Source organism: Neofelis nebulosa, chromosome 2, assembly GCF_028018385.1.
Source record: "Neofelis nebulosa isolate mNeoNeb1 chromosome 2, mNeoNeb1.pri, whole genome shotgun sequence".
In the NCBI taxonomy this organism is placed as follows: Eukaryota; Metazoa; Chordata; class Mammalia; order Carnivora; family Felidae; genus Neofelis; species Neofelis nebulosa.
The window spans coordinates 177865356-178006063 of record NC_080783.1 but is presented as its reverse complement, the minus strand read 5'-3'; the positions used below and the strand labels follow the sequence as shown (position 1 = coordinate 178006063).

At 49.6% G+C, this 140708-nt stretch overlaps 5 protein-coding genes across 7 annotated transcripts in view; 2 read left to right on the top strand and 3 right to left on the bottom strand.

Annotated features, from left to right (window-relative positions):
• TTC4 (tetratricopeptide repeat domain 4) overlaps positions 1 to 27130 on the top strand; it is a 29950-nt gene extending 2820 nt beyond the window's left edge. The window contains exons 4-10 of the mRNA XM_058717306.1: positions 4251 to 4328; positions 5771 to 5895; positions 13034 to 13120; positions 15149 to 15366; positions 16218 to 16299; positions 24292 to 24374; positions 26811 to 27130. Of these exons, the coding sequence (XP_058573289.1) occupies positions 4251 to 4328; positions 5771 to 5895; positions 13034 to 13120; positions 15149 to 15366; positions 16218 to 16299; positions 24292 to 24374; positions 26811 to 26913 (776 nt within the window). The 3' untranslated portion in view covers positions 26914 to 27130. The remainder of the gene's footprint in view (positions 1 to 4250; positions 4329 to 5770; positions 5896 to 13033; positions 13121 to 15148; positions 15367 to 16217; positions 16300 to 24291; positions 24375 to 26810) is intronic.
• Positions 27131 to 32180: 5050 nt separating this feature from the next.
• Positions 32181 to 41838, bottom strand: PARS2 (prolyl-tRNA synthetase 2, mitochondrial). The gene is made up of 3 exons (XM_058717305.1): positions 41721 to 41838; positions 39004 to 39092; positions 32181 to 37116 (listed from the first exon to the last, which is right to left on the bottom strand). Coding segments are annotated over exons 2-3 (1458 nt in total). The 5' UTR covers positions 39006 to 39092; positions 41721 to 41838; the 3' UTR covers positions 32181 to 35660.
• Positions 41839 to 53042: 11204 nt separating this feature from the next.
• Positions 53043 to 73491, bottom strand: TTC22 (tetratricopeptide repeat domain 22). Its single transcript, XM_058717295.1, has 7 exons — positions 72328 to 73491; positions 59151 to 59206; positions 58836 to 58951; positions 58256 to 58374; positions 57131 to 57292; positions 55373 to 55525; positions 53043 to 54850 (listed from the first exon to the last, which is right to left on the bottom strand). The coding sequence occupies exons 1-7, from the start codon at positions 72892 to 72894 to the stop codon at positions 54314 to 54316; spliced, it is 1710 nt and encodes a 569-aa protein (XP_058573278.1). The 5' UTR covers positions 72895 to 73491; the 3' UTR covers positions 53043 to 54313.
• Positions 73492 to 77830: 4339 nt separating this feature from the next.
• CIMAP2 (ciliary microtubule associated protein 2) lies at positions 77831 to 104502 on the top strand. Of its 3 annotated transcripts, none has more exons than XM_058717292.1 (10): positions 77831 to 77980; positions 78947 to 79034; positions 79495 to 79659; positions 79778 to 79900; positions 84487 to 84618; positions 84773 to 84916; positions 86754 to 86915; positions 87939 to 88064; positions 90170 to 90303; positions 103651 to 104502. In XM_058717292.1, exons 1-10 carry the CDS (start codon positions 77931 to 77933, stop codon positions 103721 to 103723), a joined length of 1197 nt encoding a protein of 398 aa, XP_058573275.1. In that variant the 5' UTR covers positions 77831 to 77930; the 3' UTR covers positions 103724 to 104502. The 3 variants fall into 3 exon arrangements, with proteins under 3 accessions (XP_058573275.1, XP_058573276.1, XP_058573277.1); XM_058717293.1 differs by lacking the exon at positions 103651 to 104502 and adding an exon at positions 99427 to 99713; XM_058717294.1 differs by lacking the exon at positions 103651 to 104502 and adding an exon at positions 90546 to 90999.
• A 7952-nt stretch (positions 104503 to 112454) lies between these two features.
• DHCR24 (24-dehydrocholesterol reductase) lies at positions 112455 to 139666 on the bottom strand. Its single transcript, XM_058717291.1, has 9 exons — positions 139323 to 139666; positions 135854 to 136009; positions 128241 to 128346; positions 127440 to 127558; positions 125504 to 125767; positions 121589 to 121732; positions 115610 to 115807; positions 115106 to 115284; positions 112455 to 114146 (listed from the first exon to the last, which is right to left on the bottom strand). Exons 1-9 carry the CDS (start codon positions 139551 to 139553, stop codon positions 113993 to 113995), a joined length of 1551 nt encoding a protein of 516 aa, XP_058573274.1. The 5' UTR covers positions 139554 to 139666; the 3' UTR covers positions 112455 to 113992.
• Between the last annotated feature and the right edge of the window lie 1042 nt (positions 139667 to 140708).

Here is a 140708-nt window from a genome sequence, read left to right as displayed (position 1 = left end):
GTCTAGCTGGGATGAGTCAGCTGGGACCATTTGAGCAGTTTCTCCCCAATCATAGTCTGCTCCAACTGTTGTCTCCTTTAGTGTGTTTCATTATACAATCCTAAATAGTAAAAGTGGTATAGAACTTAAGAGATTATTTGGGCCAACCAACCCCTCGTTTTACATAGACCCAGAGAGGGACCCTCTGGTTGGTGTCAGAACCAGGACTTGAAACCCATTTTTCTAACTTCTGGAGGAATACATTTTCTTCCTTCAACAGACAAACGTGAGTTCTTGTTCTGTGCTAGGCATGGGCATTGCAGAGATGGGTAAGACCTGGCCTTTCCCTGAGGAGTTTCATTCCTTAGTCAATAAATACACATAAAGCATTTACTGTGTGCTATGCATTTCACTGTGATCAATAGCTACATAGTTCTTTGGGCAACTTTAAGACTGTCCTGTATAGGGCCAATAAGACCAGAAGAAGCACCTTACAAGAAGAAAACCGTGTGTGTGTGTGATGCCAGAGGAGTAGAGGCATGATAATCCCTGCTGTTCCTTAAATGATACCTCACTGGTACAGCTCACAGAGCACTTCCACATTTGTCATCCCTCTTGACCTCATAGCAACCATGTAACGTAGGTGAGCTTGACTGCTTTTTCCCTAGTCAGAGTAAGAAGTTGTCGTAAAATACAGTAAATGTAGTAGAATGAATTGTGTAAGGGTACACAGTGCTAGGATTAGTATGCAGAATCAGGTTTGATTGAAAGCGCACTAAATGGAAGACCCCTTTACCCACACTTCCAGAAGTACCTGGTGCTGTCAGTTCCTTAGTCCTGAGTACTTTTAGGTTCTGCAGTACCACTCACTAGCTTTGGGGCTTTCCCTTTGCTGGCTTAGAATTCAGTTTTCTTAGGCCTGATTAGTCATTTAGCCCTTGTCCCTTTGTTTTCCGGCTTTACAATGTGTTCTGTATTCTTACTCTTTTTGTCTCTGTGGGTTTATGGCATTTTTGGGGGAAAGGGGAAAAGTAGTGGAGGTTGAGTTAAATCCTTATCTACCTTATCTAAAGGTTCAATCTACCACCTTTAACCAGAAGTCTTTGGATCTCTTATATATATATTTTTTTGTGTGTGTGTGTGTGTGTAGTTAATATGCTGTTCTTCCAATATTGTATTCCGTTCTTTTCACTTAATTTTATAACATATAAACAGTTTTACCTGTCATTAAAATTATTTGTGAATATTATTTTAATAGCTACATAAAGTTGCATCATTTGGACACACCAGTGTTTACACTTTTGGCTTCACTGTTTGCTATTATTAAATATACAGCTGCTTTTAGGTGTTTTAAAATAATGCAATAATGAACACAGTGGTAAAGTTTTCCACTAATTCTGATTCATCTTAAGGCTAAAGCAGGATTTGGCAGACTATGGCTCACATGCCACATCTGGATCCTTGGCCTCTTATGAGCTAAAAATGTTTTTTATATTTTAAAGAATTATAAAACAAGCAAAGACGAATATGTAACAGATCGTATTTGGCCTAAAATATTTACTATATCTATATGGCCCTTCAGAAGAGGGTCAGAAAAATTTTGCTGACCCCTGTGCTAGAATTTTTAGAAGTGAAAATAATAGGTAGATACCAAATTGTTAAGTAAACTAGAAAGTGAAAATCTACTTCATGCCCTCCTAGTTTGGATAACCAGTGTGTGTGTGATTACAGACCGTTTTTTTTTTTTTTAAATACATTTATAAATACATATGTGTGTGTACATATGCCTATATATTTAGATTGGTTAGTTTTACAAAGTCATATTTGCATTTTATACATTGACATGATACACATAGAACAACCACTTAAAACTACGTAGCACAGGCATCCTATCATGTGCAGATCCTTTCACGTGCAGATCTATCTTACTCTTTTTTTTAATGGCTGCATACTGTATAATAATATGGATTAACCATAGTTGGTTTCCCAAATTTTTATTTAAATTCTAGTTAGTTAACATATAATGTAATATGGGTTTCAAGAGTAGAATTTATTGGTTCATCACTTAGAATACCCAGTGCTCAACGCAAGTGCCCTCCTTAATGCCCATCACCCTTTTAGCCCATCCCCCCACTCACTTTCCCTCCAACAACCTTCAGTTTGTTCTCTATATATAGTTAAGAGTCTCTTATGGTTTGTTTCCATCTCTTTTTTTTTTCCCTTCCCCCATGTTCATCTGTTTTGTTTCTTAAATTCCACATGTGAATGAAATCTCATGGATTTGTCTTCCTCTGCCTGACTTATTTCCCTTAACGTAATGCATTCTAGCTCCATCCACATTGTTGCAAATGGCAACATTTTATTCCTTTTAAAAAAATTTTTTTTATGTTTATTTATTTTTGAAAGAGACAGAGCACAAGCAGGGGAGGGGCAGAGAGAGAGGGAGACACAGAATCTGAAGAAGGCTCCAGGCTCTAAGCTGTCAGCACAGAACCCGATGTGGGGGTCGAACCTATGAACGATAGGATCGTGACCTGAGCTGAAGTCGGACACTTAACCGACTGAGCCACCCAGGCGCCCCAACATTTTATTCTTTTCGATGGCTGAGTAATATCTGTGTGTGTGTGTGTGTCTTTATCCATTCATTAGTCATTGGACACTTGGGCTCTTTGCATAGTCTGGCTATTATTGATAATGCTCTTATAAACATTAGGGTGCATGTGTCCCTTCACATCTGTATTTTTGTATCCTTTGGATAAATACCAAGTAGTGCAATTGCTAGGTTGTAGGGTAGTTCTATTTTTAACTTTTTGAGGAATCTCCATACTATTTTCCAGAGTGGCTGCACCAGTTTGCATTCCCACCAACAGTGCAAACCCTTTCTCCACATCCTCACCAATATCTGTTGTTTCCTGAGTTGTTAATTTTAGCCATTCTGACAGTGGTGACATGGTATCTCCTAGTGGTTTTGATTTGTGTTTCCCTGGTGATGTGATGTTGAGCATCTTTTCATGTGTCTGTTAGCCATCTGGGTGTCTTCTTTGGAAAAGTGTCTATTCATTTCTTCTACTCATTTCTTAAGTGGATTATTTGTTTTTTGGCTGCTGAGTTTGTAAGTTCTTTATAGAATTTTGGATACTAACCCTGTATCTGATATATCATTTGCAAATATCTTCTCCCATTCCATAGGCTGCCTTTTAGTATTGTTGACTGTTTCTTTCGCTTTCCAGAAACTTTTTATCTTGATGAAGTCGCAATAGTTCCTATTTGCTTTTGAGACGTATCTAGTCAGAAGTTGCCCTAGCTGAAGTCAGAGAGGTTGTTGCCTGTTTTCCCCTCTAGGATTTTGATGGTTTCCTGTCTCATATTCAGATCTTTCTTCCATTTTGAGTTTGTATGTATGGTGTAAGAAAGTGGTCCAGTTTCATTCTTCTGCATGTTGCTGTCCAGTTTTCCCAACACCGTTTGTTGAAGAGACTGTCTTTTTTCCATTGGATATTCTTTCCTGCTTTGTCAAAGATTAGTTGACCATATATTTGTGGGCATAACCATAGTTTATTTAGTCATTACCATATCGAGGATAGTTAGGGTATCACCAGCATTTCACAATTAAAAGTAATACTGCAGTTAACATGCGTTTACATTTATCCTTGCACATTTGTCCAAGTATTGTTTTTTAATGTTTTTATTTTTGAGAGGGAGCGGAGGGGCAGAGACAGAATCTCAAGCAGGCTCTGTGCTGTCAGTGAAGAGCCCAGTGCTTAATCCCACAAACTGTGAGATTGTGACCTGAGGCGGAATCAAGAGTTGATGCACACTTAACTGACTGAGCCACCCAGGTGCCCCTGCCCAAGTATTTTTAAGGATAAATTCCCAGAAGAATATTGTTGGGTGAGAGTATACACCCAAAGTACATGCTAATTTGCTCTCTAATTTATCCTTACACGAGTGCCCTTTTTCCATGTCTTCACCGATACGGGATATTATCTGTCTTTAATTTTTACCAGTTCCATGTTAATTTCAATTTCTTCAGTCATTGGTGATGTTGAGTATCTTTTCATGGGCTTGTTAGCCATTTAGTTGTTCTGTGGGCTTCCAGTGTTAGAAATATTGCTAAGACTCTTGATGACCTCAACTATATTTTTTTCTAAAAACCATTGCTCTTTTTTATATTCCTCCAAGACTGTATAAGAGTGCGTCTCTACACACAAATTTTTGCAAATATTCTGATCTCAATCTTGTTTTCTCTTTTACTAAATGGTGACTATTAGGCAATTTTCGTTCTGCTCTCAATGATGTGACAGCTGCCAAAAAGCTAAAACCCTGCCACCTCAAAGCAATAATAAGAGGTAAGTATCATAGAACCACAGTATGATTGTCATCATGGAAAAGTTGGCACTTACTGCACCAAGAGTTGAGGAATTTTAAGCTTTAATATTAAGAGTCTAATATACTAATGAAGTCACCTTATTTTTGCATTCTTGATATTAAGTTCCTGGTTATTATCAATAGCAGCATGCCATTTTTAAAAGAATTTTCCAGAGAATAATATAACCCTTTATGGTTTAAGAATTTGTAGAGAAATTGAAACTCCTCATTTTAAATTAATAATAAAATTAATTAAAATAAAGCAGTTCCAGAAGCTGCATTCTAATTTTTTTTCCAAATTAGCTGATTGAAAGGTGAGATTTTCAAATGCCATGTTAATTAAAAGGTAAGTTATTGGACCTTTGCTGAGAACTCTTGATGCTGAGATGTTCCCAGATTATATTTTCTTTTGTGGTCTGACCTTTCTATGTAATAATAGTGCTATATTACTTTTATATTTTACCTTTTGTTTGAGAAGCTCAAAGGTGCTTTGTAAACTTTAATTTATTCATCACATATTAATCTTCCCTATATCCCCATGGACCAACTGCTTTATCATAAGCCAAATGCTTTATCAAAGTTCTGCCTCTTTAGATATGCGTAGTTAGGGGGTGGTAGGTAGATGCGTGTTCCTCAGCTGTAGGGAAAGAAGGTACTGTTCAAAGATTAGCAAGTAAATTCACTCTAGTCCTGTGGAATTGGCTCCAAGCTGGAGTCTAATCCTTGACTGAATTCAGTTTTACCTCAGCATGTGACCATGGCAAGACATACACTCTAAGTATCAGTTTGCCTATCTCTGGAAGATGAGGTTAGATTCTGTGGACATCAAAGCCCTTACAGTTCTGATATTTTGAAATTCTGTGGAAAGTCTAAAGGGGCTAACTGGAGAAGAACAAACATGGTGAGAGGAGAGGCAGCTGCCTTTGGGCACCGTTTTAGGAGAGATCAGTGTCTTCAGTCTTGCCACTGCTTTGATGAATGGCTAATGTCAATTCTGCTTTCTGTCTCCGTTTAAAATATCATCTGAGATGGGCTTTACTCTGATTTGCAGATGAGGAACCTGAAGCTCGGAGGTGCTCAGTACTTTGTCTAATGTCTAGTTGGTAAATGACAGAGCCAGATTTCTAGCCCATATCTGTCTGATTCCAAAGTCTATGCTCTTTGCCATTAAGCTGTAGCTTTCCCTACTTTAAAAGCCCTTAATACCAGGAATGCTTACAGGAGTTTTGAGCTGAATGGGCCCTAGAGATCTTTCTGATCTAAGATACACAAAATATTCTTCCTTGTCTGGAGAATGCAGTACAAGGGGCTTTAATCATGTTTTCCCTTCAGAATGCTGGCTGGTGGAGGTGGGGGTTCTTGTTTAAGGAGGCCTCTTTCCATGCATATTGTCCACGTATATTAAGGGTTCTGGGTTCTACAGGTGCCCTATGCCATTTGGAACTGAAAAATTTTGCTGAGGCTGTGAACTGGTGTGATGAAGGGTTGCAGATAGATGCCAGAGAGAAGAAGCTTCTGGAAATGAGGGCTAAAGCAGACAAACTGAAGGTAGGTGGCAGAATCAGTAGCCAGTTGGCATTTGTTACTTTGCATTAATTATTTAGTAATTCCCAGATTGTATCTTTTGGGTTGTTGTAAACTTTTTCTTACTTTTTTTTAAATGTTTATATTTTTTTGAGAGAGAGTGTATGTGCATGCAAGTGTGCATGAGCAGGGGAGATGTAGAGAGAGAGGGAAAGAGAGAATCCCAAGCAGTCTCCTTGCTGTCAGTGCAGAGCCCAACATGGGTCTTGAACTCCTGAACTTCAAGATCATGACCTGAGCTGAAATCAAGAGTTGGATGCTTAACTGACTGAGCCACCCAGGCACCTCAACTTTTCTTCTTTAAAAACAAAACCCAGGGCGCCTGGGTGGCTCAGTCGGCTAAGCATCCGACTTTGGCTCAGGTCATGAGCTCGTGGTTTGTGAGTTCGAGCCCCACATGGGGCTCTGTACTGAGAGTTCAGAGCCTGGAGCCTGCTTCAGATTCTGTGTCTCCGTCTCTCTCTGCCTCTCCGCTTGCGCTCTGTCTCTCTGTCAAAAATAAATACACATACAAAAACAAAAACCAAACCCAGAACTATTCCCTATCTTTGGAACTCTGGAGAACACAAATAAGTTTATTGTTTATAGTTATAATGTGTTCATAGTTATAATGTGACAGAGGCAAGCAAGAATATATAGTATATAGAGTAGTAGTATCTAACTCTGCCCTGGGTGAGAGCAGGGCAGCAATGGGGATGGCAGAGAAGACTAGCTGAAAGAGGTGATGCTTCTGTCTAATGTCTTGAAGATTGAGCAAAAGTTTACTCAGCTGGAGGGTGGGGTGTGGGGAGTGGAGAGCATTCCAGACAAGAGAGAGCATAACTACGGGCAAGTTCTTGATATTTCTGAAACTCAATCCCCTCTTTGAAAATTGTGGACATAACATATGCCTCAGGTTTTTATGAGGGTTGAATGAGAATATGTGTGTGTTAGTACATTCTTGACTTATAAGGAGTTGATAAGTTTGTGGCTATTATGATTTGAATAAATAAGAAATGGCATAAGACTGCCATAATGTAGTCTGCACACTGTGTAAAGCTCTTGAAAGAGCTTTTGTTGAACATTAAACAAAACCTTAAGCTTCTGCAGTGTTGTATAACTCCCAGCTTTAAGACACCTATAACTTGCTGATGAAATGCTATTTCTGGCACATAGTAGCAACAGTGATGATAAAACAGTAATACTGGCAAAATACCATCAGTATGAAAAATAATGTCCAGCATTTAGATAGCATTTACTGGGTGTATCTTCCAGGTGCTATTTAAATATTTTTACTTAAATGAATTCATTTAAACCACACAACAACCCTACAAGGTAGGAACTATTCTGATTCACTTTTGTAGCTAAAGCATAGAGATTAGGAACCTGCCTAAGTCACGTAGCTGTGGTGAAGCTGGGCGTCAGAGTCAGGCAGTCTGGGTCTAGAGTCCACGTGCTTAGTCCCTATGCGTCACTGCCTCGCATGTCTATTAATACAAAGCCGGAACTGGACTTCAAGTCTCCTGATTACTGTTCTAGGTCTGTCTGCACTGCTTATACTATGGAGGGGGAATTCTCAGTGCTATGGGAGCCTTCAGCTGGCCCTACAAAGGGGTAGGTTTTAGTCAGAGGTCATTCTGGACATATAAAATGATAGAAAAAGTAGATATCTGTTGACTCACATGGCTCAGTGACAGAATTCTGAACCTAGGTAACTGAGAGAATGTCTCGCAGGCTACTGTGTAAGGCCATAGCCAAGCTAATCCACAAAAACCCATAGTGGACCTAAATGAAAGCTGTAGGTTCTGTAGCACAGGCACAGTTAAAGGAAGATTTCAGGGCTCCAAAGCCTGATATTGGGTATAGGTAACACTGCTTGCTGAGTATCAGGATTATTTTATATCTGAGTATAAACTAATTCTGGATTCCTATGTGCTTGGTGTGTGTACGCAACAGACCTCATACGGTGATGGTAAAATCAGACAAAACAGCCATCAATACCATCTGGTATTTATTACCAGAAATAAAGTATGGAATTTTTTAAATGATAAAAGCTTATCAAGAACATTTAACAATTCTAAATATGTATGTAAAGTAAGAAGAGCACTTCAAGATGCATGAAGCAAAAAAATTGATAAAGGAGACAAATCTACAAATAGGTGTAGATGTCAACATCACTCAGTAATTGATAGAACAAGTAGATAAATTGGCAAAGAGAAGTGACATCAGCAAAAATGGCCAAATAAAGACCTGCTAAAATTCTTTACTTGATAAAATGTATGGAAAACTGGCAAAATGGTCCGTCAACTTTTTCAGAACTCTGAAATGAGCCAAAGGCTTGCAGCAATCAGGGAGTGTTGATTCAGGAAAAGTGTCTGAACCTCCAATAAGCAGAGCAAGATTTGTGACATTTTTACTTACCCTGTTCCCATCTCCTATTCCCTGTTTCCATTTCCCTACTACCACAGTAGCCTTGAAAGAATCATGGTGAAAATGAGCAGCCTGGCAGCCACCAGAGGAGGCAGATAGGATTAGAGCCCTTTCAAAGCCCCATTCCTAAAGAATTGTCATTATTTGACCATCTGGGTGGTTTCCAAGAAGACCCCACTCACCAGGCTGATTTAATTTAACTCATCTTCGAGCTATCCCAGTATGAAAAGCTTTTGGGGTCGGGGGAGCTGGGTGGGAAGAAGGGGTGTGTCGGAAGTAATTAGAAGGAATTAGTTAAGATTGCCACTGCCTGAGATAGTGCATAACAGGGCAAACAGTAGGCTTACCAGAATACTTAAAAGGAAAGGCTGGGAAATGAGATTCTGCAGGGGCTTTGAAAAGCTCCAACATATTCCTGAAGATCTACAAGGTCACATGTGTGTCCAGGGCTATGCATGTGCTCAGGAAAGATCTAAGAAGGCCCTTAGCTTTTACCTCTGGCTGACTTGGAGGCTCTGTGAAAGCTGTGAGGAAGGCTAAGGCCGCATTGTAAACAGTGGGTGAGTGTTGAAGGTGTGCCACAATATGCACAGAGAGCCCTCCAGCAAAGAGTGGGAGACTTTTTGGCTTCAGGCGTTTACGGAAATCCGTCCAATCATTAGTTGACCACTAAACTAACTATTCAGGGACTTTCATGTCAACATAAAACAGAATACACGCTTTATAGAATTAGTTCAGGAAAGTAATTAAAACAATAGGAGAAGCAATGTCAAAAACTGGAGGGGAAAGAGAGAGGAGAATGCAATTTCCAGAGTTGCCATATTGTATTATTTTAAATGTCTGGTTTTCAATACAAAATTACAAGACATGCAAAGAAATAAGAAAGTATGATCCATACACAGGAAAAAAATCAATAGGAAATGTCCCTGAGGAAGCCCAGACATGAGACTTATAAAGACTTTAAACCAGCTCTTTCCAGTATGTTCTAGAACAAAAGAAAGAACTAAAGAATTAAAAAAAAAAAATGGGAACAATGTCTTACCAAATAGAGACTATCAATAAATTATAAAAAAGAATCAAATAGAAATTCTGTAGTTGAAAAGTATAACTGAAATGAAAAGTTCACTAAAGGGCTTAACAGCAGAACTGTGAAGATAGGTCAGTTGTGATTACCCAGCATGAGGAACAGAAAGAAGAATAAAGAAACATGAAGAGAGACTGAGCGGCTTGTTGGATGCCATCAAGTATATCATCATAGACATGGGAGTCCCAGGACAGGAGAAAGAAAAAGAGACAAAAGAGTACTTGAAGAGATAAAGCCAAAACTTCCCAGATTTGATAAAAACCAGTTATCTACCCTTCTAAGAAGCTTAACAAACTCCAAGTAGGATCAACTTAAAGAAATCTGTACCTGGACATATCATAATCAAACTGCTGAAAATCAAACACAAGAATGTTAAAAGCATCAAGGGAGAAGTGACTCTTCACGTATAAGAGAGCCTCAATAAAAGTAACAGCTGATTTCTCATCAGAAGCCATGGAAGCCAAAGGGTTCCATGGATTGTCATTCAAAGTGCTGAAAGAAAGACTATCAACTAAGAACTCTATATCCAGCAAACCTATCCTTCAAAAAAGAAGGAACACTCTTGATTTACAAATGATACAATCTTATATATAAAAAATCCTAAGGAATCCACTAAAAATCTATTAGAACTAATAAATTAGTTTAGCAATTTGGTGAACTGTTGGTGAACATTCCAAATATGAAATTAAGAAAGCAATTCCATCTACGATAGCGTCAGAAAGAATAAAATATTTAGGAATAAATTTAAAGTAGCATAAAACTTATCTGAAAATATAAAACATTGTTTAAAGAAATTAAATATAAGAAAATAGGAAGACATTCATAAATCAGATTTTTTAAAAATTTTTTTGTTTATTTTTGAGAGAGAAGCGTGTGAGAGTGGGAGGGACAGAGAGAGAGGGAGACACAGAATCCGAAGCAGGCTCCAGGCTCTGAGCTGTAGGCACAGAGCCTGATGCGGAGCTCAAACTCAGCTAACCGTGAGATCATGACCTAAGCGGCAGTCAGATGCTTAACCGACTGAGCCACCCAGGCGCCCCTGAATCATCTTAATATTGTTAAGACGACAGTGCTCCCCAAATTGGTGTATAGATTCAACCCAGTGTGTATCAAATTTCTAACTGGCTGCTTTGCAGAATATTGACAGACTGATTCTGATATTCATATGTAAATTCGAGGTACCCAGAATAGCCAAAAACAATCCTAAAAAGCATTAAGTTAGAGCACTGACACTTCCCAATTTCAAATCTTACTAAAATTTCAAATCTTACTACTGTGGTAATCAAGACATTGTGGTACTGGCAGAAGGACAGACCTATAGGTGTAACAGAATTGAGAGCTCAGAAGTAAACCCTCACATTCATGGACAGTTAATGTTCATCAAGGGTACCTAAACTATTCAATGGGGAAGGAACAGTCTTGTCAATAAACGATGCTGGAACAACTGTATATCCCCATGCAAAGCATGAATTTGGACTCCTACCTCATTTCGTATGCAACATGGATCAAAGACCTAAATGGAAGAGCAAAGCTACAAAACTTTTTTTTTTTTTTTTTTTTTTTTTTAGAGAGGGCATGGGGAAGGGATGGGAGGTGGGGGACGGGGAGGTGGGAGAGAATCTCAAGGAGGCTTGGAGCTGTCAGCACTGAGCCTGATGTGGGGCTCAGTCTCATGAACTGAGAGATCACAACCTAGCTGAAATCAGGAGTCAGACACTTAACCAACTGAGCCACCCAGGCACCCCAAAGCTATAGAACTCTTAAAATGTTGGCATTAATCTTCATGACCTTGGATTAGGCAATGGTTTCTTAGATATGACACAAAAAGCACAAGAAACAACAAAACAGATAAACTGGACGTCATCAAAGGTAAAAACTATTGTGCTTCAGAGGCCACCATTGAGAAAGTGAAAAGACAACCCACAGAATGGGAGAATATTTGTAAATCATGTATCTGTCAAGGGTTTTTTTTTTTTTTTAAGTTTTATCTGTTTTATTTTTGAGAGAGAGAGAGAGAGGGAGCAGGGGAAGGGCAGAGAAAGAGGGGGAGAGAGAGAATCCCAAGCAGCCTCCACACTGTCAGCACAGAGTCCGATGTGGTCTCAAACTTACGAACCATGAGATCATGACCTGAGCTGAAATGAAGATTTGGATCCTTAACCAACTGAGTCACCCAAGCGCCTCCTGTTAAGGGACATTATCTGGAATATATAAGGAACTCTTAACATCTCAACAATTAAAAGACAATCCAACTTTTTAAATGGGCAAAGGATCTGAACAGACATTTCTCCAAAGAGGGTACGTAATGGCCAAAAAGCATATGAAAGATGTTTAACATTGTTAATCATTAGGCAAATGTAAATCAAAACCACAATGAGATTCTATTTCACACTGGGATGGTTATCATTTTTTAATTAGCTAATCAATTTTGAGAGAGAGCACAAATGGGAGAGGGGAAGAGGGAGAGAGGGAGAGAATCCCAAGCAGGCTCCACACTGTCAGTGTGGAGCCCAGTGTGAGACTCAAACTCATGAACTACAAGATCATGACCTGGGCTGAAGTCAGACACTTAACTGACTGAGCCACCCAGGTACCCCTGGTTATGATTTTTTTTTTTTTTTAAGGAAAATAAATGTTGAGAAGTATGAGGAGAAACTGAAACCTTTGTGTGTTGTTGGTGAGAATGTAAAATGACAGCCATTATGGAAAACTGCTTGACAGTTCCTCAGAAAATTAACCACAAAATTAACATATGAACCAGCACTTGTATTCCTAGGCATATACCCAAAGAATTTGAAACAAATGTTAAAATAAATACTTGTACATGTGCCACAACACTCCATTGTATTCCTGTAAATCAGAGTAAAAACAACAGGGGACAACATCATCCTTAATCATTCTCTGATGTGGACCAGACACTGTGATTTGGTGTAGCTCAACTGTAAAGGCACTGAATTGGACATAGTTTTTAGTGGTATCAGTGGGGTGGGGTACACTGGATAGTGTAACCAAACTTCCTAACAGCAGAAAGGAGTTTTGCAGTTCTGTTGGCAGACTGGATTGGAGAAGGAATGGACAAGAGTTACCAGCCATTGTTAGTCTTTGTGGGGCTTTTGTGGGGAGGCTGAGGTATAGTTGGTACTATATTTTAGGTCAGAGGTCAGCAAACTGGCCAAATCCAGCCTTTGGCCTGTTCTTACACATTCTGTGAACTAAGGATGTTTTCACATTTTTAAAGAATTCTAAGCACCCAGACATGTGCTTTTAAAGTTTGTTTAATTAATTAGCTAATTGATTAATTTAGAGAGGGAGAGAGAGAATCCTAAGCAGGCTCCATACTATCAGTGCAGAGCCCAGTGTGGTGCTCGAACTCATGAACTGTGAGATATGACCTGAGCTGAAATCAAGGAGTCAGATGCTTAACTGAGCCAACCAGGCACCCCAGATGTGTGCTTGTGAAATGTTTATTGAACTGAATCAGGCCGCTGGTATTGCTTGACACAGGAGCCTGGGTTGGAGACATACCAAAGATCATAATTAAGAAGCAGGCTGGGGTAACAGAAGAGGAAGCAAGTTTCCTAAGATGATGGATCTCAATTTCATTTTTAGAGAACTGAACAGAGGGATATAAGAAAAGCAAAGATGAAAGAAAAGAAGGAGCAGAATCATAATAAGGCTTTACTCCAGGCCGTCAAGGTGAGTGCTCAAACGTCAGGCCCGTATGGTCTTGCTAAATCCACTGATCCTCAAGCTTATTGGGAACCTTTCTTGGGATGCTTTACCTGAACTTGTTCGTTTTCTTTCTGCTTTGGTGAAGCAGTGTGGTGAAGGGGCTCTGGAGTCCCATCCCCCGAGGTCAGTCAGCTCTCCTGCTTGTGTACATGTGTTGATCTCAGGTAACCTACACTGAATAGTTGCTATGGGTTAAGCAGTATTTAATCTTCACAGTAGCCTTTTGAGATAGATCTTCCATCTGCTGCTTTGCTAGATGATGATGTTCTCTCAGAGAGGTGAAGAAACCTTGCACAGCTGGTGTGTATCAGAGCCAGGTCCTTGCTTTGAGCCATTGCATCCTGAGAGAGTCTGAATTTTCAGGAAGCTGCTCCTTTATAACAAAAAGATTTGACCCTGTCCTTTCTTCCCCGCATTTTAAATGGATGTAGTCTGAGCCAAATCGTGTTTTCACCTGGATACCTAGCAAGGCACCTGTAGAGGTTTGGCTTGCTTGGTCTTCACAAGGGAGAGGATACCCGCCATGAGATTGTGGAGTAGACCCTTGGTTTCATTTTTTGTTGAGTTAGATTAGGCACCATTAAAGTTACTTACTTGGGGCACCTGGGTGGCTCAGTCTGTTGAGCGTCCCAACTTCGGCTCAGGTCATGGTCTCGTGGTTCGTGAGTTCGAGCCCCACGTCGGGCTCTGTGCTGACAGCTCAGAGCCTAGAGCCTGCTTCGAATTCTGTGTCTCCCTCTCTCTCTGCCCCTCCCCTACTCATGCTCTGTCTCTGTCTCTCAAAAATAAATAAATGTTAAAAAAAAAAATAAAGTTACTTACTGACTTTGAGACCCTCATACTAAGACGCACTCCACTAGTCCCTCCCCCACAACAAGCAATCTGCTAATACCTGTTAACAGAATGTAATACTCTAGATTCTCCAGCTAATCATCCGTAGTGAGGGATGTAGTCATATTCTAAAATAAAATGTAGAATATTGCAATGCCCAGACATTTGTATATAGACCTGATTTTGGCTCTCTCCTTCAGTCTGACCCTGCATCTTAAGCTTCAGTGTTCATAAGAATTGCTCTAACAGTTGTATACACAGAACCGTATTTTACCAATGGTTTAAAACTGGGGTCAGCAGACTGCAGCCAGTGGATCACATCCCTGCCTATTTGTTTATGTGTCACATATGGCGGTTTTCACACTACAGTGGCAGAGTTGAATAGTTAATTTCAACAGAGACCATTTCGCTCAGAAAGCCTAAAATATTTCTGTCTGATCCTTTAAGGAAAAGTTTGCCAACCCCTGATGTAGGAGATACTAAAAGTAACTTGGATCGCATGTAACTTTCCCTGCGTGTGCTAGCCTCCACACACATACATAAAGAGGCAACTCTTCTGTTCAGACCTTTGATTTATCTTTATTTCCACCAGACAGCCAAGATTAAGTCAGTGTGCATTATTTTTAGTATTCTATGTCCTAGCTAAACCAACACACTTACCATTTTTGTATATGCCCGCTCTTGATCTTTTCTGTGCCTTTACATATGCTGTTCCTTGGGGTAGAATGACCTTCTATCCTCCCCACAGCCCCTGCCCAACTTCTCTTCCTTTCATAGTCATTGCTCAGGACCCAGCATACCCCAGCCATCTCCAGCCCCCAGGCTAAATTAATTATTGATGGTCTGCATTTCTGCAACTCCACTTCTTACCTTATATTGTACTTATTTCCATAGCTCTGTGCCCACTAGACCATTAGCAGGGTCTTGAGGGCAGGAACCATATCTAGCTTGTCTCTGTGACACAGGGTCCAGCATGTGGTCCAGCACCTGGTCAAGGTGAGTTCTCCCTGCTGTGCCAAGCCTCAGGGGTAATGAAGATGAATCCTGTGTAGAGCTGGCCCTCAGGAAGCTCACAGTTTGATGGTTTCCCTGTTATTGAAATGGTCTTAGATCCTTCCACACGATAAGGTTTGTGTGTGTGTTTTTATGTTTTTAATCCAGGCTAGGAACATCAAGCTAGTCTCTGAAGCTGCCAGTGAGGATGAAGATTCAGACTCAGAAGATCTAGGTGAGCTTTCCCTGGATCGGCTCAGCTCGGAGAACCGCTATGGAGCCAGGCTGAGTGTAGATGAGCAGGGCAGGTTAAGCTGGCCTGTGCTCTTTCTGTACCCAGAGCACACCCAGTCGGACTTCATCGCTGCTTTTCACGAGGACTCCAGGTATTTACTTGCCCAAGAGCCCTTTGTTCTTGCTTGCGTGCTCTTTCCCTGCTGTCTCGGCAGAGGAAATTTTTGGTGGAGGAGGTCCGAGTATAGTTTAGAGGGTTAACAGTCTGGTTTGTCATAATCTCTCTATCCTGGAGCTCATTTCTCCCTTCACTAACTATAACTAGCTTTGTAGTGACAGACACAGGTCGCACTGTTGTCTGGACTGGGCTAACAAGCAGAGCACCACAGTAGAGTCTGCCAAGCCCTAATACATATCTCTGGTGAGATAGGAAGTCATTGTAGATAGTATATGCATGGTAACTGAAGTGTGTATTAGGAAAAATATAACTAGCAGTTTTAACATGTGATTTCATAGGGTTAATGCTTAGAATGCAGCTAAATGTAAGGTATGTTGTTAAGCCTGAGTTGGTTTAAAGAAAATTACTGTCATATAATAGGATAAGTGAGGGTTGCCTGGGTGGCTTAGTTGGTTAAGTGACCAACTCTTGATTTCGGCTCAGATCATAGTCTTACGGTTGGTTCGTGGGTTCAAGCCCCAAGTCAGGCTCCGTGCTGACAGCATGGAGTCTGCTTGGGATTCTCTCTCTCCCTCTTTCTTTCCCTCCTTCACGTGCTCGTTTTTTCTCAAAAATGAATGAATAAACTTGGGAAAAAAAAAAAGGACGAGTGATACACATACACATTTTGGCTTAAGCCAGATGGCTTTGGATCAGAATGGCTTGGGCCTGCATTTCATGTTTTATACATTTTTGATACCTCTATGTATGGGTGTCCAGGGCCTGTGATGTAGGAAAATAGATCATGAGTTACTGATACCCAGAAAGTACATGTTATATCCTTAGGTTTATTGATCATCTGATGGTGATGTTTGGTGAAACACCCTCTTGGGACTTAGAGCAAAAATACTGCCCTAATAATTTAGAGGTAAGAGATGTTTTACCTTGTTCCTATATGGGATTTTGGGAGGGGGGGGGGTAGGTTTTTACTGCCTTTAGAAAAAATTGTGTCAAATTATACAGAACATAAAATTCATTATTTGAACCAGGGCATACTTTCGTAGCATGAAGTACATTTAATTTACATGGTTGTGCAACCATCCCCACCATCCATCCTCATTTCATCATCCCAAACTGAAACACTGGACCTGTTAAACAGTAACTATTTTCTCCTCCAGCCCCTGGCAACCACCATTCTACTTTCTCTTTCTATGAATGTGACTACTCTAGGAACCTTCTATAAGTAGAACCATACACTATTTGTCTTTTTGTGTCTGGCTTATTTCATTAGCATAATGTCTTCAGGGTTCATCCATATTGTACCCTGTGCCAGAATTTCTTTCCTTTTTAAGGCTGAATAATACTCCATTGTTGAGACCTTTTTATTATTTTTTGTTTTATTTTTTTATTTTTTAAGTGTGTATATGTGTATATGTGTATTTTTTAATTTATTTTTTTAATTTACATCCAAGTTAGCTAGCATATAGTGCAACAATGATTCCTAGAGTAGATTCCTTAATGCCCCTTTACCCATTTAGCCCATCCCCCCTCTGACAACCCCTCCAACAGCCCTCAGTTCTCCATAATTTATGAGTCTCTTCTGTTTTGTCCCCCTCCCTGTTTTTATATTATTTTTGTTTCCCTTCCCTTATGTTCATCTGTTTTGTCTCTTAAAGTCCTCATATGAGTGAAGTCATATATTTGTCTTTTTCTGACTGGCTAATTTCACTTAGCATAATACCCTCTAGTTCCATCCACATAGTTGGAAATGGCAAGATTTCATTCTTTTTGATTGCCGAGTAATACTGCCAGGGTACTCCATACACACACACACACACACACACACCCCACACTTTATCCATTCATCCATCGATGGACATTTGGGCTCTTTCCATACTTTGGCTATTGTTGATAGTGCTGCTATAAACATTGGCCAACTAATATAAATATAAAGGGTGCACATATAAAGGGGTGCATGTGTCCCTTCAAAACAGCATACTTGTAGCCCTTGGATAAATACCTTGTAGTGCGATTGCTGGGTCGTAGCCTAGTTCTATTTTTAATTTTTTTGAGGAACCTCCATATTGTTTTCCAGAGTAGCTGCACCAGTTTGCATTCCCACCAGCAGTGCAAAAGAGATCCTCTCTCTCTGCATCCTCTCCAACATCTGTTGTTGCCTGAGTTGTTAATGTTAGCCATTCTGACAGGTGTGAGGTAGTATCTCATTGTGGTTGTGATCTGTATTTCCCTGATGATGAGTGATGTGGAGCATTTTTTCATATGTTGATTGGCCATCTGGATGTCATCTTTGGAGAAGTGTCTATTCATGTCTCTTGCCCATTTCTTCATTGGATTATTTGTTTTTTGGGTGTTGAGTTTGATAAGTTCTTTATAGATTTTGGATACTAACCCTTTATCTGATATGTCATTTGCAAATATCTTCTCCCATTCTGTCTGTTGCCTTTTAGTTTTGCTGATTGTTTGCTTTGCTGTGCAGAATCTTTTTATTTTGATGAGGTGCCAATAGTTCATTTTTGCTTTTGTTTCCCTTGCCTCTGGAGACGAGTAAGAAGTTGCTGCGGCCAAGGTCAAAGAAGTTTTTGCCTGCTTTCTCCTTGAGGATTTTTATGGCTTCCTGTCTTATATTTAGGTCCTTGATCCATTTTGAGTTTATTTTTGTGTATGGTGTGAGAAAGTGGTCCAGGTTCATTTTTCTGCATGTCGCTGTCCAGTTTTCCCAGCACCACTTGCTGAAGAGACTGTCATTATTCCATTGGATTTTCTTTCCTGCTTGGTCAAAGATTAGTTGGCCATACATTTGTGGGTCCATTTCTGGATTCTCTATTCCATTGATCTGTGTGTCTGTTTTTGTGCCAGTACCGTACTATCTTGATGATTACAGCTTTGTAATACAGCTTGAAGTCCAGGATTGTGGTGCCTCCTGCTTTAGTTTTCTTTTTCAAGATTGCTTTGGCTGTTGGGGGTATTTTCTGGTTGCACACAAATTTTAGGATTGTTTGTCCTAGCTCTGTGAAGAATGCTGGTATTATTTTGGTAGGTATTGCATTGAATATGTAGATTGCTTTGGGTATTGACATTTTAACATATTTGTTCTACCTATCCAGGAACATGGAATATTTTTCCATTTTTTTATGTCTTCTTCAATTTCTTTCATAAGCTTTCTATAGTTTTCAGTGTATAGATTTTTTTACCTCTTTGGTGTTAGATTTATTCCTAGGTATTTTATGGGTTTTGGTGCAGTTGTAAACGGGATCGATTCCTTGATTTCTCTTTCTGTTGCTTCATTGTTGGTGTATAGAAACGCAACCCATTTCTATGCATTGATTTTATAGCCTGCAACTTTGTTGAATTCATGAATCAGTTCTAGCAGTTTTTTTGGTGGAATCTTTTGGGATTTCCATATAGAGTGTCATGTCATCTGCGAAGAGTGAAAGTTTGACCTCCTCCTGGCCAATTTGGATGCCTTTTATTTCTTTGTGTTGTCTGATTGCTGAGGCTAAGACTTCTGATGCTATGTTGAATAACAGTGGCAAGATCGGATATCCCTGTCTTGTTCCTGATCTCAGGGGGAAAGCTCTCAGTTTTTCCCCACTGAGGATGATATTGGCGTAGGGTCTCTCATATTATGGCTTTTATGATCTCGAGGTATGATCCTTCTATCCCTACTTTCTTGAGGGATTTTAATTAAGAAAGAATGCTGTATTTTGTCAAATGCTTTTTCTGCATCTATTGAGAGGATCATGTGGTTCTTGTCCTTTTCTTTTATTGATGTGATGAGTCACATTGATTGTTTTGCCGATATTGAACCAGCGCTACATCCCAGGTATAAATCCCACTTGGTCGTGGTGAATATTTTTTTTAATGTATTGCTGGATCCAATTGGCTAATACCTTGTTGAGGATTTTTGCATTCATGTTCATCAGGGAAACTGATTTATAGTTCTCCCTTTTAGTGGGGTCTTTGTCTGGTTTTGGAATCAAGGTAATGTTGGCTTCATAGAAAGAGTTTGGAAGTTTTCCTTCCATTTCTATTTTTTGGAGCAGCTTCAAGAGAATAGGTGTTAACTCTTCCTTAAATGTTTGGTAGAATACCCCTGGAAAGCCATCTGGCCCTGGACTCACTTTTTGGGTGATTTTTGATTACTAATTTAATTTCTTTACTGGTTATGGGTCTGTTCAGATTTTCTATTTCTTCCTGTTTCAGTTTTGGTAGTGTATATGTTTCTGGGAATTTGTCCATTTCTTCCAGATTGCCCATTTTATTGGCATATAATTGCTTATAATATTCTCTTATTATTGTTTTTATTTCTCCTGTGTTGGTTATGATCTCTCCTCTTTCATTCTTGATTTTATTTATTTGGGGCCTTTTTCTCTTTGATCAGACTGGCTAGTGGTTTATCAGTTTTGTTAATTCAAAGAAACAGCTTCTGGTTTCATTGATCAGTTCTGTTTTTGGTTTTGATAGCATTAATTTCTGCTCTAATCTTTATTATTTCCTGTCTTCTGCTGGCTTTGGGTTTTATTTGCTGTTCTTTTTCTAGCTCTTTAAGGTGTAAGGTTAGGTTGTGTATCTGAGACCTTTCTTCCTTCTCTAGGAAGGCCTGGATTCCTATACACTTCCCTCATATGACTGCCTTTGTTGCATCCCAGAGGTTTTGGGCTGTGGTGTTTTCCTTTTCATTGGTTTCCATGTACTTTTTAATTTCCTCTTTAACTTCTTGGTTAGCCCATTCATTCTTTAGTAGGATGTTCTTTAGTCTCCAAGTATTTGTTATCTTTCCAAATTTTTTCTTGTGGTTGATTTCGAGTTTCACAGCGTTGTGGTCTAAAAATGTGCATGGTATGAGCTCAGTCTTTTTGTACTTGTTGAGGGCTGATTTGTGTCCCAGAATGTGATCCATTCTGGAGAATTCCATGTGCACTGGAGAAGAAAGTGTAGTCCACTGCTTTAAGATAAAATATTCTGAATATATCTGTTAAGTCCATCTGGTCCAGTGTGTCATTCAATGACATTGTTTCCTTGTTGATTTTCTGTTTAGATGATCTACTGCTGTAGGTGGGGTGTTGAAGTCCCCCACTATTATGGTGGTATTATCAGTGCGTTTATGTTTGTGATTGATTTATATATATTTGGGTGCTTCTGCATTTGGCACAAATGTTTACAATTGTTGGGTCTTTTGGTGGAAGAACCCTTAATTATGATAGAATGCCCTTCTTCATCTCTTGTTACAGTCTTTTTTTTAAAGTGTAGATTGTCTGATGTATGTATGGGTACTTCTTTTGTCAACCATTAGCATGATAGATGGTTCTCCATCCCTTTACTTTCAATCTGAAGGTGTCTTTAGGTCTAAAGTGGGTCTCTTGTAAACAGCATATAGATGGTTCTTGTTTTCTTATCCATTCTTTTACCCTATGTCTTTTGATTGGAGCATTTAGTCCATTGACATTTATTTTATTTTATTTTTTCCTGGTGGAGAAGGGAGACAGGTCCATTGACATTTAGAGTGAGTACTGAAAGGTATGAATTTATTGCCATTATGTTTCTTGTAGAGTTGGGAGTTTCTGGTGATGTTCTCTGGTTCCTTCTAGTCTTTGTTGCTTTTGGTCTCCCCCCACCCCCACCCATCTTTTCTCCCCTCGGAGAGTTCCCCTTAAAATTTCTTGCAGGGCTGGTTTAGTGGTCATAAACTCATTTAATTTTTGTTTGGGAAACTTTTAATCTCTCCTTCTATTTGGAATGACAGCCTTGGTGGATAAAGAGTTCTTGGCTGCATATTTTTCTGATTCAGCACCTTGAATATATCCTGCCACTCCTTTCTGGACTGCCAAGTTTCTCTGGATAGGTCTGTTGCAAACCTGATCTGTCTTCCCTTGTAGGTTAAGGACTGTTTTTTCCTTGCTGCTTTCATGATTCTTCTCTTGCCTGAGTATTTTGTGAATTTGACTGTGATATGCCAGTTGATGGTTGGTTTTTGTTGAATCTAATGGGAGTCCTCTGTGCTTCCTGGATTTTGATGTCTGTGTCTTTCCCCATGTTAAGGAAGTTTTGTGCTATGATTTGCTCACATAACCCTTCTACCCCTATTTCTCTCTCTTCCTCTTCTGGGAGCCCTATGATTGTGCTGTTGTTCCTTTTTAATGAGTCACTGATTTCTCTAATTCTTAAATCATGCACTTTTGCCTTAGTCTCCCACTTTTTTTCTGCTTCATTGTCCATAAATTTGTCCTCTGTATCACTAATTCACTGCTCTGCCTCATCCATCCTTGCCACCGTGGCATCGATTTGAGATTGCAGCTCAGTTACAACATTTTTTATTTCATCCTGACTGGCTTTTACTTCTTTTATCACCCCAGAAAGGGATTCTAATCTATTTTCGACCCCTAGCATTCTTATTATCATGATTCTAAATTCTGGTTCAGACACCTTGCTTGTATCTGTGTTAAGTCCCTGGCTGTTGTTTCTTCCTCCTCTTTCTTTTGGGGTGAATTCCTTCATTTTGTCATTTTGATGGCAGAAAAGGAATTAATAAGGTCAAAAAAATTATAATTAAAAAATTAAAAACAACACACACACAAATTCAAATAAATGATGCTAGATCCTAGGTGTGTTTCAGTCTGGTTGTTGAAAGATAGATTACAGAAAAAAGGGAAAAAGGGGAAAAAAGAAAAAAAAGGAAAACGTTTGAAAATTTGAAAAAAATGAATACAGTGAAATAGAATAAAATGAAATAAGTAAAATAGAATTTGAAAAATTTACAAAAAAGTAAAACAATAGAAAAAAATTAAAGGAAAATATTTTCAATAAAAATTGAAAATAATAAATTTTTTCTCTTTCTGTATTCAAGAAAAAGAAACGAAAAGAGGAAAAAAGAAAATTGAATAGATGGCCCAGTGAACAGACTGAAATACTATTGAAATTACATCATTTTCCCCTAGAAGTCAAACTATGAAGCAATTTATAGTCCATAAACTAAGCAGGCAGAGACACTTGTAGTGTTCCTGAAGAGTAAGGTTGGCCCAGTTGGGCGGGGCTTAGGGTAATGGTTCTGTTCCCCACTAGATGTCGCTGTTTAGCTTACTGGGGTGGATTGTTGTGGTGCTTGTAGGTATGTGCATGCGTGGGAGGGGTGAAAGTGGCATATCCCAGCTACCCTGTCTCTAGTATCAGAACTCTGTTCTCCCCAATCGTCAATTGTGCACCTGACCTTTGTCATCGGCTTCCGTCCACTCCCTGCTTTTATACTGTCCATGACCAAGCCCCAGGCAACACCTCCCTCCTGAGTTTTATCTCAGATGCAGCTGTTTTCCCTGACCCCTTATTTCTGAGGGACTGTGGCTTTGACCTGTTCTGCCCCTCTGCAAGAGGGTCTCACTGAGCAAGGGCCAGGTGCCTGCCCCCAGGAATGTTCATGGGACTGTGCTGCTAATGCCAAGAGACTGCGTCTGGGTGCCAGCCTGCCCCAGAAAATGTTCATGCAATCATGTAGCAGCAGCATTTCGGGGATTATGGAAAATCGCAATACATACCTGGCACCGGGCTTCACCCTTAACGACTTTGTTCCAGCACCAGCAAATGTGGTTGTTCTCCGGGGTCTGCTGGCCCAAGGACCCCCGGGCCTCACTCTGCCTCTGGGGATTTGCCCTTTCCACCAGAGCACTGTCAGGTATCAAGCTGCAGAGTTTGAGACTCTGTGCTCCCCCTGTTTATATAGAGTCTTAGTGGAATTTAAACCCCCTCCTTTTTTCTTAGTTCAGTCCCTGTGGCTGTTTCCACTTTCTCTCCAGCTGCTTTTTTTGGGGGTGGGGAGTGGGAGGTGCTTTTCCCATACTCTCCCTCTGTCTCCGTCCTCTTACCACAAGCAAAAATAGCTCCCTGTCCTCCGTGGTTTCTCTCTCCCCCAGTTAACCTTTCTGTGCCATGTACCTGCTGAGTTCTGTGGTTCAGGTTGTGCAGATTGTTGTGTTAATCCTAAAATCAGTTTTCTAGGTGTACAGGATGGTTTAGTGTTGATCTGGCTGTATTTCATGGATGCGAGATGCAAAAACAACTTCCATGTTCTTCTGCCGTCTTGGCTCATTATTTTTTTAAATCACAGCTTAGGGTACAAAGATTTTGTCTTCTAACCATTTGAGAGTAAGATGCCAACTGATGCCCCATTGCCCCTAAATACTTAAGCATCATTTCCCTACAGACAAGGATATTTTCCTTCATAATCCCAACCAACCACCAATATCAGGAAGTTTAGTTTGATACACTAGTTCTGATTGTGACACCCCATCTCAGCTGTCCCCAAACAAGGACACCCTTCTCATCCCACATGGGCTCTGACACCTCATCTTGGACAGCTGTCCTAAAAGGTAGCCCTTATCACCTGGGTTAGGCTGGCCAGTTCCCAGCAAGCTTGCCCTCCACTGGCCGGGCTCACTCCCGGCCAGCCCTCCTATGCAGACATCTTCCTCACCCTCTGTGGGCTTTGACACCTGCACAGGGCCGTCCCGTGTGGACATCCTTCTCATCCTCCTCGGGCTGTTCCCCTGCTTTGGGCTACTGTGCCTTTTTTCCCCCACATCTAAGAGGTCTAGGACTGATTGCTAGGGAAGCAAAGGCTCACAGGCCTGGCCTTGAATCTTGGTTTCTTTGTTTACTAGCTGAGTGTTGTTAATGAATCCTTTTTCTCCCCTGATCCTTGGTTCTGTCTTTGGAAAAAAGTGGATCCGGTAATATGTTTCTCGGTGTTATGGGCAAAGACTGAGTGCTTTACATTCCACAACTCTATAGAAGAGCCATTCAACTAATAACAGTTGCCTTCTCTTTAGCTTTTCACTAGACTTGGCCTCAACACGTCTAGTGCTGCTGAGGCCCTCTGTGTCTGATTCCTGCACCTTTATTCTTCTTGCAGATCTACTTTGAGGATGATGGTGGGACAGAACTCTACCGGGTGCCTCTCAAGAGCACCCTGTTGCACGTGCTGCAGCACCCCAGGTGAGCCACCTTCATGAGGCTGAGTAGACCAGGGAAGGAGCTTAGGCACCATCCCAGGGATACAGCCAGGTTCTCATTGCACTGCTGACTAATTGCCTTGTACTGCTTTCCCTACTGCCCTGGACATAAAACTGAGATGGCAGCCATGGAGACTGGTTCAGGTCATTGGCCAAATAGGCTTCAGTGTGACTCTGCTCATTACACTGCAGCCAGGACACCCTCAGACTGGGAGAAGCGAATGGTGCTGGTCTGAGAAGGGACAAGCTGCCTGGCTTTTGTACCTGAAAACAGCAGGGTTGGCGCTCTTTTCCTAATTGTGCCCGTGTCCCCTGATACTGTTATATGGAAAAGAACATTGGTTCTTCAAGTCAAGACACCATCATTTTCGAGCTGTGGGACTGTAAGCACATACTTCCTCCCTGAGGAGGTTTCCTCATCTTTAGATTGGGGCTGATAATTCTTGCCTACATTTGTCTCAGGTACTTGAGAGCCAGCAAGAGAGTAGGAGTCACAGTAGTTTTGTAAACTGTAAAGGGCAGTCTTGTTGTAAGTGTGTCTTTGTTAGTAGCTGTGGCAGCCAGTTGGATTTGGCTTCTGTTTGTTCAGCTTTAGGGTGTTCTGGACTATGAGGGAATCCCCTGGGTAGATTTCAGAGTTGACTCTTGGACTATTTTTCCCTAAGCTTTGAGCAAAGCAAATGTCTTGCATTTAGGCTAAAGAAGCCCACTGTGTTGGACATGAGGGTGGTTGGGTGTGCTGAGAAAGAGGCTGGAAAGCTGGGTTGGAGCCATGCACGAAGGCCTTGAATGCTCTGTTCCAGAGCATACTTTATCCTGATCGTGGTGGTGTATGGAGCCACAGGGGATGTTTAGGTAAAACAGAGTAGCGTACAGATCATATGTACTATTTGATGGTGAGGCAGGAGGTAAGGGGTGGATTGTAGAGAGATTTCAGAGGCAAACTGGATAAGAATTGGTAATGTGGTGACTAACTCAGTAGTGGGGATCTAGCTGGTCTTGATGTTTCTGCTTTGGCTTGGCAGGTGAAGATTTCTTCAGATAATGATATGACTTCTCTTGGCAAGTGGTGTTTTTGTTTTTATTTTTGTTTTTTGGTGTTAAATCCCTCTTCCAATCCATAGACAATTTTTGAGCTATTCCTTTTTTCCATTATTAGCAAATTACTACCACAAATTTCTTTAAATGGGCTTCACACTTAGCATGGAGTGTGGGGCTTGAACTCACGACCCTGAGATCAAGACCAGAACTGAGATAGAGTTGGATGCTTAAATGACTGACCTACCCAGGTGCCCATTACCACATTTCTTTAAAGGCCTGAGGTCCGCTCTCTCCCCATCTCCAAAAAAGCTAAACAAAGCAGATCTGTAAAGGAAAGCCAATCTCATGCTTCTTAGAAAATGTAAATGCTGTTGGAAATGTTTACTTTTTAAATGATTGGCATAGGCAAGAGGCTACCCAGGATAGGTTTTGGGTAATTTCAGACGTTGAACCGGGTGAGCCAAAATATATAGACCCCTCTGTCCAGATCCAAGCACATTGGGTAATGCTAATACCCCTCAGTCTGGGAGGCCGAGGCCTTGCCCACCTCTCTAACCTGCCCCACTCTGCTTGCTTTACGCCCCAACAACAGCAAATGCTCTGGTGACCTGCACCTCCTGACGTTTGCTCCCCCATGTCCCATCACTACTACCCCCTTTTCTAAATTAAAGTACACATGGACACAGCATCTTCCGGGAAGCTTTTCCTGATTCCCCTTTCCTATAGAGGGCATCATGCCCTTTGGGCTAATGCTGTATCTCACAAATGCTTCTGTGATTGTCTTGCTGTCGTTAATTATTTCTCTATGTCCCTTCAGGACTTGAGCATGGGATGGTTTTTGTTTTTGACTATTTCGAGACAGAGAGCATGAGGCCGGGCAGGGAGAGAGAATCCCAAGCAGGCTCTGTGCTGTTAGTGCAGAGCCTGATGCGGGGCTCGATCCCACAAACTGTGAGATGATGCCCTGAGCTGAAATCAAGAGTCAGATGCTCAACTGACTGAGCCACCTAGGTGCCGCACCCTTGTTTTCTAATCTCATTTCAGCACAGAGCCCAACTTACCCTGGGCACACACTTGTTGAGTGAGTGAATGAATGAATTTGAATGAATGAAAGTTTGCTCTTATAGTCTTATTTGATGTTTAGCTACAGGCGTTCATGATGCTAGAGGACTGGTCCAAAGGTTCTGGCTAGGTTGTAAGAGGGAGAGGGTCATGCTAATTTGCCAGATATGTAAACAACCAAACGAATAAATGTGCTAAACTTGCATTTTAATGTTGACTCACACCCAAAGGTTCACCTTGAATGTTGTTGGGAAGGTGCACGGATGATTAAGATTGCAATTCAATTAACCCCTCTCTTTTGTTGTGTTCACTGCAGGTACTTTGTAAAAGCCCTGATACCAGCATTTTTGGTCTGTGTAGGAGCCTCTGGTTTTTCTAAGAATTACGTCCGGGGGAAAAAGGTGCATCAGGTAAAGTGACTGAGCCAGGCCCCTGGATCTCATCCCTCACTCTCCTCTGCCTGGAATCATCTGAACCCAACACTTCATTTCTGCCACCCTGGGGACAGTCCTTCCATGCATCATGGTGGGGGAAGAGCTGCTGACTTCCCTGAACTACATCCTCTTTGCTCAGTGCCAAGTTCCAGCTGGTCTCTACTCTCCCCTGTTGATTCAAAATTGTACCTTGGTCATGGCATCCTTGGAGTCACTGTGAGCTGTGTTACCATCAGCCTCCATTCCCTGAAGGGACCATCTTACCATTACCACAGGAACTGACCTGTAGACACAGGCTCAGGATCCAGTGCCATGGTTCTGGACCTTAGTGGTGTTGGCAGCCTCAGAGAAGCTCTCAAACCACGCGAGTAATTTTAAGGCATTCAAGCTTAGAGACTCCAGCCTGCAGGTATTTCATGAGCAGAGAGGCTTGCTGTATGGGGACGGTAGACCCTTGGAGTGAGATGGGGTCAGGAAAGCCAGTTCCTGTTTCTGCACCTGTAAAGACCTATAAATGGGTCCAAAACCCCTAAAAAGTTGACCAGTTTTTCTAACCTGTATGGTAGGGAGAACTGTGACAGACTTGTTCCCCTTCAGTGTTCACATTTTAGGATTTTGCGCCTCTTAAAAATCTTTGCAGTTGAGTCATTGTCATAGGTTGTATATTTGTCTATAGCCATTTGCCTCCTGCTCCCTAGAGGGTAGTACATGGCCTCACCTGCAGCCCTGTGATGTCTTGCAGTACCTACTCCACCCACCAGGGGATGCAGAGGGATGTGGGTGGACGTGTCCAGACAGAAGGTTGGTAAGTTCATGTGCTTTTCCTTCTGTCGTGAACATATTTCCCAGGTAGGGGCTCTTCCATCAGCCTGGGTACCAGAATGGCAAGACACGTGGAGCAGAGCTGAAGCAACTGGCCTGTAGAGTCGATTGTAACGTGGACTAGAAATAAATGTTGTTGTAGTAGTAAGCAGTTTGTTACTATAGCAAAGCTAAATAATACATCATTAAACTGAAACCTGCTGCTGTCCTCAAAATCGAGTAATTTGAGGTTTTGTGCCGTGCACTTCATCATCTTTGAAGGGCAATTTTTTACAAAGAACCATGTAGCCTTCCTTCCAGGTGCAGGTGACTGCTTGTGGCTGGGAAGCAGAAGTCCAGTCTCCACCCTAAGCCTAGCTCAGGCCACACGGAGGCCATTCTCTCCCCCGCTGCCTAAGTCAGCACTGTGCAAGAGGCCTAACAGCAACCCTAGCGGGCACTGCAGGCTTCTGTGGAGCAGCAACCTCCCTGTCCTGGGGTAGAACAGGCCCCCGTGTGCCACCTCACTCATCTTCACTCATCTGTGAAACAGACTGCTTTCCCTACTCCTGAGAAATGAAGTTCCATGACTGTCATCCCCACCACCCAGCCCTTTCTTCAGGCTCCTGGTGGGCCCAGTTATCAGCCAGCTTCTGGCTGCCTTCTCTTTAGGCCCTGCCCCTCCATCCAGCTAGGGTGAGTGGGAGAAGCAGAAAAGGGAGGAAAGCGACTTAGCTTGGCAGACAGACCACAGCTAGGGTCCTGGTGGCTGCTGACTTGCTGTGCCTGGGAGGAAGGGATTGTGCTTGGAGCCTCCATCTGTAACATGAGTCACTGTACCCACCTCACAGGCTTATCTGTGCCACCTGTGTGCAGATTGGTAGCATTAGACCAGTGATTCTCAGCAGGGGTGACCTGCACCCCAGGGGTACCTGCCAATGTCTAGAGACAGTTTTGGTTGTCACAACTTGGTGGGATACTGCTAAACACATTCTACGGTATGTAGGACAGCCTCCACAACAAAAGTTATCTGGCCCAAACTACCAATAATGCCGAGTTTGAGAAGCACTGCACTAAAACTTTCAGAAGGCACGCTCTCAATGGGCAGAGGCCAGATGGGGATTTGTCTTAGTGCCCAGGCCTGACACACAGTGAGTGTGACACACCGAGAGCTCCATGTGCATGAAGTGGATAAATAAACGAGTGAAGGAAATGATGAGCAAAAAAATAAAACCAGAGTCCTGTTCTGAGGCCCCATCTATACATACGCAGACATCGGCATTCCCAGGCTCAAGCCCATGTACACACCTTACACCCCCTCCAAGAAGGCTTCTGGCCTCCCCAGCCCGTGGGCTCTGCCCCTTCTGACCTCTGCCGTCCTCTTTGGTCTCCAGGGAGTGGATAGAGCACAAACTTAGGAATGGAGCATGGAGGCTAGGACTAGAGTTGGCTACGGTTAGGAGCAGGGGCCCCACTGGCCTGGCATGAGCCCCTGACCCCCTCCTCCACTCACGCAGCTGGGTCCCACGGGACATGTGGCCTGGCCCTCACCCTCTGCCTCACGGCCGCCTGTCCCTACCTGGGACTCCATCCCAGTCAGAGCTCCCTCAAAGACTCAACCATGGGACCACCTTATTTTACAGATGAAGAGGCCCAGAGGGAAGGAATGGGCAAGGCCAAGGCATCAGCATTCTTCACATCCCTGATTTGAGGCAGAGCCTTTCCCACCACCCAGGGGCACCACCTCATCACAGGACCAGGGACACAGGTGGGACCGCCAGACTTCTGTGTGGTTACCTCTGTTGATTTGGGGTGGCAGCTGGAGAACCTGGGGGTGGGGCAAGGCCCCTTTAAGCCACCCCTGAAACACTGCTGGCAGGTACACAAGGGCAGGCAGGGAATGGGGAGGAATTGTGGCTGTCAACAGCATTCTGGCGCTGTGCAAACCTGCTTTCTCTTCATTATGACAGCCACACTCTCAGGTCCCAATTTTAAAAATGATATAAAATGATCCCAAGTTTATAAAGGAGGTGGGGGCACACGGTCTCACTACTAGTGACTGTCAGAGCCAGGATTTGAACCCAAGCATCTCACTCCAGAGCCCACCTGCCTCTTCTTCCTTGTTCCTTTTATTCTGTTTACAAACACTGAACCTAACTGGCACCAACCAAGGACAGGGCATTGAGGCCCAAGTGCATCAGGCAGCCTCTGCTCTCAAGATCACGCTGTTGAGTAGATGTTACAAGTCTAACCCTGGACTGGAAACTGCTCCAAGGAAGAGAAATACAGCCACAACAAGCAAGTCCTCACCCCTGCTCAGAGCCCTCAGCAGCTCCCCATTCCCTCATAAACACTCTCGGTGTGGCACTCAGTGCTCTTCAGAATCTGGCCCCAACCACTTCTGTGGCTTCCTCTTTCCAACTGCCTTAGCCCAGCCATCCTGGACACAGTTAAGCTATGGGGCAGGACAGTGCCGTGGCTTAAGTATTACCTCTGGACCCAGGCTGCCTGCCTGCCAATTCCAGCCCTGCAACACACTAGCTGGTGGCCTCAGGCACCTCCTTGGGCACTGTGCCTCAGTTTCCTCACGTGCAACACATATAGCATAATAGCACCTACCTCACACAGGAGCTGTAAGGATTATGTGAATTATTCTATGTGATGCACATGAACAGAGCTTGCCTCAAACTAAGTGCTCAATCTGTGCCACTTATTTCTTTTATTCTCTAATCATGCCACGCTCTTAGCTTTGGACCTTTGCACATTCTGCTCCCTCTGCCTGGAGAATTCTTACTCTCACTTCTACCCTTGCCTCCACCCCCAATTGTTCCTTTTCTGTCTTTTCTAATCTTTACTCAGGCCTGGCTGCCTCCTCCAGGATGCCCTCCTGGCCGCCTATCTCACATGTCCCACGGCACCTGTACTATTACCACACTTGTCACACTGCATTGTAATTGCCCACTTACTGGATAGTTACTCCCACGTCTTTGTAAACTGAGTCCGGGGCCGTGAACTGTATGTACACTTTTGTACCGCCAGCACCTAGCACAGCACACAGCAGATACACAACAAATAGTTACTGACTGATGGCACAGAGGAAGGGGTGATAAATTCTAAACAGACTGGGGGGGGAAGCCACCACACAAGATGGATATGCGCCATGAGGTTGGGGAAGGGACAGGGAAGGGTGGGGAGTGGGAGTTGGAAGGACCCCTCAAGCAATCCTGGCATATTCCAGGGGGAGTGCATAAGTGGCCTGGCTCACTAGTAACAGCTGCCATCTACTGAGCACTTAGGATATGCCAGACAGTGTTCTAGGGTGCTTTGTGTGGGCTGACTTGCTCACTCCTGACACTTCCAGGAGGCAAGTAGTTTACAGAACCATTTTACTGACAAGAAAACCGGCACAGAGAGGGTAACCTGCCCAGTGTTAGCTAGCTAGCGAGAAGTAGAGCCAGAACTTGAATTCACAACTCCCCTAAGCCCTTTAGGATACATCCGCAGCAGTAAGACTGGGCCTCTGCCTTGCAGGAGTTGGCACTAGACCCAGCAGCCCTTTGCCTGTTCACTCCAATGTTGTCACAAAGTCTTGGCATTCACTGTCCTGCAATGTCCCCAGCCTGTCTGCCTGGGCAAAAGAGTCCAGTCTCCAGAGCCAGACTGCCAGAGCCCACAGCTGACTCCCCACAACACCTGACACCCTGCCAGGAGGGCTCCGGTCAGCCCTCGAGCTTTCTGAGGGAGGCTGGGCAACAAATTCTTCCTTGCAAACGGCGTGTCCTCAGTCACCATTAACAAGTGCTTCCTCCTCGCTCTCCTAGCCCTACAGAGTTCTATTTAGCCAAGGGCAATTAGGCTGTTAACTATGGAAGCTCATCACCCTTCAGAGCTGCTGGCTTAACAGGAGTGAACACCGACCATCCCTGCACCAAAGCGGTGCCTGATCAGGGGGACCCTAAAGGTGCCACCCCCCTCTGTTGGCCCACATGCACCATCCACCCACCTACTACGTGCAGAGGGCTAACTGGCCAAGTGTAAAGGCCGCTGCCACTTACCCAGCACCTGCTGTGAGCCAGGCACTGCTGTCCCTGTTTTACTGCAGAAGCACAGGAAGCACCTTGCACAGGGTCATATAGCTATCAAGTGGCCTAGGCAGTCTGACTCCACAGTCTCTAGTGTGGGTCACTATGATGTAAGTCATTATTTTAAATTAAGAGCAATACCTTGATTTTTTTTCAAGTATACCCTAAGTTTGCACTAACATCAAAAAAAAGTTTCCCATTTTCCACATTATCAAACTTTTCCTAACTCTAAAACAAAGCCTTACACGCCCTTGGATGCATAACAATCCATTCTAAAAAGCATTCTGGAATCTTGGTGTAGAAACGGATGGTGGGAACTCTCTGAAGTTCTTTGGCACTCAGGTAGTTAAAGAAATGAGTTTCAACAGATTTCTACAAAGCATCTTTATTGATAGCCCAGCAGGTGTTTCTTCCATGAAAACAGAGTATTAATGGGGCCCTTGATTTACATTCTAAGCTTGATTTACACAATGGTTTTGTTATGCACCAGCTTTTGTCCCAAGTATTAACTCTGCTAAATATTTCCCAGCCAGTTGCTTCTAGATCTCCCCAAGGAATGAACAATGATAATACATCCTGTACCTGTTATTTTGCCAGCATCCCCATTTCACCAGTTTATGGCAAGAAGTAACATTGGCAGTTTCAGAAAAGAGACAGTAAGGTACACAGTGTGAGAATATTGGTCTTTTCTCTAAGGAGATGGAGTCATTCCACAGGCATCACTGAACTCCTGCCCGTGGCACTCCCCAGGAAGGTTGTAAAGCATCAGATCAAGAAAACAAGATCCAGGTCTTGAGACAAGTTAACAGCAGAACTTGAGCTCCCAATGGTGGCATTTCCTAAGTTGTCTGGTGTGAAGGAAGTGCTTGCTGAGAGCGCAGGGTTAAGCATTTCACGTAAGTAATACGCTCAGCCAACCGCAGGCCACCCTGAGAGGGGCATGGCCATGAGCACATCTTAGGGATGAAGAAGCTGAGAAGCAGAAAAGGCGAGTAATTTGTCTTAAGGTCACATCCCTGGTAAGTGCTGGATCTAGGATTATGTCTCTTCAAGGTTCTGATCTTCCCCCCGTATCATACCGCCTCTGGCTTCTTCCAAGACATGGTGGCTTAGTAATCAGGAGGACACCTAGGTGTCAGGTCAGCTTGCCCTTGAGCAAATCACTGTTCTCCCTGGATTCATCTCCCTTGGAAAACAGGACAGTACCTGTTTCGCAGCTACAAGGCTTCTATAGCTCAAACGGTGATCCAGCCAGACCATTCTTGATGCAACAAGATCGACTGGAGGTAGCCTAATTCAGGGGACACAGCACTCAGCCTGCAATCAGGTGTCCTGCTGTCAGATGGTGTGTGACAGGTGAACTCCCAGTCTGGGCCTGCTTCCCTTCTGTGAAATGAGAGGTGGACAGGCGGGCTCCAAGTCCTCCTGTTCGAAACTTCCATGATTCTGTGTCCTCCTCAAATAACTCGAACATTTATGAAGAATTTAAAAGTTAATTGGTTCTCTCCTCCTGGACTCTGGTTTTTAAGAGTGCTTGTATTAGGCTAGCCTTACATAAACCAGTTTATGGAGCACAAATTTAAATTAAAAAAAGGAGTGGGAGGTACAGGCTTCTAGTTGTGGAGTGAATAAGACACAGGGATGAAAGGTACGGCACAGGGAATACAGTCAGTGGTATTGTAACAGTGTTGTATGGTGACAGACGGTAGCTACACTTGTGAGCACAGCTTAATGCGTAGTTACTGAATCGCTATGCTGTTCACTTCAAACCAGTGTCACATTGTGTATCAACTGTACTTCAATAAGAAATTTTAAAAAATTAAGCACCAATTCACACAGATTCTAATTTCTCATCTATTTTAGGCTAACTGGATTAGAAAGGCATAAAGAATTCAGTTTTATTTACTGAAATCACTTTCGTCTAGGCAGAGGCCATGCAGTTATAGCAGGAATGGCATAGGTTTTGGTCAATACTCAGATTCTAGCTCTGACACTTAAAAGATGAAGCTTCAGGTTCATCATCGGTAAAAGGAGAACAGCATCCACCCTGCACCGTTTTTGGTGTGCAAATGGTATACAAAAGTGCCTCACAGCACACCGGTGCATGGCAGGCCCTTAACAAATAAATGACCAGACCATTAAAAGCAGAGTCAGTCTGACAGCGCACACAGGAAATTAAGAAATGCTCAGCTGCACAGTGGCTCAGAGATGGTGGCTGCCCGTAAGTACACTGGGAACCCTGAATCGACTTCGTGCATCTATGGAGCTTTCAAATGCAGGATGCCCAGGCCGTACCCCAGACTCTAACCAGAACTTTTCCGGGTGGGACCTAGGTAATTCCAAAGTGCAGCCAAGGGTAAAGTCCCCTAACTTCTAATCCAGCCTTTCTAGGTCTGCTCTCAGAATACACATCTCCTGGCCTGGGGGTCATCAGGGCTTGGCATGAATGTTAATGAGGAGACCTGATGGTGTGTGCTGGGGCGTGGGTTACTTGAGCAGTGACAGCAGCAGCAGGAACACACTGCTGGGAGCTGTTTGGCAGGTGGGAAAACTGGCCAAGAAGTATGGTACACTGGGAATCAGCCCAGGACCATGACCTTGGGGAGGTGACTGTCAACCGAGAGGGGGGGTGCACGAACAATGAGCTGTGTGTGCTCCAAACAAGAATCAACGTCATCAGTGCTGAATGGGAGAGCGTGGGGGAGGCAGAGGGCAAAACACTTCCAGAGGTGGCGGCCCTGAGCTTGACTGTGACAGAATCTTCTTAGCTTTGGACGTGTCGAGACCATAATCTGATGAGCAGGAGAAGTGAAAGCAGGTGGCGCTGCTCTGTGGCTCAAGCCTGCTCCCAGTTTCCACAGATTATGGGCAGAGACCTTAATATGCACCCCTGGTGCGGCACTAGGACCCAACTCTGGACCCAAGACAAGTTCACCGTGGTACCTGAAGCCTGCTACCCCTACATTTGGGGGAGAAATGGTTTAAAACATATTCCCCAGCCTTCGGAGGTGGGTTTTGTTTTGTTTGAGTGAACTGTAGAAATAGTAGGATAAAAAAGGAAAGAAGAGTGTCAGGTAGGAAGCTGCTGCTGTTAAAACGGCAGGCATTACCACTGTTCCAAGTTACTATGCAAGGCTCATCCCAGTAGCTTGACTTTATTCAATCAATATAACACCAACTCCACACTAAGCCACCCCAAAAGAGCCAGGTCTCTGGAGGTGGTTTTGGGCCATTAGCTAATTCTATCAATTCTCTGTGTAGCTTAGACAACAGGGGATCAGAGGACCCAGATTTGCCCACCATGAACCTCTTTGGAACCACCCAGTGACAGCTTAAGAATTTTACAGATCTCATGTCACAGATGGGGAAACTGAGGCCCCAGCAGGGAAGGGGACATGACCAAGTGGGGGAGGGCCGGTGGGACTGCTCTCTAGACCAAACGCGGCAAGAGGCGCCAGGAGGGGTCAGACTGCTGGAGCCAGGAGGGCCTTGGCCACGGGCCACTCGCATCCTCCACACGGGAAACTCGGCAGAGAAGGGAAGCGACTCACCTCAGGGTCAAGATGAGCGGCTCTCTCTTGCCCCTCTGCCCCCTAACCCACAAGCCTCCACAATGGAATATAAGAGGAATGCTATGTGGCAACACTGCCAGTCCAGAGAATGGAATCACCAACTTCAAATACAAAGAGTAGGAACAAAGGACTGGATAAAAGTCGGTTTCCCTAACATGCTCCCCCTGCCATGAGCTGCCTTGTACCTGGAGAGGCCAGCCCTGGGAAGGAGTGTAGGAAAAGACCATCCGAATGAACACTAAGGCTGCGAGATGGGGTGGGGGTGGCTCGGGGGTATTCAGACGACCTGCACTTGGCTCAGAAATTCCGTGACTCCTTCTCTGGTGAGGAAGACCACCTCACCGGTGTTCTGGCACCGGACTTCAAAATGGGCAGGGTCCTCCAGGGCCCTCTTGCCGGCGATGATCACAAAAGGGTACCCAAACTTGTTGGCATCTTTCAGTCTGTGTCCGATGGTCAGATGGGTCCTGTCATCGAGCAGGACCTCACCACGAAGCTGCGGCACTGCCTCCGTGATGAGGTCGTACAGGCCGCCCGTGAGCTCGGTGGCCGCCTCCTCCCTACTGCCCTTCTTCGGGGGAATGAGGCACACGTGGTAAGGCGCGAGGAGGCTGGGCCAGCGAACAGAGTCTTCGGTGGACAGCACCTCAATGCCGGCAGCCAGTATCCGCGTCACACCCAGGCCGTAGCAGCCCATCTCGGCCAGGCACGGTTTGCCGTGGGCATTGGTAAACTGGGCACTGAAAATGGAGGAGTACTTGGTGCCCAGGTAAAACGTGTGCCCCACCTCGATGCCTCTGCTTTCGGTCAGTGGTCCCCGGCAAGCAGGGCAGCTGGTCTGTGACGAGTGCAACGTCTCCGTGTTGGCTGAGAAGCCGCAGCCGGGACAGACCGCAAACCGGTCCTCCCCGACCTCGGCCGGCAGCTGGAACTCGTGAGACGTGGTGCCCCCGATGCTGCCCACGTCCGCCTGGACCCTGACGCACTGCAGCCCCAGCCTGTGGAACAGGCTGCTGTAGGCCCTGCACACCAGGCCGTAGGTCTCCAGGGCGGCCTCTGGGGAGGAGTCGAAGGTGTACATGTCCTTCATGTAAAACTCCCGGCCGCGAAGAAGACCAAAGCGGGGCCTGGGCTCGTCCCGAAACTTCCTTGTCACCTGGTACAGCAGGAACGGAAGCTGCTTGTAGGACAGTGTCTGCTGGGAGGCGACCAGGGCCGTGATGGCTTCCTCGTGAGTTGGTCCTAAGCAGTATTCCTTGCCGTGTCTGTCTCTAAGTCTTAGCAGCTCCTTGCCCATCAAGTCCCACCGCTTGGTGGCGCGCCAGAGCTCTGCTGGGCTGAGGCTGGGCATGTTGACCTTCTGTCCCCCGATGGCCTGCATCTCCTGGTCTATCACCCGCTCGAGCTTCTCTATGGCACGCACAGTATAAGGCAGGAGGTGGTAACAGCCGGGGCTTGCCGGGTGGATCAGACCCACCTGCAGCATCAGCCGCTGGCTCTTACAGCTCAGGTCGCCAGATCTGCCCTCAGGAGAGAGCACCTGGTCTTCCCGAAGGTTCTGGGGCTGGAACATGCGGGACAGCACCAAGCGCTTCCCTCTCTCTGGGCCACAGTGGTAAAACCTGTGAGGAACGTACCCAGAGAGCTGGCGGCCACAGGTGGTCAGGGCGGGCAGTGCCCTGCATCTCGACAGCAGCCCTTCCATGGCACCCCGTGCAGGGAAGCACTTGTGCCTGGAGGAAAACGAGCCGTGCAGAAATAAGCGTTAACTGTGCTCCGACGCCACGACGGAGCCAGCTCGGTCTGGTCTCCCACAGACTTCTCAGCCAGCCACTGACTTTGCAGGTGCAAACCCTTTCACCTCTAATTTTCTAGCAGATTCAAGTCCTACTTCTCTTACCTCTACTGCTATTTTAAAAAAACACAATTATTTTCCCATTTATAAAAATACAACAGCATATTGTGGAGAGACACCACTGCGTGGGGAGTGCACAGCCGTGGAACCAGGCAGCCTGGATTCCAGGCAGGCTGCTTGCTGACGGCACCCTGTGTAGCTCAGGACATGTGACTTAACCCCTCTGTGCTCAGTTTCTTCATCTGTACGATGGGAATACAGTAAGACCTGTCTTGTAGGTTTCTTATGGGAATTTAGAAGAGTTATAAAAAGTTACTAGGACAGTATCTGGCACATTCTATGAGTGCAATCAATATTTACTATATTATAATAGAGAACTGGGAAAAAACAGAAACAAAAAAGAAAAGGAAATCAAGTCTAATCCCTCGGCCCAGAGACAACTGCTGCTGACAAGCCCTCGTCCCTTTTGCCAGCCTTGCTCTTTTGCCCACATCCCCACCCGGCTCCTGCCTTAGGTGTCTTGTGCCTCTCCCCGCCATAGCACTCTCTGGTCAGGCCTCACCCTCACGACTCTGAGTCAACACCTGTACCCCGTCTGTCTCTCTCACACTTCAGACCTCCCTATCCAACAGTCTCCTGGAGAAGGAGCTGCATGGATACTCTAAACTCAGCACCCCAGGGGCGCCTGGGTGGCTCAGTCGGTTAAGCGTCCGACTTCGGCTCAGGTCACGATCTCGCAGTCCGTGAGTTCGAGCCCCGCGTCAGGCTCTGTGCTGACTGCTCAGAGCCTGGAGCCTGTTTCAGATTCTGTGTCTCCCTCTCTCTCTGCCCCTCCCCCGTTCATGCTCTGTCTCTCTCTGTCTCAAAAATAAATAAACGTTAAAACAAAAAAAAAAAGTTAAAAAAATAAAAAATAAAAAAAATAAACTCAGCACCCCAGAGGGAACTCAGTATTCCCCCCCCCCCCCCGCCCCCGCAACTGCCCTGCCGCCAAAACTGCTCCCCCTTCAGTGTGGCCTATCACTCACAATGGCACCAAAAGCCACCTTTGCCCAAACTAGAAGCCTGGGTTCATCCACTCTGTCCCCTCACCAACCTTCTCGGCCTTGTCATTCCTATCTCTTCGCTTGCTGTTCAATCTGCCCCTTCTCCCCACCTCCAGAGCCTCCATCCAGGCCACCACCATCTCTCCCCTGGGCCTCCGCAGCAGCCTCTGCACCGGGCCCCCCACTTCCATGCCCGCCTTCCTCCAATCCATGCTCCATGCTGCAGCCACAGGGAACACGTCCCAGCACATACGGTAACAGTGTTTCTTTTCTAAAGCCCTCCAACAACTTCCTGCTACTCTCAGAATCAAGTGCAAGCTTTTGACCTTCTGGGCACACCTGTGAGCTGGCTGCTGGCCCCCTGGAGCTTAGCCTCCCCAATCGCCCTGTGTTCCAGCCGCACTACACCCACTCTTAAACACACTGTGCCCTTTGCGTACCAACACCTACTCATCCTCCCAGCCTCGGGATCACCATCCTGTCCTCTGGGATGCCTTCCATGTCCCACTCCCATGTCCCAAAGGCCAGCGTCTCCCACAGCAGTCCCGACTGATCACCAATCCCTCTCAGGAGTGACTGCTGTCTTCCTCCCAGGCACTCAGTTCCATGCAGCCAAGGACCAAATCTAACTGGCCCACCACTCAGCACGGAGCAGGGCTTTACCAGACACTGTCTACTAAATGAGCACGTGTTCCTCTACGATGTTACAAAATACTCACATTCCTGATGGCAGTACAACATTCCACTGAGTAGATCAGAAACATTCTCCTGCTATCAGGGAGCTGTCATCTTCTCTGTTATGTACAATCTACAATGAACAGAAGGCTTTTGTTTGTTTGTTGTACATTTGGGAGAGATTCTCAGGAAAGGAATTACTGAGTCAACACACAGAACTCTTTCAAGGTTCTTTTTTTTTTTTTTTTTTTTTAATGTTTTTATTTATTTTTGAAGGAGAGAGAGAGAGACTGAGCGTGAGCAGGGGAGGAGCAGAGAGAGAGGGAGACTAGAATGTTAAGCAGGCTCCAGGCTCCGAGCTGTCAGCACAGAGCCCGACGCGGGACTTGAACTCACAAACTGTGAGATCATGACCTGAGCCGAAGTCGGGCGCTTAGCCGACTGAGCCACCCAGGCGCCCCTCAGGGTTCTCGATTTATGTTGCCAAGTCCAGGGACAGCCCTACCTTTCGGCATCTCCCGTGAAGCAGAGCTGCCCTGTGGTTTGCTGACAATGAGTTGCCGGCTCCTCTCGGCTCTGGGAGCCTGGAACCCCTGGGTGGCCCCTTCCAGGTCCTAGTGGCCTCGAGTCCTCCAGCTGGTCTCCTGCCACCTCAAGCAGCCTCATCCATGTCCCCCATGCACAGTACAAATATTATCATCTCCCACATGGCCCGTGGCCTGAGACAGGTTGGCAGGCACTGCCGCAGAGCCCTAATGCGACTGAATGGAAAAGTGTGGGCTCTGGAGGCAAGTACACATGGTTCTCATCTGGTAAACCGCGAGCCAGTGGCCCACACCAGACACTCCTTCATCCTTAACTCCTCTTAAAGCAGAGGAGTCCGTCTCTGACCTCCCTCTCAAGTCCACCCTCTCCTTTCTGGCTCTTGCTGCCTCTACCCTAGGTTGGCCTCTCAAAACCTCTTGGTCCATTACGGTAGCCAGGTGGTTGTGAAACTTAAGTCGAGCATTAGAATCACCTGGAGGGCTTGTTACAACATTGACCGTGGGGCCTCAGCCCCAGACTTTCTGATTCAGTAGGCCTGGGGTGTGCGCAGAGAAACTGCCATTCTAACAAGTTTCCAGGTGATGCTGATGCTGTTAGACCAGGGACCACACTGGGAAGAGCACAATAAACTCCATGCGGGCAGTGACCATGTCTATCTTATTCCAAGTTGTATCCGCAGCATCCAGCACGGTGCCTGGACACAGTGGATACTCAATAAATGTCCACCAATGACTGAACTGAGTGACTCCTGACCCCTGTCTGTCTGGTCTCCATATTACAGCTAAAAAGATAATTGATCCAATCATGCCCCGGCTTATAACCCATTAATGGCTCCTCGTCATCATTTTCTTGGAATGGTACTTCTGTTTACATGAAGCCTCTTTGTATTTTGATCCCAACAAACCTCTTCCCAGCTTTTTACCCTACCACTCCCCCAACATGCCCCAGACTGGTCAGCATTCCTGGAATTGGCCAGCTTCACCCCAGCAACTCCATCATTCAAGGTTCACCTATTACAAGAAGCTTCCCAAACCCTCAGAGATGACCACTTCCTTCTCTGTGCTCCCACTGCACACAACGCTCTACAGTTTACTGGACTGGAATAATTTTCAAAGCTATTTCTGAGAAACTGCTGTGTGCCAGGCACTGGGAGTTGAGCAATATTTCAGGTCCTATTCCTCCATTAAACGAGGAGTGCGTGATGTTTTCTACATTGTCAGGCTTCAGGGCCTAGCATCACACTGAAGAGTTAATTATGTGTACTAATCAAATATATTAGTAAATGAAAAGCTAAGTGATGGACGCAATAAAACAATTATCTGGATAGTTTAAATAAGAGCCTTAAACCCTCTGCCCTCACTCCCATCGTGTGCCTGTCCTCAGACCCCTCAGCTTACGCAGACGGGAGAATAATTATTTATCATCTCAAAATTTCAGCGTTATCTACAGACAGTACCTCTAAAGCAGTACAGTAATTAATGTATTCTGCACCTCAGACTCTAGCAAAGGGCCTCTGAGTCCTTCAGTCATTCACCAAATTTTTACAGAGGCGCGCGGCTCAATCTTTGGAGCACAGGCCTCTTTTAAGGTTAACTCACAATGGCCCCGCAATCCAATCAGGAAAGCTGGGCCTCAAGTGCTGCCGACACTGCCTGGTATATAATAGTTTTGCCATTATTATTGTTATGTCCAACTCACAGAAGAGGTGAGCTCAGAGATGTGAGGCCACCTGACAAGCGACACAGCAGAGGAGTGCAGGGGCACACCCGGCATGCTTAGGTTCCCGCCTCCAATCTCCAGTCTCCGTCTCGGACCGTGCTGCATAAAGCAGCAATGGAACCCCAGGGACAGTCCTACGTGCTGGCTCGGCCTTCACTGGCTGGGTGACCTCGGTCAAACGACTTCACTCTCCGGGCCTCACTTTCCCCATACGTAAAATGGGAAGGTTGGCTGGGCCACCCGGTGATCCCAGAGGGTCTCTCCAGGGCTGGCACTTCTAGGAACGTCAGGGCACTCACAAGACCCCAGGCAGACAAAGGAGGAAGTCCTGCCCTCATTTTACAACAGAGGAAACACTATCCCGGAGTTCAGGTAATAGCGACCCCTCCCCAAACCAAGGACGGGATGCACGTGGAAGCACGGCCACCAAGGTCCCAAAACCGAGACCCAGCCCTCTCGCCGCCCGCCCCGCCCAACCTCTGTCACCCACACTCACCAACCGAAGTCCCAGCCGAGAGCAGAACCGCGCAGAAACAACTGAAGTCCCAGCCGAGACCGCCGGCCCGACCGCCACGCCGGGCAACGCGCCTGCGCCAGGGGCACGTCCGCCCGAAGCCCCGCCTCCTGCCTTACCTGCCAATCACAAGCCGCTCTCACGGGGCCTGCCCCCACCCCCAACCCCCGCCCCAGACGCACGTGGAGGTTTTCCGGAAGTTTAGCCAAGGAGAAAGAGTCCGGCTCTCCTCCACATAGATTGGTTTGGGCAGCAAAGAATAAACTGCTGTTCCGGAAGTGCCCTCTAGGAGGTAGGGAGGTGTAACTCTATGATAAAAGCCTGGGTTTTGAGCTTGGTGTTCCCTCCCACTGCCAGGGGCCACCCCACTCTGAAAGGAAAGGCTAGCGAAAGTGTAACCATGACAACAGTGGGACTTGCCGTTAGGGATATACCCGAGGATTTTTACAGGCTTTCAATTTAAATACATTAAAATTTTTTAACAGAAAAAAAAAAAAAAACAAACCTTTATCACAAAGCGCAAGACAGTCTTTAAGACACTAGATCAAACTTTCACAAAATATTTTTTTGAGAAGCTACCATGTACCAACCACTGGGAGAAACTGGGAATAGTGAACAAAACAAATTTCCCTGCCCTCAAGGTAGCTTGCATTCCCGTGAAAAGAGTCAATAAGTCAATATGAAATTTGGAAGGGGAGCAGGCACTTAGTAACCAAAGTAGTATTTTTATGCAATTAATTAAAAAAAATAAATGCCAAAAAAAAATCCATGGTGAACAAAACACCGAAGTTTTTAATAAAGACTGGATCCCTCGGTATCCACCCACAGAGAAAAGAATAAACTGTGAAAAGGGAATGCGTTGGAGGAAGAGTGGTTGCGATTCAAAATAGGATGATCAAGGAAACCCTCATCTAGAAAGTGACATTTTGGCAAAGACCCGAAGTTGAGAGAGTCTTGCAGATATCTGGAGGAAGAATGTTCTAGGCACAGGGAACAAATGACATATCCTGAGGAGGGGGCTGTATATCATGGAACTCCAGCTAACTAATAACAGCTATAGTTCATTGAGCGCCTAAAATGTACTAGACCCAATGCAAGACACTGGCCCCAAGAAGCCCTCAGCCCCAAGATCTGCCAGGAACGACATCATATGATCAGTGGTTTAATAGGGGCTGAAGAAAGTCCTGTGGGAGTGCAGGGGAGGAGGGCTTCATTGAGGAGGTGTGCTTTGAGCTGAGCCTGAAGAATGAGTGGGGTTCACCAGGACAAGAATGGTGGTGGGAGTGGCCAGGCTGAGGGAGCAGGACATTCCGGCAGGGAAGCAGGAAATGATGAGCTGGTGTCAGGGAGTCACGGAATGTCATAGGGTTTCCATCTCCATCTCCCTCTTCTCCTAAAATAGTGCTTGACACACAGGTCAAAGCAGTGGTTCTCAACCTGCAGTGCACTGGACTCACCATGTGCCCCAGCCCCCCAACCCTGCAGTGCTGGGTATCACGTTCCCTGGGGTGGGCCTGAGCATCAGTTGTCCCCCTGATGATCCTAATGTACAGCCTGGGCTAGATCCGCTGGTCTAGAGGAAAGGCACTGGACACTCTGTTGGGCCATTGGCTGGACCCGCAGGCATCGGACAGTCTGTTGGGCCAGTGGAGGAAAATAAAGCGTGGGTGGACCCCACGACTGACATCTCGCCCACCCCCAGCTAGGAGGCCAGGCAGAGCTGGACTGGGGCTGAGCTCCTTTGCTCTAAGAACGTCGCTGGGCTTCTGCAGCCCAGCTCTGTAGTCCAAGCTTTCCCTAAGGAGTGCAGTCCTAAAGGTTTTCCTGAGGCAATATTCCCCACGCCTCCTCTCTGGGGACAGGAGGTGAATAATCTTCAATATCGGGATCCACAGTAGCCATATATTCCTCCCTGCTCCCATGCATGCTATTACATCCCTCCCAATCCTGGAAAAGCCAGGAATCCGGCCTCTGCACCCTGAGGTGTTAATTATTTCTCAATTAGCAGTTCCCAGGCTATAGAGCATAGTGGTGCGGAGAGGCCTAATGACTTGCCGTGTTTATACACCCCCACATCTTCAGAGCACTTTACCAATGGTAACTAATTAATGCTCACGACCCCCTTGGGAGGCAGGCGGAGAACTGCATTTTACTGTGAGTTTGCAGCAGGCTCTGCAGCCTGGAGCCAGCCATGGTCAGAGTAGATGTGCTTCCCATTGAGAAAGTCCAGGGGTGGTGGAGGCCCAGAATCTAGCCCTATCGCCACAGCAACTTCCAGTGTGACAGTTCAATCAATCACTTGATCGGTCATTTGCTGGGTGTCTTGATTTACGGAGTTCATTCATGATTAGAACCCTGCACGTTCCCTAAAACAGAAAAAAAAAAAAAACCCACAGAAAAAAAGTCATTCATTCATTGTCGTCAAAAAAAAAAAAAAAAAAAAAAAGGACCCCATACCCCACACCTGCCTTGGTGTCCCCGCAGCTCTGGGGGCACGCCATGCACTTAGAACTTTGTTTCCACTGGCCATTGGTCAGACATGCTCTTTTCCATATCCTTTTTTGTTTGTTTGTTTAATGTTTATTTATTTTTAAGTGAGAGAGAGTGGGGGGGAGGGGCAGAGAGAGGGGGAGACACAGAATCCAAAGCAGGCTCCAGGCTCCCAGCTGTCAGCACAGAGCCTGACACGGGGCTTGAACTCAGAACCGTGAGATCATGAGTTGAGCCGAAGTTGGATGCTTATCCGACTGAGCCACCCAGGTGCCCCTGTATCCTTAACCTTAACCTTAACCAGAGGGCCTGCCCCAGCTGGGGATTAGCAAAGTGTTTTGCTTTTTGTTTGTTATTTTAATGTATGAATGAATGAATGAATGAATGGTTTGTCTCTCCCTCAGGTTGGAGTTCTCCAAGGACACAGTGAGTCATTCCCTCATCCAGAGCCCATGGCCCTGGTACGGAGGGGCTCTGAGTATGCGCTGAATGAACAAGTGAAGTCAGAGTTCATAGTAGGCTCCCTGATCTCAAGTTGCTCATAATCTCTGGGAGAGGCTGCCTCTCAAAGTGAAGGTCCCAGCATCCTGTGGGGAGAAGCTGTGAAGAGGGGAGAGCAAGACCTGTGCTGCAAGGAGTGGCGAGTGGGATCAGGGAGGGCTTCTCGGAAGAGGGGACGCAGAAATGGACCTGAAAGGATAATTAGGAGTTCCCCAAGCTGACAAGGAGGGATAGAAAGATACCATAGTCAGAGCACAAGCAAGTGACCACTGGCTGTGAGGAAGAAGGCTAAAATAGTTGGGCGGGAGCACAGAGCACACCTGGGCACCCTGGAAGCTCCAGGCTGCGAGTTTCTATTCGTCTTTGAGGCCAGTGACATTTTTTTTTCCTGAAGAGCGATACTCCTCTCCCCAACACACACACGTCTATTTTGAGGCTTAGCCCCGGACAACTCCTCCTCTGAGAAAATCCCTGGGCATTTTGCATTCTGCTCTACAGCGTGTATTTGTTTTGAAATAGACAAGTATGACTGTCACTCCAAGAAGATGGCTGTTTCCTCTGCGGGAGACGCGGGCCAGCGGGAGGACCCGGCCTGAGGGAAATGGCCGCCGGGCTTTACACCGGGGCAGGACACGGTCAGTTGTGTTTCCTTGCCTGAGTGGGGTGTGAACTCAGACGGGGGGAAGAGAAGGTGAGGGAGGCGGGGTGGGTGACTCCTACGGGGGCCCAGACTGGGACAGTGCGTGGGACAGACTCCAGAGACCCCCTGGAGGGACAGGCCACCTGATGGATTCCTGAGCCCGCCCCGCCCCGTTAGCCCAGCCGGACCCAGACAGACTGGACAGAGGGTAGGAGGGCAGCCTTGACTTGGAATCCTGCCAGCCACTTCCAGCCACGTGCTTCTGGGGCCTTGTGCTTCTGGGCTCTTCATCAGTAACACAGGAACCGTAACATACATGTAGGGCCGTTGTGAAGATGCGATAAGAGATGTAATTGAAAGCATCTGGCTCATCCCTCCATCCTTCCCAACTCAGGAGACCCCGTGGCTCCCCTCACCCACCATAGAGAACCATCATTCTGCTGCCACCTGTTCCCTTCAGAATCCCTACTCCTGCCACCATGCGTGACACCAATTCCTTCTGTCTTCAGGGACCTCTTCTCCTTGGGCCTGGAGTGCATCACTCGTCCGCTTGTTTAGTGCCAAATCTCAGGTCATTAGAGACCAGGAGGGGGCTGGGAAGGTGGGCGTCTTTTTTTATCCAGGTTCCTCAGACTTGATGAGTGTGGTCATCATTATCGTCGTTCACGTTTATAGAGTCTTTGCTATGTGCCAGGGGCAATATGGAACACTTTATGCCATATCTGATTAAATCCTCACCATAGTCCCAACAGGTATAATCACTGTTCTATCCATACAGCGGACATCCAGTTTACCTTGGAAAGGTTGCTTAGCGTTAGCTCGTCCATGGTCAACAAAACAAGTAAAAGGGAAAGAAAGAATCATCTCCAGGTCTGTTGGATGCAAAGCCTGATCTCCATGCTCACAACCAGCAATGGCAACGTCTTTCTTTCTTTCTTTTAATTTTGAGAGAACACAAAGAGAGGGAGAGAGTCTCAAGCAGGCTCTGCACTGTCAGTGTGGAGCTGGATGCAGGGCTCGAACTCACAAACAGTGAAATCATGACCTAAGCTGAAACCAAGAGTCAGGTGCTCAACTGACTGAGCCACTCAGGCTCAGTCACTTTGCCGCCCACTTACCACATGCCTATGGGGGATACTCAACCTCCCTGAGCCTCACATGCCGCAGGCTTAAAATAGTAGTGACGTCTTCCCTGTGGAGTTGTGATGGAGATGTAACTCAGCATAGCGCCTGGCACGGAGTCAGGGTTCAGTAGTGTTTGCTATTATTATTCTTACTGATGATGAAAGTGCCCTGGCCGGCGCGATGGCTGGCACGCAGTAGGTCAGCAGCACATCCAAAAAATCCATCTCTCCACCCAGACTAGACTGAGGGCTCCCAGAGGGGCGGGCCCGTATCCTGTTCATTTCTAGCCCCGCCACAGTAAAGCTGTTCACTGTGTAAAAAGGTGCTGCTCTTTTCTGCACATGGCAAATCTCAATACATATTCGCCGATTTAATGTCTTTCTAACTAATTCCCTCAATTCCTGGGAATGCCTTGCTAAAACTGCAACGAAAAAAAAATCACAGCAATAGTTCGTCTGTCAACCAGTCAGTCATTTTCGAGCACCTGCTTCGGGTGGGCTTGGCAGAGCACTGGGCGCAGCCTCAAGTGTGGGGCACAGAGCGGCTGCCCCAGGACAGGGCGAATCATCACAGCCCTGTGAGTGTGGGCGTGATTCCAGCACTTTACCGGGTCACCGTGGTCTGGGAGGATGAAGGAATTGGATTCCTTCCAACAGGCCTTTACCCTTTCTCTCTGGTGCACTGTTTGGGTTAAGGGTGAGTGGGGTGAGGGGAAGTGTGTGCCTTCTGAAGCTGATGGCTTCGAGGGAGGGAGGCAGCGTCCGGATCCGGATCCGAACAGACCTGGGTTTGCTTTCTAGCTCCCTGACTTACTGGCTACGTGACCTGGGGCAGAGGACTCGACCTTTCTGGTCTTTGGCTATAATACAACGGGGTCAGTAACGTCTTCCAAGTGCTGCGTTAGCGCAAGCAAACAACGTTACGAAACAACCTTGCAAACTGAAAGCGCTGTATGAATGCTAGCAATAGAAATATATTCAGATCATTGTTTTTTTGTAAGATTAACTGTGTAATGAGACTTTTAAGTAATCAAATGAGATTATGCATGTAAAGCACTGGAAGGCTGTCTGGTACACAGTACTCAATACAGGATTAATTATGGTTAATACCTCCGCGTGGCCCTCACACCTGCTGTTCCTCCAGCCCGGCAGCTCTTTCCTGCCACATCCACGTGGCTCACCCCTCACCTCCCGAGGTCTTTGCTCCAATGTCACCCTTACAGCCAGCCAGGACTTCCTGACACCCGGGTTTTCACTGCAATCCCCACCCCTTCCCCCATCACTCCTGACACCCCCTCTCCCTGCTTTTTTTTCTTCAAAGCATTTGTCACCATTTAACATAGTAAATATCTTACCAAGGTTTTTTGTTTATTTGCCTAGAGCAGTGGACACCAAACTTCTTCTGTAAAGGCCCAGACAGTAAATATTTTATGCTCTGTGGGCCATATGGTCTCTGTCACAGCTACTCGGCTCTGTCGTTGCAACATGAAAGCAGCCTTATATACTGGTGAACAAATGAACATGGCTGTGTTCCAATAAAACTTTATTTACAAAAACAGGCAGTAGGCTGAATCTGGCCTGTGGACCATATTTTGCCAAGCTCTGGCCTAGATCATTGGTAAGCACATTGCAAACGCTTAATAAATATTTGTTGAATGAATGAATTAGTGAATAAATGCATGAATGGAGGAGCACAAGACACCTGGTAGGGTGATTGGTACACAGATGGCACTTCCTATTTTATGCTTAATAAACACAACAAGATGGGCCATGGTGTTATTATATTAGAGGTACAAAAAAAGTGCGCTGGGAGCATAGAGGTGGCAGGATCTTTCCCTCGGGATGAGGCAGGACTCCGAATGTGCTTAAAGCTGGGCTCCCCAGAAGCAGACCCCGAGTCAAAGATGCCGGGGCAAGTAGTTTATTCGGGAGGTGATCCAGGAAACACTGGAAGGGAGGTGGGGAAGCGAGAGCAGGAGGGGCCGGAAGTGAATACAGGATGTGGTAACAAACTAGCAGTTTCCTGCTGTGGGCAGTGGGGCATCGATCCCAACGAGGCCACGGGGAGACTGTGACACATGCTTCAGAATTATCCTGTCCCCCCTTCCACGCCACCCCTGCTTCTGAGGCTGGGTATTTATCCTCCAGTTGCCACTCCCCACTGGTTGAAGGCTGCTCCCAGAGGTATCGAGTCCCCAGTGCTTCCAGTCAGGTGGAGAGTGGCGGGTGCATGTGGTGGGATGACCTTAGCAGGTGCCTGGTGGGTGAGGGGAGAAGGGAGCCTGGGAGGGCACTGAGGTGATGTCTGAGCTAGCCTGGCAAGGTAAATATGCACCATCTTGTTTAGGATGCTGTTTTCATGCCACGGCTAAGCCTAATCCTAACAGGGACACTTGCTAATGGCTGTTCCAGCAGACAGAGAATGTCTTCTGTCCCTTGCACTGCGATGAAAAACTCTGTGGGAAGGACTCTGATTGGCCTAACTTGGGTCAAGTCAGCGTTTGTGGGCAGGGGGGCAGGATATTATGATTGGCACCCCCCTGCCACCGCTCAGAGTGGGAAAGGAGCCCAGGAAGAAGGGGTGTGAGGTCCCCAGCAGGGCAGGCTGCTGGGCAGATGAAAACAATAGATCTATCTCCGCCACAGTAGGGATGTTCTTGTTTGTTTCTTTTACTTCGCGGATGACAAATAAAACCTACAGAGGAGCTGCCGTTTAATGAAACAATTTACACGCCAAAATAGAACCAGCCCCATCACAGAGCTATTGACTGTTCGGGAAACGTAAACAGGAAAAAATGCCTTCAGATCGGGTAAGTGTTCCGTTTGTAGAACAACATAAGTGATAGAGGAGAGAGTAATCTGAACCCCCAAATAATTAAAAAGCCATTCAGCTGCCATTCCAGGTGACGCAGAGGGACCTCAGGAAAGTTATTTAGCGTCGCGGAGCCTCAGTTTCCTCATCTGTAAAATGGCGACACTGCTGATGGGCTCGTGTGGCTTAAATGGGGGTGAGGCGTGTGAGTTGTCCGCCAGGGCGACTGGCCCGCGGCAAGTTCTCAATAAGCAGTTTCGATGGCGATGATGACTTTCTTCGACTTCCCTGTGGGAACGTCCCCTGCTCCAAATTGTTCTCCTGTGGCCACGTAGAGGCCAGGTGGAGCCTTTCCACATCTCCACAGCAGTGTTTGCTCACCTCTGTCTCACCGAGAACATCTCCCGTCTCTCCTCCTCATCACAACCCTAGAGGGGTAGGCGAGGTGCTCCAGGTGAGTGGACGTAAGATGACCGGCAGCAGGCTCACCCCTGTGCGGCCTGGAGCGGCACCCTGTGGGCGAGGAGCTGGGGCAGCAAGGGGCTGGCCGGACTCGCTAAGTCCACCAGCAAGCCTTGCCAGTGATGTGGCCCCACGGAGCAAAGCCGGAGCCGTAGGGGGAGGGTTTCTCCCTGGAAGCACGCCTGCAATGCTGGGGATTGTTTCCATCTGCTCATTTTCCTGCTGAGTTGTAAAGTGCTAAATGTCATTATCCTCCCCTTCCTTAAACAAGAAAAAAAGTTAACAGCCTGCGCAAAGGAGATATTCCTTCTGCCGTGGGTGCCACAATAGGGAGAATGGGGGCCAGGGGAAAGTCAAGTTCAGCTGCGTGACCCCTGCAGGTGAACCTGACAGAAAAGAAGATTTCAACCCAACAGCAGGACAGACTCAGAAGACTTAGGTCCGCTGAAAATTGAAATGCTTCCTTCACGGTCGTGAGCTGCCTGTCTTCCAGGGCCGTGCAGACGGTTTAGACAGAACACTCTGTTGAGAGGAGTTCTGATCTAGAAGGAGAGGCTGGAAGAGGGGATGACTAATGTTCTTTCCAACACTGAGATTCTAGGAACTTGTAACTGCAAAGGCTCACCCGTTTTCACCATCTTTAACGTGCCTGGCTCACATTGGCTAAACAGGAGTTTCTGGCTGCCTGATGCTGGCTGCTAGACCCAGAGGAAGGAGTGGGCAGGCAGCACGAGGTGTGGCTCATCTTCATTATTCCGATTATGGGGTCGTTAAGGCTTTTACTCTGCAATGCTCCCCTAAGGAACCCCTGCGGCTTCAGCTATAGGACAGTTGTCCTCCCGGCCACCCAGTGGACAGAGGTGTTCTGCAGGGTTCAAAGCTGTAATTAAATAAAGATCACCCACCCACTAGCCTCTTCCTGGGGGACTTCCTTACCTATGGCCTTAGCAGTGACTTGCTGAACAGGTGGAGCCAAGGGCCAGGTTCCAAGTCCCAGGGGCTGCCATCTTGGGGAAAGGTCACAACGGAGGCTGAGTATGACTGGTGTAGAGGGGGAGGGGTGGGCCAGCACTGCCAGCTAAAACCTTTGAGAGCTTTCCATTGGTCTTCCAAAGTCCCCAGTGTGGCCCACAAGGCCCTGCATAGCCTGCCCTGCCTGGTCTAGATTGTGAGCTCCCTGAAGGCAAAGGCAGGGTCTATTTTGGTCTCCACTGTAGCCCCAGAACTTGGTACTGTGCTTGGCATTTGGCCAGTGCTTGGTAAATATTTGTTGAGTGAATGAATGGAAGGCCTGTGGTCTTCCTGGACTTAACAGAAATAAACTTGACAGAGGAGGCAGCTAGCTCTGAAAGGGCAGACAGCACTGGCCAAAGAGTCTGGAGGTGGGGTTCGAGCGTGTACCTGCCATCAATTTGTTGCTTGACTATGGTCAAGTCCTGCTCTCTCTCTTTTTCTTTTTTAAATGTTTATTTATTTTTGAGGGGGGAGGGCATGAGCGGGGGAGGGGCAGAGAGAGAGGGAGGCACAGAATCCGAAGCAGGCTCCAGGCTCCAAGCCGTCAGCACAGAGCCCGACACAGGGCCCGAACCCACAAACCGTGAGATCATGACTCGAGCTGAAGTCAGACGTTTAACCAACTGAGCCACCCAGGCACCCCTCAAGTCCTGCTCTCTTGCCTTGGTTTCCCAATCGCAGAATTGGGGAATTGACAGAAGGTGGCAAGGAGGCGGCAAGAAAGTCCACGCTTTCTAGTTGAGCTCGAAGCCTCAAAGTTCTCTGGGCCGCAGACCTGGCCCTAACCTCAGCCCTCATGGACGTGGTGATGGAGGCACCTGTTTGGGGACTGAGGCAGCCATGTCACTGCTGAGACTTTACTCATTTCAGCGACTAACCTGAGCCTACCTTGTGTGCTAAGCTCAGTGCAGGGCCATGGGGTTGAATCAGAGGTGGTTACTGCTGTAAAGATTCCAGAGTTGAGTTGGGGGTGGGTGGGGGGCGACAGACATGTTGAGATACTTATGACCCATGGAGAGAGGAAAAAAGGCAATGCAGTGGGGGGCACAACACCCCAAAAGCAATCCGTGCATAAAAGAGAGTGATTAATGAGAACTGGGAGGATTTGACAAGACCCCCTGGAGGAGGCACCTTTGAGCCAAGGACTTGGGTTAGAAATTACAGGAAAAAAGCCAGCAGAGGAATAGTATATGCAAAGGCACAGAGGTGAGGCAGTTTGGGGAGGGAGACCAGGATCCGGCAGGGAGGGAGCAGGGCTGAAATGATGGGATGTGTTGATTATCACAGGCCCAACTCTAGACCACAGATGACACATCCTCCAGGAAGGGCTTTGTCCCAGGAGGCAGCACACAACAGGACAGGTCTGGTCCCAATCCTGCCTGGCTCTTCCCATTTTTATCTGTGACCTTGTTCAGTGGCTCAGTGTCCTCATCTATAAAATGAGGATTATGGTGCCTACTCTTCAGGGCTGGTGAGGACTGCATGGTCAATGAGGTTGCATGTGTGAACAGCCTTGCACATAAGGAGGCAAACCCCAGAAATGGGGTTTCCTTTCTCTTTTTGGCTTCTGGCCAGAAGGCGGATACCCTTGCAAGAAGATCTAGTGTGTGTATGTCAGTCGTTTATAGAGTTAGCTACGAATGAGAGTGGCAGAAAGAAAGTTTATTGAAAAGGCTTGACAGGAGTAGGAGGCAATGGAGGGAGAAATCCACGACCCGGAGGTCAGGAAAAGTAAGGAAAGCAGCAAACTGGAAAGCCTGGGGATGCAGACAAACTTCACCAACGTCCCAATTTTGCCCACACACTGCCTTGAATTCAGTTTGTGTGTTTAGGGAAGCAGAAGAAACAGTTGGTTTTCTGTTCTAGGGAAGGTTCCGGGTCACGGTTGTGGGTGGAGAAGGGAGTGGGGGAGAAGAGGGCAGGGCTGTGGAGTCACCTGCTGGACTCTGCTGCAGTGGAGGGGAGAGGAAGGCAGGAGGGAGAGAAGGTCACCACCCAGAGCGGGGAGCCATGAAGAGCCATGAGGTGGAATTTGGGGGCTCTGGTCATGATCTCATGGTTTGTGAGTTCAAGCCCTACGTCCAGCTCGGAGTCTGCTTGAGATTCTCTCTCCCTTGCTCTCTGCCCCTCCCCTGCTCGCATGCACTCTCTCTCAAAATAAATAAACTTAAAAAAAAAAAAAGGAACATTATCCTGATGGATATCAGAGTGCCCCATGTGACAGGTGACACATAAACCCTTAACACACAAACACATAATGCTTTAGTGTTCATCAGTTTATTGGTATTTTTCCAAACCTGAACATGCTGCCAGTAGGTTTGAAGTACAGGGGTGGGAGGTTAGGAGGTGTGACTTTGGGCAAAAGCCACCTCCTTTCCAGGGCTGTCAGTATTGTCAGCTACACACGGGATTGGAGTGCGTGATCTCTAAGGACGGCCCTTCTCAGTCTGTCCTCCATCTGTCATGGGAGACCTGAGAAGCAGTGCAGGGGTGCTGGCCTATCCCTGGTGAAGTTTGAGGATCAGGGATATGAACAAAGCAATAAGTACCACTCACTCTAAAGAAGGGGAAAAATGCAAAATAAATCACAAACCATTATGGGGGTCTTGCCATTGCTGTTACGAACAGCCAGCATTCCCGGAGTCTGGAATTTTAGGTGAAATTGGCTCTTATACGTGGGACCACAAGAATCCAGCACGGCCATTCTAAGATTTACTGGCAATCAGAGCTTACATCTTTGACAATAAACTTCTGCATTTAAGATTCTGTGACTACAAGTCCAAGAGCGTAAAATTCCAAGCCTTTTTTCACTCTCTTGTGGAGGGTTCAAACCTCGGAGCAGGTGGTGCCTCCTGATGGGCGGGGACCCTAGGTTCTCCTAAGCACAGGGAAGTCAAGCAAAGATTCCATTTGATGGGCTCTATTTCAGGGAGTTTGGGGGCCTTTCAGACCAAGTTCACCAAGGGTGAGGCCTGCTGGAAGACTGCTAGGCAGGTGGGGAAAAGCCCTGAGCAGCCGGGTGTAGACTTGCTCTTACCTGCCCGTTATCTCACTGCGCAGTTTTGCCCTCTGCCCTGACATGGCTTTTCTGGCTGCAGGACCTGAGACCCACTCCAGTCAATGTATGTACAGGGGGCTTTATTACAAGGATAGAGTGTGGCTCACGGCAACTCAAAGACAGGAACTCCGGCCTCAAGGATTGCGCACGGGGACTAAAGAGCCGCCCAAATGGGGGCAATTATCTTCGGTATCTTGCATCCATCTTACTTTTTCCGCATATTTGCACAATTCGGCCCTTCATCAGGCAGTTTCCCAGGGGCCTTACCTACCTCCCTGCGGTCCTTAATCAGCCCTCTGTGCCTCGGGCATGCCAAACCACCCCGGTTTCTCAACGTCCCTCCCAATACCCGGAAGAGAATCTAATTGGCTCGGCTCAGCAGCCAGCCTATGGCAGGGCGGGCCCGTTTTGAGCGCCCAGACCCGGCCCAATCAGCTGAAGGTGGGCCTCGGCGGGGCGGGGCCTCGAGGGCCCTTAGAGGGAGAAGGCGCGGCGGCCCCGCGGCACGCCCGAGCCCTCACCGTCCTGCTCCATGGTCTCGAAGAGCAGTCGCACCAGCGCCGGCCGTCCCTGGGCCACCAAGGCCCGGGCCAGCCCCAGCACCTCGCCCGTGTGGCCGCGCCACACGCGCTGCAGCTCCTGGCGCAGGCGCGCCGCGGGGTACTTGCCCTGGGCGCGGCGCAGCCACGCGTCCACCTCGCGGCCCAGCTCGGCGTCGCTCAGCTGCTCCTGGCTCCACTGCGCCAGCAGCGCCTCGAGCAGGCAGCCGAAGCCCTCGGTGTGGCTGGAGCCCGCGTCGTCCAGCTCCACGGCGCGCTTGAAGCAGGCCGCCGCGTTGGCATCCTCGCCCTTGATGCGCAGGCACTTGCCCCGCAGCAGCTGCAGCTCGGGCAGCGTGGCGCCCAGCTCCGACTCGCCGGCCTTGGCCAGGAAGACGAGCGCCTGGTTCAGCGCCGCCTCGTCCACCGCCAGCAGCTCCTGCACGGCGTCCACGCCCATGTAGTAGTAGACCTAGGTGGAGGTGGGGGGGCGGGGGCAGGGCGAGCCTTTCTCTCTGCTCCTTCCGGGCCCAGGCTTGCTTTTTTAAAAAGTCCATTCATGCATTCATTACCCCCCCCAACAATTCTTTGGCAAATTTCGGCCCCGCCCAGGGAAAAGGAGAGGAAGCGCTCATTCCGGTTCCAGCCCACAACTTTTGGTCATATAATCTTGAGCGAGGCAATCTCTGGGCCTCGGTTTTCTCATCTGTAGAATTATGATACTGTCACCTCTTGGAAATCGTCCGTTGTGCCTAGAAGGCACCTCTAGATAGAGTAATGGCCCGAGTGCTTTAGAAAGAGGTTGGTCCTGTTCTAAATGCCGTATGTGCATTTTCTCACACAATCCTCACCACGGCTGTAGGAGGTGGGTAGGTTATCAGGCTGGGGGATAGCTGTATTTCTCCCTGTGTCCTCAGTGCTCAGGCCTAACTTGGCAGAGAGCAAATAGATTTGCAGTAAGCCATTGGCTACTCAAGCCAAGAGGTTGCCTTACCTGGCCAATGTCCAGGTAGGTCTTGAGGCCCGGGCACACCTTGACCACTTCCTCCAGGTCGGCCTTGGCACAGGCCAGGTGGTTCCTGTCAGGCATGCCCCCGAGCCCCATCTTGGCTCGCTCCAGGTCATGCAGGTAGGCTCTGAGGTGGATCTGTCCATAGAGAGTCAGCTCAGGGACAATGCTCCAAGCAAGGACCTCTGCCCTCCCTTCTGCCCTTTTTCTCAGCAGCAACTCAGGGAAATTCTGTGGTGCAGTAGAAGGTCCCTGAGACTGGGACCCCAGAGTCCTACGTCCTAGTTCTGTGCCAGCTGTGCTAATCACACCCTTTCTGGGCCTTAGTTTCCCTGTCGGTACAACAAGGGGGGGTTGGGTGAAGCTAAGAGCCCCTCATTCATTCAACAAATACGTATTGAGTGCCCACCATATGCCAGGCCAGTGCTAGGTACTAGGGGTGCAGTGGTGACAAGTGGCTGGGGAAAAATAAACAGGGTGATAGGCTACAGGTGACTGGGGGAGGGGGCTATTTTAGATAAGATGCAGAACCAAACTTGTGAGAGTTCACATAAGCAGTTTGAAAGGAATGGCAGGTAGCCCCAACTTACAAGCATCAAATTACAAATAAATCCAGACTCTTACTTTCGTCCCTACTTCCTCCTTTCCCCCACACTTGGAACATTAAAAAAAATCTAGAGGTTCTGAAGGGAGGCATGAGAAGGAGGAAGTAGGGAAAAGGGGTAATTGTTGTTGAAGGTATTAACGCTCTGGTTCTAGGAAAGCATCGTGAGGTGGGGGAGGAGGGAGCTCGGGCTTTGGAGCCAGTTGGACTTAGCTGAATTCCAGCCCCCCACTTATTAGCATGTGAGCTGGGGAGGATGTTGTTCAACCTCTGTGAGCCTTATTTTCCACATTCGAAAAATTAGTACACTAGTATCTTCCTTGGAGAGTTCCCATGACGGTTGAGAGAACATATTCTAGCCAAGATCTAGCATGGTCGGTGCTCAGTTCATTCATCCATTCACTCACTCATTCATTCGTCCATTCATTCACAAATATTCAGCAAGAGCCTGTTATGTGCCAAGTTCTGTTCTACCAAGAGCCTGTTCTACACACCCAGGATACAGTAGAGAGCAACACAACAAACTTCCCTGTCCCCACGGAGCATGTATTTTAGTGTGAGGGAGAGAAAGACAATATACATAGTAAATAAATAGTATGTTGGGGAGTAATGAGTCCTAGGAAGAAGAAGTAAATTAAGAAAAGAGGAAACAAAATGTTGGTAAGAGGTTGGCATTTCAATAAGATGGTGCTGGAAGCTTCCTTTTCGTCAAGACTTCCAGGAAGTGAGGAAGGAAGCCAGTCAGGGAGAAGAACATTCCAGGCAGAGGTCATTATCCATACCTCACAGTTTGGGGAATGGAGTTTTAGAGAAGTGGCTGGCCCCCAGTCCCAGAGTGATAGGTGGACAGGCCAGATTTCAACCCAGGTCAGTCAGACTATATTGAGGGCTAACCAAGAAGAGGCTGGACGTCATTGACCAGGTCATTTTGGAGAGATGCCTGCAGCGGGTAGGAGTCTCCTTCATTCTTTCACGCAACAACCTTACGGAATATAAACCTTGTGTCTTGATGACTCCTCAGCTCCTTTCTACCATGAAGGCTCTGTGATCTTTGGGCTCCGGCAACACAGCCTTAACCCCGGGCCCTTGTTCTCTGATTCCTGATGGCAGGATGAGGCGAAGCTTGCAGGCTGACTCACCTTGGCCCTTGTGCAGTATGCCTGCCAGTTGAGCTCCGGATCCCGTAGGACATCTAGAGCCATGTTGCAGGTTCCAATGGCCATATCCTGCTTCCCTAGGAAGTGGAAGATTTTGGCCAGGCAATTCAGGATGGGGGGTTGGTCCTTGGCTATCTCGATGGCCTAGGGAGGGGAGAAGGGTAAGAGCAAACTACTTGTCTGGTTATTTGCAGGAACCCCATCTCTGGGTAGAGCCATGTCACTTCAATGTTCTTGTTCCCTAAATCCACCTGCCAGTAGGTTTGGTCATATGGAACCTAACACTTCAGGGGATGACTCACTGGCACCCAACTCCCAAGAGTCAGACTCTCATGCTCCCCACCACGTTCATGTGTCCCATCTGGTGAATCCCCCCCATACCCTAGGCAAACCTCTCTTCCTCAGACACATCCAGTGCAAGCTCCCCAATTTCCCAGGGCAGATGGAAGGAGGTGCCAGAATCAGCCTCTACCTCCCCCATACTTACACAGTGCAGTGTTTCTCTCTGGGCCACAGCACTTGCCCCCTATATTGTTACTGACCGCTGCCTGTCCTGTGTGGGTCGCTGTCTCTGAGAGAGTGGAACCTGCAGGGACTTCATCACTGTGCCCGGGCACAGAGTAGGTTCTCCAGGAGGGGTGGAGGCAGTGTGTTTGTTAAATCGGATAAAAGCTCTCAGAATCCTCATGAACCAGCCTTTATGTTCTGTTCTACCATGTCTCGTCAAGGACTTGCTCATTAATCCACCCACCAGCAAACATTAGGGATGTGCCCCGTGCAGGGCTCTGTGCTGAGTGCACAGGTTAATGAAAACTATCCTGGGGTCTTGGGACTTGCCTTAGGGTCACATGGCCCAGGGGCAGAGCTGGCACAAGACCCCAGCCAAGCCCAGCTTCTTTCCACTATGTCACTGGGTGCAGGGAGGGACAGTGAGAACCACAGCCTGACCGGGAGAAGAAGTCTGAGGGGATATCTGAGACATGGCGAATAGCTTAGAAGACAAGGCTGGAGAAGTGGGCTTGGGGTGGACGTGGGATTCCGGAAGAGGAGGCTGGGGGGGTCAGGCTCCATCCCGGTTTGACAGGTGGGTGTGGCCAGGGGCCGTACCTTGCCAAAGCAGTCCAGGGGGTCGGTTCCCGAGTACCCGCAGTCGTGGACACCCATGGGGGTGGTGGAGAAGGTGTCCTTCCTCTCCAGCAGCATCCCGAGGTAGCACCAGGCCAGAGCTGGGGGTGAAGTGTGGGAGAGGGGTGTCTAGGAAGCAGCAGGGTGGAGACAGGGAGGAAGCCCAGGACGAGGGAGGGGGCCGGCTCCACGCAAGGTGTCAGCCCCGAGGAAGATGAAGGGAGCGTCTGTGGCCTGAAATCACCAAGCGAGGTGCAAGGTACCTGAGTTCTGTGAGATGAATGGACAAGTATATGGGACGGAGGTGGGAGAGAGAGAGAGAAGCAGGATCCCCAGAGGGAGATGATGCCAGAGGTGGGGACAGTGATGGTGACCGGCAGGGCTGGTGACTGGAAAAGGGAGAGCCTTTTCCCTTTTGGAGAGATGCCTGCAGCGGGTAGGAGTCTCCTTCATTCTTTCACGCAACAACCTTACGGAATATAAACCTTGTGTCTTGATGACTCCTCAGCTCCTTTCTACCATGAAGGCTCTGTGCTCTCGCACCTGTCCCCGTGGGCCCTACCTTGGTGGTGGGGGTCCGAGGACTTGAGCACTTGCCGGAGCAGGGCCAGCGTGCGGTTGAAGGCAGGCAGCCTCTTCTGCTCCTCACTGCCCAGCTCCAGGAAGATGCCATCTAGCCTGTGGCCAAGAAGGGGATGTGGGTGGCTGGCACCCCCTCCCAGCTGTCCCTGGGGTGCTGCGAGTACTCCCCAGGCCAGTGGCAGGGAGGGGAACTTGGGGAGCCCTTGCCATGGAAATGGGCGCAGCCGCCTCTTCCCCGGGTTCCAGGCCATGCCCCCCCGCCCCCCACCATCCAGTCCCCGCTCCCCAGCCTGACCTGATGAAGAGCGTAGCCATGGTGAAGTACCAGCCCCTTTTCTCCTCCGCTGGGATCTAGGAAAGCAGAGAATGGCCCGTGGTGCTGTTATTGAGGTACTCGAGCCATTATTGTTCATAGATTCCCACACTCACCCCGAACCCCGAAAAACAGGAGAGGACACCTTTGATCATGGTCCTGGATCTGCCACTGGTGGCCGAGTGACCTTGGGTGAATCACTTTCCTTCTCTGACTATGGAGGGTTTGACAAGATAACCTGTGTGAATGTCGTGAGTACGGTGTGCATCGCGGAGCAGGAGTGGAATACGTTTCTTCCCCTCCATCTTGCTTTTCAAGCTCAGCTTCCCTCCCCCTGACCCCCCTCCCTGTGCTCTGCAGTCCCCCATTCCAGGGCCCACATGCCACTGGTCACCTTCTTGTCCTCCCCCCCACCCCCGCAACGTCCACTCGCTTCTCCCCTTGGCCGCCTTCCCTCAGCTTCCCCCTTCCTGAGAAAGCCCCTTTGGGCTTGTTTTTAGAGTTCAGCTGAAGCCCAGGACCCCCCGCCGAACTGTTTTCCCATTGTTATTCTTGCCAACCTTGCCATGCATTTAGACCGACTTGGGCACCGGATAAAATATTTATGCTGTTATTTATGGGAGTAGCTGCTGCTGCCTCGGGAAGGAATTTTAATGAAAACCAATAAAACCCCTAGTGCATATCAGCAGCTCCGCTTCGGGCTCTGGTCCCTCCCTCCACTTTCGTCTCCTGGTGTGGGTCTCCGGGCTGGATTCTGCGCTCACCAACCCCCGCCTACCATGGCCTCCTCAGCTCAGGATCCCCATCCTCTCTCCACCCCGACTCCTAGCAGCAGTGAATGCATTCGGTCCAGCCAGCATTTCTGGGCATCTGTGTCGTGAGCCCCTGTGTTGAGTGCTATAGGGATGTGGCCCTGAACCGGACCTACACCCTTGCCCAAACCGGTTCCCGATCTAGCTCGGAAAACAGACCCAGGCATCAACAACAACAGGGCTTGACTGAGCGCCTGCCATGTGCCGCGATTCTGACACCCAACCTCTCAATCTCACCATAACTTATCCGCGATTCTGACACCCAACCTCTCAATCTCACCATAACTTATCAGGTACGTATCATCCGGCTCTTACAGAGGACCATACTGAGGCTCAGAGAGGTAAAGTGACTTGCCTGAGGTCACACAGCATGTGAGTGTCAGAGCTGGAACTTGTACTCCCTTTGTTAGGCTCCAAAGCCCAGGCTCCCCTTACACACCAGGTTGCCAGTGACACTAGTATGAGGCAGAGTTTGAACAAGGCCATGAAAATGATGTGGACAAGCGCACCAGGATAAGGAAGCTGCTCCCAGCTGAAAGACTCTGAGAAGATCTTGCAGAGGATGGACTGTAAGGTGAGTCTTGAATAGCAGTGGTGTCTCAGAGGCTGGAATGGGGAGCCTCTGGGGAGGCTGTGGATGAGCTTAGAAGGAGAAGAGAGAAAGAGGGGCACTGGGAGTCAGATCCCACTGAGTGGAGTGATGTGACGGCCCACTGAGGCAGGGGTCTTCACCCAGCGCCCAAGCCAGATCACCTAGAGGAGGCCCCGCTAATCACACTTCTTAGCCAGGATTCACCAAGTATCTTCTCTGTTCAGCCCAGGCTGGGTGACACGGACAAGAGAGAAAAGGCAGGTCCCACCTTTAGAAGCTCCCAGTGTGGCGTGAAAGCCAGACGGTCTCACAATCAGAGTGGAAGGAACGCCAGGGGTTACGAGCAGAAGTATCCTACACGATACAGGAGTGCCCACAGAGCGAGAGGAGGGCTTGCCGGAGCAGGGTTCTCCAGGACAAGTAGGAACCACCCAAATGGACACCAGGAGAGAAGGCATCAGATGGAGGGGACATCGTGTCCCCTCAGAGGTGAGGGGCCGTGGTGTGTTGTAAGGGGCGGGGGGATGAGCCAGCAGGAGGGGCCCCTGATTGCCTGGCTCAGGACCTGGAGTTCGTTTGCAGGGCAGTGGGGAGCCATAGAAAGGGGAGTGCCAGGATCCAGTGCGTTTTTACATTCACATCACCTGGGAGGGTGATCCTGGCACTTAGGTGCGAATATGTATATGGGGCTTTAGCTGAGAATAGGGCTGTCCAGAGGGGAGAGCGCAGTTGCCAAGGGTTAAAGGGCATCCTTGAGGGCTCAGTGGGGAAACACTTGCCACAGCAGAAGGCCAGGATGGGCTTTAAGCCTTTGGCTTAGGACCGAAGGCATAAGTGCCTCAGGTGTCCTGGCTATCTAAAGTATGATCTCATGACCTCTGGCCCCATGCCCACTTGGAGGTTGGCCAAACTGAGTCACGGTGGGGAGACACAGGATCTGCCCCTTGTTAAGGCTTCTGACAAGCAGGTATGGCCCCAAGCGAGAGCAGAGGCTCGGGTGGCTGACGGGCCTGGCCATATGAGGTGGGTGACCCTGGACGGATGAGTTGCCTCTCAGACACTGTGTCCTTATGTGCAGAAGAGGATAATAACATAGGCCTCACAGGCATTGTGAGGGCAGTGGCCAGCTCAGAGTCCATGCTCCATAAACATTTGATCCCTTTTCTTCTGGCGTGGGTTAGAGCTGAGCTGGGCTAGGGGTATCTAGGAGGCTGCTCTGTCCATGGGACCTATTTCAGTTCCCTGTGTGGCAACGAGGTCTCGGGCCCTGGAGTCCAGAGGTGTCCTGGCCCACCCTGCTGTCTACCACCCTGCCCCACCCCATCACAGTGCAACTAGGGCCTCAGATCCCCCTTGGCGTCCCAAGCACCTTTTTCCCCAGTGTTGGAGAGTAATGTGGTATCCTCAGGGCTCTCCCTGGTTCCTCTTGTTTGGCACTCAAGCCGCAAGAAAGTAAGTTATGTGCCCAAACCACAGTTAGTACCTGACAGAGCGGCACTTAAATTCATGCCTTCACAATCCTAGCCTGAAGCATTGTCCACAGCACTGTCACCTTGATTACTCTCCTCTCTCTGAGGATACTGAGACCACGGAAGTGAAGCAACGTAACCACGGTCACACACGAGTTAGTATCCGGACTTAAAACCCATTGGTTTCACCACCACTCTTGATATCGTGGAGTAATTCAAGAGCCTGGTTATGGTTTGCACTACGCAGGCAATACCACCACCTGGCGGCGGTATGCCTGAATTGCAGGGCTAACTCCTCATTCCCTTCAACTTGAAGGTTAAAACAGATTTTCAGAAAAGTAACTAGCTGAGCGACATCTCTACCACAAATCCCAAACATAGTCCCTCCTCAGATTCCGTCGAAGAGTGACACTTGCAGGAGAGCTTATGGGGTTGCAGATTCGGAATGGGGTTAATGACATAAACAGATCTAGTCTGAGGCCTCATCTGTCTGAGCTTTCATCTTCTATCCCTGTGATGAAGCTGGTGGACTCTGTTCACTCTGCTATGCAATCCTGGCCTGAAAATGGGCTGTCTCTTTAAAAATCCTTCTGGTTGTAACTGAAGCAGCAGCTGAGGCTGTTGCCAGGGGCAACCTGGCAAGCCACAGTGCGTTAAATTAAATTAAACAGGCCTCTGGCTGCCCCCCTCCCCTCCTGGAGAAGGGAGGGGCTGCTCCACCTCTCTCCTGGAGAATAAAATTGCTGTGAAACCTCTCAGGGCTGCAAGGCATTCATTTCCAGAGTTATAGCTCCCAGGGGCAAGGTGTTTGGAGGCAGCCCGGGAGTCCCTGAAAGGGCTTCTGCCAGAGGAGAAGTGTTCACTGGGGGGCCTGCCCAGCGTGGGCTCTGGGCAGCACAACACCCTTTCTCTTGTTTGGTCCTCGTCACAGACCTGGGAGCTGGGGGTTCCAGATCTGTAGAGGGGGCCAGCCCAGGCTTCACACTGGAGGGGTCTCACATTAGGCTGCCCCTCGTGGCAGATCTGTGGGAGGGAACCGGGCAATGCCCAGGCACCAGCGCCAACCCTAAAGTGAAATCCTTAGATCCTGGGACCGAGTGAGGCACAGCTCTCAGGCAAGGGGTCCGCAGGACATCTCCCTACTCCCCAGAGGCTCGCACTGTTATTTCCCTCATTTTAGAGAGGCAGAGGCTTGCCTACTTGACCCGGCTCCTCTGACTTCAAGTTCATGTTCTTCCCACAACATCCAGCTGCAAGGGTTTGCGAGGTGCTTACCGCTTACAGAGTGGACTCACACAGATTCCATTCGATCCTCAGACCCTCCCGTGTGGAATGTAAAATGTGTCACCATTACTCTCTTAACACAGACGGGAAAACTGAGATGGGCCCATGTCCTCAAGGTCACACGCAGGCTGTGTAAAAGCCCAGACTGAAACCTGGAAACGGTGCTTTTGTCGCTATACTGATAACAGCAAATTTTTTGGAGCACTTGCTATGCGCCAGGCACATAGTTTGCGTGTTAACCCATTCCACCCCCAGGGTGACCTATGAGGTGGTGACGATGATTGGCCCAATGTTACGGAAGAGGCAACTGTGGCCCAGAGTGGCACAGCTAGAAAGCAGCAGAGCTGGGAACCCAGCAGCCCAACCCCACCACCTTTGCATCTAATGACTCCAGACGAGTGGTTCTCAAAGTGTGGTCCCCGACCAACAGCAGCAGCGGCACCTGGCAATTTGATAGAAATGAGAGTTCTCGACTCGCTGAATCAGGAACTCTGCAGGAGGGGGGCGTGTGGGGGGGACAACCTGGGTTTCAGTAGGCCCCCTGATGTACTAGGTCCTCCCATACTGCACCACGGGGAGCCCAGTGGTTGGTGGATCTCTTTTTTAAATGGGCCAGAGGGTCAGAATTGTGATCCTCAGGGAAGCCTGAAGATCCAAGGTCCTACAGCCACATGGGTGAGCAACAAAGATAGGTGATCTGGCAGAACCGACAAAGAATACTGTCAGCACAAGCCACTTAGCATCAGGACAAGCCATTACAGAGCTGGTTTGTGTTAGCTTGGCGGGTACAAGGATGGAACTTGGCCATGCCATTTACTTCAAAAGGTGGCCCCCGGAGAAGGAAATGTTGGGGTGGGGGGGCTTGGCTGTTTTAAAGGATTTCAGTAGAAGATCTTTTAATATACGAAGGACCTACCAATCTATATGCGTCTGGATAGGCTCTCAGAGACCTTGTTGGTTCTTCGGGAAAATAATTGCCTTGCCATCTGAACTTGGCCCCTTTATGACATTGTACTCTACATTTCGGATTCCTTTCTGACTAGTTCTCCTTCGGGAGAGGGGGAGTGTGAAGGACCAAAAAGAAGGAGCATTTCTGAGCATCAAGTCTCCACTGGGCAATTCAGGGCCTCTGAGGGCTGGATCCTCACGGCAGCCTGCGAAGGTGGAAGGCATCCTCCTCCCCTTCTGAATGAGGAGACAGAGGCTAATAAAAAAGCCGCTGCCCAGCCCCACAGCCTGGGGTGGAAGTGCCAGGATTCAAGTTCAGATCTGCTTCCCTCCAACGCCCCTGTTCTTTCCACCTCATCACGCTGACCCTGTGAAGGCTGATGCTGCAGAAATAAAAGTCACAAGGTGGCAGGCTTCAGGAATGTGTTCTTGCACAACTGGAATGTCCTCTGTGAGAACACAGAGCAGGCTCCCTGCTCTGTGCCCAGAGCCCTGCCTCCACCCCAGCCCACCTGTGGGACACACTCCAGAAAGGCAAGGGCAGGGGTCCTTCTTCCCCTCACCTAGCTCCTGCTGCGGGGGGTGTGGAGAATACACAGAGGGTTGGGATTGGAGTCCCATTCCTGCCTCTGCCTCCCCCAGGGATCCTGGAAAGGCCCCCGGCCCAGCCCAGGCTTCAGCTTCTGCATCTGGATGATCCCACTTGGCCTGACCGTGTCACAGGCCTGTTGGGTGGGGTCCATGTGACGGGTGGAGGGGATTTGAAGGAGGGGTGCTATGCCTTGAGAATAAGTCACCTATGCCTCCCTGGTCTGACTTCCCTGGATGGTCTTCATGGATTTTAAGATTTGAGCAGATTGCCCTCAGCTTCCCACTATCACCCCTAGGTCTGGCACGGCACCTAGATGGGCCATCCTGGCCTCCACTGATTCCCTAGACTTGCGGGGCCGTGTTGAGCACTTCTCTGTCCCACTGTTTACAGAAAAGGGACCCTGTCTAGTCCTGAGTCCAAACCCAGCTCTAGCACCAGGAGAGACTGGGTGGGTCTGAGGAAGTCTCCTGCCTTCTGCGGTAATAACAGTGATGCCCGAATGTTCTCTGTCAGCAACTCCCATGGGTCTGTGCTGTGTGCGCCTTAGCATTCTTTTCCCCTGTAGAAGAGGTAGCTGGGCCAGATGATGCTAATGGCAGGTTTGACTCTGGGATCCTGTATCAATGAGGGGGAAGCCAGTTTCCCAAACTTGCTAGGTATGAAGGGAGATAAGCCAGCAGCAAACTCAGAAGGCACTAGATAGGCAAATTTGAATGGCTCCAAGGCCAGCAGAAGGTTGGAGCTAGAGCCCAAGAAAGCTGTGCCTCAGCCTGGGCTTTAAGTCCAAGAGACCGGAGTTCAGTTCCTGCCAGTCACTCATGGCTGTGCGCCCTTGGGCAAGTCACTACATCTCTCTAGCCTCAGTTTGCTCATCTGTAGAATGGACAGATACCAGATCTGGCTTCCCAGAATCTCTGCGAGGACCCCTGACTTAGAGTGGGGTCCTCCCCAGTGCTATTGTTCTTTTCCTAAGACCGGCTGGGGCTGGGGTGAGGGAGACCTCAGGAAGGGCACGGAGGAGTGGGGGTGCTTGCTGAGGAGAGACCTGGGGGCTCCCTTGTGTCCTGGGTCCTAGCAGCCCCGTCAGGGGATGAGGATGGGAAGCCTGTGGGCACCGATGTCGCTGGGGCTAGGCCTTTCATCTGTGAAAAGTAAATGAACGCACAGCACCTAGCTCACTGTCCAGTGTTATCCATCTTTCTTTCTAGCTGAGCCCAATCAAACCACTCAGATTTGTGGAGGTGTGTGTGTGTGTGTGTGTGCGCGCACACGTGTGTAGTTTGCAAGCGCCACCGAAGGGGAGACCCTGCCATGATCGCCAACGCTTAAGTCCTCAAGATATTGCCCCCCCACCTTCCCCAAGCTGTCGTTTCCCACATGTGCTTATGCATTTTCTTCTGCCAGGAAGTTTGTTCCTTCCCCCACTTCTCCACTTCTCCAAGTCCTTCCTGTCCCTGAATCACTCCGGCCACCACCTTAGTCCAGTCTTCTCACTGGATGGGGGAAGAAAGAGGCCCGGGTTGGGGAGGTGACTTGTCACTAGCCCACGGCGGGTCGGGGCAGGGCTGGGGCAGGAGCCCCATCCTGGCCCCTGACTTAGAGTGGGGTCTTCCCCAGTGCTATTGTTCTTTTCCTAAGACCGGCTGGGGCTGGGGCGAGGGAGACCACAGGAAGGGCACAGAGGAGTGGGGGTGCTTGCTGAGGAGAGACCTGGGGGCTCCTTTGTGTCCTGGGTCCTAGCAGCCCCATCAGGGGATGAGGATGGGAAGCCTGTGGCCACTGATGTCACTGGGGCTAGGCCTTCCTCTGTGAGCACAGTTACACTTCCCACAACACCGTCAGGCAGGCATCTCGGACACTCGGCGCAGTTAAGCAGCTGGCCCAGGTCACCCAGGACATGGCCGGCAGGGCAGGGACTCCCTGAAGCCTGTGGACTCTCGCGCTGACACGCTGACCATAGTCACACCAGGGCACCCCCCCCCCCCCCCACCAAGGCCCCGGGGTCTCAGCAGCTCTGATGCTGGAAGAGAAGGGGAGAGTGAGGAAGGAAGGCTGAGGGGGAGGGGGACCATGTGGGAGGCCAAAGCACTGTCAGGGGGGACGTTCGTGACTCCTAGGTCTACAGCCGGCTTTCCTGGTGGTGGCTGCAGAGGTAGGTGTGTGTGTGTGTGTGTGTGTGTGTGTGTGTGTGTGTGCATGTGCGAGCGTGCAGGGGACCCTGGAGCTACTGACCAACTGTGCCCTCTTGGCCCTTCCTACCAGGTCCCCACCCCTCTGGGTGTGGTGACTGATTGGAATGACCACACCTTTGTTTGTGAGGCTGTGGGCCAGGCCTCTAAGCTCTGCCTCCCTCTCTGCCCGCCCGAGCTGGCAGGTGCAGTCTGGACAGCCGCAGAGCACTAGGTCACCTCCGGCGAGCCACTTCCCTCCCTGACCTTCTTGTGTCCTTGGTGTGATGGGAAGTCACAACACTCAACTGGCAGTGTGTCGAAAGTTTGAATAAAAATCAAATGCAGTCATGGGGGTGCCCATGGGGGTGCAGTCAGGGGGGCTCAGGTGGTTGAGCGCCTGACTCTCAATTTTGGCTCAGGTCATGATCCCAGGGTTTGGGATGGAGCCCTATGTCGGGGCCCCTCCCCTGCTTGTGATCACACACCCTCTTTCTCTCTCTGTCTCTCAAAATAACTAAATAAACGTTAAAAAAAAGATTCTTTCCCTCTGCCCCTCTCCCTCGTTTGCACGAGCTCTGTCTCTGCAAAGAAATAAGAATAAAAAAATCAATCAAAGGCACTAATGAGTGTAAAATTCTTTGCTGTGGGCCTGTCACCCACAGTGGTGGAGGCCCTCATCATCACCCCAGGGCCATGAGCAGGCGTAAAGGACCTGCATGTGTGGGGGTGGGGCAGGTGTGTGTTAAGCCACCATATTTGGGTAGAGGGGAAGAAAATCAAATAACTCAGCTAGCTTGGGACAGGGATATTTCTTAGAGAAAGGTTTAAGTTACCTTCTTTTAAAAAATTAGGGGTTTTGGGGCGCCTGGGTGGCTCAGTCGGTTAAGCATCTGACTTCAGCTCAGGTCACAATCTCACGGTCTGTGAGTTCGAGCCCCGCGTTGGGCTCTGGGCTGATGGCTCAGAGCCTGGAGCCTGCTTCCGATTCTGTGTCTCCCTCTCTCTGCCCCTCCCCCGTTCATGCTCTGTCTCTCTCTGTCTCAAAAATAAATAAATGTTAAAAAAAAATTAAAAAAAAAATTAGGGGTCTTATCCAGATGGCCAACAGACACATGAAAAAATGCTCGACATCACTCATCATCAGGCAAATACAAATCACAACCACAATGAGATACCACCTCACACCTGTCAGAATGGCTAACATGAACAACTCAGGCAACAACAGATGTTGGGGAGGATGCAGAGAGAGAGGAACACTTAGGCACTATCGATGGGAGTGCAAACTGGTGCAGCTACTCCGGAAAACACTGCGGAGGTTCCTCAAAAAATTAAAAATAGATCTACTCTATGACCCAGCAATAGCACTGCTAGGAATTTACTCAAGGGATACAGGAGTGTTGATGCATAGGGGCACTTGTACCCCAATGTTTACAGCAGCACTTTCAACAATAGCCAAAGTATGGAAAGAGCCCCAATGTCCATCAATGGATGAATGGATAAAGAAGATGTGGTATACACACACACACACACACACACACACACACAATGGAGTATTACTCGGCAATCAAAAAGAATGAAATCTTGCCATTTGCAACTACGTGGATGGAACTGGAGGGTATTATATTAAGTGAAATTAGTCAGAGAAAGACAAAAATCATATGACTTCACTCACATGAGGACTTTAAGAGACAAAACAGATGAAGATAAAGGAAGGGAAACAAAAATAATATAAAAACGGGGAGGGGGACAAAACAGAAAAGACTCTTAAATATGGAGAACAAACAGAGGGTTACTGGGGGGGTTGTAGGAGGGGGGATGGGCTAAATGGGTAAGGGGCATTAAGGAATCTACTCCTGAACTCATTGTTGCCCTATATGCTGACTAATTTGGATATAAATTAAAATAAAATAAAATAAAATAAAATTTAAAAATATAAGGGGTCTTTAGGTTTAAAATCCAGTTATTCAATTAAATGAAATGTCACAACAGTTACAAACACCTCTTGGATGTCCCGCTCTATGCTGGACACTGAGTGGTGGGGGCTAGAGAAGCCTGGCACACGGGCTCACTGTCCAGGTTGCAGGGCATAAATCACTTGGAGAGAAGCCAGAGGCTGGGAATGGCTCTAAGAGCAAAGGCAAGTGCTATGCAGGGGTGAAGGGTGGGCAGGGAAAAGGGCTGGACCCTGATGCGACGTGCACCCTGCCTGCAGGCTTTTGGGTTCTCTCACTCGATCCTCATGGCAAGCCAGGGAGATAGGCATTAGAATTCCATTTTGCAGATGAGGACACTGAGGCTCGGAGAAGCAAAGTGATTTACCTGTACCACGTGTGATGGAGACAGGATTTTAACCCAATCTGTCTACCTCTGAAGCTCTTAACACCCCTCCATTTTTAAATTTGTCACCAAGAATCCATCTGCGACCGTGTACCTGTGTGTGCGCGTGTGTGTAAGAAGGGGGTGTCGGCTGGAGGGTAGAAATGACAGGTAAGAGCGTTCTGCCTCCTCACATTTTCGTAACTTAAAGAAAAACAGGAGGGAATGAAGAGCTGAGAAAGGAAGTGACAAATACCCACTCACATACACTTTGCTCCTTTTTGGATCACGGGTCCAATGATTAACTTTATAATGTTTTCTCTTGCAATTTTAGGGAGCGCAGGAGTATTGCTTCTTCAGCCACTCTTTATCCTTTGAACCCCAGAGGCTCCTCCCTGCTGGGGACAGTCCCAGCCCCATTAGGATGGAAAAGCTCTTGCAGCCAGAGCACAGCCTGGGTCGGACCACCTCCTGTGAGCCGCGACCCTCTCAGTGGGGGGTCCCACACCTGCTGCCCTGCTGTCCCACCTCCTCCTTCCCGGGCCCCAACTCTGACTTCATCTTTGCCCCCATCCTTCCCACCCCTCCCCCCCATACATGGCAACCCACCTCCTCTCTCCTGACACTTCCTCCCATCTGGGAGGTGGCCCATGAGGAGTGTCCCTCACCCCACATCAGCCACCTGCACTCACTGCACCCTTACGTCTCTGACCTCCCCAGAAAGAGCAAAGGCTTTGAAGTCAGACAGAGTGGGGCAGATTTGACTGCCACTTACTAGGTCTGTGACCTTGGGCAAGTTACTTAGCCTCAGTGTGTGCACCTCAGCTCCCACATCTGTAAAATGGGATCAGAGGGTTCTTGAGAGGACTGAGATCAGGTCTGGAAGGCACTCACAGAAGACATTCGTAAATATTATTGTGTGAAGTTGCATGTGACGTGAAGGAAGGCTTCAAGGTGCAGGTGACATTTGAGTTGGGTTTTGATGGATGGAGTCTACTTTCTGTGCAGAAGGAATAGTAGCTGCCCAGGGAGGTATGAAACAGCGCGGCATGTTTGGAGGAGTAAAAGTAGTTTCGAGTTGCCAGGAAGTGAGGTTCCAGGGAAGTAAGAGGAAATGCAGCGAAAGAGGGGGGCAGGAACCAAGTTTCAGATGCCATGTTGGTAGTTCTTGGGCCACCGTGTGCTCTTCTGTGTGAGGCTTCTTCTGGCCGCCCTCTTTCTAAGCCACTCAGCTGTCACCAAAGCCCTCAGCCTCTGCAGGCCCCATCATGCAGGACCTTTGCACGCACCACGCCTCTGCTGGGAGTGCCCTCGCCTCAGTCCTGCCAGGTCACTCCTGCCTCTTCCAGAACCTTCTGCCACTCACTTGTGCTGAAAGGAAGTGTTCCTTCTCTGAAAGTCAGTCACTGCCACTCTATCCCCAGGACCTGGGCTGTGGACTCTGATACCTAGTGCTGACGTCCCCTAAGGACGCTTCCATTGCCAGCCACTGGGGTCCTGTTTTTGGTTCAGGAAGTAAAGCGCTCAGACATGGCTGTCACATGACACAGGCCACTAAATGAATGGCTGTGGCCTCGGCCAGTAGTAGGCACATCTCTGGCATGTTCTGGCTCCCGCTTCCAGGGGAGGAGCTCAGGCAAGGCTAAATAAAGGAACACATGTTTACTTCTCCCTGTGTCCACAAACTTCTTAAAGACAGGGCCTGGCGCATAGTAGGTGTTCAATACATGTTAAGGTGTTGAGCATCTGCCTCTCAGACAGGCCCAGAATTTACCAGTTTATGGGCACTTGTACCCCATGCTTTGATTGCACAATCACAGGAAACCTGAGGCAGAGATCACTATTGTTAATGTTCTCGAAGCAGACACGAAGGCCAGAGAGGAAAAGTGACTTGTCCAGAGCCACACAGCAAAATACAAAGAGAGTGGGATGCTTGAACCCAAACCTCTGCCTTCACGCCCACCTCCTCCAGGAAGCCTTCCCCCTGCTCTCAGGAAGGGACGTTATAGACCATCCAATCCCCCCCTTTCTGCCCCTACTTCACAGAGGGGGAAACCACAGCCCAGAAGGGAAGGCCCAGGAGGGCCCCCTGGCTCCTAGCTCAGGGCCCTTTGGGCCCTGCCCTGCTGCTGGGACCACACTGAATACACACTACACTAGCCATGCCTCCCACTGTGGGCAGCTGGCATTCAGGGTCTGGGGCTCAGGCTTTAAAACAGAAAACCTGGGTCCATGTGGACCTCCCGCGATGAGCACAGCTACCCCCAACCTGGGGCAGAAGAGGCTTTTCTGGGAGGTTCTGAGGAGGCTCTCTCAGCCCAGGAGAGGCAGAGGTCATCTGCAACCTTGCATCTCTGTGCCGGCTCTATTCTAAGTGCTTTCCAGATATGAGGTCTTCATGGCGACATCAATCAAATGGGAGCGCCCTCATCTCACAGCTGAGGGAGCTTAGGACGGAAGTACCATCATTATCCGAATTTTGCAGGGAGGGAAATGGAAGAGCCCCAGGTGTGTGAAGGCTTACTGTTATTTATATGTCACAAATCTAAGCCATTATACAACATCCTCCTTATCAGCCAAACCTTGCCTTTGAGGAAAAGTCATGGTACCTCTCTGAACTCTGGTTTCTTTTTCTGTAACAGGAGGATAATGCCCTTACATCATTACACTTGCTGGGAGGAGCAAGACGAGAAGGGTGGGTCGGCCAGGCTGATTTTGCAGAGTTGCCAAAAGAGAAACCTAGGCAGGCCTTCCCGCTAGGAAGCGGGTCCACGCCCTAGCCCGGCAGGGAAAAGCTACAACAAGCCTGGTCTGGGCCCCAGGGCCTGAGGGATGCTGGAGAGGAGGGGTGCACGGAAAGCTTATTCCGGAAGCCAAAGGGCCAGGGTTTGGGGAAGGTCTGGGGAGCAGGGGCGTCCCTGTAGACGTTGGGGGCCACGACCCCAGCCCTCCCGGCCTGGGGAGGGTTCACCCACCTGCTGCCCGTAGCCCAGCGCCTTGTCGTAGAGCGCGATGCCGGCGGCCAGTACCCGCGCTCGCTCCTCCGGGCTGGCGCAGCCCACGTCGAAGCCATGCGCGTAGCCCTGCTCGGCCAGGCAGCGCGCGGCGCGGAGCCGAGGGTCCCCGGCCGCCTGGCCCTCGGCCGCCAGGCCCATGAGGCCAGCCAGCCGCCCGGCGCACGCCTCCTCGTCTTCCTCCTGGCCCAGCCGCCCGTACACGTGCACCAGGTTGGCCCAGGCGTTGAGGTTGCCCGGGTCCTCGCGGGCCACCTCGAGGAAGCGCTCGCGGGCCTCGTCCAGCTCCTCCAGGTAGAAGGCGAAGGCGCCTAGGAGGTGGCGCACGGCGGGGCGCTGCGGGGCGGCCGCCAGCTCGAGCTCCTGCCGGAGGCCGTCCCGCTGCAGCTTCAGGTCCCGGGCGCGGAGCGAGGCCGGCGAGCGCGGCTCAAAGTTCAGCTGCATCTCCAGGTGGAAGTGGCCCGGCAGGTAGTCCAGGTCGTCGACGAGGGCGTCCAGGTCCTCGGCAGCGGCCTCCGGCTCCGCCATGGCAGCCCCCCTGCTCCCCGGACCTCGCCCCTGCCCCCGGAGGCTGCGGTGAGGGGGGTGGGTGCCGTGGCTGGGGCGAGCCCGGCGCGGGAGGCGAGGGGCCACGCGGGAAGGCACAGGGTACTGCCGCCTCCGGCTCCCCGGCCGCCTCCCGCTGGTGGGAGGGTCTGAGCTTCGGCTCCGGGAGCGCCCTGTGGGTGTGTCGGCTTTCGCTGCTCAGCGGCCCTTGGACGCACGCATTGCACAACCAGGTATGCCAGAAAAACAGGTGCATTGCCAAATGCGGGGCGCGCGAACCCCGGTGCGTGGCAAAAGGCCTGGTTTTACTCTCTCGGCTCAGCAGGCGGGAAACGGGCTGGGGAGGAAAGGACTTGCCCGGGTCACAGAACCGAGCTGGGCCCAAGCATCCTGGGAACCCAGCTGGCTGAACCCCAGCCAGGCCCTTTCTCCGCGGGCGCTGCCTCACTCTCTCTGCCTGAGCTCGCTGACTAGGAGGGCCAGGACTGGCCCTTCCAGCGGCCTGTGGAAGCCGCCCTCACTCCTGCTGTCCCCACCCTCTCCCAAGTGCCTGTGTTCTCCTTCCTCAGAAGGGAGCAGGCCACTTCTCTCGACTCTTCCTTAGGCCGTTAATAAATAATGGCTTCCCCACTTAGGATTTCCCTGCCTCCTCTGCCCTGCCTTTGCCATCCCTAATAATCTGTGACCTTCATAAGTATGAGTCACTTCATAATTGCACACCTCACACTTTCCTTATCTGTGACATGAGGGTGACATTCTCTCCCCTAGAGGTAGGGCAGATATCAAGGGTAAACCTGGGAATGCCACTCTGGACAGCTGCCAGCAGCTCCCACTCCACCCCCTTGGTTCCCATTCTATCCCATATGCCCCCTGTGGCCCAGTTTTCTTGCTCTTGCTGGTCTTTTCCCAGGACGGGCACTGGTTCCCTACCGTCTAGAAGGCGGGGCTGTACTCCCTGCTGCAAGGCGGCTGGTCCTCCAATGCTTGGGCTTTGTAGCCGATCTGAGCTTCTGAGACCCTCCTGCCCCTCCTTCCACCTGGGCAGGGCTTCTGACACCCTGTGCCTCCAGCCTCTTGAAAAAGAGACCAGCGTTTTCAAAAGAGGAACTCAACCCCCTGGGGAAAAGCATGCCTTGAGCAATAAAAAGGTAAATTCAAAACATCATCCCGGTGCTACTTCTCACCTGTAATTTTAAAATATGAAACTTAATGAGTTTTCGTCAAGAAGAATTGCTCTAAATCGCTGGTGCCCATGAGATGACCCTTGGGCTTCGGCCTTCTTGGAGGCATCAGGGATGGATTCCCAGAGTGCTTGGCTCTCCCCCACCCCGCCTTTTTATTGTCGTAACACCTGCTTAGCCTAAAACTGACCATTTTAACCATTGTTAAATGGTTAAAAAAATTTTTTTTAACGTTTATTTATTTTTGAGACAGAGAGACAGAGCATGAACGGGGGAGGGTCAGAGAGAGGGAGACACAGAATCTGAAGCAGGTTCCAGGCTCTTAGGTGTCAGCACAGAGCCCGACGCGGGGCTCGAACTCACGGACCGCGAGATCATGACCTGAGCTGAAGTCAGCCGCTTAACCGACTAAGCCACCCAGGCGCCCCTAAATGGTTACATTTAACACGTACAGTCAGTAACATCAAGCCCATCCCTTTTGTTGTGCAGCCATCCCCACCATCGTTCCCCAAAACTTTTCATCTTCCCAAAGGGAAACAGTGCCCATGAAACAATAGCCCCCTGATCCTTCATTCCCCAAGCCCCTGGTAACCACTGTTCCACTTTCTGTCCCCCTGAATTTGAATACTTTAATTACCTCCTATAACTAGAATACTATAATATTTGTCCTTTTGTGACTGGCTCTTTTCACTCAGCCTAAGGCCTTCAAGGTTCATCCGTGTTGTCACAGGTTCAGAATTTCCTTCCTTTTTTAAGGGTGACCGATGTTTCATTGTATGCATGTAGAGACCACATTTTGTTTATCCATTCATCCATCGGTAGACGGGTGGGTCGTCTCCACCTTGGCCGTAGGGAACAATGCTACGACGGACATGGGTCTGCAAATACCTGTTTCTGTCCCTGCTTTCAGTTCTTTTGGCTGTATACCCAGAAGTGAGAAGACTCGGTCATACCGATGTTTAGTTTTTTTGAAGAACTATTATACTGTTTTCCATAAGAGCTACATCATTTTACGTTCCCGCCGACAACGTGCAAGGGGCCCAATTTCTCTGCATCTTTGCCAGTACTTGGTATTTTCTGTGTGTGTTTTTTTTTCTTAAGTTCACCTGTTTATTTTGATAGAGGGAGCACGCGCACATGAGGAGGGGAGGGGCAGAGAGACAGAGAGAATCACAAGCAGGCTCCGCGCTGTCAGCGCAGAGCTCGACTTGGGGCTGGAAGTCGCCAACCGGGAGATCATAACCTGAGCTGAAACCAAGAGTCGGACACTTCACTGACTGAGCCACCCAGGCGCCCCTGTTTTGTATTGTTTTTTTATAATGGCCATCCTAATGGGTGGATTTGGATTTGATCTGATTCTGAGAAGATGAGTAAGAATTGGAATGGAAGGGGAGTTGCAGTACATTTCAGCAGCAGGAAAGCCATACGAAAGGGCCAGAGGTTCGCCGGGCAGGGCGTGCCTGGGGACAGAGCGGCCCATATGGCCGTAACTTACAGAGCGTGGGCAGGAGACAGCAGGGGATGTGGATTGAAGGCAGCGGCCACAGCACCATGGCAGAGGCCTCACTCCTGACTGAGCATCTTGACTCTGCTGACATAACAGACGTCTCCAGAGTCTGGGTGGTTAGAACCTCCCACAGCCAGGGAGCTCCCAAGCCTAATTAGGAGTCCCGTATTCGCTGTGTGACCCTACACCTCACTAGATGTGACCAGGGCGAGTTACTCTCCCTCTCTGAGCCTTGATTTCTTCTTCCGTGTAATGGGATGGGCGGGGGGTGGGGGGGGGCGTGTCAAGGGTCAAGAGAGAACGAGTTAGTTGCTAGGATTAGTGAGTTGCTATGATGGGGAGGCTTTGGGCTGACTTGGGCGGCTTCCTTGCTGCACAGCTGACTCACCTGCTCTGGACCTGCTCTGGCCTGTCTGGCTGCCAGCGTTCCCAGCCCAGCAGACCTTGGCCTATATCCTGTGGTCACTCCTCCAGGAGCCCTGGAGCCCAGGGGCTCAGGCTGGGAGAGAAGAAGGAAAGCAGCCTCAGGCCGGTTATAGGCTGTGCTGACACCTGGGCAGACCCGGGGCCGGTCACAGGGCCTTCCCAACGCACAGGACACAACCACACTTCACTGACACCTCAAAAGAGCTCCTTCGTAAGGCTGTAGTCGGTGTTCACATCACAGATGAGGAAATCGAACTTTGGTCAGGGTAACGTGCGCAAGGCCACCAGCGAGAAAGCAGCAGGGCCAGGACTCAAACGACCCTCTTTGAGGCTATGTACGTGACTGGGGAGTTGTTCTAGATTAATTCCTTTATTTGTTCACTCGTGATTCAACAAATATTTACTGAGCGTTTACTATGTGCCAGGTTACCGTACCGGGAGCGGATGAGACCCAGTCTCTGCCTCTGGACCCTTCCAAGGGCCCTTTCCCAGGGCTGGGAATGGCCCCTCACTGATTCTGCTATGTGCCAGGAGCACACCTAAATTAGCTCATTTCATCCTCATAGCAGTCTGGAGAGACAGAGGTTGTTCACTTCATTTTACAGGTAAGGATCGGAAGAGGATCGGAAAAGAAAATGGATTGCCCAAGGCTGTACAGGTGGGAAAGGGTAGATAGAGCCTGTGCGTAGATGACCTGGGGTGTGTGTTCTGTGTGTGCTCCCCGGGCCTGACACTTCTGATCGCCACTGGTGCAGGGTGGACACTCTTGCCAGCCATGGCCATGTGCCCGCCTGGCCTGGGGCCTGAGAGCCCAGCTCACAGCTCTGCTAGGGGTCTGAACTTCCTATTTAAATTCTCTGTTGGCATGTCAGAAGGGTACCGGGTGAAAGGAGACGCAGTGTCCCGGTCCTCCAGTTCCACCACAGACTGGGTACAGGACCCCAGGCAAGTCCTATTTCCCTCTGGCTTCCGTACTGTCATCATCAACCGGGGTTGTTTCTGCTGAGCCTCAGCCTAAGACCACTGGGAGGATCAAAGTTAATCTTGAGAGATGATATTAGATATAGCATGACCAAAAGACACTGGTGGGGGATAAAGGAAGAGGAGGGAAGAGAGCTGACCATGCCCTGTTGGGTCAACTCCTTTCTTTACCTAGCACTTCATACACACACTTCAATAATGAGTTTGGAATTCTCCTCCTCCAGGAAGCCTTCCCTGACCTACCTACCTACGGCTGGGTCAGAGGCCTCCTTATCTCATAGGCCTGGCCACACTGTGTGGTCATTGTTTCTCCCACTAGACTCCCAGGACCAGGACCAGGCATCCTACAGAGTGTCTGCCCCGAGTGGGTGTCTGGGGAATGGGGGACAGACGGGCCAGGCCTCCATCCCTGCGAGCCTTCCCTCCACACTCTGGCTCTCCTTGCTGGTTCCCACTTTCTCCTTCCCTCCCTGAAATGGAGAAGGAACCCGGATGCCCTCTTTGCCCAAGCCGAGCCCTGCCTGCGGGCTCCCGTGTTGCCATGAGCATCTAACAGTTAAGAGGCCTTTCGGAGCCTCGCTCTACCAGGCTCGGTGCCGCGCGCTGGGATAAAGCAAGGAATCAGAAACGGTTCCTCAACAAATGACTCTAAGTCCCCATCAAAAGGAATCCATATTAACCACCATAAGGGGCCTTTAGATCTGCGGGGCTCAGCGAAGGATGCCCCCGCAAGGTGGCGGAGAAACCGTGCAGAGCGGAAGGAGACCGGCAGGGGGCGCCACGTGGGCGCAGCGCGCGCACACTTCTCCGGGAATCACAGGTCACAAGGCGGGGTTGCCGCGGCAGCGGTGGCCGCCAGCGTCCGCGGGAGGGGTCCCGCGGCGGGAGTCCCGGACAGCACCTCGCCTGGGGGCGCCCGAACCATGGGCACCAAGTGGTTCAGCGGGGCACCCTTCGGGGTGCAGAGCCACAGGTGGGGCCCTTCGGGGCGCGGCTGGAGCCTGGGGGAGGAGGGAGGGACAGGAGGAGAGACTGGCAGCGTGGGGTGGGGGTGGGGGGCGACTTTCTCTCCCCGTCACACCTGCCGCGCTTCTCTGCCCAGAGCTCTTTTTCACCAACTTCAAGTGATTTGAAGGGGTTCCAAGAACACCTCCTATGGGCCAGGCTCAGAGAGGCCCGGCGGCCTGGCCGGGGAGGAGGTCGCTCAGCCTAAGGGTGGTGGGCAGGATTTCAGTCCAGGTGTCTTTCATTCACACCTCTACGTGACTTCCATGTGCCACCTACTCCGTGCCAGGCACAGCTCTAGCATCTGGGGACACAACAGCAAACAAACAGCGAAACTCTGTACTCAGGAGTTCGCATTCTTGTGGGGAGGGGTGGTTGGAGTGGATCATAAACCAAAAAAGAAACCTATATAAAATGCTGGGTAGTGGTAAGGGCTGTGGAGAAGAAGCCAGCTGGGAGGGGGAGCCGGCCAGTGCTGGAGGGTGGGGTGGGGGCTGTGACGATAAGGTGGCTTTTGAGGAAAGGCTTCCAGCAGAAAGGAGGGGACCAGGCAAGGGTGGGGAGAGAAGCAGGAAGCCCGGAGACCCCGCGGTGGCCGCAGTCCTGCTCCTGCTCCACCTGCCAGCTCCTCTGGGAAGCCAACAGCCCCCCGCCCCCCCAGAACTGGCCATACCAGGACCGGGGGCCAGGCCTTGAGCTCTCTCTCGGGGTCTCTGTCCCTCCCTAGGGTTTTTTTTTTTTTTTTTAATGTTTGTTTTATTTATTTTGAGAGAGAGAGGGAGGGGCAGAGAGAAAACTCCAAGCAGGCCCCGCGCTTTCAGCCCAGAGCCCGACCCGGGGCTTTATCCCACACACGGTGAGATCATAACCTGAGCGGAAATCAAGAGTCGGAAGTTTAAGCGACTGAGCCACCCGGGCACCCCCCCCCCCCTAGGTTTGATGTCTCCGCCGTCTACCCCAATCAGAAGAAACTCAGCACCTTCACCGAGGCCCCCTACTCCAGGCTTCATTCTGTGCAAATGGTGAATTTGAGCGCGCGGCTTCTCTGACACTCCCCCTGCCCCTCCAAGCCCCTCACCACGGAGGAGGAGAAGCTGAGCTGTGTCAGGGCCGTGCCTGACGCCTCTTCAAGCCCTCAGTCTGGAGCACAGAGCTTGGCTCAGAGCTGGGACCTCAGATGTGTTGATAAATGCAGGGCTGTCATGAGAACAGCGTGGGTTGGGGTGAGGGAGACCCCGGTGCCATTTCTTCTCTGGCGCCAACGAGCTGTGAGCTCCGAAGGAGGTGCCACCCCTAAGTGTAAGGGGACCAATGACAGAGGATGTTGTGTTTGTACCTCGAGTGCCACACCCCTCAGTGCCAGGTTTGAGATGGGGGGGGGGGGTGGGCGGCGGGCACAGCCGGGTCCTGCCTGTCTACTCCCCCAGTCGGTGAGGAGGACTCACTCTGTGGGTAGACTGGTATGACTGTGCTCTGACTCAGTCCCACATAGGACCTGGAACCTATGACTACCAGGAGACCTGCTTCAGCAAGAAGAAACTCAGCAAGGAGGTGGGCACAGGCTGGGCCAGGACCCAGGAAGCCACCCGGCTGACCCAGCTGCCCCACTTCCAGTACGAGGCCATCATGAAAGAGAAGCGGTTGCAGGTGAGTCCTCCCAGGCAGCGCTCATCCTGGACGGAGTGCCGCCCTCCTCCAGACTCCCTCCTGCGTGGATGTCCCCATGGTTCAAGTTGTCACCTTCTGCCTTCTTCTCTTGGGGCAGAAGGAGAAGCTGGGGCCCGGCTCCTACAACCTCAAAGACTTCTTAGAACAGCTGCAGGAGAAACCGTGCAGCACCCGGGGGCTGCTCAGCTCGGGGGAGACCCGCTTCCGTGGCCTCGTTGGGGTAGGTGTCCTCGTGTACTGGGGATGAGCCCTCCCGCCCTCGGCTCTGGCTGCAGAGCATGTAGCCCGGATGGTGCTGGAAGCACCCCTCCTGTACCGCCTCCTTGCCAGGCTCGGCCAGGCTCTCCTCGGGGTCCCCCAAACCCCTCTGCTTTCTGCTACCACAGCCTCGAGCCCAGGGGCTGTCATATTTCCTGCGTCTGTCTCCCCCACCAGCCGAGGAGCTCCCTGCTGTCAGGGATGGGTCTGGTTCATCTCTGAGCCCCCAGGACAGAGTCCAGCATACACTGGGTGCTCCACAAACTCATCCATCTAGCCAGCAAATGATGAGTGAGAACCCACTAAGTGCCATGCACTGTTCTCGGGCCTGGGGATCAAGCGGCGAGGAAGACAAGCCCCTAACCTCCTGGAGCTGGTGCCCTAGTGGAAGGAATGACAGTACAGAGGAGCACGTCTTATGATCGGGGCCATGAGGAAAAATGAGACAAGGAAGGGATACGGACAGAGTGATGGAAGTGTAATTTCTGGGGTGGTCCGGGAAGACCTCTGGGGGGAGGTGACATTTGAGCAAAACGCGCAGGAGGTGAGCAACAGAAACTCACAGTAGCTGCAGGAGAGTGTTCCAGGCGGCAGGAACAGCAGGCTTAGGCCAGTGTGGCTAGAGGTGGGGGGCGGGGGGTGAGGGTGGAAGGCGGAAGGTGGAGAGATGGCAGAGGAGTGAGGGCCGGAGGGCAGGACTGGGCGGCAAGGTGGGGGCTTCGGGATTGAGTCCACTGGGAGGACAGTGGAGGGTTTTGACAAGGGAAGGGCCTGATTTATGTTTTCAGAGGAGCACCCTGCTCGTAGGGGTGAGGGGCGAGGCATCCAGATGGGAGGTGATGGCGGTGAGGGGTAGGGTGGCATCCGGGTGGGTCGGGATGATCGTCCCGTCGAGTGGGTTTCAAGCTCAGCAAGGGAGAAGGCAGAAGTCAGACCGTCTGGAGTGAGCACTGTGGTTGGAGTGCCCCTCCTCCCTGCCCTGGTGCTCTCCCCCGCCGGATGCTCTTGTCTTTCTTCCAGCTCCTCAAATGGGCCAAACTCTTTCAACCGGGGCTTTCCTCCTGCCATTCCCTCTGCCGGAAATGCCCTTCTTCTCCCTCTCCCCCTCCCCCAGCTGCTCCTTGGTCTAAGGGACTCCTCCTCAGCCCTCAGCTGTCAGCTGGGAAGCCTGCCTGACCCCCACTAGGTGACAGACATCTCCCTTTCCCAGGAGTCCTGATGGTGCTTGTGTTTAGTGTTTCTTCCCCACTGGACATCTGCCGGGGTGGCTCACTGCAGGATTCCCAGTTCTTAGCAGTGCCTGGCACACAGTGGGCGCACAGTCAGTATTTGTGGACTCAATCAGGGCACGCGCGCCTACTAAGTCCTTGGTGTTCCCAAACATCCTGTTTACAGCCACTCCGGATGAGGCGCTGGAGGCTCAGAGAGGATGAGCATTTTGCCTCAAGCTGCACAGCTGGGAAGCAGGCAGTGTCCAACCCCAGAGCCCGGCCGTTTCTTCTGCACCTTAACCACAGTGAAGCCTGGAGATTACTTTTTGCATTTTTAGGTGCAGAAGCTGTTAACTGCAGTACAGGGAGAGGGGATGCCTGGAGGCATTTAAAACTGAGTCATTACCTTCAAATCTAAAGTAATAATAGCTGACACTTAGCACCGCACTTGCGACGTGCCAGGTGCTGTCCTGAGCACTCGAGTGTACTGATTCATTTAATCCTCACCACAACCCCCCCACCCCCCGCCACCTCACCTCGTGAGGTAGGCACTAGCATTATCTCACTTTACAGATGAGAAAACTGGAGCACAGAGAGGTTAAGTAACTGCCCAAGGTCGCAGAGCTTCCCAGTGGCACAAGCAGGATTTGAATCTAAGGGGTGCACACATAACCCCTGCGGTTTACACATAGGTTGGCTCCCTTGGACTTTGTTCCTTGACTGTCCCTGGAGGACAGGGTCTAATAGCACCCAGCCCAGATGGTGGCGGAGGAACAAATCTGATGCTTCCTTCCTGTGTCCCCAGCTCCCCTGCACCGGGGCATCTGTGAGTGTTGGCTGAGCAGGAGGAAGGTTCCACGGCCTGACCCTTCCTTCCAGCTGGCTCTTCATGCACTTTGTTCCCATTGCTGCTCCATCAGGCCCTGCAGGATTTCTCCTAGCCACTGTCCTGGGCTCAGGGCTAGACAGTGAGTTCAAGGTGTGCCATTGCCCCAGTGGGTGCAGAAGGCAACCCCGGGGCAGCTAATGTCCAAGGCCTGCTTTTTCAGCTGTCTTCTTGCTGTGAGACCTGGGCTGGGAACCTGATGGCCTCCTCTGTCCTCTGGTCCGTCTAGCTGTCCCTCCACCCCCACAGGTCTACAGACGCTACCTGTGTAGGGTGCTGACCCCTCCACTGGGGCCTTCTCCAGTGTCATTGCCAAAGCTGTGGGTACCTGCTTTGGAGGCCCCATGAATCTTTCCCCAGAAAGGATGGGGCTGTCAAGCCCCAACACAGCAAAGGCAATGCTTCCTCCTCTGGTTTCTGAATCCTGTCCACCTCTGGCACTGGGTGATGCCACCACCCCCTCCCTCAGCGCACTGTCCCCTCTCTTGGCTCTGGGGACACTAGGTCTGCAGCTCTGGAGTTCCTCTGCCAGCCTCCCTCATGGCTCTTCTCCTCTCGCTGCCACCCTGCTCCCCCTCTCCCCCACATCAGAATCTCCCCCAGCCCTACTCTTCTCCAGCAATGGCACCACCAGCTGCCAGAGTCAGAAACCTAGCGGATCCTTTTCCCCACAGTCACCAGGGTCTGTGCTTTTGCCTCCTGTCCTCCTCCTGTCCTCCTCCTTCCATCCCCACTGCTTCCACCCTGGCCCAGGCCACTGTCCCTTCTCCACCCAGGAGCAGCCTCTTGACCGATTTCCTGGTCCCCTACCATTGCCAGAATGGTCTTCCGAAGGACCCTCGTGTGTCAGAACCAGGTCTGAATGCCTCCTGATGCCTTCAAGGTCCTCCCCACATTCTTCACAGTGGCTACTGTGTCGGAACCGGCACTTCTAAGGTCACTTGTGAGGTGTACCCAGGCTCATGGCCCTCCCGCCCCTGGGAAACAGCTCAGAAAAGAGCCTGGATTTTGCAATTGGAACCCTAGCGGCTGCTTCTTTCCAGAGGTAGGACCTTGGACTCGAGGTCTGATCTCTGAAACTCTGTTTCTCCATCTGTTAGTTGCAGATGGTGCTGATTAGATCTCACTGAGTCACCTCCAGAACCAAATGTTGAGGCTTCTGAAGCACCTAACGCACTGTGCAGGCACCCAGCTTCCTACCTCGGGGGTCTTCTGAACGCACCTGGAAACCCTGGGCCCTAGAAGAAGGACACATGTAGTGCTGTCCTCTGAGGGCAGGACAGATCTGATGCCATACCTGGCTGACTACCCCCCCCCCCCCCCCCCCCCCCCCCGCCGGGGTTGAACTCCCTGCCTCCTGCCTTCTCCAGCCTGCCGGGTAGGGCTGCTTCCCCAGGGCTGGTTCCTGGCGGAGGTGGGTAGGGCTGAGCCATCTGTGGAAGCGCAGCGACCTCGTGTGGCGAAAAGATGCACGGCAGCGGCAAACGTTGTTCCAGGTCTCTATCCAAGGACCACCTCCCCCCACCAACCCACCCACCCACCTACACTGCAGGGTGTCTCCGCTCACTCCACTTCCAGAGACCATACTTCCAACCCTGGCAGTGGAACCCCCAGATGCTCATTTCTCGCCACGGTTCTCAGCCTCTCCCCCCTCCTTCTCCGGACCCCCAAGATAGGCGTCCCACCCTGATTTATATGTCGGTGCCCACTAGGGGCTGAGCACTGTGCAAGAAGTTTTAGAGGCATTTAATTTCATCCTCATTACCCTGGAAGAAAATTATTGCTATCTCCATGTTACAAATGTGGACAACGAGACTCAGAAGGTCTAAGTGGTATGCCCAAGGTCACTCAGCTATGAAGCGGCAAAGCCAGGATTCAAACCCAGGACTCCAGATCCTTCCAGGCCACAGCACTGTTCAGAGCACAGTGAGAACCCCATTCATGCAAAAGCAGGTGCGACAGATGGCATTTCTGAGACCACCAAAGCCAGCAACTGTCTGGGGTGATAGGGAAGGAAGGCTTCATTCCCGGGAGAGATGGCATTTGAGCTGGCTTTGCAGAATTCGAACTTTCCAAGGCAAAGAGGGCAGGGAGGGCATTTTGGGTGGTGGTAATAACACCAGCAAGCAAAGACACGGAGGTTGGCAGGATGGCTTGTGTTTGGCATACAGCAAGGAGCCCAGTTCGGCTGGAATGTGGGATGTAGGCGGGGAGCAGCATGAAATAAGCGGGACAGGCCGCCGGGGCCCTGGAGAAGAGTGTGAACTTGGAACTGAAGGTTTGAGCAGTGCTGGAGCTGTGTTGAGACTGACCATGATGTGTGTTGGGGGGCGGTTAACACACAAGGGCCCTGAACATCCTGTCCCCCTCCCAGGGCTTCTCTTCTTCAGACAAACTCAGCATAAGGAGTGGGATTGATGACCTTTGTGTCCCTCGCCCCACCTCTCACAGAACTACTATCCAGGCCCTGGAAATTATGGGGTGAAGGGTAACCCGTACACAAAGCTGGAGGAGAAAGCCCAGAACCGTTCTCAGGTCCTCATGTGCAGGATGACCTGCAGGCCACTCCTCTTGGCTCATCAGGTACCCCCTCCTCTGGCCAGGCCTTGCCCACCTTCCTGCATAGTCCTGGCAGAGGGGGGAGACTCCCAGGGCAGATGGGGAACTGAGACCCCGGGAGGCGGTGGGCCTGCTTCAGCAGTTCTCCCGTGGGACTGTCAGCCAGGTTCTGTTCTAGGGGAGTGGTCTGGCACCAGGCACCTACTCCTTCAAAAGTGGCATTGAGACCTACCTGGCACGATCCATGGGCACCCGCGGCCCCTACGACACTTTCTCCGGTGACCGAAGCAAGCCCCAGCCTTATGGACATTACTCTGTGCAGGTATGTACCCAGGCGGGGCACGGAGCACGGGTTCCCCTGCAGATGGCAGCCCTCACTTATCATCCCCAGGAGCACTGCCACCCTGCGTGCCAAGCGCTGCAGGGCCCTCCCACACGCGGCTCACTTCACCCTCACGGCCTGTGTTCCATGAGGAAGCTGAGGCCAGCCACACAGCTAGTAAGGAGCAGAGCTGGGATTTGAACCCCAGCATGTCTGTCTGACTTCACCTGCATGCACAGCAGAGGAGGAGCAGATGGTCACAACCCTCCGGGCTGCGTGGGAGACTGGCCACAAAGCCTGCAGGGACCTTGACGGCACGGGTCTGGGCGCCCTGTTATTTTGGAAGCACTTCCCAGGCATCGCAGGCCCGTCTCAGCTGGCTTTGTTAGTGGCAGCTAACAAGCCAGAGGCTGGGAAGCTGGGGAAACTGAGGTAGAATTTTAACTCGACGCCCCCCCCCTGCCTTTTCCCATCATGCTCCTGTTGTGTGACCCATAGCACACTGGGCTTTGCTTTCTTCCTGTTCATACAAATTGGAATTGACTATTTGTCCAATTACCTGTTCATTTTCCCTCCACTGTGCATTCACCCGGTGTGTGCTTTTGGGCCAGGTAATAGTCACGGGGGTGACTGCCCTCTGTGGCACTTATACTCCGGCGGAAAAGGACACACAGTCATAAGTAAAACCAACATAGAGTGTCAGCAGGTGGTGAGTGCTCAGAAGCCCTAGGATGGGGGTGGTGAAGGTAAAATGTTGACATACTTTGGGCCAATTGGCATATAGCTGCGGAATGAGCCCTGCAACCCGACTTGTCTCCAGGGCCTTCTGGACGTTCCCATGACCAGCCACTGAAGTGGTCCTGCCCAGCATAGCAGGGACCTTGGGACCCTCCACAGGCCCTACAGCCAACTCCTATTCTGATTGGCCCAGTGCCCAGGCCACAAAATATTCTTTATTATCTAAAAAGTAATAGACTTTATCTTTTTTTTTTTTTTCAACATTTTTTTATTTATTTTTGGGACAGAGAGAGACAGAGCATGAACGGGGGAGGGGCAGAGAGAGAGGGAGACACAGAATCGGAAACAGGCTCCAGGCTCCGAGCCATCAGCCCAGAGCCTGACGCGGGGCTCGAACTCACGGACCGCGAGATCGTGACCTGGCTGAAGTCGGACGCTTAACCGACTGCGCCACCCAGGCGCCCCTAGACTTTATCTTTAAGCTCATTTTTAGGTTCACAGCAAAACTGAGCAGAATGTACAGAGTTCCTGTGCACCCTCTGTTCCCCCTCCATGAACAGCCTACCCCCCACTGGCAACATCCCACCCCCAGAGGGGCACATTTGGTACAATCGATGAACCTAGACCGAGGTCATTATCAGCCAAAGTCCACGTTCACGTTAGGTTTCACTCTGGGTATTGTGTCTTCCACAGGTTTGGGCAAGCGTATCCACTGTTTCGGTATGGCGCAGAGTAGTTTCGCAGCCCTGACAGTCCTCTGTGTTCTCCCATCGCACTGGTGTTTAAACATTGGGACTGTTGCTCCTGCTGAGAACAGTGCGCGTGCAGTAAATGCCCTTGAAACGAGTGGGAAGGTGTAGGAATAGGCAAAAGCCCCAAACTAAGCGGTGGGCGTGGCTTGGAGGTGAGGTTGCCAGGGACTTGTCAGCCAAGTCCACGGCCAGGGATGCAGGAGGCAGGGTGGAGAGTAGTGCCTCCTGGTGTGACCACCCACTTTTCTCTGCTGTGGAGGGTCCAGAGAGAGGGCTCCGATTTTCCTGGCATGACGCTTCTGTTTTTGTTTTTGTTTTTGTTTTTTTTTCTCTTTTCTGTTTCTCAGAAAAAAAAGCCCAGGGAACTGATGACTTTTACGACCTTCGTGGAAGAGCTTAACTCGCGGCACAATAAGAAGCGTGGGGTTTTTTCGAAAATTTCTCGCAACCCGGAAACCCCGACGGAGAGGATTTACTGGGCGACCCTTAGCCAGTGCCCCCGAAAACTAGTCAGTGTTCCCCCCATGGCCTGCCTGCCTTCTTCTCTGGGGAGGGGACTCTCCTGTGGGGCGGGAGTGGGATGGGGCTGGCTCTTCGAGGGGAAAGCTCAGCCTGGGATGTTGGACCCACCCGGTTGCCTGGTCGTGCACGCACCTGTCACTCTGAGTATGTCCCTCCCACTCTCCAAGGCTCAGTTTGCTTGCTTGTCCTCTGAGCATAACCAGGTGACTTGAGAGTCAGAGGTTAAGGATTGGAGCTGGCAGGGTGGAGCCTGGCACCTGCCAAGTGCTCCTCTCTCCCCTGGGGAGAGGCCAAGGGGACGCAGGGCAGGGCAGAGCGTGAATAAGGGGTCCACCCTGACAGAGGACTGCATACCTGCTCCCTCTGAGGGGATGGTGGGCTCCTCTCTGGGGTGTGGCAGCCAGTGATCCGGATAGGCTCCCGCCTCCCACACGCAGGGCCTGCCCACCCCCCTCCCTGGAGAACTGCTAGGGGCTTGGGGAGGAGTGGGGTCTGGATGAATGAAACAGGGTGCTAACATTTCCTGAATGCCTGCTGTGGGCCAGGCACCTGCCAGCGCCCCAAAGTAGGAGTTATCATTTGCATTTCACAAGAGGAAACTGAGGCCCAGAGATGGGAAGGGATGTGCCCAGGCTCCCCCAGCAAGTGTGAGAAGGAAGCCAGCTCGTTTAGCTCCAAAGTCTGTGTGGCTTCCGCTTTCCAGGTTGGAAAAGCCTCTGTGGACCTGCCAGACCCTGTGCGCCCTTGGGAACCTGGAAAGAGGTGTCAGGCTGAGGGGTGGGGTTAGAGTGGGTGACATCTGTTATGAGGGCACCACAGGGCCCCTCCACCCCCCGAGGATGGGCTCCTGGTGAGTCGGAAGGTGGCTGGGGAACCCCCTCACTGTTTTTTGCTCAAGGCCCAGGGCTGCGGGTGGTTGGGGTGGGCTGTCGGGAGCCCTCACCTGCCCTGGTCCCAGGCTGACCACTGCCAGACCCCTCCAGCTTTCAGCCCTCATTTCTAACCCCTAGGCCACGTCTGGTCCCGGTTCGTGGCTTCCTCCAAAGAAGGAATGCAAACACGTCAACCAGCCACCGTTCCTGCTGTCTTCCAAGCGGATGGGCATAAAGGCCTACCAGACGATTCTGGGAAGCTGGGTGAGTAGGTCTGGGGTGGGGGTTAAAAGGTGATGGCCAGGGAACCCTCTCCTGCCTCTACAGGCAGCACCAAGCCCTCGCACCCCCACACCTGGGAACTGATGCTCTGCGTGAGCCCGATCCCACCTCTTTCTCTCCAAGGGACAAACACCCATTCCTATCGTCTTATTTCTCTAAGGCAGTGACTTCCAGACTTGAGTGGGCACGAGCAACCCCTTGGAGGGCTTGTCAAAGCACAGAATGCTGGGCGCCCTGCCGGAGCGTCTGAGTCTGATTCGGTAGCCTGTAGGGGAGCCTGGGTATTTGCATTTCTAACAAGTTCCCGGGTGATGCCGCTGCTGGTCTGGGGACCACACTTTGAGAACCACGTCACCCCAGAGCCAGCTCACGCTCTTATTTTCCCAGGGGGATGCTCCCTCCACCCTCTTAGGGCCTCAGGGAGCAGCTAGCGGACTTGGCCCCTTTCTCATCCTTGGCTGAGCAAGGACCCCTTCTGTCGCCCTCCCCCTCCCCCGAGGCAGCCATCCCCCACGTGTGTGATAGAGCTTTCAGCGTTCTTGTAAAACGGCTAATAAGTTCTTGGGTTTTGTGTGCAGGCCTTCTTAATTTATACAAATGGCAGTGGATATTGACCTCATTCTGTTTCTTACTCCTGCCCTTCCGTTTTCAAGTGCACATTTTCTTCAGGTTCTGATAAGCATACAGTAAAGTGCAGGAATCCTAAGCGGACGGCCCCGTGAATTGTCACAAAATGGGCTCGTCCTTGTAACAAGTCCCCAGAGCATTGAAGAGCGCATTTCCAGCGCCCCAGGAGCCCCCTTGACACACACCTCCCTCCCCACCAGGTGGCCCCGTCTTGACTTCCAGTAGCGAGGGTTAGTTGTGCCTGGTTTTGAACAGCTGTTTATTTTTAAGTGTCTCCTGGTTTCCCGGGGGGAACGTTCTGCTTGTAACTTACCTGCCTTCCCCCTGCGCCTCCTCCCGCACCCCCACGCCTGAGCTCTCCCTCCTCCACCCCACCTGCTCACCTCCCAGAGTGACGGCTTGGCCTCCACTGTGCCCACGCCCTGTCATCCCGTCCGATTCTCAGAGAAACCTGCAGGTCAGCCCTCCACAAGCTGCTTTTTCTCACCCCATGCCTGTACTTCCTGCAGGGGAGAGGTCTTCACTTGGGGACCCCGAATAAGGTGTTTAGGTAAGAGCCGGATGCTGCTAGCACAGGGCTGGCCACTGCAGAGTGGGAGGAGCTGAGGTGACATCTGTCTGGGTCCCAGGGCTTGAGCTCACCCTGCCCTGGGACAGGAGGACCACTACCGGGAGCTTGCTCCCCCTCGAGACAGGCCTTTCCCTCATGGGCAGCAAGTTCAGCTGCACATCCCACTGTGTGTGGCTCCTGACATCTCTCTCGAGCCACCCTTGGCACTGTTACGCCACAGGTAACTGACCAGCCATTGGAACTGACCAGGTTCCTGACCAGCCATTCTCCTGCCCTCACTGCTCACCTCTGGGCAGGTTACCTTTCCTCTCCTCCTCTTGGAACCTCTCTGTTGCTGCCTCTCGTATCTAGGACATAGGTTTCTGGGTGGGATGGTGTGTTAGCTTCCCACAGCCGCGCCAACAACCAGGCGGCTTCAAACAACAGCAGTTTATCCTGAAACGGTTCTGGAGGCCGGAGGTCCAAAGTCCAGGTGCCGGCAGGGCCGTTCCCTCTGAAACCTGCAGGGGAGAATCCTTCCTGTCCTCTTTCTAGTTTCCGGTGCTGGCCGGCAGTTTTTGGAGTTTCTGGGCATGTGAATGCGTCACTCCCTTCCACCGCTGTCATTGACGTCACTGCCACAGGGCTGTCTTTTCCTGTGGGTCTCTTCTAGAAGGACACCGGTCTCATTGGGTTAAGGGCCCACCCTACTCATGTGGGGACCTCATCCTTACCAATGACATCAGCAGCCGTTTCCAGATAAGGTCACCCGCCGAGGTCCCGGGGGTTGGACTTCTACATGTCCCTTTGGAAGACGCAGTTCAACCCCTAACAGATGGAGTGGGGAGCAGCGTGGGGAGAGCCGGGAGGCCCGAGTTCACATGTCCCGCCATCCCTCTCCCTGCTGCAGAACCCCGTAGGTGTGGGCCGCTACCTCAACACCTGGCTGATGGAGACGAAGGACCAACGGCAGCGGTATCGGTCCCTGTACCTGGGTGGATCCAAGCGCTACCCCTCTGACCCGGCCTGGGACAGGGTCATGCAGTGAGTGCCCCTAGAGCTCCCGCGGAGGGGGAAGGGCTTACTCTGGGGTGGGCTGGGATCCCCTCCTCCCCTGCCCCCCACCTTGTGCTTGCTTCCCATGGGAACACAGCTGCTGCCCCTGGTGCCAGCCAAACAGCGAGGCAGTGGAGAGAGTTCAGATCCTGACCCTGCCTGGCTGCCGGGCTGTGTGAGGCGGGGCGCATCCCTTAACCTCTCTGAGCCTTGGTTCCCTCAACTGTCAGATGAGCGGAGGGCTGTGAAGCCCCAGATGAGATACTCTAACGCTCCTGGTGAGGAAAAGGGACTCAATGCTAACTCCCCCACTCACAACCCACACCAGCTAGGCGCTGCCTTGGGTGGCTTCACCACACGGAATCTCAGTTTCTTGGTGTTCCCGACGGGCTTGGTAAAACTGGTTTCTGGAAGCCGTTGTGAAGCCGAAGGAAAACGGTGCACGAAGTGCCACGGCTAACTGTAAAGCAGTGTGCAAATGCTAGGTGCTGCCTTATTTATTGACCTAAGAGGCCATCGGTTGCAGCGTGATCTCGTTTTCAGAAACGTCAAAAGGCGAACAAACACGCACTCTAGATTATTTTGTTGTTGGAAAACCCGGTGAGGGCACGAGGACCCGATTGCTCAGGGAAGACCGACTTTTAAATGCTTATTTTTAATCAACATAGTCCTGTCGTGTCTGCCTCCTTGATTTATGCTCTTGGTTTGTGTCGGGCGGGGGGCAGGGAGGGGGCTTTTTAAGAAAAGGGGATGAGCGGTAACATTTCTGATAGACCACATGCCTGAAAAAAAAAATCTTGCTTCCTACCTGCCCAACTGATCACCAGTTTGGCTGGAGATAAGATTTTAGGTTGGGAACAGTTTGCCCTAAGAATGTTGAAGACTTTGCTCAGTCGTCTTTGAGCTTCAGGCATGGTTGAGAATTCCTGTGTCGTTCTGGTTTTCTGCCTTTTGCATGCAATCTGCACCTGCCTCTCTGGAAGCTTTGAGGATCTTCCCTTTGTCCTTTGTGTGCTGAAACTTCATGGTGAGATTTAGTCTTAAATTGTCCTAATGTGAGTCTATTTTCATCCATAGTTTTGGGTACCTACCGGGTTCTTTCCATGTGGGACAATTATCTGGCGAAAATCACTTGCATTTGTGTCTTTGGGAATTTCCTCTCTTAGGAAGGGGAGATATCCTGGTGTGATGCTCTGTTTTTGTCATGCTTTTTGTGTGTGTGTGTGTGTGTTTTTTTTCTCATTTTCTGTCTCTGCCTTTTCCATCCTCCTCTTTGGTAAAATTTCCTTGTCCTTATCTTTGAACCCTACTGTTGCCTTTTGAAATTTTGGCTCAATCTTTTTTAGTTTGCACGAGTTCCTGAGTATGGGGTGCCTGGGGGGCTCAACTAAGCCATCTGGCTTCGGCTCAGGTCATGATCCCGTGGTTCGTGAACTCCGGTTCCACTTCGGGTAAGCCCTGCTTCTCTCTCTTTCTCTCTCCTCTGTCTCTCTCTCTGCCCCTTGCTCACTTGCACCTTCTCTCTCTCTCTCTCTCTCTCTCAAAAAAAAAAAAAAGAGTTCCTGAGTGTTGTGTGGATCCCTTCCTTTCCCTTCCCTTCCCTTCCCCACTTCCTTCCCCTAGCACCCAGTTCAGTGTCTCCTACGCAGTATGTTCTTTAATCAAAGTAACAATGACAGTTTACCTTTGGTTTCCTTTTGCTCCCGGCCTGACCGTGCTTCTTCCAAGTGCCTTCTTTTACTTGTCTTGCTCACATTTAAGAGGAAAGCACTGAACACTGCTGTGAGTGTGGATGGGGCTTGTCAGTTGGTGGCGTCACCGGGAGTGATTGGATGGAGGTCTAGTCGTTCTTTTGGAGGACCCTCAATGTCATGGTTGTAGGTGTTTTCTGTGGGACCATTCAGCTTCTCTGGAAAAGCATCCTGCATCCTGCAGTGGGTGAATGCAGTTGCTTGTGTTTAGGTGGAGGAGGCAGGGGAATCTCAGACAGTGTATGGATTTCCACCTACTCCCTCTATTCTGACCAGGGTGCCTCTCTGCCCATCTTCCGCTGTGCCTGGTGGGCGAGGAGTAAGGTGTGTATGTGTGTGTGTGTATCTAACATTCCCTCTGTTTTCAGCCATCAGACCTGCGCCTGCTTTTTGAGATACTCCTGCCTCCAATTCCTGGGTCCCAGAAAAACACGTTATACCCCTTGTCCCCTGATATCAACCTCTCCCTTTCTTGTTTGTCTATTTTTAAGAAAAATTCTGTATAGTCCTTTTAGCAAATTGCAGAAGAGAGTAGAGAGAGTAGAGATAAATGCATGGATTCATCTGCTTTGTGTAATTGAAAATCAAATGGAACACTTTAGGGGCGCCTGGGTGGCTCAGTACGTTGAGTATCTGACTCTTGATTTCGGCTCAGGTCATGATCTCATGATTTGGGGGTTCGAGCCCCGCATCGGGCTCTGCACTGACAGTGTGGAGCCTGCTTGGGATTTTCTCTCTCTCTCCCTTTTTGTCTGCCCCTCCTCAGCTCATGCTGAGTTTCTCGCTGTCCCTCAAAATAAATGAACTTACAAAAATAAAAATAAATTAGAAAGTCAAATGGAACACTTTGTGCAAAAGCATTTTCTTCCTCTTTCTAGTCAAGGTGGTTGGGTATTTTATAGGTGTTCAACCAGGACCAGAGAGGGGAGCAACTTTCCCAAGGTCACACAGCAGGTGAGTGATAGAGCTGGGACTCACAGCCAGTCTTTGTTCCCAGGGCAGGGCCCCTCCCTTATACCAATGCCCACGTGAGGATTTGAAGGTTCTAGGAAGAACGCCATGGGCTGGTTCTTGATAATCCTCTCCGGCCACCCTGTCAGCAAAGCCCCATTCTACATACTGTTTGCTCAGTACAGGCCTACAGGGAAGGGAAGGATGTCCCATCCCCGTTAGACTTTCTCCCCTGAACATTAGCCTTCCCCTTGTGTCCAAACTTCCCCTTGACCCCTGTAATCACATCCAACGCTCAGGTCTGTGAGGTTGTAGGATTTCCCTTGTGATCTGGCTTCGAATTCTGTCTGCCACTTAGCTGTGTGACCTGGGACAAGTTACTTGGAGACAGACCTTCCTTTGAACAATGAGAGTGCACTAAACAATCCACCTTGCGGAGTGTGCACTGAGGACTGAAGGAGAGGATGCGTGTCTGTGGACGCTGAGGCAAGTTCCTTGTCTCTTAGCAGTTGCTCTGCCTTTGCAGAATTCTGCATTTTAGTTATAGAAGGGGCAAGTCCTTTGCAGAGGCTTGGAAGGCACAACATCCAGAAAAAGGAACTACAGTAGTTTAACTCACCCCCTGCTGTCAAAAACCTAAGGAAAAGCCTCTATTTCGAAGGAAATTTGACAGGGATGGGGGAGAAAAAGGAGGGCATTTGAGTCCTGAGGGAGGGTGGGGGCTTTTAAAGAAGAGGCCAAGATGAAGGCTTCTCATGAAGTCAAGAACAAGACCCTGGCCCTCTTCAGCGTTGTTGTAGAGGTTCCAGCAAATGCAGTAAGATAAGAAAAACAAATAATAAATATAAATATTGGTAAGGAAGGGCAAATTATCACAATTTATAGTGCATTTACCTAAAATAGTCCAAGGGAGTTTATTTTATTTTATTTTTTTAAGTTTATTTATTTATTAAAAAAAAATTTTTTTTAACGTTTATTTATTTTTGAGACAGAGAGAGACAGAGCATGAATGGGGGAGGGTCAGAGAGAGAGGGAGACACAGAATCGGAAGCAGGCTCCAGGCTCTGAGCTGTCAGCACAGAGCCTGACGCGGGGCTTGAACTCACGGACTGTGAGATCATGACCTGAGCCAAAGTCGGACGCCCAACCGACCAAGCCACCCAAGTGCCCCTTTTTAAGTTTATTTTATTTATCTTGACAGAGAGAGCATGAGCAGAGGAGGAGCAGAGAGAGAGAATCCCAAGTAGGCTCTGAGCTGTCAGCTTGGAGGCTGACACGGGGCTCAGTCTCACCAACAGTGAGATCATGACCTGAACTGAGAGCAAGAGTTAGGCGCTCAACCCACTGAGCCACCCAGGTGCCCCCAACAGAGTTCATTTTAAAACTGTAAAGATGCAGGGTGCCTGGGTGGCTCAGTCAGCCAAGTGTCTGACTTCAGCTCATGTCATGATCTCATGGTTCTTGAGTTGGAGCCCTGCATGGGGCTCTGTGCTGACAGCTCAGAGCCTGATGCCTGCTTCGGATTCTGTGTCTCCCTCTCTCTCCGCCCCTCCTCCACTCACGTGCAGTCTCTCTCTCAAAAATAAACATTAAAAAACCTAAAAAACAAAACTGTAAAGACGAAGAGTTTCCTCTGATACTGCAGCCACAATTAATAGAAAACATAATTGAGAGAAAGGAAAGGATCTCATTCTTAAATTTGGGGGGGCTGTTAAGGAGAACTGGATATATTTATTTTAAACTTCATCTGGAAGAGTAAATATATGTGAATATTAAAAATCGGAGAATAATCGATGGGGGTTGGGAGGGAGGGGAGGGTGGGTGATGGGCATTGAGGAGGGCACCTTTTGGGATGAGCACTGGGTGTTGTATGGAAACCAATTTGACAATAAATTTCATATATTGAAAAAATAAAGTTAAATTAAAAAAATAGGAGAATAATCATCCTATTAAAAATATATTTCCAAATGCGTAGACAACACAGTCTGGAGAACTAGGCGCCATCCTGTTGCTCGTGGTTAACTGTGGAGGGTTACCAGGGTCTTTTTCACTTTGTCTGTTTTATTTCTGAGATGTTTAGGTTTTTCAAAATAAGCAGGTAACATTTTTATAATCAGGAAAAAAAAAAGGCAAATAGAAGACAAATGCTCTTGAGACAGACTACACAAATGATAGGTTCTCCATGTAGACCCACCTCCCGCCAAGAGTCACTCTTTGTTTTCCAGACCTCAGTTTCCCATCCGTAAAAGGGTAATGGTTTATACCCTACAGGAACATGGTCAGGCTCAATTAAGGCCAATGGATGCTACTGAATGGAAGCCAACCAGCAGGTCCCTGTGGGTGTTTAATTGTGAGACTGTGCACGATTTTCCCTAGGGCTCTGGTTTGACATTGTCCATGTAAACCAGATCCGTTGGGGCTCTTTCTTGCATCAGGAAGACTGTGTCATGGCACAGTAGGTAGGTCATAAGGTGGGAAAAAGGATTCCCTTATAAGCTTGCTCTTTTTTTCTTTTTGACAGAGAGAGAGGAGAGAGAGAGAGAGAGAGAGAGAGAGAGAGAGAGAGAGAGAACAATCAGGGGAGGGGCAGAGAGAGAAAGGGACAGAGAATTCGAAGTAGGCTCTGCACTGAGAGTGGGGCTCAGGGCTTGAACTCAACGAACCATGAGATCATGACCCGAGCCGAGGTTGGACACTCAACCGACTGAGCCACCCAGGCGTCCCACTTTTTTTAAATGTTTATTTATTTTTGAGAGAGAGAGAGAGAGCAGGGGGAGGGCCAGAGAGAGGGAAGACCCAGGATCTGAAGCAGGCTTCAGGCTCTGTGCCGGCTGTCAGCACAGAACCCAATGTGGGGCTTGAACTCACGAAAGGCAAGCTCATGACCTGAGCTGAAGTTGGGTGCTTAACCAACTGAGCCACCCAGGTGCCCCTATAAGCTCTTTCACTGATTCATTTAAAAAGTCTGCTCCAGGGGCGCCTGGGTGGCGCAGTCGGTTAAGCGTCCGACTTCAGCCAGGTCACGATCTCGCGGTCCGTGAGTTCGAGCCCCGCGTCAGGCTCTGGGCTGATGGCTCGGAGCCTGGAGCCTGTTTCCGATTCTGTGTCTCCCTCTCTCTCTGCCCCTCCCCCGTTCATGCTCTGTCTCTCTCTGTCCCAAAAATAAATAAAAAACGTTGAAAAATAAAAAAATAAAAAAATAAAAATAAAAAGTCTGCTCCATGCTTGGTTCCATACAGCAGCAACAGTCTCTCATTCACTCACCGAGTTTTTCATTTTCTGATTTCCTATTTTAATTTCTAACCGTTCTTTTTTGATTTCTAAAATGTTCCTTTTAGCAACACTATTCTCTTATTTCATGGACACCATGTTTGCTCATACTTTGAAGGTATTATTGATTAAGACAGTTTGCCTGATACCGTCTCGTTTTATCAAATCCTTTTATTTTCCTGTATGTTTGTTTTGGCATCAGATTCCATACCAGAGATTTTTCTGAAATGTCTGATATTTCTTGGCTGTGCATTCGTATCTAACCGAAAATCCTACTGAAGGCTCTGGGGCACTTGTTAATTATGGACTTCTCCATAGGCTGACCAAGCTGCGGATTTTCACCGGGGGAACTTCAGTGTCAGGGTTGTTAGATCTTTTGTCTTTTACCTTGGCTGGGAAAAAACTCTTCTGGAGGATCAAAGCCTGGCTGGCAGGGCTCTAAGTGGAAGAGCCTTGAGGTCTCGATATTTAGTGGTCCAACTTCCACTTGATTCTGTTGTAAGGATAGTACTCGTGATCTCATCTGTGCCTGGTGGCATCTTGTATAGAGAGCCCCTCTGTCTCCAGAGAATAAATTCCCCAATCTTCATCCATGAAGGACACTCATCTGGCTGCAGAGAGTGGGGAGGGAAGCATCCTACGTGGACTCTCAATCAGTAGCCTTGTTTCTGGCCCCACCTTCGTTCCTATTCCAGAAGGACCGAGTGCTGCTAATTCTTCAGTCTCTGGAGTGAGAGAATTCCCGAATTTATCTCCTACTGGCTTACGTTTTAGCTCTCTTGGGTCTGCCAAGTTAGTTGCCGTTCTTCCATCTGTGTTTTAACTTCCAAAATATTTGTTTCTTTACTGCTGCCTCTTCCTTTGGTCCCCGCGAGTAGTATGCTTTTCAATTTTTATTCCTTAACTCTTGTTTTCGTGGGATTTCAGAAGGGAGAAAAATTAATGTAGGCGTTCCGTTCGCTTAAAGCGTGGTGAAATTTCTGAGTTTCAAAGGTAAAAATAAAAATCTTGTAAGTTTCATCTCTGAAGAGACCAATAACCTACAACTTAAATAAAGGACAAACAGACATGTTGGGGGCTTCTCTTCTGAAACGTGGCTAGAAAACAGTGTTTGTAGAATTCTCTGTCTAGCCAAACGGTCATTCATGTGCAAGGCAAATAGAGACGCCTAAGGATTCAGGATGTATACCAAATGTATCTTTTCTTAAAATATTCCTGGGGGGTATACTCCAATCAAATGAAAAATGGATTAGCATGGAGAGGTCTAGAAAGGGGAAGACATAATATGGAATATATAGGAATATATCTGCCTATGATATGCCAGATAAATGTAACCACCACGGCCACCACCAACAACAAAAGTGGCAATACCAATATGAAGCAAAGTAGAATTCAAGGCAGACATGTGAAATGGGACAAAGGTGAGTAATCACGATAAACAATAAAATCCATAAAGAAGTGATAATAACTTTGAACGTTTACACCCAAAATGACAGTGACGAGCTCCCACAATCATGAATAGACTTGCTTGAGAATCTGACAGTAAGTCTATATAAATAATTATTTGGAGGATTTGAATAGGTGTATTTTACTCCACGTTGTTTTGAGTTACTCGTGGAAGATTTATAAAAGTTGATCCTTGGGGCGCTTGGGTGGCTCAGTCAGTTAACCATCTGACTCTTGATTTCAGCTCAGGTCATGATCTCACAGTTCGGACTCTGCACCCTGCTTGGGATTCTCCCTCTCTCTCTCTCTCTCTGTCTCTCACTCTGCTCCTCCCCTGCTTGCCTGCACCCTCTCTCTCTCAAAATAAATAAGTAAACTTAAAAAAAAAGTTGATTCTCTAAGAAAGCCTCATTAAAAAATGTCTAAATTTAAAACATCCTACATAGAAAATTTGGGGTCACGGTTTCTAAACATGGCTCAATAAGACAAAACGTTAACAATAAAAGGATAGTCCCCAAAACCAAGTACTTGGAATTAGGAAACACTCTTCTAAATAGCTCTTGGGTCTAAGAGAAAGTCACGTTGGAAATTATATGCTCGTTAGAAATTATTCACAACAAACTCTATGTCTAAATCTATGTAATGTTGTCAAAACACCAGTTGGAGTGGGCGCTTGGGTGGCTCAGTCGGTTAAGCATCGGACTCTTGATTTCAGCTCAGGTCATGATCTCACGGTTCGTAGGTTCAAGCCATGCATCAGGCTCTGTGCTGACAGTGCAGAACCTGCTTGGGATTCTTTCTCTCTCTCCCTCTCTCTCTCTCCCTCTACCCCTCCCTGGCTCACTCTCACTCTCTCTCAAAATAAACAAAAAATTAAAAAACACCAGTTGTAGTAAAATTTCTACCTTTGATTTTAATATTAACCAAGAAAGATCGAAACCAAAAGAAGCAATCATTTGACCCTAGAAGTTAAAAAAAAAAAAAATGAAAACATAAAAATAAAGCAGGAGTCAAGAATTAATGAAGACGAATGGAAACTGGGCGGATGGGGATGCTCTCGCTGGCTCCCCACCACTCAGTGCTGATGCCCTCTTGTTAATCCCCACCTGCAGCTTGTCATAATCCTGTGTGCCAGTGGGTGGAAACGCCCACAAAGTCCACAGACTGTGCCTGCCATAGAAGGCAAAGGATCAATGTCAGTGCCGCCTTCCCCGTCTTATACAGGAATAGGTGAGGCCTGGAGGCGTCAGGTTTTGGAAGCAAACACGATAGGTCTTCAAAGCATGTGCCGGCCAGACCAGGAAGGGCAAGTGTGGGAGAGTTGTGAAGTCTCTTTTTAGGATGCTTAGTGACAGCTAATCTGTTTCACCCTCACTCCCTAGCCTTACCTGCTTCCTCTCACCAAACCACAGGGTTCTGGGCTTCCAGCCAGGCAGCCTGGGATTTACCTCTTTTGTGGGAAAGGTAGCCTTTTGGTTTTCATTCTTTAGAGCTATGTAGGCAGTAGGTGTTTCGTAAGGATGCTTGACCGACCGGTGGAACATTATTTTGCATCTAGCCACCTTTCTGGCTCTTACAATCACGTCTTCTTTTTTTTTTTTTTTTTAACATCTGTCTGATTTTAATGTTCCTTCCTCCCCTGCTCTTTCTTTCTTTCTTTCTTTCTTTCTTTCTTTCTTTCTTTCTTTCTTAGGCTCCACACCCAATGTGGGGCTTCAACTCACCACCCTGAGGTCAAGAGTCACCCACTGTACTGACTGAGCCAACCAGGAGCCCCGCAGCCAGCTCTTGTGTCATCTGACCCACCCTCTGGCTGTGTGGACGCGAGCACTCTGTGCCCTAGTCAGGCCACACTTTGCACCACTCTCCAGGCCTTGGCCACACTGTGACCTGCTCTTGGGACCTCCTCCCGCCAGTTCCTGTCTGGAAAACTCCTATCTATCCTCCACGGCTCTACATAAACGCGAAGCCTTTCCTGATTTTTCCAGAGACTGTCTCTTTATTCTCAATCTCTTGGGATCCCCAGGTCGAGGCACTTTTCTCCTTGTTGTAATTATTTATGCGCGGGCTGTGGTCCCTACTGGACACAACTTCTCCTGTCTGGACCTCTAGTGTCTCACTGGCATGCGTAGAGGGAGCTCGATGAGTACGTGTTCAGGGATGAGTCAGTGCGTTCCCTGGTGAAAGAGTCACGTCTGGATGACTCCATGAACGGAACACGTGGGAAACTGCCAGTTTGGTTTGGCAGAAGTTGATTTTTCCTTCTAAGCTTTTTTGCCTGACATTTGTTTATTAGGAAAAAATTCAAACATATGAAAACAGTGAAAGGATTTTTACTGTGTACACCCATATATCCACCACTTAGACGATGTCATTAATGTTTTACTCTTGCTTTATGACATCTCTTGGTACCGGTCCATCCTTCTTTTGATCTGTTAATCATCTTATAACGTCATACATTTCAGGTAAATGGCAGACCTCGAGACACTACTTCCTCCTGAATGCTTCAACCTGCATATTACCTTTTTAACATTTTACTTTTCTTATTTTTATTTATTTTTAATTAAGAGCTTTTTAAATGTTTATTCATTTTTTTTAAGACACACACACAGAGCATGAGTGGGGGAGGGGCATGTAGTTGACTCCAGGCTTCGAGCCCTCCAGCCCACAGCCCGACGTGGGGCTTGAACTCACGAACCGTGAGATCATGACTCCAGCTGAAGTCAGACGCTTAACCGACTGAGCCACCCAGGTGCCCTCCCATTTTAGCATTTTAAACGAAAGTCATATTCCTTATCCAGACACCTAAAATGGAAATAATAAAATATCCATTCTTTGCAATAATGGTGACAATTAATTCTTATATTCTTGAAGCATATTTATAAGGTACAAAGTGATTTTGTGGGCATTTATTGTATACCATGACTTTAAAAGGTAGATATTAGTCTCAGTGTTTTCCAATTGAGACAACTGGAATTTGGAGAGAGAGCAGTTTCCTGAAAAGTCGCTGCCCGTCAAGAGCACACGTGTGCACAGTCTTCAAAGGTTCACTGAGCAGCTGCCCCGTGCCAGGCACATCCCGACTGCTGGAACATTGCAGAAGAGAGCCAGACAGCAGTTCTGCCCCAGAATGGCTCCCAGCTTCGTGCGGAAGGCACTCACCCCTTTCTACGGTCACAGGGCAGCAGGGAAGGAGAATCAGGGCAAGTGGGACACAGGACTTCTGTCTCTCCATCCAGAATGCTTTCTTCACTCTTTCCCCCATGGTCTCCTGGAGGATGAGGCCAGGACCTCCTGGAGGATGAGGCCAGGACCTGGCTCTTCGAGACCGGGAAGGCTAAGGCAGAGGAAATCTTCAATGTGGCTTGTCTCTCTGTTCTCACTCCACCTACCCTCCCCCGATCAGTTTTCTTTGACCTCCTGGGCCTTTGTATATGCCGCTTTGGTGGGAGATTTAGGAGTTTGGCCTGGAAGAGGGGACTCAGGAGGCCAAACTACACATTTACTGTGCGACACGGAAGTCTGGTGACTGCCATAGAGACCCTATGGCACCAGAGCAAGATAGGGCCTTCAGCTCCAAAGGAAGGCAGAGAGGAGAGGAGGCCATATTTTTACTTTTCCTTTCTCCCTTCTTTTCCTCTATCTTCCTTTATTTTTGGCAGGGGTGGGTAAGGATAGAGGCTTGAGCATATCTCGGGGCTGATGGGCCAGGTAGAAGCCGGTGATTCAGTTGTGAGGTGGTGAAACCCACAGTACAGGCTGGAGGGGTGGTCACCCTAGCACAAAAAAAGATCGGCCTAGGAGGAGGGCAGGAGGCGGGGAAGTCATAGCGATTGATGAGCCAATTACATGTTTGCTAGGGGCCAGTGGTTTTTGCTCAGAAAGGCAAACGGGGCAGGGAGGGAGGGATTGATCTGGAATCAGGTACATGACAGAGGGCTCAGCCAGATGCTGTGGGAGCGTGGTGTGCAGAGGGAGGAGCCAGTCTGCCTGGGAAGGTGGTGCAGAGACAGAGGGCTTCCCAGGCTGCCAGCATGGGTGCGGTGGGGTGAATAAGCCTGGCCTGTTTGGAGGTGGCTGAGTGATTGGAGGGCAGGGCCCAGGAGAGGCTCTGGCAGGTGATGAAGCAAGATAAACAGCTACAACAGGATCGCAGCATCTTCATATAGGAATTTGGCCTTTTTGCAGACAAATACCTATAAATCAGGTCACCAGTAAGCTTTCCTTGGAGGAGGTCTTTGGAAAGGGCCACTTGGAAGGTGTAATCTGGGGGTGGGGCTTGGCTTTGCCTCCTCTGTATCTCTTCTTTGGCACATTAAAAAAAAAAAGGGTGGCCTGCTTTCTTCTATTAAGTTTCGAGAGTTCTTTATATATTCTAAGCACCCATCTGTTTTCAGATGTGTGGTTTGCAAATATTTTCTCCCAGACACTCAGAAGGGTTTTAATGGGAAGTAGGTCTTGTGTTTAAAATAAAATTTTTAGGGGCGCCTGGGTGGCGCAGTCGGTTAAGCGTCCGACTTCAGCCAGGTCACGATCTCGCGGTCCGTGAGTTCGAGCCCCGTCCGTGAGTTCGAGCCCCGCGTCAGGCTCTGGGCTGATGGCTCAGAGCCTGGAGCCTGTTTCCACTTCTGTGCCTCCCTCTCTCTCTGCCCCTCCCCCGTTCATGCTCTGTCTCTCTCTGTCCCAAAAATAAATAAAAAAAAAAAAAAAAAAAAAAGTTGAGAAATAAAATAAAATTTTTAATGGTTATTTATTTTTGAGAGAGAGAGAGAGAGAGAGAGAGAGTGAGTTCAAGCAGCCCTTGTGTTTTAAAGATGTGTTCTGTGGCATCGTGGGGTGGGGCAGTGGGAAGCAGGTGGAGACAAGAAGGCCGTCTTAATGGTCAGGGAAGAGCTGAGGCTCTGAGTCAGGCCAGAGGCCGTGGGATGGGGAGGAGTGAAGACACACCAGATGAAAGTAAAGACCTCTTTTACCCTGGTGAGCCCTCCCTCCCACCTTTCTTCCTTTGACAGATATTTGTGGAGCACCTATCGAGCACCAGGTAACAGTCTAAGCACAGGGGAAGTATCCGCAAAGAAATCAAAGCCCTGGAGCGCCTGGGTGGCTCGGTCAGTTAAGCATCTGACTCTTGATTTTGGCTCAGGTCACGATCTCATGGTTTGTGAGATCGAGCCCTGCATCGGGTTCTGTGCTGACAGCATAGAGCCTGCTTGGGATTCTCCCTCTCTCTCTGTGCCCCTCCCCTGCTTGCGTGCCCTCTCTCTCTTTTTCTGAAAATAAATAAATAAACTTAAAAAAGAAAAATGAAAGTCCCACCCTTGTTAAGTTTACATGTTGGTATGAAAGAGAATAAACACATAAATGTGTGTAACATAAGGGCTGATAGATGCTGTTTGAGACACAGAGTGTTCTTGTTGAAATGTCATCTTCCAAATGGCTCTGGGAGTGGGACTAGAGTTCCATGAACTAGAGTCTTCAGGGGTTCCCTTCAGAGGAAAGAATCAGAACAATGCAAGGGTCACTGGACTGAAGTCAGGGGCTCTGGGCTGGAATTCTGGCCCTGACTCTGGCCACCAGTGTAAACTCAAGAAAGTTCTCTCCTCCCTCTGGCCCTCAGTCTCCCTCTCCCTCTCCCTCTCCCTCTCAGGGGTGGTTTAGATGACCTTTCAAATGCTAGGATTTCATATTTGGAGTTCTTACAGACCAACTTGAGGGCTTTGATGCGCCAAATTGGTTCTTAAAACCAGGTTGTTTTGTTACTAGAAGTCATCAATTTTGTTCTCCTACCCAACATAGGATCCCTTGGGAAGCACAAGCGACAGGTACCTTTTCATCCCCCATGGGTGCCCCTCCCAAGGATGGGGGCTCACTTCCTTCCAAGGGACAAGTTTCATTTTCTCTTTCTGTCTTTTTAAAGGGAAAGGATCACACCTTTTACTAAGGGGAAGTGCCCTCCAACAGTGGATTACAATTCAGATCCTACTCCTTAAAGCTGCATATGAAGGACATCTTGTGATGACCAGAGGGCCCAAAAAGCCTGAAGACAAATTTGGGGATGGGAGGATAGGAGTGGGAATCTGGGTTGGGGGGGGGGGGCGGGTCTTGGAGAAAGGACACATGGGAATGCCTGGAGGGGAAGGATATAATGGGAATGCTTTTGCTGGAGACATCTACCTGGAGGTCACATGGTCTGCTGGGACAGCTGGGGCCAGATACTTTTTGCTATGAAAGATCAGTTATGCTGAGAATTCAAACTAGCCAGTGACATGAACATGGGAGCCAGACAGCAGATGGACTAATGGGGTGGAATGTGGTTGACACTCTTGGAACCTCTTCTAAAGTCAAATTGCTTGACTCCCTGATTATTAAAATCCAAAAAGAGGTGGAAAAGTGTAGTATATGTCATAAGACAGCTCTAGGCCCCCTTCTGGTGCTCTCCATCTCCATCCCAGGATGCTTCTGGAAGCTCAGCAGGGCCTAATGCTACGTATGAGGAGGCTGCTGGCCTCCAGGCAAGGTGCAGCCATTGGGAACAATCGATTTCACCCTTAGAGTTCAGCCTTGTGAGCACACCAGTCTAGCCTAAAGATGGATCTGTGGGGCTGTTCACAATGTCATCTTCTTCCCTCACTGTTTTGTGTCAGTGAGAGATTGTGTAGGATGGCAGGAGCGTGTTGTCCCTAGAAAAAAAGGAGGCTGAGACACCACTGCCTCAGCCACAAAACTCCACTCTTCAGAGTGAGTGTATTATAAAAAGCAGTTACTTTCTCATTTAGAAGAAGTAAAACTGTCTTTATGCACAGACATGTTGCCTATGTGAAAAAAAATACTATGAGTATTTTGATAAGCCAAAATACATGTGGACGAGATCTAATAAGTCAGCTTTGCAAGTTTTCAGGAAATAAAATCAACATATCAAAACCAAATATTTCTCTTCTAAATTTTTTTAAATGTTTTAATTTATTTTTGAAGGAGAGAGAGAGACAGAGCATGAAGAGGGGGAGGAGCAGAGAGAGAGGGAGACACAGAATTCGAAGCAGGCTCCAGGCTCTAAGCTGTCAGCACAGAGCCCAAAGCAGGGCTCGAACCCACAAACTGTGAGATCATGACCTGAGCTGAAGCAAGACGCTCAACCGACTGAGCCACCCAGGTGCCCCAAAAGCAAATATTTCTATATATTAGTGGTTACCAACAATTGAAAAGCTAAAATGCCATTTATAATGGTCTCAAAACTATGAAATATTTAGGTATAAATGTGACAAAAAACATACATATGTTTACACTGAAAACTATAAAATACTGCCAAGAGAAATTAAAGAAGACTTAAATAAAGGAGAGCTATACCATGTTCATGGATCAAAAGACTCAATATTGCTAAGATATCAGTTCCTCCCAAGTTGATCTGTAGATTCAATGCAATATCAATCAAAATCCCGGTAATTGTTTTTAAATTGACAAACTGATCCTAAAACATATGGAAATACAAAAGACGTAAAATAGCCAAAACAACTTTGAAAAAGAGGAACAAATCTGGGGGAATAACATTACCTTATTCCATAGTGTGAAATTGGTGTCAAGATAGACAGATGAAAGGAACAGAACAGAGAATGTAGAAACAGCCCCACACACCAATGGACAACTGACTTTCAACAAAGGTGCAAAGACAACTCAGTGGAAAAAGAATGATCTCAACAGGTGGTGCTGGAAACTGTTGATTATCAATCTGCAAAAAATAAACTGTGATCAATGACTCAAATCATATACAAAAATTAACTCAAAACAAATCAAAACCCTAAATGTAAAACCTCAACTAATGAAACTTCTAGAAGAAAGCATAGGAAGAAAATCTCTGGACTTTGGGTTAGGCAGAAATTTCTTAGATGCAAATTTAACTGTTATTCTATAGAGGATACTCTGGTATGGTATGAATAAATTGTTAAATTGTGAAATTGGGCCTAATTAAAATTAAAAAATTTTTGTTTTTTCAAAGACACTATTAAGATAATGGAAAGACAAGCCATAGGCTGGGAGAAAACATTTGCAAATCATAGATCTGATAAAGGACTTATATTCGGAATATATATATTAGTCATTAAGGAAATGCAAATTAAAGCCACAATGAGATACTATTAACCACGTATTAAAAAAGGTAAAATTAAAAAAGACTGGGGCGCCTGGGTGGCACAGTCGGTTAAGCGTCCGACTTCAGCCAGGTCACGATCTCGCGGTCCGTGAGTTCGAGCCCCGCGTCAGGCTCTGGGCTCATGGCTCAGAGCCTGGAGCCTGTTTCCGATTCTGTGTCTCCCTCTCTCTCTGCCCCTCCCCCGTTCATGCTATGTCTCTCTCTGTCCCAAAAATAAATAAAAAACGTTGAAAAAAAATTTTTTAAAAAAGACTGACCATACCCAGTGTTGGTGAGGATGTGGGACAACTGGAACTCTCATACACTGCTGGTGGAAAATGCAAAGTCATACAATGCCTTTGGAAAACAATTTGGCAAAAAGCTAACCATACACCTACCATATAATCCAGTCCTGCGTATTTACCCAAGAGAAATGAGACCAAAAGTCCATACAGAGACTGTGACACTCCTGGCCACTTTATCTGTGGGCGCCCTGAACTGGAAGGAGCCTAAATGTCCATCAAGAGATGAATGAATAAACAACTGTGCTATATCCAAATATCAAGCCTAACCAAATTGTACACTTTAAGTCAATTTCTTGGTTTTGATAATTCTGTGGTTATGTAGATGTTAATGTTAGGGGAAGCTGGGTGAGGGGGACATGGGAACGCTGAACTATCATTGCAACTTTTCCATAAGTAAAATTAATTCAAAATAAAAAGTTAAAAATATATGCAATTACACTTTTTTTATTTTAAAAAAATTTTTTTAATGTTTTATTTATTTTGACAGAGAGAGAGAGACAGAGCATGAGCAGGGGAGGGGCAGAGAGAGAGGGAGACACAGAATCTGAAGCAGGCTCCAGGCTCTGAGCCATCAGCACAGAGCCCGATGCGGGGCTCGAACTCACAGACTGAGAGATCATGACCTGAGCCGAAGTCGGACGCTCAACCGACTGAGCCACCCAGGCGCCCCGCAATTACACTTTTTAAAAAAAGATGAATTGGCCTTATAGAATAAGTACTTTTTTTTTCAAGTATATTTGTTGGCTGTGATATTACCGACAGTCACTGTCAGCATAGAGTAGGTCAGCGATTTTGGAATGCTTGCCTTTTTGTAAGAGAAACCTATGTAACAACTTTACATCAGGCAGTTCTTTGAAGTACTTTTCCCTTGAAATACCAAGGAACTTCTATGTGTCCCTAAAGTCACGTATGCTAAGAAGGGACATCCAGCCATAATGGAGCGAAGGGTTCTCTGGCCACCATGGAAAGCTTCCTTCCATGGAAGGGGAAGTGCCACAGGAATTAACACCCCCCCGGGAGCTGCCCTCAGATTTGACCGATGGAATTGGAATATAAGCACCCAGCTCCCTCACCCCTTGTGGGATCTAACTCTGAGGTGTAGGTTTTTATTCTGGCTGTCAGAGTTTTCCCAGCACAATTCATCTCCAGCTGCCCACAGTGGTAACCTGTTGGCAATGCACATTTTTTTGGCTGGCACCTCTTCATCCACCAACTGGTGTTTTCTTCACCTCCTAAGTAAACTACTTACACTGAAATCCTTGCCTCAGGATGTGCTTCTGACCCAGACCAGAACACGCAGAAATATTTTTTCTGGCATCACATTGTGTCACCTTTCCACACCGCTGGTTTGGGCATCTCAGTTTGAGATTACTGCTTTCTTTCACAACGATAACTCTCTGCCTAGCTTCTTACACACCTCCAAGACAGTCCCTTCCAGCTCAGGCAGGCATGCTTGTGAAGAGTCCTATGGATGTTGAGCTGAAATCCGGCTCCTGTGACCTTTGACTTTTTGCCTGGGCGGGGCTGTAAGAGACCAGGAACGCTGAGGTTTGTTGACTGGGTTCTGCTGAGGCCTCCGGGGACCACTGGGGAAGGAAGGCTGGAGGGCTCCATGAGGGCTGGGCTCTTAGCCCTGCCCTGTTTGAACCAAAGTATAAACTCTGTTTGTTATACGTTGGACTAAAGGCTTTGGAGAAAAGAGTTCCACATCAGGGAAGAGGTTTGCCTAGTTCAGTCTCTTGCAGTCGTCCACGAAAGACTGGGGTGAGTACTCTGGCACCTAAACCTTATAAAAGTCATATCAGCGTCTAGCATCCCCCTGGTTGCTTGGGAGGCTAGCAGTTTCTTCCAGTCCAATATGAGGTCCTGCCAGGTTGTGAGAAACCCTGAGCAGGGCAAAAGCTGCCTTTCATGGGCCATGTCACCAGACCTATGTCTCTGACACAACCTTGCCACCTGGACCACAGATAACGTAACAATGAGTGGGCATCTCACATGGGCAGGCCTGTTGCAACTAGGTAGCTGGTCATCTAATACGTCAGCACGATCAAGCACAGCTAGCTTTTAAAAGAGGAAACTGAGGTTCAGAGAAGGAACAAGCTTACCTAGGTTGCACAGCACTTTTGCTTTAGCTAACATAGTTAATAGGATGAGACTTTTCTTGGCTGTGTTAGTTCATCATTAGCACCTGAGAGTGATGGTTTTGGCCATCATGAACCCTACGCAGTGCCTCGTACTGTGAGCCCACAGTGACCCCAGGCATAGCAGCCAGGCCAGGTGAGAGGTGGCTCTGGGAACCCCCTTCTGTTCAGAGCTCACATCCTGAATCCTTGTAATCGTGGGCTCCTCGCTGCCTACCTTGAGCCTGAGCAAGCCTGGGTCCTGCTGTTGGCCCTGCCGTGGTCCCTTGGCCCTAAAGAGAGTTTCACCTTCTCTAACTTGACCCTCAGAACCCCATCCAGGAGCCCACCCAGAGTTGCCTCGTTAGGGCAAAAGACCCTCCTCTCACCCAGGAAATTCCAAGGGAATTATGAGCTCAGAGTCAGGAATCAGGATCAAAGGCCAGATATTAGAATAAACGATGTTCCTGGTGCTTTTATCGCTTAGGAAATTACAAGGATTTTTAGGAACCCTGTGCCAAGAACTGGGGACAGAGACCAATATATTTTTTTCCTATTACCTCACAGCGCCCCATTACGAAAATCATTCCCTAGGTCTGCTCCCTAGGGAACCCCACGGGGAGGAGAGGTGATGGACAGGGCAGGATTCAGCTATTTCTGGGTCCCTTGGGTCAACAATCTTCACACTATCTGTCTTCAGCAGTTCAAGCTGCTATGACAGCCTACCATAGCATGGGTGGCTTAAGCAGCAAACATTTATTACTCATCAGTCTGGAGGCCGACAAGTCAAAGATCAAGGTGCTGGCGGATCGGGTATCTGCTAAGAGCCCTCCTCCTGGTTTGCAGATGGACATCCTGTATCCTCAGATGGCAGCGATCAGAAGGAGGGCTAGATCTCTGAGTCTCTTTTTTTTTTTTTTTAAACGTTTTTTTAATTTTTGAGACAGAGAGAGACAGAGCATGAACGGGGGAGGGGCAGAGAGAGAGGGAGACACAGAATCGGAAGCAGGCCCCAGGCTCTGAGCCATCAGCCCCGAGCCCGAAGCGGGGCTCGAACTCACGGACCGCGAGATCGTGACCTGAGCTGAAGTGGGACACCCAACCGACTGAGCCACCCAGGCGCCCCTCTGAGTCTCTTCTTATAAGGACACTAATCCCATCCTGGGGTTTCCACCCTCATCATCCAATTATTTTCAAAAGGCCCCGCCTCCCAATACCATCACATCAGGGCTTCAACATGCAAATTTTGGGGGTGGGGGGGTGGGGGACACATTCAACCCCTAGCACCATCAAAATACCCCTTCCTAGACCTCAACAAAACCTATTTTCTCAACACAGCTTGTCAGAGCAGTCACTGACATTAATTACAGTAGTCATGCCAGACGAAACCTATAGGCCGTTTAATAACCAAGATAGAACTAGAAGGCATATTTAAAACTTTTTATTTATTTTTGAGAGAGAGGGAGAGACAGAGACAGAGAGACAGTGAAAGTGGGGGAGGGGCAGAGAGAGAGGGAGACACAGAACCTGAAGCAGGCTCTAGGCTCTGAGCTGTCAGCACGGAGCCCGATGTGGGGCTCAAACCCACGAACTGAGCCAAAGTCGGACACTTAACCAGCTGAGCCACCCAGGCACCCCACGAAAGCGTATTTAAAAAATACGTCTACATTTAACTTGCGTAGTCTGATTTTTCTTACGTGAGCCGAGTTTGGAAAACCGATTGCATGAATGTTAGTGCACGGACGCTGCAGGTGTGGGCTGAGGGTCTGTTCAGGCAAGAGGGGCTCCTGGTGGAAGGAACTGCCCTGGAAGGAAGCAGAACGCTCCCTGCCTCCCTTCTCAGCAGACCGTGCGGGAACCCTCACCTCCTGCCCACCCGCTATGTGTGCGGCTCAGCCACGGGGCCTCATTTCACAGCTTCGAGAGCTGTCTCACCTGGCGCTGGCTAAGGCTCTTCCCGGACTTGAGGCTGTGATTAGATGGCGGGGTTGCATCCTTGTTTAATAGCTTCCCCGTGGCCTTCAGGCAAATCACTTGCCCTTTCTTGAGCTTCCCGTTCCTGGCCTGAGCAGGTATAAACGGGCCTGCTCTGGGTCCAGGATTAAGATTAAATACGATACTGTGTGTCGTGTGCTGTTCCAATGCAGGGCGACATTTAAGGCGTGAAATACGAATTCTATTTTCAGGAGCGCTAAAGATTTCTCCTCCTTTAAAGAGAATTCACAAAATCCAGATTTGTGAGACACTGAACTGGAAAAGGTTTCCGAAGCGTTCTTCCCAAAGAACCTCAGGATGGGACCTTTCGTACCACACGTATTTTAGGAAGACGTCCATCGTGTATATCCACGTGTTTGCCTAAAACATGATTGTCCTGAACGCAGCTCTTACATCTCTGCTCATTTTGGCCTGACAGCCAACTAGGGTGAATCGAAGAGCTCTAGCAAACAGTCCCACGTGCAGTGACTCCGCCACAACGTTCGTTATTTCCTGCCCCCGGAACAGGCGGCGGGCAGTTCCGCACTCGGCTACTCAGGGATTCGGGCTCCTTCCTGCTTGTGACTCAGCCACAGCCTATGTGCTGGCTGTGGCTGGAATCCAGCTAATGGAAGGGGAACGTGCCAGAACCTCACGTGGGAGGTCTCTCCCACTTCTCTTCGCATCCCGATGAGCCCAGACGTGAGGACACATCTGAGTGCCAGGGAGGCTGGGGAATGCAGCTCCAGCAGCTGGAAGGGAGGGGTTCCAGTGGCCAAGCCAGCACTGTAGCCCAGAGCTCCCGACAACCATGTCTGACAAGCAGTCCCCTCCCTGATCTGAACTACCATCCCTGCTCACCTGGGCCCTTCTTGCTGGTCTCCTGGCTTCCACCCTCCCCGCTGTGGTCAGAGGGATCCTACTGAAACCTATGCCAGGTCACGTTGTGACCGATGCCAAACTCGAAAGCGGGTTGGAAAATCGCCCGAGACAAACTTGGCACACCTCCCCCCCCCCCCCCCCCCCCCATTGTCTTTCAGCCCTCATCCCCGGGCATGCAGGTCCAGAGAGGGAAACTGCCCCGGCACTTGAGCCCCAGCCTGACTCCACGTTGTGGTCCCCAAAGCAAGAAACGACAAAGGCTAATTTCCAGGTAACGCTTTTATTTTTTACAGCAGCAGCAGCAGCCACACAGCCACGGGGATGGGAAGTGTTCTAGACGGTGGGCACAGCGCCTGCAGCCAAGAGCCTGTTGGGGGACACCCGCGCCTTGCCCCTTGGTCCCCGTGATCACCGGACAAACAATAACCACACACCATGCACTGCCACGCGCAATCCCCACCCCCTCCCTTCCCTTCCAGCAATATCTGATCTATGCATCCTTCCAGCCAAAAAACTCTGGGGCTCTGGAGGGGAGAGGCCTATTCCTTCACTTTCCACACCCACCGCACCCCAAACCACCACACGGAGGGACAGTGATGGGACTGGCTGCAGGAAAGTGCCGGTAGCTAGGCTCGCCATGCTTGGAAGTCTACCCCTTTCCGGGCAAGAGATCACTGGAGCAAAACATTAACCTGAGGCTGGCGTGATCCCAAGACCTTCCCCTCCAAGCTCCAGTTTCCAGGGGAGGTCTGCGAAGGGCAGGATTTTGGTTATCCTAGGACTATCATCTAGCATGATACAGGCTGCTGGCATCTCTGGCCACAGTCCCAGCGGCTTGAGGATGGAGACCCCTCTGGTGAAAGGACAGAGCCTTATTTGATGGGTTACTCTGCTCGGGCAAACCATTCCTCCACAGGAAGTAGGATCATCAGCTTAGCACCGAGTGGGAAGCACAGGGGCCCACATGAGAGCTAAAGCCAGAATTCACATGCTTTGCAGACAAGCTGGAGAATGAGGTTTCTTATTTTGTTTTCACGTTCTGCCCCCCACCCCCACCCCCCACCCCCCCACCCCCCGCCCACGGGGCCAAATGGGCAAGGGGGGGGTTCCCTTGCCTTCTGAGTGCCATGAACGCGCCCGGCACTCACAGGACCACGCTAAGACACTTTGCAGTGTGTTGAGACTGGCTCCATCAGGATTCTGGCAACTTACAGAGACGGGACAGACACTTCCCTGCAAGCCACAGGTGCGCCTCTCTGAAAGCGACATGACAGCTGGTCTCGGACCTAAGGAAGGACCTTGAGAGACAGCCCAAGTGTTCACTTGGAGGATTTATTTCTCACCTGACCTTCCAGGGGCGCTGCAAGCACACTAAGACAGGCATGTGCTCCCACAGCAGGAGGGCCCGGGGAGGTCTCGGCTGTACCGACAGGGTAAAATGAGGGGCCACAGCTCAGAGGCCTAACTGACCTGCCCACGGTAGCATGGCTTGCTGACAAGGGAGCAGGGACTTAAAGCCAGCCCCTGCCTCTCGGGCAGTGCTCTCTCTCAGAATGTCACCGCCTGGCACAGTTGGCTTAATCCCAGCTCCCCACAAGACACACTTCCTTCTCAGATTCTGGGTCCTCAGCTGAGGCCGGGCGGTTCTTCAGATGGAGTTGCATAAACAATCAAACTTTAACGAGTTGGGAAGGTCCTGGGGAGGCTCCCTTCCTTCTGGAAGGGAAGTGGAGCTGATTTTCTCTGAGCTTAGGATTTGTAAGGCACTGAAATTAACTACAGCTGTGGGTGGGGGAGAACGAAGGGGGATGAGTAGTTGGAGAAATCAAGTTGATGGTCTTTCCTTCCGGCCCCACAGCGAGAATCCTCACCAAGTCTCCATTTTCCTGCTTGGTGTGGTCCACCCCTGACCCGCCACCGCATGCCGCAGAGCAGCGTGGATGCACCCCCACCGTGACTAGGCACGCTCTGGGGACCAGATGAGGCATGGAGGGTTGAGGAGCCAAGGATGGGCCCAGGATCTCCGGACCCAGTTCAGAGCAGGAGGCACTTGCTCCACCTGGGCTAGGGCAGGAGTCTGTGCTGTCTTCTCTGAGGACAAGGTCCTCTCCGAGACGTGGGGGGTGGCTGGGATGGACCCGCAAGCCTAAGCGGGAAGGGGCAAGGGGCAGGGCATTACTAAGGGCGGCAGAGGGAACTTTGGACTGGGACCTTTGGCACAGCACATCTTGGGCCTGCCTGCCCCATCTGTTGCCCTCCCAAGAGCCCAGGGGGAGAGAGGAGCCTTCCTTGTCTCGGCGCGGAGTGCTTCTGGCTGACTGAAGCACCCGCAGTCCAGCTCTGGGGCATCCCTTCAACCCTTCCAGCCAAACCTGTGCCCAGGTGACCTCGCACGGAGACTTCCTGGACCCGGCGCTGAATCCGGAGCTCGCCAGTCAGATGAGGTGCTGAATGGGAAGCCATAGTAACCGCCGCTACACGTATCCAGCACCTCCAAGGAGACAGGCGCTCGACCTGGATGACTGTGGCCTGCAGGCGGGTACTGTTGCCCCCTTTCAACGGGCCAAGAGCTAGGTTCAGAGGGGTTGGGTGACTTGCCCGGAGTCACACAGCTAATGAGTGCCGGAACTGGGAACTGGACTCAGGTATGTCTGACTCCAGAGCCCATGTCCTTTGCACTCCACTCGGCCGCCCCTGGGAGCCGCTGGCGTGGTCCGGGTGAGATCTCTGGAGGGGTTTCTTTCTGGAAGGGTGGATCTGGGAGGGCCGGCAAGCTTGCCTGAAGAGAAGATGCCTCCTGCACCTGGGGGACGGGGCCCACCCACATGTCTGTGTCTTTCCGGGGCCAGCCCCTGCTCAGTGCCTGGCGGCCTTGCAGATCTTGTCGTACACCTCGGGGAAGGCGTCCTGGCACCCGAGCCGCTCCCGCAGCCTGTGATACAGGGAGCCGTCGAACATCTCCCAGAACTCCTCCCGGCTCATGTAGCAGTCGGCATACAGCATCTGGAACCTGCAGAGCAGAGGAGGGGAGGCTGCAGGGAGGGGAAAAGGACCCGCGGGACCCCAGCTGTCCCCCACGCGTCACACGCCTTGTGGCGTGGGAAGTACTCCTGGAGGATCTCTCGTTCAACCCCACCGAGCTGGTGGTGGAGGGCGGCACAGGGACGCTCGCCCCCATTTTGCCGAGGGGGCCACTGGGCTGCCTTCTTTTCATTTTTTTTTTTTTTTTTTATTGACTGCCCATATGTAAAGGGTACAACTTGACTCAGTGTGACATTTGTATACAACCTTGAAACTGTCACCTCAGTCCAGCCCATGACCGCGGGCCATCACCCCCCCAAACTTTCCTCATGCCCCTGTGCCGTCCGTCACCCCCACTGACCCAGGCAGAGCTGCTTTCTGTCCCCATGGATTCTGGACTTTCGTGTAAATGGAATCGTACAAGTCTCCTTTATCCTGGTTTTTGTTTTGAGTGTGTGTGTGTGTGTGTGTGTGTGTTTCCCAATCAGCTACTTATTTTGAGATGTGTCTGTGTTCAAGGCATCAAGCATTTGTCCCAGGCCAGTTTCTGAGCGATGCCGTCCAGGGCCCGGCGTGGCTTTCAAGTCATGAACCCCTCCCTCCTCAGCTGTGCTCTTCCGACCCGGAGCAGCAGCCCCGAACCTATCTAAAACCACAGCGTCATCTGCTCTGGCAGGGGGAGCAGGGTGATGGTGGGGCTCTGGCTCGAGCAGCTGGGGGACGCTGGTGTGTTCATGGGAGGAGGACTGGAGGAAGAAGGGTGAGAAACCCTGCAATCCCACCTCTGTACTTTGGCGAGGTGCTTCCCGAACCAAGGCTGCTGGGGCCTCACGCTCCCTAGGCAGCCAGCCGGTCTGGCCCCGGGACTGATCACCGTGGCCCTTGCTCTACACCCCTGTGGCAGCACTCTGGGGCCGGAGGAAACGCACCACCCTCTGGGCCACTCACCCATGCACGCTTCGGACGAACTTCTCCAACTGCCGCATGCAGGACCTGGCTTCAAAGTGCTTCACCCGCGGCTCCCCATAGGCTCCAATGTCAACATAAAGCTCTGCCTCATCTCCCTTGGGGTGCACCAGGCCCGGCTGGCTGGGCAGGATGAACGGGCACAGCCAGATGGGGTAGACCTGGGTGGACCAGGGAGAGGGGCGTTGGTGCTTTTTCTCCAACAGGTGACAGGCTCACGGCTGGCCCACCCCACCCCACCCCTCCCCAGGGAACCCCCTCTCTGGCTTCACTCCCAATCCCCCAGGCCGCAGCCGAGAGCACCTCCATTTCACCGCATTAGTGGACACAATGTGCTCACAGAAGTGCTCATTAGCAGCCCCCATGCCTTCGCTGAGCCATCAGGGCTCCCCATCGGGGCCATCGCTGAGCAGGCCCGTTTTACAGCTGGGAAAACGGAGGCCCAGAGGGCAAGCGTGCCCAGGATCAGTCCCTGCCCCGGCTCACGTGGATATCGTTGTGGAAGGTGTGCACAGCCTGCGACAGGCACTTCATGGGCACCAGCATGTCCTGCACCACGTGGTGCTGCTCGTACAGCTTGCGCAGGGTCTCTCCCTGGGTCAGCTTCAGGAGGGAGATCTTGGGAGGCACCATCCAGCCAAAGAGGTAGCGGAAGATGGGGTTGTTGCCGAAGGGGATGATGTCCTGAAAGACAAAGGCTGGCCATAGAGACAACAGGCCCACGAAGGCTATGTCTCCATGCGTCAGGGCCAGGTCCTTGGTCCGTGCTCGGGGAAGCATGACAGGGCACACTCCTCCAGCAGGAGGGGCACGGTGGTACCCGGGATTTGCCCAACTGGGTCTGGGTTTGATTCTCAGCTCGGACATTTACCCACTGCGATGGTCTGGGGTGGTTACTTCACCTCTCTGAGCATTGTTTCCTTATCTGTAAAACAGGACTTGAGGGAATAACGAAATACCAACTGGAAGGCACTCAGCCCAGTGCCTGCAGCAAAATAAGGTAGTTATAATTGCTGTTTTTTTGTTGGGGTCAGAGTGGCTGGCACAGAGCAGGCATTTCATAAGTGGTTGAAAAATACATGCTGTTGAACAAGAAGAGTGATATTCAGAGAGCTTAAGCAATTTCCCTGAGGTCACACAGCCAGGGGCGGCTCTCACCGGAGTGGGCAAGGTCTGGCTCAGGGTCATCGACAAGCCCACTGGTTCACAGCATCCCCCGAGAGCCTTCTCTGACTCCCATTCATCGTGTTACCGCTCCCCACCCCTCCATGCACAAAAGCAAGTTCTTCGTCACCTTTCAAGGCCAAGCTTGAGAGCTACCTCCGACCCTAGGCAGAACTAGCCACTTCTCTTCTCGTGCCTGTAGCCCTTCACAGCCTACCCCCCCAAATCGACCACACCCTGCGCTGCCCACCAGCTCCTCCAGGGCTCCCACCAGCTGGCAAGCCTGCCCAGCCCCAACAGCGGAGACCTTGGCCCCCAGCTCAGTATCTTCCCCCTCCCCTTGCTCCAAGTCTGTCTTCCCGAGTGTTCTTGTCCACCTGCTACCCCATTCTTGAAGCCAAGGACATTCCTGTCCTGTTCAACAATTAGGAGGTTCCATGCTGGTCGCTGGGGTGATCCCTGTCCCTGTCCTCAGGTGATGAAGAGACAGGCCATGGGACTACCGTGTGGGGAGAGCTGGGACTAAAAGACGCAGGGCCCACATCAGCAGAGGGGTCAGTGCTGGCTTCCCAAAGGAAGCAGGGTGCTGAGTTTGGAGGCTGAGTGACTCCTCCCTCCTCTCCCCTGGAAGCGGCTCTCCTGCTGGCAGCCTGCTCCCATGAGGGAGGGACCCGTCTGCGCTCTGCTCTGCTGTTGGGTCTCAGCACACGACACGGGAGTGCAAGGTGCAGCACGGCTTTCATTGTTCCCTCGCTTGCTTTAGGAAAAGCCACACACGCCCACAGCAGAAATCCCAGCAGTCCAAAGCAGCCTCCTTTCCCGTAGTCCCTCACCCCGTTTCCCCCCTTAGTCCCGACCCCACTTCCTTCCTCCCCGACCCAACTTCTTTCCCCTCCCCAAACACAACCACCATTAGGAATCAGAGACATCTGGTGCACAGACAAGCAGATGGGCTTAAAAAATAACAGCTCACTGGGGAGCCCGGGGGGCTCAGTCAGGTGAAAGGCTGACTGATATCGGCTCAGGTTGTGATCTCAGGGTCGTGGGATCAAGCCCCGAGTTGGGGCTCAGCGCAGAGCCTGCTGGATTCTCTCACTCTGCCCCTCCCCCACTCATTCTCTCCCCCACCTCAAAATAAATAAACAAATAAAGACAGCTCACAAATGGCATCTAACAGCCTCCTGCTCATCACTGTCTCCTGTGCATCAGCACACAGAGAGCCATCACACATGCTTGGTCGTGGGTGCCTAACACCGTACTTACTTGCAGGGACCCACAAACTCGGGCTCCTGGGATAAATCTGGTCCACAGATAACATTTTACTGGGATACAACCAGGCCCATTCATTTACATATTGTCTATATGGGTAGAGGGAGCCTCTAGAGTGACCTCATGGTCCACAAAACCTAACTATTATCCGGCCGTTCACAGAGAATGTTTGCGGATCATTGCCCTCCTATATGGATGTTCCCTGATTTATTTCATCCGTTCCCTACTGATGATGAGCACTTAGATTATTTCCAGACTATTCCACCGAACGTCCTTTGTATATGTATCTTTGCCCATCTGCACGTTCATTTACCTGTAAGATAAATTCCTAGAAATGGAAAATTCTGGTTCAAAGAGTACATGAAATTTCAATGGATACTATTTCAAGACTTTGTACCATTTTATACCCTCCCAAACAACACGAGAGCGCTGTTTCCCCACACTCAGGCCAAACAGTGTTCTCCCACTTCTGCCTCGCCGTCATCCTGAGGGTGACAGATGAGACTCCTGTAGTTTTGTTCCACCCCGTCTTTAACTACGAGTGGGACCCATCACCTCTCTCACGTTTAAGCGCCTTTTGTATTTTTCCCCTAAAAACAGTCCTTTGTTGCCCGCAAGTGTCAGCTAGAACCATTCCTTTCCCCAAATCTCAACCTCAGAAAAGCTCAAGTTTTAAACAGCATGCCCCGTCCCGCCCTTCTCCTTTCCCACCTGTCCGCACCATCATTCATCTTTTCTGCCTCTGAGTGACCTCAGGTCCCGTGTCCCTGGCTTCACTCCTGGTCCCCTGCTCTTTGCCTGCCCTTGCCTTTTACCTGGGCCCAGCCTACTACTGGCCTGTTCTGCTCTGCTGGGCCCCACTACAGATCCAGGGGGCCTGGCCTGAGCCAGGACCCCAAACCTCAAAGGCAGGCCCTGTGGCAATGACGTTCTAAGAAACATGAACAGCCAAGAACCCCATGTAACATTTCCTACTTGTGTTACTTCCCTGTATTAGCCAGCCACTTACGCCGGCTGGCAATGAGGACATAAGAGGGAAGGGAAAGGGGGGGCTGCTCAGAGTCTCCTTCCTCTTCAGTCCTTCCTTACTTGTTAGTAAGCCGCCCTGGAGTGTTCGTGAAATGTGCATGTCACCGGGAGGGGAGATAAAAATAGCTGAGTTGGTTTTGTGCAGCATTTCTACTGGTCCATTAAGAATGAAATTCATATGCATGAAGAGTTAAACGCTCTTATATTTGTGCTTAAAAGATGAAGAGTAAAGTCATTCCAATAATTTAAGTTATTAATTTTTCTTTACTTAGAACATTAAATAGCAAATATTTATGAAGAGAGAGACTGTGGGAGAAAAGAAAAGGCTTTATCATTTAGTGCCTTTGATGGTACTTTTCCCCTGCTTTCTGCACTGGGTCCGGCAGATCATGTAGCTGGCCTTGACCCCAGGTATTGCTGATTAACTGAGCTGGGTGACGGAAGGGCTGGCCCAGGTATGACAGGAACGGACTGGGCAGTTCAGCACCCAGGCCAGGTCACGTTTTGTTGATTAAAGGGTGGATTCAGCAAGGAGGAACTAGGGTAGAGGGCTGCCTGGAGGAGGAGGAGTTAACCTCAGGGGAGGGGGAAAAGACTTGCTGGTGACATGGTTTATTACCCCTTCTTTCTAGAAGTCCCAGCTTCTGCAATCCCACTGTCGTGGACACTGTGGTGCTCTACCCAGATGCCCTGTGTGCAAATGTCCATTGTAAATCACCCATCATACAAGATTCTGCCTTTAACTTCAGGCCGGACAGCCACTGCTTAACAGCACAAAAATATAAGACGAACCTCATTATGAATTCGAACTCTGTAATCTTAAAAAACCCACAAATTCTGGGGTGCCTGGGTGGCTCAGTCGGTTGAGCGTCCGACTTTGGCTCAGGTCATGATCTCGTGGTCTCTGAGTTCGAGCCCCGTGTCGGGCTCTGTGCTGACAGCTCGGAGCCTGGAGCCTGCTTCAGATTCTGTGTCCCCCTCTCTCTCTGCCCTTCCCCCGCTCATGCTCTGTCTCTCTCTCTCTCTCTCTCTCTCTCTCTGTCAAAAGTAAATAAACATTAAAAAATTTTTTTTAAATAAAAAAAACAACCCACAAATTCTTTGCTATTCTGGTTGAGCATGGGCTGGACTTGCTCTAACAAAACAGCACGGGGGTGGGGGGGGGGACTGGCAGAGTGAGGAGACAGGTCATAACAGGCACCAAGGCCCCTGTTGCCTTGTCGTGAGGACACTAGAGCAGCCCACATGGCAAGGAACAGAGGCTTCTTGTCAACAACCGTGCGAGGGAGCCTTCTGGAAAGCAGATCTTCCATCCCTGGGCAAGCCTCCGGATGACGCTTGACTGCAACCCTAAGCCAGAGCCACCCAGATCACTCCCCAATCCCTGACCCTCAGAAAGCTGTGACAGAACCAAAAATGAGAGTCATAATCTGGCAGATGTTTTAATGCTGTAAGTTTGGGGTAGTTGCTAATATACTCGATCTCTTACTGAGTTGCGTTACTTTGGAAGACCTGAGCCTCAGTCTCCCCATCTGTAAAGTGGAAAAGAAAGACCAGAGAACTCCCCCTCCCAGGGCTGTGAGGAAGATCAAGATCATGCGAGCACGGGGTCCGGCACAACGGCTAATGCGTGAGGAGCGATTACTGCACGTCACCGCTACCTCTCGGATGCCCTCCCCAGTGTCCTCTGCTGGTCCTCGTTCTCTTGTCTCTTTAATGTCCTTGCTCTTAACAAAGACACTCCCCATGGTGTCTCCCGCATTTGGCAAAACTGCCCGCCAACTGCTGGGCCTTGACACTGTCCGAGGGAGGGCTAACGGAGGTGGCGGAATCCCCGAGGCCCCCGGTCTTGATGACTCTCCATGCCTCACTCCTCCAACTTTGCGCCACGGCCCCATCACATTCGGCCCGAGAGACCTATTAGAACTGACCACCTCCTCCTAGGAGACCACCGGGCTTAATTCCTTTAGGCCTGTCACCCCTGTTTAACCTAGTCACCAGGGGCTTCCAGGTGTCCCGTTACCTGTTACCTGCTACTGCAGTGCAACACCCCCTTGTCTCCCAGGCCCTCCCCTGTGCTCTCGTGGTCTGACATCAGCAAAGCCCCTCCGTTCTCAATCTCTTCTCTCAATATTGTCTTCCTCTCCCTGCTCTCAGCTGGAGCCTGGCTGGCCCCTGCAGGCCTCCTCGGCGGTATCATTTCCTCTCCCACGACCATCTGGGGTGGATGGAGGTGAGGGAGGGGGCTCATACTGCTTCCTGCTGCCTCATTGGTGCTTCCGGACCGCCGTTCCTCTCCTCCAAAGGCCCTCAGCAACTTTGGTGATAGTTGCACAAGATCATGAAGGTTCTAAATGCCACTGAATTCTATACATTAAAATGATTATTTTTAGGTTATATGACTTAGAAACAAAAGAACCCACGTAGCCCATTTGAGGACCCACGCTCTGGCTCTTCCTCTGCCTGGAACGCTCTCCCCCCGAGCCCTGCCTGGCTTGTCCTCCCCTGCTCAGGTCCCTGCTCACAAGTCACCCCCTGAGAGGCCTTCCCGACACCCCTGTTTCAAATGTCACTTGCTCCTCACTCCTCCATGCACAAAAGCAAATTCTCGCTCACCTTTCAAGGCCAAGCTTGACAGCCACCTCTGACCCTAGGCAGAACTAGCTGCTTCCGCTTCCTGTTCCCGCGGCCCTTCACGGTACCAGAGTCTGTCAGTTTGGCGAGGCTACCGTCCCTCAAGGGCGGAACAGGTGTCTGTTCTGCCAGGTACCTGGCCCCGCGCCCCACTCGGTGGCAGACGGTCAATGCCAGCCTGCTATTAAGTGAGAGTGGTCTGTTCCCCCGGAGAGGGACGACCGTGTCGCCGTGCAACAGGCTGTCTGGTTCCCTGGGACAAAGCTGCTCTTTCCCCCAGGGAGACAGTGCGGTTGCAATGCCAGCCATCCTGGTTCCCTGCCCAGCCGGCCGGGGCAGGCCGGGACTCCTGGGAAACCCGAGCCTCACCTGGAGCTCCCAGAAGATGCTGCGGGTGTGGCGGTGGTAGTAGTGTCTCAAGGGAATGTACTCCAGGCCCCCCTCGTTTGCCTTCAGGTAGTTCTCCACGTGCTTGAAGAACCAGGGCTTGTAGTAACTGCCAATACTGTTCAGCTGCAATGACAGAGGGCATCGTGTCAGCTACAGACGGGGACCGAACGCCACCAAGGGTGTGACGGTGATACCCGGCTTCGGTTCCGCACCCCTGGCCTTTTCACAGCTTTCGTGTCTGTTACCACCCTCGAGACTCCTGAAAACCCAGCGAGGCTGAGCGCAGCGGGTATCCTGTTAGCGGAGCGTGGTCACGCAGTGCACCCAGGGCCTGACAGCCAGTTCCCGACAGCCTAGAGGGCTCAGCCACCCCTCCCCGCACCGGCTGCTGCCCCTCCTCGCTGGGAAAACGAAAGGGCAAATGTTGAACAACGCACGGCTCCAGGCAGGGAGCACTCTTCCCTCCCGCCAGGCTGACCCCTCGTCACCAGGTCCCGCGACCAACAGCACTAACTGACCGTGGCACTTTCCCTGCCGCCTAGAGCGGGCCTCACGACCCTCTGGGCACTGCGCTCCCCCAGGCAGCCCCCATCGGTGAAGGACACTCAGAGAATGCACCTCAAGCTTCCCTGGCACCGGGTCCCGTGGCCCTCAATGCCTGAATCTCATAGGGAGCCAGTCTGCTTCAGTCTTAAATGCTTCAGGACTTCACAAGCCGTGTGCCCTGGGATGACTTAGACTCCCTGCGCCTCACCTTCTTCACCCAGGAAATGACATCCGGCCAGATGCTTTAGGAGAGAGGCAGGCTGGCGGCCCAGAAGGAGTGCCGGCTCCTGACCTGGGGCCAGACCCTGGCCCAGCCACCCGCCGTCTGACCTTGGGCAGGTCACCCTCTCAGCCTATTTCTTCACATGTAAAATGGCAGTAAAAATATAAACTCTGTGGCAGTTTTTCCGTGCTTCTTAGGAATCACACACACACACTGCCCTCGGGCCCCGGGTCAGACCACCTTCTCTAGGGGGTGGGAGAGGCATCTGAGTTTGATGGGGCGGGTGAGGTGAGATCACACCTGGCTGGGGCACAGCAAAGGGTTAGGAGACAGCAGAGAGTAGAGGCCAGGCAGGAGGGGCAGGATGTTGCCAGGGGACCCTCAGAGAGGTAAAGGCAGGAGCAGAGGCAAGACGAGCAAGCCCCATGGTAGCTCGTGGAGGAGAAGAACCATAACAACGTGCTCCGGGCAGGTGTCACTGGCACCTATGTGTTCGTTCTTTATCCCTTCCACAACCTTGCAAGGCAGAGCCGTCCCCGTCTCGCTCATGAGGACACTGAGAGCCATCAAGGTTGAACAGAGCATCTGAGGCCACAGGGCTGGCAAGAGGCAGAGCAAGGACTCAACCCCTTTCCTTGTTGTACAACAAGGCCAAACCTAGGCAGCAGAGAACCTTGAATGGCGGACTCTGGGAGTGTGAGCATTGTGAAAAAAAAAAAAAAATCTATTAATATCTTCTCCCAATTCCAAAAGCGACGTAAACACCTTGTGGACACTGGAAACACTGCAGAAATATGCAACTTGGAAAGAGAAGACCCTTTAGAGCCTCACCCTCCAGAGGAACCTACAAACACCACGGGGTATTCGGTTTTCTTTTCTGCGCATACACACTGATCTGTAAAAATGGGGTCATCCTGTACACTGTTTGCCAATTTGCTTGTTCTCCTTCCAACACACTGGGCGGACGCTGGGCAGGGTTCTTAGCCTCCCCGAGCCTTGCTTTCAGCACTGTATACTTCCTCCAGCAAAATGGAGCCATTACCCGCCCTGGAGTGGTTGGGAGACGAGAAGAGACAACGTGGCAAGTGCCCGGCACGGCGCCCATGCACAGGGCACAGCGGTCAACGTGAATGATGCTAAATTATAACACTGAACTAGGAATCAGAGACCTGAATTTAAATTTGCCCCATGCTAGCTGGGTGGACTCAGAGAAGTCTCTTTCCCTCTCTGAGCCTCGTTTCTTTGTTTAGAGAGGGAACTGTACCAGATGATTTTCAGTCCTTTACAATTTTAAAATGTTTTAAGTATACCGGTATAGATCAGGAGGCTGAAGAGTACCTATCCTTCGATGTACTTTCAGATATTCTTCCCTTCACAGACAAAAGATATTCATGGCTACATGAACTAAAATAAGGAAAGACTGGAAGCAACTTATTTCCAACTGTGCGGCGACGGTTTAGTAAATGACAGGGCATTAGCTCAACACAATGTTCAGCAGTCATGAAATGACCGTTTTGAAGGCAACGTAACCGCGTGGAGAAATGCGTACATCACACTAAACCAGAAAATGCCAATTTGAACAGGCGATCACAGCTGAGGACAAACAAACTGAAAAACCGGACAAAGAGATGTTCTAACCTCGAACGTGACCCGAAAGCTGCAAAATAAAACGAGATGCTATTTTTAACCCTATCAGATTGGCCAAAATGAAGGCGCGATCCTATCCAGTGCTGGCAAGAAGGTGGGGGAAAGGCACTGTCACACGCCGTCACCAGAAGCGGACAGAAGCACAACTTTCCTGAAGGGCTGTTTGCTTGTAGCTGTCAGTATTTAATATGCTCAAACCCTTAAGTCAGGAATTCCAAATTTTGGACTCAATCCCACAGAACTGCTTGCACAAGAGGCCAAGGAGAGATGGTAGAGAATCTTTGATGCAATCTTATTTGTAAGAGCAAAACACCTGAAGCAGGATAAATGTTCATCGCTGAGCAATGGGTTGGGTCAAATATTTACATGCAATCGCGGGACACCATGGCATGAAAGGAGGGCACGTCCACGTGCACACACGCACACACCTTGAAGAATGCTCAGGGATGGGGCGCCTGCATGGCTCAGTCGGTTGAGCGTTGGACTCGTGATTTCGGCTCAGGTCGTGATCTCTTGGTTTGTGAGTTTAAGCCCCGAGTCGGGCCCTGCATCGTTAGTGCAGAGGATTCTGTCTGCTTAGGATTCTCTCTCTCTGCCCCTCCCCGTGCACTCTCTCTTTCTCTCTCAAAAAAAAAAAAAAAAAAAAAAAAAGAATGCACAGTAGTTGCTCTGGGAGTGAGCCTGGGTAAAGAGACCCACTTTAACTTTTCCTTTTTCTTTATACACTTCAATATTGTTATGGGTAGAATAACATATTCTAGACAGGTTGGGTCTTTTCCTTCCTTTCACTCGTTTACACGTTCCAAGTCTCTCAGGAATACAAATCCCGAAAAAGCTGCTATTAAAAATTATACATTAAACGGCTATCAATCCAGATTCCGAGGCATCAAATCCATCCTTCAAATCTCGGTTCTGCATTGGGGGATGTTTACGTGACTTCTCGGAGCCTCGGTTTCCTCATGTATATAGTGGGGTTGCAGTGAAGATAAAGGTTACACCTATCAAGAGACACACACGTATCTGGCAGGGGGTCAGGGCAGAGTAAATGGATGCTTCCATCCCTCAGACAGCTCTGACTTTAATTTTTTTTTTTTACATTTATTTATTTTTGAGAGACAGAGACAGCATGAGCAGGGGAGGGACAGAGAGCGAGGGAGATCCAGAATGTGAAGCAGGCCCCAGGCTCCGAGCTGTCAGCACAGAGCCCGACACGGGGCTCGAACTCACGAACCGTGAGGTCGTGACCTGAGCCGAAGTCGGACGCTTAACTGGCTGAGCCACCCAGGGGCCCCAGACAGCTCTGACTTTAGATCTCAGGGTCCAAACCCCAGGTGGGCTGACCAAGGCCACAGCCTCAAAGAATGTGCTGCCAGGGTCAGGGTGGGGGAACAGGCTCAGCCCCAGCCCACCCAGGCCTTCCTTCTCCCCGGGCCTTGGTCCTTGGTCCTTGGTCCTTGGCAGCTGACACCCTGGCCTACCTTGCTGGGCTCTGCCTCGTCTGTCATGACCCCTGTCATGATGACGGCCTCATCCAGGGAGTAGAGCAGTCCTTCCACGAAGTGGTTCTCCGGCCGCTGGGACTCACGGGTGAACTTGTCACAGATAGCCTCCAGGCCACGCACTGGCTCAAACCTCAGCTTGACGTACTTCTTGGCGGGGATGATGCGGATCTCGGCGGCCACCAGGAAGCCCAGGGTCCCACAAGACCACGGCACAGCGTAGAACAGGTCTGAGTTTTCCGACTGTGAGTCAGAGTCAACACATGCTGAGAGGCTGAATCCCCGGACCCCGTGCCGTGGCACACAGCCAACGGGGTGCAAAGGACCCAGGGCCTCGGCTAAGTTCCTGCTGTCACTATCTCATCGTGGGAACCCGAGTAAGGAGCCCAGAAACATCAAAATGGGCCATTCCTCAAACCTACAAGGCTTTCGCAGTCCATTAGCTGTGAAATCCAACCTCCTTCTACCCCACCCCCCAGCCCTGCCCTGGCAGCCCAGAGCACTCACATTCCCACTTGAACAGTAAGGAAAGTGAGGCTCTAAGAAGTGGCATGGCTTCCCATGTGACCCGAGGCATCCCACAAGTCAGCACAGGGATGCCAGGGCTCAGGCAGGGTCACCTAAGTCCCGACCCAGCGTTCTTCCCGCAAGACCTCATCTGGTTCTGCAATCCGCTTCTAACCTTATCATTTCTCGTTTTGGTATTTGTCTTGGAGACTTCTCACCTGGTCATTCTAATTCAGATTCTTTGATTTTAACCAAGCGCTTTTTGAAAACGTCTAGCTTTGTCTGGCCCTTACCCAAGAGGACAGTCCCGTGTGGTCACTGCTCATGCTGTATGCACTTGGTGCGGGCGGGGTGGGGTGCACTGGGGCAGGGGACTGGAGCGGGGGAGCTCGGCAGCAGGCTGGCAGAAGTCTCTGCAACGGTGGACGTGGGCCATCTGGGCCCCCGCCTCGCTACACTGTCAGACAGCAGCTGTAATAACTGGGTATCTGCCGGGTACCCAGCCTCTACATTAGGAGCTTCACATCTGGCATCTACCATCAGCTCCTGATGATGCATTTGTCAGGTGAGGAAAATGGGCCTCAGAGAAGGGGAGCGATTCTCGAATGTTCGTCTCCTTTCTCTGCTGGTAATAAACGAGGTTGGAAGGCTGGGCCCAGGCAAGTGTTTCAGAAAATGTGCTGAATTGGTGTGAATCCTTGTCTGAGACCAGTGCTCTCAAGCCTGCCCCGGACTCTCTTCCATGGGACCACCGACCCTGGTCACTCTCTGAACCATCTTCCTTTAAAGAGTCACTCTGTCCCTACCATCCAGGGGCCCCTTAGATAGGCTCGGCAATCTGAGTTTGTTTAAAGTCTCAATCCTGTCCCGCTCATTAGGGTAAAACACCTTAAATGTTTGCATCCCACTCCGGGCAGAATTATCTTTTATTTTTTCCAAACCACCCCTCTTGCCACTTTCAGTTAGACCTCACAGCATACGGCATAGAGCTTTGTGGCTCAGGCCTGACTTCCCTGAGAGAGGCAGAACGGAGTGATGAATTGTTAAGGGCATTGATCTGGGCGCCTGATATTCTGGGTTTGAATCCCAGCTGTGTGGGATTTCCTCGCTGTGTGTCCCAGGAAGGTTTATCAACCTCTTTGTGTTTTAGTTTCCTATCTATAAGATGTGGCTAATAATGTTACCTCAGGAAGTTATCGAAGGATTAGATGGCTTAATACATATGAAGCATTTATAATAGTATTTGAGCACGTGTAAGGGGCTATATCAATCTTTGTGATTATGAATACAGACCCAGACCGAAAAGGTGTGTTTGAAGTGAAGCATCCCCAGGGTCCCTCCCTCCCCAACCCCCGGACCCTTGATGCCCAGGGCAGGCTGGTGGGATGTCCCCCGTCTCTGAACTCACCGGTGTGCATCGCACAAAGCTGCCGTCAGCCAGGACCAGCTCGTAGGCGGTGCAGATGTGTTGGAACAGACCGTACTTGTGCGATGATGACTCAATGCCCGTGCCCATGATCAAGCCCCCTGCAGAGACACGTGTGTTAGCCAGGCAGAGCTGCAGGGTGTAGGTTCAAGGGGGATTGGGTAAAGGGCACTTCATGGGAGCTGGGGTTGCTCACAGCACAAGGGAGACGTGACAGGGCTGGCTGCTTGGGATAGATTTCCCATCTCTTTGGATCTGGAGAGGAGAGGGAAGGAGGAGCTAGGACAGGACCTGAGGGCTTTCCCAGCGTAGGGGAACGGATGTGAGAGCTTGTCAAAGGCGTTCACACCCTCACCTCTGGCCAGACCCAGCTTAGAAAACCATGTTCATTCATCTTAAGAGGGACCTTGATGAAAAGGGGGGTTGTCTGGGTGGCAGGATGCCGTGCTCTGTGGGAATAGTTACAGGAGCTAAAGGTGTTTGCCCTGGAAAGGAAAAGCTTTGGGGATCATGAATCCTGAGGAAGAAGAGAGAGACTAGACTTATTGTGTTCACTCTACAAGGCAGAACTGGAATAACGGACATGAGTCACAGGGACGCAGATTTGCACCAGAGAGGAGAAGGTGCTGCCTAATAACCTGAGCTGCTCAGAGATGGAAAGGTAGGCAGCGAACGCCCTGCCTTTGGGGCTAGGTGGACAGAGATGGTGGTTTCTGTCACGGATGGAATAGTGGCGGCCCCTGAACCAACACGGTGCCTCAGCTCTGACCCTATAGTCCTCACCCACTGTGAGGTCATCCAGCTCGGGCAACACAGGCAGGGTCCAGCCAATGGAGGTCAGCAGGGCAGTCACCTGACCCATGGTCACCAAGGGTTCCACACGGACAATCTGTTGATACAAGAAGAGAGACCCTGGGTCACAAGGAGGCTGCAAGGGCCACCGGGGGCTTCTCCACACAGAAGGTGTCATCCCAAATCTTCTCACACAATCACACAGGATTTCTACATGCCGTTTATGGCCTCCTTCTAGAATATGACACTAGCTTTCGTTACAGTGAATGGGGTTTCTGGTGCTGGGTTTGCTAGTGTTTAATCTCGTCCTTTCAAATATCGTTACACTTAATACTTAGATTATTTTTCTTTGAGATTATAGAAGAAGTGCTCATTTATTTGAAAGAAACAGCATATATGATGCAGACAAAAATCATCCAGCCTACTTCTTCGTGTCATCCTAGCTATCAGTGTTAATACTGGAGTGTGTTTACTTTCAGTCTTTTTCCACAGCATGTATGGCTATTTTGCATGTCATAATGTAACGCACACATAACACACAAATTCAGGCACGCATACACATATTTTTCTGCTTTGCTTTTTAAAATTTAACACTATGACCATCATCCCTTGCCATTAAATATTCTTGGAAAACACAATTTTTAATAGACACATTAACATGCCAAAGTGTACTTCTGCTTCTAGTCCAGATGGAGCAACAGGGACCAGATTTACCCTGCTGCCTGAAAGCAGGAAGCAGACAAAATAAGCAAAACGAGAGTTTCAACATCGTGGACATTGGGCAATGACGTTAATGACCCCTGGGAGGCAGGAAACAAAGGGAGCTCTGTGAACGCCCAGCCTAATTCCCTGGAATCAGGCAGTGCAGGGAGGGGAAAGGCAGTGGAGCCCAGTGAACTCTGTGTTGAGAGCCGCAGAAGACCAAGGTGAATCGAGTTTGCAGGACAGAGTACCGGAGGGGAGAACGGCACAGAGAAAACTTCGAAGAACCGCAAAGGATGCCCACCGAGCGTTCAATGAAGTATGATCAGTGCATACACGTAAGGAAGTTACCTGAGGCTGAGGCTCGGGAAAGTGGCAACAATGCCAAGGGCTTGCCCAGGGAAGGAAAGAATATCTGTTCTCACAAGGCAGACTGGAGAACCTCAGGGTTCATAAGGCAATGGGGAGAGTATGACCTTGCCTCAGCAATGGGGAAGAACTATCTTTAGATTACCCGCTGCTTTGACCCCACCTGAAAAATCAGGACTCAAGAGGATCAAACTATTTCCCAGTAACATAGCTGTGTCCCAGAACAAAGTTCAAGAAGAGTTACAGGAACACAAAAATATTCAGCACCCAACAAGGTAAAATTCACAATTTCTAGAACCCAGTCGAAGTTTACCAGGTATGCAAAGAGGCAGGAGGATTTGACTCATAAAAGGAGGAAAATCAATCAATCTGTTTTGATAAAATAGGCCCAGATTTGGCAGAGATATTAAAATTAGCAAACAAGAACATTAAAATAATTGTTATAAACCAGTAATTATATTACTATATTCCCTATATTCAAAAAATTAAGTAGAGATGTTAAAAAGACAGTAAAAAGATCCTAATCAAACTTCTAGAAATGAAAACAACATTGGAGATGAAAGATACACTGGCTGGGATCAACAGCAAAGTAGACACTGCAGGAAAAAAGAGCAGTGCACTCAAGGACACAGCAATTCGAACTCTCCTAAAGGAAACACCCAAAGAAAAATTTTTTTACAATGTTTACAGTGTATCAGTGAGCTGAGCCCTGGAACAACTTTAAGAGGTCTCAGAGATGTGTGACAGTCCTCAAAGGAGAGCAGGAGACAGAAAAAAACACTTGAAGAAATAATGACCCCCATATTTTCCAAATTTGGTGAAAATTATAATGGATCCCAAGCACAAGAATTAGGAAAAAAAACTATACCAAGGGGCATCATAATAAAATTGCTCAACACTAATGATAAAATCTTAGAAGCAGCCAGAAATAAAAAAGACATGTTCCACACACAGGAACAAAGATCAGGATGAGAGGTTGCTTTGTTGGAAACAATGCAGGAAAGAAGACAGTGAAGCATCTTTAACTTACAGCGAAAAAAAACCCTATCAGTCTAGAATTTCATACCCAGTGAAAACAACTTTCAAAAATGAAGGCAACCTAAAATGTGTTAGGATGGATTATCAAAAAACAAAACAAACAAAAACCTGGAAAATAACACGTGATGGTGAAGATGTGGAGAAATTAAAACCCTGGTGTACTGTTGGTGGGAATGTAAAATGGTATAGCTGCTGTGGAAAACAGTATGGCAGGTCCTCAAAAAAGATTAACCATAGAATTATCATACGATCCAGCAATCCCACTTTTGGCTATATACCCGAAAGAATTGAATGCGGGACTTGAAAAGGTATTGGTACATCCACATTCCTAGTGGCATTATTCACAATAGCTAAAACATGGGAACAACCCAATGTCCATCAACACATTAATGGATAAGCAAAATGTGGTGTCTGTATACACACACACACACACACACAATGAAATATTGTTTACCCTTTAAAAGGAAGAAAATTCTGCAATATGCTATAAGATGAATGAACCTTAAGGACATTACGCTAAGCAAAATAGATAGGCACAAAAAAACAAATACTGTATGATTTCACTTATGAGGTACACTGAGTAGCCAAAATCACAAAGATAGAATTTGTTCAGTGTATGCTGAGAAACAGTTAAGATGACTGTGGTGCCTGGTGGGCTCAGTCTGTGGAGCATGTGGCTCTTGATCTCAGGGTCGTGAGTTCAAGACCCATATTGGGCATGGAGCCTACTTAAAAAAATATCGTTTGGCAACTGGGTGGGTCTGCTGGTTAAGCGTCTGCCTTGATTTCAGCTCAGGGTCGTGAGATCAAGCCCTGCATTGGGCTCCACGTTGGGCATGGAACCTGCTTAAGATTCTCTCTCTCCCTCTCTCTCTCTGCCCCTCTCCCCACTGACAACAAAATAGGTTAAGATGAGAAATTTTATGTTATATGTAGCTCCCCAAAATAAAAAAGAAATGTAAAGGAAATGAAGGCAAAAACAAGAAAAATATTTTCAGACATTACAATAGCTAAAAGCTTCATCACCAGCAAAATCACCACACAAGAAATGTTGAAGGAATTCCTTCAGGCAGAAAGAAAATGAAACCATATGGAAACACAAGGGAATGAAGAAATGGTAACTACATCGGTAAGTATATAAGATTTTTTCTTATTATTTATATTTCTTCGAAAGATAACAGATTTTTAAATAATAATGTACTCTGGGGTTTTCAACATATAAAAGTATGACAACGATAGCACAAAGGTGGAAAGAAGAGAACCGGAAGTACTTTAATGCAAGACTCTTACAATATACATGACATAGGATGCTATCATTTGAAGGTAGACTGGGCTAAGTAAAGTGCAAACTATAAATCCTAAAACAACCGCCAAAAGAACAAAACATAAAGCTACAGGTAAGCCAACCAAAGAGTTAAAATAGGATTACAAAAATGATTCCATAATCCAAAAGAAGACAAAAAAAAAAAAAAAAAAGAAAGAAAATAGGAACAAAGAACAAAGGGACAAATAGAAGACAAAGAACAAGGTGACAGTTTTAAATCAAACCTTATTGATAATGGCATTAAATAAAAATGGCTTTAACGTTCCAATTAAAAGGCAGAGATTGTCAGATCGGATTAAAAAGCAATATCTAACTATATGTTGCCTGTAAGGAGCACGCTTTAAATATAAGTGGACACCATGCTACCACTAGTCAAGAGAGAGATGAAATGACTTTATTAATCATATCAGATAAAGTAGATCTCAAAGAAGATAACTAGGAATAAAATCAGTCATTTCATAATGATAAAGGGATTCATCAAGAGGACATAAATCATTCAATCAAGAGGACATAAAAATCCTAAACATTTATATACCTATTAGCAGAGCTTCAAAATACATGAAGCAAAACCTGATGGAGCTCTAAGAGAACTAAATCCACAATCACAGGCAGAGATTTCAATATCTCTCTTTCAATAATTGATAGCACAGAGAGAAAATTTGTAAGAATATAGAAAGCTTGGAACAACAAACTTGAATCAACAAACTTGACCTAACTGACATGCCACCCTAAAGAGCAGAATATGTGTTAAAAAAAATGCACATGGAACATTTTCTGGGCATAGCCCATATTCTGGGCAATAAAGTAAGTCTCAGTAAGCTGAAAAGGATTCTAATCATATAAAGTATGTTTTCTAACCATAACCGAATTAAATTAGAAATCGGTAATAGAAAGATCTCTGGGAAATTCCCAAATATTTGGAAACTGAATAACATGCTTCTAAATAACCCATGAGTGAAAGCAATATCAAAAGGAAAACCAGGGATGCCTGGGTGGCTCAGTCAGTTGAGTGTCTGGCCCTTGATCTCAGCTCAGGTCATAATCCCAGGGTCGTGGGATTGAGCCCCACGTCAGACTCTGCACTGAGCGTGGAGCCTGCTTAACATTCTCTTTCCCTCTCTCTCTGCTTCTTGCCTGTGCACACGCTCATTCTCTCTCTTAAAAAAAAGAAAAAAGAGAAACCAGAAAGCATTTTGAACTAAATGAATGTGAAAAGATTCAAAATTTGTGGGATTGTTTTAAAACTGTGCTTAGGGGGAAAATTTATAGCACTAAACATCTATATTAGAAAGAAAGGCCTAAATCAATTACCTCGGCTTTCAACTTAAAAAAACTAGACCAAATTAAGTGTAAAATTAAATGCAAAGTAAGTAAAAGAAAGGAATTAACAAAGATCAAAGCAGAAGTCAATGAAGTAGAAAACAAACAAACCAAAAGTAGAGAAAAATCAATGAAACCGAAGCCACTTCTGTGAGATCACTATAGTTGACTAACCTCTAGCTAGACTGGTCAGGAAGAAAAGAAGAGTCACAAATGACCAATATCAGGAATGAAACATGTGGCATCACTACAGATTCTACAGGTGTTCAAAAGACAGTAGGGGAGTATTATGAATAACCTAGTGTCAATTCATTATACAACTTGAAATAGACAAACAGCTTTAGAGACACAAACTACCAAGCTCACCAAGAAGAAACAAACTGAAGAGCCATAGTGCTATTATAAATTTTTATTTTGTAGATAAAAACTTGCTCACAAAGAAAAATCCAGGCCCAGATGGTTTCACTGTTAATTCTACTAATTACTGCATGAAGAAATAATACCAATTTTATACAAACTCCTCCAGAAAAATGAAAAGGAAGGAATACTTCCCAACTCATTCTTAGGGATTTATTATAAAGCGACAGCAATCGAGACAGTATGGTATTGGCATACAGATGGGCAAACAGATCAAAAGAACAGAAGATTCTAGAAACAGACCTACGTATATGGACAATGATTTTCAACAAAGGAGCAAAGCCAATTCAGTGGAGAAAAGATTATCTCTTCAACAAAAGGGGCTAGAACAACAGGAAATCCACATACAAAAAAATATTTTTTCACCCACATTTGATACCATATGCAAAAATTAACTCCAAATGGATCAAGGTCTTAAATGTAAAACAGAAAACTGTAATACTTCTAGAAGAAAACATAGGACTAGGGCAAGACTTCTTAAATAAGACATCACAAATACAACCTATGAAAGAAATTAATATACTGAACTCCAAAGTTAACTCTGGTTTTCAAAAGAAGTCAAAAACTGAAGAAAATATTTGCAAATTGTGTATCTGAAGAAGGACTTGTTTCTAGAATATATAATAGGAAAGCAACCCAATAAAAAGACTCAGCCTAAGATTTGAACAGGCACTTCACCAAAAAAGATACACAAATGGCAAGTATGCACATGGAAAAATGCCCATCATCAGTCATTAGGAAAATGGAAGTTAAACCACAACAAGCTACCACTACACACCCATTAGGATTAAGACCAACCACACCAAGTTTATGATGATGTGGAGCCACTGGAACGCTCGTGGGAATGTGAAATGCGACAACCGCTTTAGAAAACAATTTAACCATTTCTTAAAAAGTTAACCATACTCCCATCATAGGATCCAGCTATCCCACTTCCAGGTATTTACCCAAAAGAAAGTTTAGGTCCATACAGAGACGGTACACAAATGCTCCTAGCCACTCGGTAATTGCCCCAAACTGGAAACAACCCAAATGTCCATCGATAAGTGAATGGGTAAAGAAACTGTGATCTATATAAACAATGGAATACTACTCATCAGTAAAACAGAACGCACTTCTGATACTTGCTTCAACATGGATGTATCTCAAAATTACTATGCTGAGTGAGGGGCACCTGAGTGGCTCAGTTGGTTAAGTGTCTGACTTCGGCTCAGGTCATGATCTCCTGGGTTGTGGGTTTGAGCCCCGAGTCAGGCTCTGTGCTGACAGCTTGGAGCCTGGAGCCTGCTTCAGACTCTGTGTCTCCCTCTCTCTGCCCCTCCCCCCCCCCAAAAATAAATAATCATTAAAAAAAAATTATGCTGAGTGAAAGTTGTCAGACAAAATAAAAAAGAGTACCTAATGCCTGATGCCATTTATATAAAACTCGAAATACAAACTAGTGATACAAAGCAGGCCATTATTTGCCGAGGAATGTGGGGGGAAAAGGCAGGTAGGGGGCTAAACAAGGGATTCCCAAGGGGCACAAGGAAACTTCTGGGGGCAATGGGTATGTTCATTGTCTTGATTGTGCATACATATGCCACAATTTATTGTCATTGGACACCTGTGCACTATTTCATATCAAGTATATATCAATAAAGCTGCTTACGAAAAAAGAAAAGACACAGGGACATTAAGCAACATGGCCAAGGCCTCACAACAAAATGCCATAGTGTGGATATACCATATCTAATAACTCCCTACTACTAGGGTATTGTGTGATCTTCCATTAGGAATAAAATTGTGACAGAAAGAGAAGAAGGGAGGGAGGGAAAGAGAGAGAAAGAAAGAGAGAGAAAGGAAAGAAGGAAGGAAGTAAAGAAAAAAGGAAAGGAAAGAAAAGAAAGAGGGAGAAAGGGAAGAAGCAAAGGAAGGAAGGAAGGTAGGAAGGAAGGAAGAAGTGATACAATCCCCCGTGCTGTCTTTGATTTAGACTTATTTCCTTTTTCCTTATGCCAGGTTTCAAGAAAAACCATTGGCCAGGACAAAGATTAAGCACATGTCTAAGTCTATTAACAAGTGGGTCACGCTTCCTCCTTGCCGCCTCCAAAGCCCATTTTTTACCAGACTGCTTCCTTACTGGGAAGGGATAATAGGTTGCATTTTCTCTCTCCTCTTTGCCCACGATTACCCCATCCTTTCTTCCCATGGAACTGCTGACAATCAACAGGTCTCCCTGAGCTCAATTTGCCCCACCTGGGGAACAAGGCTATGACTGATCTCTTCCAAAGCTATGAGGTTTTGAAGGATGGCAGAGCCTTCTGTGATGACCAGGGGTCTTGGTCCCGTCCCCGCCGGGGTCTTCTTGGTTGAAGTTGTCTCCCTGTGAGTCACTTGCACCAGGGGTAGTGCCCTACCTGCTCCCCGAGCCGGGGAACTGTGGCACCCTCACCTGTTTCTTGGTGTCCACCTCCAGAATGTCCATCAGGTTGATCATGATGTTTTTGTGTGTCTTCTTGTACTTCCCGACCCGCAGCGAGACAGTGAGCCAGCCGGGGCGTCCCGTGCACATGAACGTCTTGCTGCCCTGCTCCTTCCATTCCCGCACCTGCAACAGTGGGACAGAGACTGAGCTGGCCCCACCAGGGGTCCCCAGAGCAGCTCGCGGCCCTGTTTTCACGAGAGGGCGCCTGGAGTGACGCCTTCCCGTGTGAGCAAATATTTACTGAGCCTCTGCATCCTGCCAGGCCCTGGCAGGCCCACAGGCCTTTCCCTCTGAAACCTCCCTGGCTAGTGTGGCCAACGGAAAAGCCGAGGTGTTACCACACCCCCAAAGCAGGATGAAGAAAGGGCTAAAAAACAGGATCAAAGTCCTATGGAAACAACTCTAACTGGGAAGCTCGGGAAAGGTTTTGTAGCCGTCATAACACAACCTGACAAGGGAAAACCATCTACTGGGTGCCCCCACTGTGCCAGGCACCCACTGTACACTGTGGGTACTTGACTTCTCCCAGCAACCCCAGCAGGGCGGGATGACCAGCCCCCTTTGTAGGTGAGAAAACCGAGAAGCAGAATTTGGTCAATCAACCAGTGAAGGGCAGAGCCCAGATTCACAGGCAGGACTGTCCAACTTCAGACCTGGAAAGATAGATGCGCTTGTGTTAACGGTCAAGAACAGAATAACAGTTAACACTCATTACTGAGGCTCATTATGTGCCAAGCCCTGTTCTAAGCATGCGTGTGTGTGTGTGTGTATGTGTGTGTGTGTGTGTGTGTGTGTGTTAACCCGTGTCACTTGAAGGGCGAGAGTAGGGGCAGGGAAGGACCACCAATCCGATGGAAGGAAGAGCTTTGCAAAACCTCTACTCTAACTGACCAGAACACAAAACACCGAGAGCAAACGGTGAGGTGCCATGCCTATCAGGAACACGGGAGGAAGTGTCCCCTTCCTACTGAGAAGGACATCTGTCGCTGTGAGCTTCAACCACCCGTTTCCTCATCATATGCTTCTAATATTCCCATCTTCCTTTGGTCCAGGTGATGCTGAGTCTAGCCCTGCCCCAGAAGGTGGGCACAGGACTGAGGTCTGATTCCATCCTTCGGGCCATAGTGACAGGTTCAGGGATGGGCCCAGGATCCCAGTCAAGACAGTAAGACCTGTTCTAGGAGAGGCGCTCCCATTTTACTGGGGTTGCTGAGCTGGCTGGATGAAACTGCTGGGGTTTCCACAGGGAAACGGGTCTCCCTGAGAATGAGGTCAACCTGGAGGAAAGCAGAGCCAAAAGATGGCAGAGGGATGGAGAGTTGGGAGATTAGGGACAGGCGATCCTGGATCCAGTCATACCTGAGCCAGTTTTACTCCTGGACTTTTCAGGACCTGGGCCAATAAAATCCCTTTTTGTTCAGGCCAATCTGAGTTTGGATCCTATCACATGCAACCAAGTTGTGGAGGACGTTGCATTGAAGCAAGAGCTGTTTGTGAGGCAAACCGCTCAACATGGGGCAGAACTTTCGTACCATCAGAGGCCAGAGCACCCTGTGAAACAAAGGTGTTCGAGCAGAGGGGGGTTACTGAGGAAGAGATTTCTGTGAAGGGGTGAGAGGTGGGATTCCACCATCAAGCAGGCCTTGCCCCTGCCTGACTCTGCAGTCCCAGGACTTCAAACTCAGCGATGCAGGAAATGAATTGTGGGTGCATCGGATGGGCCACAGGAAGTGAGTCTGAGGTTTTAAAGCCTGAACCACCGGTTGGACTGGATCCTGATACGAACCAAACAAGAATCTGGGCAGGGAGGCAATGTTCTTGTGACCACGTGCCAGAGAGAGGTGGGGACGGCCAAGATAAGGGGCAACTACTTAAGTGGCTGGGCAGATGGCTGTTACCACGAGCTAGGTGTGAGGCAACAGAACCAGACCTTCTGGGTGGAATGGAAAGGGCTGGGAAAGAAGATAGGTCAGAGTTCAGGCTCTAAAACCAGGCTGACCTGGGGTCCAGCCCCACTTACTAGCTATATCCACTTGGACACATCACTACGGCTTCAGCTTCAATTTTTCCACCTGTAAAACAGGCATAAGACCTACCAGGGGTGCTGTGAGATTAGAAACGATGGACATCAGGGGCATAGGCGGTGGCACATGGCAGGTCCGAGGCAGTGGGCTGGTTTGGGCAAGCCCCTTGTCTTCCTGTCCAGTGAACCCTATGGCTTTGTTCAGGTGAACAAGCGCTCACTGGGCTGCTCTGGGCCAGACCCCATGGGCCCGATGTGAGTTGGACAACGGTCCTTGCCTTCAAGGAGCTCACACTCTGATTGGTGGGGAGGAGGGGTGGACGGTGACAAATACATGGAGAATCTGAACAAGTGGAAAGAGCTAGGAAAGAGGGTGCAGCTGGGAAGGGAGGGTAGGCAGGGCTCTGGAGCTGTGACTGATCAACTGAGGCCAGGGCAGCCCACGCAAAGCAGTTCCAGACGCTGCATCCTGCCACCCAGTCCAAGGTCTTATCCTTCATGGGAGTGGCCCTCAGCATCCATTTTCCCACTCTTGCTTGCACCACCCAGCCCTGCGCCAACAGAACATGGAGGCTGCTACACCTGCGGTGAGGGTGGTGGCAGGAAACAGAAGCTCCTTGCAACCTAACACCCCTAAGAGAGGAACATAAGCAGGGGCAGAGGGAGCCAAGAAAATGCCCAGACCCGATGCTCGTGCCAACGCTGGGCACAGAGAAGGAGGCTCCACTGTGAGCAGCGGCTGGGGCACAGGCTCTGGGGGCGCAGACACCGAGGAGGGCTTCCAGAGTTACTGGAGATGCCTCCCCAAGGAGTGAACGCCAGGCCCAGAGCCGCGCCGCGAGGCTCCTCGCCCTGGCTGGGTGCTACTTTCTCACTTTAGTCCTTCAGTCTACAGGAGTCCACAGCTCCCGGCTGCTACAGAGTAAACTCCAAACTCAAGGCCCCGCCCCAACCTAGCTCGGAACTGACTTCCAACCTTCTCCCGCTCTGGACCTTGGCTCAAATCCGACCCTCCCCCTGACACCTCTTCCTCCCTACTTCCCAGTCTCTAGTGCCAGCTCCACCTCCCAGAGGGCCTCCCCGCTCTGAGACCGCTTGGGACTGGTGGCAGCCACCTGTGCACGGCTCACCTTCCCCTATCTCGTGATCCTTTATAACCCTCTGGGGACCCGCACGTGCTCCGCACATAGTAGGCACTCCACAGACACCGAGCAACGTTCTGTCCCCCGAAGGCCTTTGCTCACTCCGTTCCCTCTCCGGGAAGCACCCCCCCCCCCATCACATTTTGAGTTCAAACCCCCCTCCAAAACCGGCGCACCGCCTGCCACCTCGCACCCGGCGTGGCGCTCTCAGCGCGCACGACCGAGTGCCGCGGACCGGCTCCGGTGCGCCCCGCCCGGCGTCGTCGCTCACCTGCTTCTGGATGTCCCGCACACGCTGCCCGTGCAGCCGCGGCGCGCTGCTCAGCTTGAACACCACCCAGGCGCGCACGTAGTAGTAGATGTCGAAGATGAGCGAGAGCGGCAGGAGGAAGAGGCACACGAACACCCAGCGCTGGTGGATGAGCACGAACTCCAGCCCCTTCACGCGGACCCAGAGCAGGAAGAGCAGCGCGCACACGGCCAGCGACACGGCGGGCTCCATGGTGGGGCCAGCGGCGCGCCGCGCGGGGGAGGGGGTGCCAGCTCGCGCCGCCTGTCACCGCCACCCGCTCCTCGCCCGCCTGCGCCCGCGCCGCCCGCAGCCCGCTCTCGGGGAGTCTTGGGGTCGCGTCGCCGCCTCGCGATTGGCTGGGGTCGCAAAGGTTCGGTGGGCCGAGACCCGGCTGGCGACCAATGGTGAGCCGCGCCGGAGATCGGACCAGGAAACCGCTGCTTTTATTGGCTGCGGGAGTCAGGCCGCTCCACCCTCTTCTCTCCGACGCGTGGGGAGGGGTGGCCGGGGACACGCGCGCTGGTGGGGTCAACTGCGCCCTGCGGTGCTGGAGGCTGTGCGGACGCGGGCGGCGGCGGTCGAGGGATGCGGCTGCTGCCCCTGCTCCTTAAGTGGTGCCTCCTCGAGGGTCGCGTTAAGCGGTCATGGGTTGGATTACTTCCGACGGGTGCGGTGGGGGCTCCCCACCGCCCTGGGTCAGCCACCCTGCAGCTTGGCCCAGGATTCCTGTCCCGGCCGGCCGGAGAGGATGCAAACCTGGCCTTGACCCCGGCAGGTCAGGTCACTCCGTGCCCGCAAGACCACATAATGCACCTTTTATTTAGTCTCGAGGCGCTTTCTGTAGATTCATTTGAGTTACACAGCAGTTCTTTTTGGGCGGGGGGTAGTAGTGTGAGCCCCATTTTATCCACGGGGAAACATTCCAGAAGCGTGAAGACCTGCCCCTGAACTCCAAAAGGCTTTTGAGGGACAGGCTGTCGTCAGCACCCTTCCCCGTTTTCCACTTGCCTGAGGCAGATAGGCAGGACTGGAGGGGGAAGAAGGAAGGAAGGAGTCCCAGCCATTGCAAACGCAGTAGCGGCCACAGTGCCCTGCAGTGTCGCAAGCCCCAGGGGTGGGGTGCTCTGGGGCAGTCAGTACAGAGGAGTCATGACTGTTACCGGCGTTTCACCTCAATTCTGTAGAAAGCAGGTGTTTTTTTTCTAATATTTTGGAAAGTGTAAGAGATTTTTATTTTAGAAGCTAAACATGACTGATCAGGTCCTACACTGGTCCTGCTTACCTATCCACTTCCCTCTCTTTCATCTTTGCAGAAACATGCACTCTTAGGTGGTGCCCTGGGCCCCATTACCCCTCATTTTTTCA

Coding starts and splice junctions, on each gene's coding strand:
- TTC22 (XM_058717295.1), bottom strand. CDS start 72,894: ATGGCGGAGCCGGAGGCCGCTGCCGAGGACCTGGACGCCCTCGTCGAC. Junction 59,207..72,327: donor CGCTGGGCTACGGGCAGCAG/GTGGGTGAACCC, acceptor CTGCTTTCCTAG/ATCCCAGCGGAGGAGAAAAG. Junction 54,851..55,372: donor CCTACCTGGACATTGGCCAG/GTAAGGCAACCT, acceptor ACCTCCACCTAG/GTCTACTACTACATGGGCGT.
- CIMAP2 (XM_058717292.1), top strand. CDS start 77,931: ATGGGCACCAAGTGGTTCAGCGGGGCACCCTTCGGGGTGCAGAGCCAC. Junction 79,660..79,777: donor TGAAAGAGAAGCGGTTGCAG/GTGAGTCCTCCC, acceptor CTCTTGGGGCAG/AAGGAGAAGCTGGGGCCCGG. Junction 86,916..87,938: donor GCCAGTGCCCCCGAAAACTA/GTCAGTGTTCCC, acceptor TCTAACCCCTAG/GCCACGTCTGGTCCCGGTTC.
- DHCR24 (XM_058717291.1), bottom strand. CDS start 139,553: ATGGAGCCCGCCGTGTCGCTGGCCGTGTGCGCGCTGCTCTTCCTGCTC. Junction 125,768..127,439: donor GCTTTGTGCGATGCACACCG/GTGAGTTCAGAG, acceptor TCTGACTCACAG/TCGGAAAACTCAGACCTGTT. Junction 115,285..115,609: donor CCTTCCACAACGATATCCAC/GTGAGCCGGGGC, acceptor TGGTCCACCCAG/GTCTACCCCATCTGGCTGTG.